Source organism: Tympanuchus pallidicinctus, unplaced genomic scaffold (assembly GCF_026119805.1).
Source record: "Tympanuchus pallidicinctus isolate F22 unplaced genomic scaffold, pur_lepc_1.0 scaffold15, whole genome shotgun sequence".
Taxonomy (NCBI): domain Eukaryota; kingdom Metazoa; phylum Chordata; class Aves; order Galliformes; family Phasianidae; genus Tympanuchus; species Tympanuchus pallidicinctus.
The window spans coordinates 1122632-1266810 of NW_026294669.1; the positions used below are offsets into that span (position 1 = coordinate 1122632).

Genomic DNA, 144179 nt, shown 5'->3' on the forward strand with positions numbered 1-144179 from the left:
CATGGGAATTTATGCACATATATTATGTGAACACATGTATTTCCTTACACAAGTGGGGCCATACCTGGGCACACACCCAAGGAAGCTCCACTGAGCACACAGTTTGCAGCCACCAGCTCAGCCCATCCTCACTTTCCTCTCCTGCTGCTCCTCAGTCCTTCCTCAGCTTTAATGCCCAGCACTGGGCTGAGCAGGGCAGGTCCTGGTGGGCTAGGACTGCTTGGGCTGGAGCAAAGACAAACCCCACACCTGCTTATGTCAGTGCCATGGGATGCCCTCCTCTTGTTAGCGTCCTGTATCCCTTGGAAGGAAAGAGGGGGAATCTGTGCATCCCCAGCCCACACCCTGCAGGGGAAGAGGCACAAATGTTTGTTTTGGAAATAATAACTCAAGTGCATTTCTGCTGTACTGAGAATGCTTGGGAGGGCTGTAAACAGGTGAATAAAACCGGTGCTGCATTCATGCTAAACAGTGCTTATAGGCATATGGAAATTAAGCTGATAGAAATTATAGGCTCTGTATCCATCCCTGTCTCTTTCCCCATCTCCATCTCCTTGCCCGTCTGGCTGGCTCCAGGTCACACACATTCAGGAGCAATGCAACACTGCCATCCAACATCTTTAAGGACGCTGTGGATGCAGTTGAGCTCCAGCTGTCAGCCACCCAGCAGTCCTGCCCTGGTGCGGTTCCCTTGCTGCTGCAAGCAAAAGAAAGCCCTTAGATCTCATTCAAAAAGCAATCAAATTCTTCTCTGCCCCAACACATGATGAGCATGAATTTGTTTCAAGCTATTATTACACGGGGGCACTTCTCTTTTTTTCTTGCCCTTCTTCCCCAGCCATCTTTATTCCAAGTATTTAAACAATTCCAGTTCCATTTCTCCCAGTAAGCAATGCAAATTCGCTGTTCTACAACACAGCTGAGGAAATAAATTCAAATGTATTCTGCGTCTGGCGGCACGGCGTGATTGATACAGCTCTGTGTTGCCATGTCTTTTTGTTCTGCCACACTCAGTAATTCAATTATGCTAAACAGAGCTTCAGTTCCCCCATTGTGGCACTTCTAGCCCCAGCAGCAGGGCTGACTCCCAGAAACTGTGCAATTCCTGCTAAGAAAGAAGAAAGCAGAGAGGAAGGGCTGCTAAGGGCAAGGAGGGACCTGACAGCCACTATGGAGTTCTGGGGAGAGAAATACCATATACCAATATAACAGCAGCCACTCTAGGACACTTAGCCCTTCGTGAAGGTAATAAAAAGGGGACTGGCTGACAGACAAACACCCAGAGCATCACCAAACTGAACAATTCTGAAAGTTTAATACAGCTGTAGATAAAACTGAGCTTGCAGTATTAATGAATACAAGAGTCTGTTGTTTTGCATTATTCAAATAAACTTGTACATTTATACAGTTATAGAGTGCATGCCAGAAAATGCTTTTAGTTTATTCTAATTCGAATATGTACAATTTACAATATAATTCAAGCATAAATTCAGCAGTAGAGAACACAGACCGGCTGTGCAGTCGAACAAACAGCTACACTTCTCTTAGCATAAGCACTAGGGCTGGGTGAAAACAGTCAGGAAAAACAGAAAAGGGGCCACATCAGTAACAATGAAATGTTCACCAGGAATAACTTCCTGAACCCAATAACCAAAGACAGTTACCAACCATCCATTGTTTTACATTCACTCTCAGTAACAGAAGATGCATTAACATACATCATACATTGCAATACAAGCCACAAGCCTCAGAAAACTTGTGTGCAACAAGGACAGGAGAATTATTTAAAGCATTGAATCAACTGTCACTTTCAGTATTTTATATGGCATTAGTTCAACAGACATGAGAGCGCCGTCCCAGTGTTGGTGCACAGGCACCCAGCACCTTGCCACCGCTCCCACTCAGCCCCTTACATTCATTTTGTGCAGCACATGGCCATGGCTGGGGACACCCCGTTGCTCTTGGTACAGAGGCATGCTGGCTGTCCATATGGAGGCCTGGGTGCAGGGGGCTGACCCAAAGCCTGCTGTGTCAGGAGGGGCTGCAGGGAGGTAGGCTGCCCTGAGCACGATGGGTGCCTGATCCCTGGAGATGCCAAGGCTGTCGATGGGGCTCTGGGCAGTCTGAGCAGATGGGGGACAGCCAGCCCATGGCACGGGGTGGGACTGGGTGGTCTTTAAGGTCCCCTCCAACCTAAGCCATTCTATGGTTCTACAACTCATCGGCCACCATCAAACTGGTTCAGGGTCCTTGGCTTTCTGCTTTGGATTGGAGGTGGCATATTTAATGTTGATGCCTGACCTTTGTATGTGGCCATTTTCACTCGGCCAAGGTCTTGTGGAGGAGTTACAAATGGCACAAACCTCTGTCTACAACATGGCCTGAATAAGTGTTAGCAAATAGGGGTAAAGCATTCAGCTCTTACCTTGCAATGTTGGAATTCTGCTCATCAGTTGTTGAGTGCACAGCATCAGCGTGCAGGGAGCCACACACACAGTTCCCTTTAACAACAGGCAAAGTATTTCAGTACAGCCAAAGGTGTAAAAAGCATGCAGTGCCACTCAAAAATCATCACAAACAGTGGAAAAAACCTTTAGTTAGTATAAAGTCCATGAGTGCACAGCTAATGGAGCACTGGGCAACTTCCAGGCCAAGCACTGAGACCTTCTGGACTCTCAGCCAACCCTTCCAGCAATATTGCATTTCTCACTTCTCATCCCATGCCATCATTTCTACCCAAACCAAACTATTGTCTCCCAATGAAGAGCAGATCCATCCTTATTGAGCAAGCATAAGCATTCACATCCAGTGGCCCAGAGCTCTCAAGCCAGAACTGCCCTACACAACTGCCACTGCACTTGTACATCTCCAACACCACACAGCTGTGCTTTGCCTCCAACACCATGATGCCATGCTGCCAGTGCTGCCTATTGGTCTGTCTCACCCAAAATGCCCACTAAAGCAAGATAGAGACCAAAAGCAAGACTTGTCACTGCCCAGCTCAAAAACAGCCACCCTGCTTTGGGTCCTTCAGCACAGCCTAGGCACTGCAACAGCCTGGTGTTAGGCAGGGTTAAGCACAGGTGTTGGGGCACAGCAGCAGAGAACAAGTAAAACAGGATAAAAACCCCAAAACCACACAGAGCCACAGGAGGATACCAAACCACACATTTACACAACGTATTACTCATTTCAAAACCCACAGGGTCAACCTTGGTTAACGTCTTTGCACACATTCTCACCAAAGAGAAAGCAGCACCATGGGACTCAGCAGCTCTCACAGCTCTGGCTGCAAGATGTGGGCTCACAGAACCACCACTGGGACCTGGGTTTGCAGGATGGGGCCTCAGAGTAAGGGAGAGCAAAGCCCCAGCACAACAGGGGCTCAGGGGGAGCCCAGCTCTGCTCCCGAGGCAGAGCACCCACAGCAGAAGCCTGGCTGACTTCAGAAACAACTGAATAACAACTGTTGTCATGTCCAGCTGTCCTGAGAAACCAAGCTTGTTGTCTGTACAGAGATAAATGAGGGAAGGATTCTAATTTTTTTTCCTAATTTTATCCAAAGGGCCAATTTCACTAATTTCTTTATAGTTTTTCCTAGCCTTACCAATAGAAGCTTCTTTTCTCAACAGCATCTTGTTAAATACACTTTTTTTCCCAGCAGTCTAGAGGCAGGAAAAGAAAACCCAAGAACTTAAAGCAAAATGTAAACCAACAGTTAGTTTAAGGCCAGCAGGTTTGGCGTGAGGAATTAATGAATACAATTCCTTTTAGGAGAAGAAAAAAATAAAATAAAAATCACATGCACTGTAACTACTTTGCTGAACAAAACATAGAATCATAGAATAGCTTGGCTTGAAAAGGAGCACAGTGCTCATCCAGTCCCAACCCCTGCTATGTGCAGGTCGCCAACCAGCAGCCCAGGCTGCCCAGAGCCACATCCAGCCTGGCCTTGAATGCCTGCAGGGATGGGGCATCCACAGCCTCCTTGGGCAGCCTGTGCCAGTGTATAACATCACAACCCACGTCAGAAAAAAAAAGAAAATGAACTCAAATTATAACCTATGCTGACAGTTACCCACTCCTATGTCCCAACCTGCTACTGACTCTTAAGAAATACACAGGGAATGCAACACCCCTGGACGCATTTTTCAGACTATACAGTATAAATATAGTAGGAGCCATGCCAGAAAATTAGATGCAGGAATTGCACACTATTATTGCATGCGCATCGTGGTTCTACATGCCGGGGGCAGACGGCTCTGCTGGCCCCGGGCAGCCTGCTGGTGCACCCACAGCCCTGCCAGCACAGGGCACGGAGCCACATGGAGCTCTGGAAGGCCATCCTCCTGCTGGGGCAGTCCGGCCTTGGTAGCTGGGTTATGTGAAGCGATCCGAATTCATTTTTCTCAGTTTTGGAGGAAGGTTCCCTTCCATCCGACCGCCGCCCGACAGTTTCTGGAGCTTGGGAGGCAAGTCAGCCACAGACTGGCTCATGGGATCCGACATCATCTTGGTGGCTTTGGACACCAGTTTCTCTTCTGAATTCCCAGGGACTGAGCTGATCCGCTGCAGTTTCATGGGCAAATCGCCCATGCTGTAGGCCTTCTCCGAGGTGGTGGAGCTCATCCTGAGGAGTTTTTTAGGGAAGTCGTCCCTGCCAGTTATTTTCTGCAGTTTGGAAGGTAGTTTTATGCCAACTTCATCCAGACCATCCAGGCACTCCACTGAATTATTCCTCTCCTTGCTGTTGCTGACAGCGGGCGCTATCAGGGGTGAGGACATGAGCAGCATCTCCTCCTGCTCCTTCACGCTGTACGGCGGCGTGGGGACCTCAAATGTCGCGTGGAACTGCGAGTAGTCGACTTTGAAGAACCCTTCTTCCAAGGAAATAACCGGGAAGAAGCGATGGCCCCACAGCACCTCATCCTCAGTGTAGGACGTCCTGGCCTGGCACGTCATCCCTGCAAGCAGCAAGGGACAAAAGTGCATCCGTTATACACAACTGAGGAAGTGCACAAACCTTGGAGGTTTTTGAATGTTTTAAAGGAAAAAATAAAGAGTTGCTGTTTTTAAACATATGAAAGAAAAGACACTGGCATGTCTACCACTCTCACATAGTTGCTATTAAATTGTCATTCTTGAAGGGAGAGGAGCCAAAAAATAGAGAAAGGGATCTGCCTGTATGAATAATTCATGTCTGTTCTTATGGCCACTTCTGAAGGCTCTGCTGATGAAGGCAAAACACAGGCTATCTTGATAGCCTCAGGACTGAGCTAGCAGGAGCTGCTAACTTGAGTGTGAACTTGGACTTGTTGCGATCTTAAAGGATGGCCTGGCTGCTCCACGTACTCATTATATTCACCAAAATGCACAAAACCAGCCCTCACACTTTATGTATCCCTTGAATGAACCAAGCCCATCCTGGTGCACTGTGCTCCATTGGAACGCAGTGAGCATGGGTCAGGAAACGCATTTATTTCTCTTTAAGTGCTTCGCTGGCAACCTGCCCACAGATCACAGATATATAGTGATCAGGCTGAGATCAAAGGTTCCAAAAGTTAACACAGACAAAGAAATACGACCAAAGGGCCCAGCGCTGCCCTTGCCTTCCCTTCTGCCCCTGCCCTCTGGCCTCCTCCTCCTCCCTGGCTGCCTGCCTGACCTGAAGAACCAGAGGGAAGCAGTGACTAGAGCAGCTGGAGATTTCCAGCTGTGTTGGGTTTTCTTGTCTTTATTCCCCAAATGGCATCTACAGCAATCTAGAAATATGGCTACACAGCCATTTTGTCCTACGATCATAGAATCATAAAATATCCCAAATTGGAAAGGACCTGTAAGGATCATCAAGTCCAACTCCTGATGTAACAAACTGACAAAAGGACATTTTATTCTCAGAACGTTAAATCTGCCTGGACAATCACACACTCTGCCTGGTTGGCAGCAGTGCCTTTAAGTCAGGAGCAAGTGAAAGGAAACTTTGGAAAGCACATGAAAAACATTACCAGGGCTGTAGGAAAGGGGAGTGGGGCATGAATAAGCATCTGATGACACACAGCCAGAGAAGGAAAACATTATGCTTCATGTTACCACTATCGGGATGAAAGTAAGGTTTTGCCCTGGGTGCAAACCTCACTGCCCACAGTGCTTCTAAATACCGCTGCTAGTGCGGCTTTCAAACCCAGCCCATCCTGCTGTCACCAACAGGACAACACTTTACATCTCATGATGCTTTTTCTATTTTGTTTCTATTTTCTTTATGAAGTGGAAGCAAATGTATGCGTAATGGGTTAAAACCACCGTTTGTACCAAAAAGAAGGTAATTGCAGTGAGTACTTCTGCCATCTGCAGCCTTTATCCTGCAGCAGTTCATTAGCTGAATTTTCACAGGGAAAGCACGGCCCTTTCCCTTCTGCTCCCCTAGACCTGACCCCAAGGGAGCCTTCATTAGGACAGAGTGCTTCCAGCAAAGCGTGCACATGGCAGAGCAGCACTCAGAGCTGCCCACAGAGCAAGGGCTGCTTGACTCCATGACCTGTGTTTTAGATGGCAAATGACTTCAAATCCAGAGCTCTTCTAGGACAATTGAAGAAGGACAATGTAACCATGCTGATGGTATACAAAGTTGGACCTGTGCTGCAGAGCTGCATCACAGGATCATAGAATCACAGAACTATGGAATCACTGATTGGAAAAGACCTGAGAACCCCCCCAGGTCCATCCCTCACCCACCCCTCCATGCCCACGTCCCTCAGTGCCACATCCCCACAGCTCTGGGACACCCCCACGGATGGTGACCCCCCACTCCCTGAGCAGCTGTGCCACTGCCTGCCTGCTCTTTGGAGAAGGAATGTTTCCTAATACCCAACCTGACCCTCCATGCTTCAGGCTGCCTCATGCTGCAGGGCTCTTCTGCAAGAAAATCCATGTTTTATTGCATCAGTGTAACCCTCTGGAAGCTCATCTGAGAGAGGAATATTTGCAGGTGTATCATTTTTCTTCAAGTTCAATGCATCCTATTCATGAACAAACCCAAGGTTGCAAATTACTCAGCAGTCCCCCAGAGGAGCTGCAGCTACTGATATGCTTGTCAGCACCAGGAATGATTGTCAAGCTCAGCAGAAGATGCTAGGAGGTGCTGAACGTGCTCTGTTAAGGCACTGGGCAAGAAATCGGTTCTCAGATTTTCCTTCAGTTCCACTGCATTGCTCTGCTCTCCCTCCCTTGCTCCTTATGGCAGAATCCTACGAGCGTGGCAGTGCCTCTTTGCAAGCAGTCAGCCTGTACTCAATACATGCCAGGTATGGAAAACTATTTCTGTGCCACCAATAGCATGAGTCAAACTCCAACAGCAAGAGATGGGAGGGCATGGCACCAAATAGAGCACAGCAGGGAACCTCACCTTCCTCCTTGCTTCATGATGAACTTCAGCTCAAACAGCACATCCAAAGGGGAGAACACCAAAACTCAAAGCAGTTTTATTTCCAGGCTTTCCCATAGGAGCACTGCTGCAGATGACAGCCTATCTGAACAGCCACCACTGTGCTATTTTCTATGTCTCCATACTTAATCTATGCTCTGCTGTGAGCAGCCCTGCCATCTTACAGCAGGTGCAGCTCCTTCTGCTCCCACCAAATCTACCAGGTCCCAGCACCATGCTCATGTTCTGCTCTCCCTCTGTTCATAGAGCCACCACTGTTGAAAAAGACCTCTAAAAATCAACTGCTCCATCATTACAGATTCTTCTTTTTCCCAAGGAGTTATCCATCAGCAGGTATGATACTGACAGTTCTTTCCATGCCTTCATCATATTAATGGGCTGCTTGCATTTCTACCAACTTGTCTATTATTAATATTCATTTGCAGTATAAAATTTAAGCTCTCTTTTGGAATAAACTCTCCGAATGCTGCGCAGCCATCCGTTTGTCAAAGGAAAAGGCTGGGATGAGCATTGTTTATCACTCCAAACGTGGGCTTCCACCACAAAGTGCTCTTCAGGGCTGTTAGCAGCCGCTGATTGCAATGCACATTAACAAAGCTCTAGCTGAATAAAAATCATAATAATGTACCTGAAAAGTAGGAACAAGTGTCCAATAAGAAAACCCTCTATTATTAAAAAAAACAAAACACAACACAAGATGCAATAACATTGTTCACAGTGCCAGAGGGAAGAGATTTCCGAACAGAAGCTGCTCTTCTGCTAGCAAAACATGTTATTTTGGCTGATACACTGCATGCCAAAATCCTGAGCATCTTGGACCACCTCACCTAAGACTGTCCTGCAGTGCTTCCACCAGAAGCTGGAGCCGCCATTCCTCCTCCTGCCCGTGCTGACAGTGCCACACGTTCAGAGAATCATCGAGTGGCCTGGGTTGCAAAGGAGCACAGTGCTCACCCAGTTCCAACCCCCTACTATGTGCAGGGTCACCAACCAGCAGCCCAGGCTGCCCAGAGCCACATCCAGCCTGGCCTTGAATGCCTGCAGGGATGGGGCATCCACAGCCTCCTTGGGCAACCTGTGCCAGTGCCTCACCACCCTGTGTGTGGAAAAACTTCCTCCTCTAACAACTTCCTCCTGTTCCACCCCAGCAGCCATGCAGTGATGTGCAGCACCCAGCCCCCTGCCCCTCCACCACTGCAGATGCCAGGGGCTGCAGAGCTGAACTCTATGGGATGCCAGCCCCCATGTACGTGCTCCATGCTCATCTGGTCACAGTGGGACAGCCTGGCCATGCACATCTCCGAACATTTTCCATCACTGCCCTTGAATAAAGTAGAGCAGAGCTGCTGTCCAAGCCAAGCATGGGTTAAATTAGTGAACCTTGAGATTTATCTGAAGGCATCTTTTTAATAACCATGCCTTTTCCTTTCATCATTTGCACTGTCTGAAGCGAGCGCTATCACTCGCAGCAAAAGGCATCTATCTGCCATATTATAAGTTATTAACTACAAGTTATTATTTCTAATGAGGTAGAACATTTGCTGTTAGAGCCCCGACTGGGCTGAAGAAGTGAACGCAATTAACTCAGCTCAGCCAGGCAGCAGCTCTGCCAGCTTTTGTTTTCCTGTCTGTGGCTCCAGCAGCTCAGCTCCCCATCCCAGCAAGCACAGCTGGCAGGAGGGGAGCTCCCAGCACAGCCCCCAGCCACCCAGCGAGAGAACAGGATCCTTCAGCATCCCAAATCCCAGTCATTAAGATCATTATCCCAATTGCTTTAAGCTTTGCTACAGGATCAGGCTCATTCCACAGAAGAGCAAGGCCATCTCAAAGGATGGCAGTTGTTGACAAAAGCCCTGCAGAAAGCTAATTCTATCAGCAATAACCCTCAAGTTATGTCTAAATTTCTAAAGGACCTGTGTGGGGGATGGCTGTATCCAGGCAACTCCTCGAACTCACAACATGCAGCCTTACAAACCTGGCAGACACGCTGCCACTTCTCTTCTTCTTGTTTCTTGGGCCCTGTGCATTAAAACCAATTTTGCACTGCCATCTGAGGCCATGAAAGCAATGCAAGGGGAGAATTTCAGTGTGCAACTTGGCATATTGGTACACCATGCTCTGTGCTGCACTACAATGGCACCAAGGGAAGATCAGCAGCTCCAGCAACACGGAGGCGGCATGACTGCCACAGAAATCCATTTCTCTTGGGCTTCCAGGATGGTAGAGAAGGGAAACAGTGGCTTTTGGAAACCAAGGGAACGACAAGCTGGTTGGCATCATGTTCAGCACAATATCCCAATGGGAGCACCTGGCTGCCAAGCCTCTCTCCGCCTGAAATGAAAACAAATGGCTGAATTCTGCAATAAGACAGAAAATGGGTGCCTGAAATGCGAGGGCAGAAACGATTCAGCCAAACCCGGAGTGATGGATGCTCTCAGGCTTTTCCTCCCGATGTTTGCTGCAGCATTATTTTTTAATACAACTTAAATTGACAAGCTGTGCCATGCACAGCTGAGAAACACAGCCCAGTTTCTACCCTGACAGCAGGCACGGTGTCTAACCCTTAATAGTTCCCATCTATTTTGAAGGAGCAGCTATTCTTAGCACCAGTGTTCTTCCACCGTAATTCCAGGATACCTTTTTTATTAGGTGGACAATCATTAGAAGTGCCATAAAACTCTGTCAATTTGCAGCTGCCAGCCCCGGCTGCTGCCCAGCCTAATGCCTGATTTATGGTACAGCACTTCTGCAATCCCATTTTCCTGAACAGAGGAGAGGCGGGCGGACACTGTGCCACCTTCACATGCTTAATGGCTTTGATTATTTTTAAATCATGTTCCAATTAAATAACCTTCCCTAAAGATGAAAAAATGGCATTTTATAGAATTGTGGAATTGTTAAGGTTGGAGAAGCCCTGTTGGATTCCCAAACCCACCCCCCCCATGCCCACATCCCTCAGTGCCACATCCCCACAGCTCTGGCACACCCAGGGATGGTGACCTCCCATTCCATGGGCAGCTGTGCCACTGCCTGACTGCTCTTTGGAGTAGGACTGGTTCTTCGTATCCAACATATTTCCTCACAGGCACTGCTGCAGAATGGCAGCCATCAGCTGTTCCTTATCTGCACCCAAACCCCCAGCATCCATGTGCCAAGGAGCAGAGGGGTGAGGCTGCAGCTATGAAGAAAACATTTTGACTCCGACAGCTCTGCACCACACGATTTTTGCTTCCCACAGCAGGGAAGCAGAGAGGCTGCCCGTTTTGTCCTTTTAGATCCACTCCACTTTCTCTGACGACAGTACAAGTGGGATTCAGTGACAGGACAGGGTGCTGGCATGTCCCCCATGGCACAGCATGCTCTGCCTTGGAATTCCAACCCGCAGACAGCTTTTCACAGAACACTTAACGCTTAATCACCATCTATCACTGAAATCTATAAACCACGGGAGTGAAAGGAGGTCAGAGATCAAACAAAGGAAGGATGCATGCAAAGAAGGAAGCGAGGGGGATTGAGTAACAAAACGCACACATTTATGCAACAGTCAGACATCACTCTTGTGCTAAACATTGCAATTTCTCATCGCACTGAATAGCAAAGGCAGGGTGCTGCCTTGCTGCCCGATTTAGATGCGTTGTTTGTGCTCCAGTGCTATAAATACCTCCCAGCTCGTTCAGGCTGTGCTCTTCTCCCAGCAGCTATCTATCTATCTGCACACTTAAAAAGCGCTGGTGACAGTCAGGGTATTTTTCTATCAGCTGCTCCTCCTAGGGCAGTTTTTAATCAGCGAGGCACGCAGCTCTCTGGCACCTTGCAGACAGCTCGCCTTGATGTCTAGCAGGACTGCAGCCAGCGTGTGCTGTACGGGGCATTGAGTGTCACAAAACCTGTGTGACAAAGCCCAGCCCTGCTGCACACAGCCACACTGCCCCTGCCTAACAGCTGAATGCACGGTTAATGCAGTGGCAGCAATATATACTATAGGTATTTTTCGTATATACTTTTTTTAACATGAAAAAAACAAAACAACCCATGCTATTTTGAAAGAGCAACCTGTTCTCTCCTTTCTTCGTGCAACAGTGAGTCAGGGCTGATTTCAGCCCTCCAGCCCCTCTCTTGGAGCAGCTCTCCCTGCAGAGCCATCTGCTGCCTGCTGCTCCCCACCTACCAGCACTGAGATGGCAGCGCTCACTGCCCTGCACCACACACAGCAAAGTGCTCTGCAGAGCCCCTTCCAGCCTGAATGCTCAGTGCTCCCAGCCCCTGTGCAGCTCTCCCCGTGCTCATAGCTGCTAATCTTTCCAAAAGAAGCACAGAGCCAACAGCAGACCCCAGGCCAAGAGGAAAGGTGATGCTGCATTGCTCTCCTCCAGGCCCACCCAAACTGCAGTGGTTTTGTTTGCAGCACAGTGCAACTGGACAAGCCACAGAGAAAGGACTGCTTTGTGGTATCTGAACAAAACTGTTGGTGGGCAGAGGATGCAGCGGGAATATACAGCTTAAAGGAAACATAGGAGCAGTCTGCCAATTCACCACAAAAGGAAAGAAAAAGAAATTGAAAATAAGTTGAAAAATTATTATTCCCTTTGAATGAGAACATTTTAGTCATGAGATCAGCAATGCAAACATGAGTCCCAGTTCCCTTGGAATCCACAAACCCATCAGTGGTCCCATGCTCCTCCAACACCCACCAGACCATATGCTGCTCAGCACCAAAATAGGGCTCATCCATCTTCAGGGCTTTAGCAAGTCTGAAGGAGTATCATACGTCACAGACTGCCTTCCTGGGATGGAGAACTGCATCTCCACATGGAAAAGCACTGGCACTAAGCAGCACAGCTGGTGTTTTTTTGGGGCTCAGGTCCAGCAGGAGCCTATCAGCTGCTGAGTGCAGGAAGGAGATGCAGGACCCAGCAGGACAGCAGCTTCTGGGGACGCTGGGGCTCACCTACACATACCTCAAACACAGCAAGCAGTCTGCAAGCAATGCTGCTGAAAACAGCATGCCATACTGAATGGCAGCAACACAAGGAAGATAAAATACAACACTGTGTTTGAAAGTCAGTGTTCCCTACTTAGTGTTGTTGGTCTGACGAACGTAATAATTAGGCAAATATCTTCACAACACTCAACACTGAAGGGCAACCCATCCATCCCCAGAGGTGCTTCAAATGAAGCTGCAGTGCTGTTGTAAATTGTCCTGCTCTGCATCCCTCTGGCTGCCTCCAACCGGCATAAGGCACCCAGGATGACTGTCAGCCTCCCACAAAAGAGAAGTCTGGTTCACAATCCCCTCTTGGTGTACTAGTATTTACAGTTAGGACTACAACTGGCAGCCCAGTTCACTCATGCCCAGCTCACACGTATCTTAGGGCTTAGGCTGAAGGATGGGGTCTCAGCTGCTGGAAGCCAAATACAGGCAGACAAAGGAACAAATAGCCTCTGGCATCAGGCAAGGGGCTGCCTGCTGCAAATGGATGGCAAATTCCTGGGGCATGGGATTGCTAAAGGCCATCCCCTCCTTGATCCACAGCCATAAATCCCCTTTGGAGGTGACCATGGGTACCCTCCACGGGCATCAGGGGTGGGAAGCAGAGATACCCAGTTCCTGCCGTGCCCTCAGCACCACCAGCACAGTGCTCAGGGGCAGCTCTGGTCTGGTAGGCCCAGCAGCTTGGGGAACACACTCTATCTCTCTGCTGCACAGATAGCTGCTGGCATTATGCTTAGAGCAGCTCTTCTGCCTGCAGCAACTTCACCACGGCTGCCCACTGTGAGAGTGCCTGCTTTGCACTTGAAACACAGCTCCATCACCAGCATCTCCTCATGTGTACAGCTTGTGTCATGTATTTAAAATTAATTCGCAGTGCTTAACACAAGATCCCTTGAACTAAACATAGCATTTGCCGCAGCATCTTCAGTTTTAGCTGACAAATATTTCTTGCAAACACGTCAGGCACACAGAGCTTCCCAAGAAATAGATGCTTTAACGTTGTCAGTTCTGGGTGAAATGAGTATTTTGATCATCTCTTTGATAATCCTAGGGCTATAAAAGTATCTTCAGGAAACCAGGTTCTCCCCAGTACGCCACATGTATATATATAGCACACGTGTGTAGCAAACAAGTTATGGGATGGGGGGTAGAAAGCTCCCATAGGGTCTGTGTGGCTCCTGCCAGACCACAGCCTTTCTACCACACTCAGAATCATAGAATCACCAAGGCTGAAAAAGACCTCCAAGATCATCCAAGTCCAACCTATCACCAATATTTCTTACTGTGCCACGTCCCTCAACATGACGTCTAAACATCCATGCTTCATTTCATTGCATCAAGCACAAGGCTGAGTTTGCCCACACTTTCATTACTAGACACAGTGAAGAAAACTCTGTCTTGTTGCTGAAATAACGGGGTGAGAAGGTGAAGTGTTGCTCACATTCCTGAGCCCATACATTGGTGAGCAATGCCCTGCCCACGGACACGAAACTCCAAGCCAATACAGCCTTACAGGTCGCTATGGGGATACATGAGTGCCAGCAGGAACTGCCTGTGCTGCTCTGTAATGTGAAGAATTACACCTAAATGACAGCAAAGCCACGAGAGCAGCATCAGACACTCATTTCCAGAAGCAGTCAGTAGGAAAAGCATCAGAAGTCCCAATAGGAATGGCTATAGCACAGCATCCCTCACCACCTCCCCTGCCCCCTCTGCTAAACCCAAACTCTTAAGAAGCCTCACCACACATTCAGTAGCTTTGCATTATGTTATCCTCTTAGTAATACATCTGGCTGGTCCCTCCGTACTTTTACTTCTTACTACCAGATGCATTGCAAAGCTGCCACTTCATCCACAGCATCCCCAAACCTCTCCCATATTCAAACAAACAGAAATCCCACACTAAAAACAGGCCCAACAATTCCTGGTGGGAAGGTCAGGCAAGCAAGACCCCAAGTTATTGAATCCTGCTTTCTTCACATGGCACATCTGCCACTGTGCCTTACATACAAAGCATCTAGAAGATAATATAGCAGAAAATAATTTCCTGCAGCGTGCACAGGAGAGAGACTATTACAGCAGTCAGCAAAGGTTAATTAGCAACGATATAGATTGCACTGTGACGTCACACAGTACTTGTTATTCCCATGCACACCCTCAGAGAATAAATAAGACAACTCAAAGCTGTGCTGTACAAACTGCTATATGCCCACGAGGAGCTTCTAATTTTATATATAAACCCATTCCCCTACATGCAAGCTTGAACCAATGCTCTCACCCCAAGCCTGCAAACCCAGAGGCAGGTTTAAAAGGTCCTTTCTGACATTTGGGGGAAAAAACATGAACTTCAGGACGCAGGCCATATTTTTGACAATTCCTTGTGAATGATGTGTGGCATTCCTTATAGCTTCCAATCCTATATTGCAGCTGGGCTGCAGAGGTGCCTCCATGCAGCACGTGCAGGAGAAAACCTGAAGTGCTCAGAGATGTTGCCACCAGGCAGTAGCTGCCACCAGTACCTCTGCTCATAGCCATAAAAAGCTGGCATCAGTTTCCATCACTTCTTAAGCTTTAGGGTAAATATTTTATATAAGATAAATCCAAGAAATACTAAGAAGAGCTTAAATGGATACCTAAAACATTACAAGTTTATCCAAGCTATATTCTCCAAGTCAAGGACTTGTTAATTATTTTACTAAATATCTGATTTTATGCTGATACATGAAGAAAAAGGTGCTGGGAAAGTCTCTAGCAACTTCTTGCTTGGGAGATCCCACACTGTAACAAAACACACCTTGAATGTATATGGAAACTGCTACCATCCATCAGAAGACCCATCTCTACTGCGAGGTCTCAGGTTATGGGATGTCACGCTCAGCGCGTGCCGCAAGCAAGAGTTCAAGAAGCATCTGGACGCCACTCTCAGACACATGGTCTGACTTTTGGGTGGTCATGTGTGGAACAGGAGTTGGACTTGACGGTCCTCATGGGTCCCATCTGGCTCAGAATATCCTATGATTCTAAATCCCATAGCAAGAGCTATGCCACTACACTGCTGATGGGCACCAACCCCGACCCCATGCCTCTGAGGAGGATTAAGCAACACTGCCTGGCAGGGAGGGCATGAAACATGGCTTTCCTCCACAAACACAATCCCTGCCCATACCACACCACCATGGAACAAGGAACGTACACAAGTCTCTGCTCATCACACGCACTGCATTATTTCAGCATCTTTCTTACCTCCTGTTTCCAGGAGCACTCCTGCAGCCCCCAGGCAGCCACCCTGAGCCATACCTGGGCCAGCCCCTGCTCTGTGCTCACCAGCAGCCAAGCAGCACCAGGATGCTGTGCTATACTACCTGAACACCATTAATTATTTTGTTTGTGTTTACTGATGTTCTCAGGTTGATCTGCTCAGTGCTAATGAGGCATTTATTCTCAATTAGAAAGCTCTTGCAGAAGTGAGCTGTAATTCCAGTGAGTTTTGCAGATGAATTAATTACAACGCGAGCGCTCAGCCTTCTGCTGGTGCCTCTGCTCTGTGCAACGAGCTCCCATACTGAACAACAGCGTTTTGAGGAGAAATAGGTCCACCTTTTTTGTTCTGTACAAGGTACACAGTGTAAGGCATTGCATGCATTTCCTCCAGCTTTAAAATCTACCCAGCCTTGGCTGCTGAGCGGTGCTGCAAGAAGCAGCCACGAGCAGAGAATTCCTGCAATGCAATGCCTGCTCAAAAAGAAATATTAAATATAAATCTGTGCTATTTCATCACGCAACATTAAGTCAGCAATGTTCCACTGTGGGAAATTTCATCCCCATTACTGCGTGCTGCGTGAATTTAAAGCATCTGCAGTATAATGAGAAGATGAAACAAGCTACAGAGAAACACTGGGAATATGCTTAGCACTACAATTTGTGCCCGTTAGATGATTGCATCTAATAGATGTGAGGCGTCACACTAAAAAATAAAAGGGAAAAAAAGAATGAATTATTGATAGAGCTCTGAGGGGAAGTTTGAAGATATCTATATTTAGGGAGGAAGCCTCCAGGGCCTGCTTTCTCTCTGCTCCTTGTGCTCTGGGTGCCCGCAGCTGGACTGGGTGCAAGCAGGGGTGAGCCATGTAGGTGCCTTCCCTGCCTGCAGTACAGTGCCACATCTCCCAGGGTTGCCAGCAATGCACAGTGCTGATGACAAGCAATGTGCAATCTCCTTCTCTTTCTGCCAGAGCCCTGCTCCTTGGCAAGCTCCCAAGCACCCCAAGGCAAGGAGAAAATGTTCAGCTAGCCCCAGAGGACACTGTCAGCTCCAGCCTTTTCCCAGCCAAGTTCTTGTAATGTAGACACTGACAGTTCCAAGAGCTTCGCGTCCCATTCTGAGCTGAGAAAGAATCATAGAATCACAGAATGGTTGGGTTGGAAGGGATCTTACAGATCACAGAACACTGCAATGGTTGGGTTGGAAGGGATCATCCAGTTCCAACCCCTGCCAAGAAGCAAACTGTTACAGGGAAGATGAGAACCTAGAGACAAGAAACCAAGAAGAAAATGTACCTAATTACTGTACTTCAGAAGCTGGTGAAGAGGCAAAACCCATGAGATATCCTTGGCTTTGTCATGTCACAAAGCAAAGTACATGCAAAACATTGGGAATCATTTAATAATTTAAACAAGACAAAACATTCAGCTGCTCTGGCACAGAGGGAGCTGCTAAGGAAGCCTGATGGCCCATAGATGGGGACACAGGCTCTGCAAAAGCTGCCATGTGACACCTATCCTGCTACCCATCAGATGCGAGCTTTGAGTGAGGATAGAAAAACCAAAACCTCAGAGCACACCCAAATAAAGCAAATAAAAAATTTGCTTTTTTATTCTCCTGCTCTCACAGCCTCGTGTGCTTAAGCTCCCTCTGGAAACACTTAAATATTGAGTTCAATGTTTAAGCTCAACACTCAAGCCTGTCTCAAGCTCAACATGGCTCTTTCATCAACCCCATGAAATAAGTGAGGCAGCCCTGGAACTCAGGTAAACACGGACATAAACTGAAGGGTAGGAAAGTACAAAATATTTCAAAGAGCAACTAGTTGGTGCACGTGAATTGTCCCGGACCAGTTCAAAAGCAACACATTACATCCATCAAGGTTGTAGACAACCTCGAGGACCACTGAGTCCAACTAATTTGTTGAAAAAGGACAACAATGTTGCATGTCCATCTTCCAAAGTACGAAGAGCTACAACTGCATCTGCACTGAGCTGCCCTGCAAATCCCTCCTGCAGTACCTTAACGTTACATTGCAGGGCACAGATCTTCACTGTTAGACAACATCGCTGTCTCAGATGCACTTCCAAAAGGGAACATCAATAGCACCACTTGGAGATGTCATTTCCCATTAGGAGTAACTGCAGTAACGTGATCTGAACAATAAATCTTAAGGCTAGAGCAAGCCACTTTAGAACCACAGCCATCTACATCTGCTTCTTTTCCAGCATCACAATTGATGCTAATAGACATCAAAGAAAATAATTCTCACAATTTACTTCAGTTATCTATTATTTTCCCTATTCCTTTTGGTTTCAATATTCTGCCAGTTCTTTTACTGCTTATTATTTCCTTACTTCACCAAAACCCATCAGCAAACCTTGCAGCTGATGATGCCAGCTAACTAACTAACTGGCCACTGCTCAGCTAACCAACCAGTGCATCACCAGCTGCTGCACAGCCTCAGCTTTCTGAGCACCCCCAGCCTCCTGCACTTAAACACAGATCTGACCGCCAGGAGCAGACAGAGCACATTGCAGAGTACAGCCAGATTACTTCCTGGACCAATTTTGGCCTCTTTACTGCCTATTATCTAGGGTAATGATTCCTAAATTAGAGATGTTGCACTTTGGATGTGGTTACAAGCTGGGCAGAAATGTGGGTTTTAATGCGGAAAGTAAAATTACAGTTGAGAAGTGCAAGTGGCACAGGGATTAGCAGCAGACAGAGCCCGACTGGTCGATGGAAAAGGAAAATGAGTCTGCAGCTCTCTGTGCTTAAAGGCAACCATATCCAGCACTGGAACAAGGAAAGCATTGATTCACAGCTCTGTCCAGGCATCATCTTTATTACCCCTGCGCTTCTCTGTACTCCGTGGTTGTAATTTTAACTTTAAAGTTGTTCCAACTTGTAGTTATTCTGGTCTCAGAAGCCCTCTGGAAGCCAAAATCAGCCAGAAACCCACAGCTACTCAACACCAAAAACAACACAGAAGGGAGCAAAGCATCATTTCTCTGATAGAGAAGCTGCTTTGCAATGCAGAACCATGAAACGGCAAACAGCAATCGACAGAAGAGTCGCAGAGCAGAGCACACAGTGGAGCAAACTGACGTGGTGGGGACACATGTCCTTAATCATGGGCAATTAGTCACGCCATGTCATTCGTTATTTACTCAGGGGATGGGAGCTCTCAGCTTCATCCTGAGTTATCAGGCCACAGACACAGATCAATATCATAACAAGGGGCTGAGAAAATCTTGTTAGAAAAATTGCTGCTTGAGGAGGCCACTTTGTTTTGCTTCATTTACCTCTGCTTCTCTGTGCTATCACTCCCTACTGAAACTAACCCAGATAAAAAAAGGGACCACTCCTGATGTGACAGGCACCTGAGCAGCAGTGAGATCCCACAGATATCCCAGAAACAGCACTTCCAGGTGGCATTAGGATTCCTTCTGTAGGCACAGACTGATTTCACCTTTCCCAGGACGACTCTGTGCTGTATTTTGGTCAAAAGCATTCAAGAAACCCCTGCACGCCAACGATGCCAAGACCTCTGTGTATTTACACTGCTGTGGCACTCCCACATAAGCAGAACACTATTAATGTGCCCGGTTGCTCAGTGCTGTAATGCTATAATGCGATGGAAAGTACAGCAATAATAGTAGGTGGCAAAGCTTTTCGCTTCAGCAAATGAGAACAAGACCAAATGAAACAGCTGTGGGGGCAGAAACAACTGAAAGAAGCTGCTTACCTTCAGAAGGCCTCAGGAATGCAGGAATCTCCAACAAGATACCCTTATCTCAACTGCCAACCCTTAAATGAGATCTGGGAAGGGGTGGGTCCTGACAAACAAGTACACTGCATGCACCTGAGCTCCCTTGGGTTGGCCCTGCCTTCCCACCAGGTGCTCAATCATTGCTTCAAGTCATGAATTAGCATTGCTACTACAGGTGCCCAAGTTTTAAGTCAAGCATTAAGTCGAGGCACTCATTGTAAGTAGCACTAATCCCAAGGCTTCAAAGTGCTGATCTGGTAGAGGAGTTGAGACAACGACATTGGTCAGGGTTGATACGAAATGCACGGAAATAAGCACATCCCTAAACAATGTGCAAGAGAAAAAAAATCCCAACATGTTGAATTTTCTGTTTTTTGCAGTATTCTGGTGCTGATTTGTGGAACATCCCAAGATGAAAGAGACCTAACGGGATCACTGAGCCCAAGTCCAAGCTCCACGCAGACCCCTCCAAAAAACAGACCATATGTCTGGGATCATTGTCCAAATGCATCTTGAATTCTGGCACACTTGGTGCCATCACCACTGCCACTGTACCAATGCCTGACCACCCTCTCAGTGAAGAACCTTCTCCCAATATCCAATGGCCGCCAGTGCTCCTGGGTCCATCCGTATGTCTGGGATGGTGAAGAAGTGTGTTTCAACATGCAGAAACTCTTAACACCCAAAAGAACTCCTGGATATTTTACTTCCACATCGTAGGCAGATGGGAAATAGCAAGTCTCCCAGCACCCTTACCTAGCTGCAGAAATCAGAGCAGGCTCCCAAGCACACACTGGTCACTTGGCTGCTGTGTCCATTGGGGGTTGGACTCAGTGATCTCTTGAGGTCCCTCCCAACCCCTGCAATTCTGTGATTCCAATCAGTGCTGTAAGCACAGCAGCAGTCATGGTGCTGTGATCACTTATTCTGCCCCTACGGTCATGCCTTCCTTGGCACGCAGCATATCTCTGAAAAATCAATGGTTTTTCAATATAAGCCACCTCTTGGCAGCTGGAAAGGGCCACGAGGAGCTGCTGTGTGATTTGCTGCATAAGCTGTGCAGTAAAACAAAAGCTGACATTTGTAATTTGTTTAAAAGTGATCATAAACAATAAGTCCCATCAAAACGCTGCGGATGCTGATAATCAAACTGCAATCAAGGCAGTCACTACAAAAGTAACCACTGCACATCAGGCAAGTTTTCCCAAAAACTGGAAACTTTCTGGAAATTCTGAGGCTGAGCCCTAAAACCTGGGAGTTCCTAAAGGCCTTCCCACTGAAATACAGTTAAACTACCTTTGTGATAGGGAGCCTCTTGGAGGAGTATTTAGGGATCAACTCTTGGGCAACTGAGAAGCTCTTTGACAAGTCGTATGTGACAGGAGATGGGAATCGGGTCAAACAAGAAAGCATTATTTTAGCAATGTGAATTCTACCTCTTCTGCTGCATCTACCCTCTGTGCTACCAACAAAGCTGTCGATACAAGTCAGAGAACGTGCAGCCGTGTGCCATGAATGCCTCATCCACAAAGTGTGACTATTTCACAGAATCATGGATGTTCTTGGTTGGAAAAGAGCTCTAAGATCATCACATCCAGCCCCAACCCATCTCCACCACATCGAATGCTGTTTGTTTTCAAATGAACAACGAGCAGGTGTGAAAAACCCCAGTCTTAGAAGCCAGCGAACTGGAAAGCTCCATCTGAAGCAGTCAGAAGGCACACACCACACCAAATGGGTTCAAAACAGACAGGTTGAGTTTGCTATGCAATAGGTTTTTGTGTTTTCTTTAACTAACGGGAGTACTGTGGTGCAGATCTCCAGGGAGTTAATAGGTAAGAAAAAAAACCAAGGTCCATGAACCTGTGGTAAATAATGCTGTTGGAGCAGGAAGCTGTTCCAGGACCCACAGCATCCTCAGCCTCTGCTCTCTGATGACACACCCAGATAACACAACCCATTTTTAGTTAGAAATCCAACCCACTCACAGCAGTTTGCCCATCACTGGCAAGCTCAGAATGCACTCAGTTCTGCCATTGCCACCTGCTCCCTGCTGATGCCCATCAGCACCATCGGTTCATAACCTCCAAGAGAAAAAAAGAGACAAAACAGCTAATGGAGAAGAAGTCTGGGTTATGTGCCAACACAGCCTCTTTCAGAAAAAGTACATCAGGCACTGCTACTCAGTTATTACAATAATTGCACAGCAAAGGCCATCTGAGGCATTCTGGAAATGCAGTGCTAGAACTCAAGCAGGTCCCCCCCTGAGTGCAGGGGTGCAGGACCCAGGGTGGTCCTTCAGTGTGCTGTTACTGCTGGGTGAGCTGCAGAGGGGCTCCAGCTGCACCCATCATGCCAGTGAGTGAGGAACCTCCTGAGGATGCTGTCATAGGCAGTCCCACAGCCATAGAGCCACGGAATGGTTGGGTTGGGAGGAGTCTTAAAGACCACAGAACCATGGAATGGTTGGGTTAGAAGGGACCCCAAAGTCCCCCCAGCCCTACTCCTGCCATGAGCTGGCTGACCCCCATTAGCTCAGGTTGCACAGGGCCCCATCCATGGCCTCAGACACCTGCAGGGAATCACAGAATCACTAAGGTTGGAGAAGACCTGCAGCAAAGGATACATCTCCAGCACCAGACACACCATGCTCCATCTCTCCTCCCTCCCAGCTAAATTGCACTGCAAATCAAGAGGCCACATGGGTGTTTATAAATGCAAAGAACATAATGCTTGCTAAGTTTTAACTATCACCAAAGGGCTCTGCTCTCAGTCAAGCGTGAAGGCCCATTTTGGGAGGGCTGCAAATACATCTGTGCAGAGCAGGAAGCTTGCCTTGCCTGCTTTAATCTGTTTCTTCCTCCAGGTCTAAAGGTGAAAACACACTTAATGATATTTAAACTACAGCAAAGAATCACCCGGCACTCGGATGTGTCCCCTAGGGAGTATCTAAAAATGTAAGTAAATAGCACACAACAACATTAAAATATTCAGCAGCGTGCAGAAAGTGACTTCAGCCCCAGTCTGAAGCACCGACTTTGCTCATGATGTTCCCTGAGCCCTATGAATTAAATTGTCCCCGTCTCTTTAATCAAGTTGCCCTTGCAAATATGAAACTGCACTGAGATCCATATGTGCTCCAATAGGGCACAGAGCCACTGCAGGGCCTCAGCACACTCAACACTGTGCTGCTGTGACAGGCTGCAGCCCAGGAGATGGGATACGTGCTGGGAAACCACGTAAAGCATCCACGTGGCTTCCATATGCCAGCTTGGCATGTCACATATGGGCCCAGCCCAGCCATCACAGGGTGTACACTAAAACACAGCGCTGCTCTGCTATCCAAGGAACGATGTTTAGATAAAAATCTTCAGTTAGGTTTATGTTTTATATCATTTCTGTGATGGGGCAGGATGGCCCCCCCCGTACCCTGAGTGGTGAGGAAGGACAGATGCCACAGACTGAGCATCCCGAGTGTGGTGATGGCATAGAAGTCAGCAATTCATACAACACAGAGCAGCAAGAAACAGACTCAGCAGACAATTCTTTGCCTTAATGACAATTAATATTTTTAATTTCATTTCACCTGCTTGCCATCCTCCCTTGTCCCCAAGGACCATTCCTCCTTCCCTTCCTTGCTGTGAGCGCACCACAAAACGGCACCCAGGAGCCCAGCTGGGGCGAGCTCAGACTGCACTTAGGAAGGGAGAAATGCACCTCGCATTACTTGTCCTACTCGACTGATTTTCGCCCCTAGAACAAAACAAATTCCAGATTTCAGCCACGTATTTTCCCACCAATATCTCCACCTACAACAGACAACGAGATGCATTCACTGAGCACATCTCCAAGCATTTCATGCAATGCCACTGATGGCTGGAGATCATCCTAGCGCCCATACGTCAGCAACAGCCTTGCAGGGGCTGTAAAACACTCACACTTTGTTCATTTCAGTTTGATGCAGTGCAAACAAGTACCCTTACAAAGACATGACTTTTGATGAATCACCGCTTGTTTAGATTATATACGATGAAAGCAAAGCATCTGCAGAACTCTAGATTAGAACGACTACCATTTGTCTCTTCTGTATCTCAGAAGACATCTAAGGAAGAAAAGGGAAGAGCCGTGGAGGCTTCAGGCAGTGAAGCTGGGAGCTTTGGGGGTTGTGCTGTGAGCAGGAGGCTCACAGCACCTGCTGTGCTTTCCCTGAACAGCTTCTACGTGATGCCAGCACTGGAAAAAGATGTGCTGAACTGCCCCAACCACAGAATCACATCACGACATCCGAGTGCCTGCTGTACCCCAGCACTGGGTTGGGATTGTCCAGAGCACCTGAGCAATTTTATCCCTCCTGCCTTCTGCCCACAGTATGTTTCCCCCTTGCATCCTATCCCCTCCCAAGCCAACACAAGACATAAATGGCACGATAAAAGGAAAACAGAGAACAAATACATTTTTCACTCCACCTCCAACTTCGCTCAATGCAGGCGGTGGTTTCCTTACATCTCTGCGACCTTGAGAACCACACATGGGAACAGTGTTTTAAGTAGCTCTAGAAATTACCCAAACCTATTACCCAAACACAAAGCTTCGTATTGCAGCTCTTGGTTCCCTTGAGTCGCTTCAGTTCTGCAATCATTCACAAGTGGCTGCTCCTGAGATAAACCTTTCCACGGAGACCGCATCTGCGCCATTCACGCTATCCGTGCTTCTAAAAGTTAAAGTCAGTGGAATGTGCCTTTGATTCCCACTTTCTGCTCGTTCAATTAAAGAACCTGGCAGGCTGTTTGATTTCTTTCATCGGAAAAACGGTGTTAAGAGGTTTTCAAAATAACATTTCATGAGTTCTGAGGACACAGCAATGCACATCCCTGCTGGTTTCATGCCTATTTCAGGCTCATACTACCAGCTCCTCATCCAGCAGTGGCAGCGGTTTGGAGGCCTCTGTGCTCCCAAAGGCAGACAGAGGGCTGGGGGGGTTCCCAGCCTCTCCAGCTCCACCTGCAAGTTGGGCAGTCCCAGTGCTGGCAGTGGGGCTGGGATGCTCCATCACAACAGCGTGAAACCGGGACAATGGGCTGTGAAAATAAACGCTCCGAGCGCTCTCCCAAATTACATGCTATCATAATAATGGAGGGGTTGGTGATATATCAAAAATAATCCAAAATGATTAGCAATTACCCTCGTGAATCATAACCGTCTTTGAATGCTGAAAAGCCATTTGAGCACTTCAGCTGTGAGGCTCCTCCATCGTAGCCAACGCTCCAAAAACCCGAAATAAACAGAGCCTGGAGAACATCCCGAGCATCCCCGGGTGTTCCTGTGCAGCCCCCGGGGCTCAGCCATGGGGTGGGCACAGCAGGAGCCCGGCCCCACATCCCCCCTCCTCCTCCACCACAGCAACACTCAGAAAGGCCCAAAAATGCACCACGTGTTGGTATCTAAACAACCCGAAGCTGTAATTAAGGAGGGTATGGAAAGCGTAAAGCGATGTTTATATTCCCAGAAATTAAAATGTCAGCGACGAGGCAGCGAAATAATTTAATCAAGTTGGGAGGCATCTATGAGAAATCACTTTTACATGATTTAATGAGAGAAGGCATCGGAAATGGTGATTTTAATCAGCCAAGTGGGGCTCGTGAGCAAGAACCACCCGCTTAGGGAACGTAGCTCGCTTCTCCCAGAGACTGTTCTGTCCCTGCTGACACTCAGCACAGCATTTATTGTACATATTTACCACTTCCCCAACCCCTGGGTAACGCTGCTCATCAGAAGCTTGAAGCAGAAAACAAAGCCAAAGACAAACATCAACAAAACCTTGTAATTCAAAACCGTGATTTGTAGGAGAGTCAAATGCTGGAGAGTCTCAAAGCAGGCGGGGAGCCCTGATGGTGCCATGGAGCCAAGCCCCAAACCCTGAGTTGGCTCTGCTCTTTGAAAGGGGAGATAACAGCAGGACAAGGGGAAATGGTTTTAAGTTGAGGGAGGGCAGATTGAGGTTGGATGTCAGGGGAAGTTCTTTACAGAGAGAGCAGTGAGGTGCTGGAACAGCTGCCCAGAGAGGCTGTGATGCCCCGTCCATCCCTGGAGGTGTTCAAGGCCACATTGGATGGGGCCCTGGGCAGCCTGGGCTGCTGTGAAATGGGGAGGTTGGTGGCCCTGTGTGTGGCGGGAGTTGGAGATTCATCATCCTTGAGGTCCCTTCCAACCCAACTGTTTTATGATTTTATAAGTCTGTGATTCTCCTTCATCACGCTCACTTTGCCTCACTCTGCTTCAGACCAAAGGCAGCTCCTGCAATGGCAATGCAAACAGGAGCAGCACTAAAAGCATCGCAGGAAACATACTTTTGTTCTTCTCTCTGATCTGCTGGCTGCCCCTCTCTTGGCTTTGGCACCAGCAGATCTCTGAAAACGCAGCGCCCTGTGAACTGCAAAGGATGCTGTGGGTCTGAGCACAGCTCTGCAGCACTTTATGGGCACACACACAGAAAATAATTTACTTGGAAAACAAAGCAGGAGCATGGGCAGAAGGCACTGGATCTCCCCTTAAACTCTAGAAGCTGAAGAGGTGATGAATACCAAAGCCTCTTCTATAAATATGCAGCCCTACAACGCACAGCAATGGGTGCTGCCACTGGCCACCAGACACCCAACCAGCCACCAGCACTGCAAAGTGACTCAAACTCACCCATTCTCACAGCGCCAATGCAGTCTTTTGGGTTTTAAAATCCAATTTCATATTGTTTAAAAATGAATGATGTGGAATAAGGGTGATGGTTTCCCTGCAGGAGGTGATAGAAGGGCAGGGAGTGACTGCCTCCAAGGGAGCACTCAGGGCTGCCAAGAGGGCAGCTCTGCATTCAGCTCAGCACCTCCTGATCCTGGGATGGGGAAGGAAACCACCACTGGAAGGGGACACAGCAGACCACCTATAAGGTCTCCTCACCATTAAAGCCAACCATAATTCCAGCAAAGCAAGGAAAGTGTTCCAACCAAACACCACGCAGTGGGCACTGCAGTGGATTGCACAGACGCAATCTGAATTAACGGCAAAAAGAAGCAAGTTTTCACATTTCTCATTCTCCCAGGCAAACTGAAAAGCAGTCAACATTTGTACACAGAACCAAAAATAGGAGCCCAGCTTCTGAACAACTGCGAGTTATTTCTGGCCCCTCCGTTCCACCGCTCTTTCCACACCAGCAGAAGGCATTTCAACCCTCTGCTGTGTGCCTGATATCACCAGACCGCCCCACAGGGCCTTCCTCCTCTACTCACAATATTAAAGATTCTTTAAAACCCTTTCATCCCTCCACGTTTCATCGAGATAGAACTCACTGTGCTCAATTTTACCCAACATTCATCTCATCTCACAAAACTAGGTCACAACATTTGCGAGCTTACACGAGTTCGGCTTTATAAATCCAGAAAATACCTCCTGTTTTTCTTGTTCTGTGTATGTCTACATTGAAAAATAAAACATCTGTGGAGTATAGCAACAAACGACTTCCTGTTCCAAATTCTGATGGGCTATTTACAAAATCCCTTTTCTCTGGGCAGTAGTATTTTGAAACCGTCCTGCTGAACAGCCCTGGAGCCCCCTGGGCAGCATCAGCCTGGCAGCCCCAACACCAGGCAGCTGAGCAATGCACAGCAGTTTTCTTGAAAAGCAGCAAGGATTCTTGGCTGCTGCTATGGCCTCGTTGGTGCTGAAGGCTGATGTTGCTGAAATACTGCAGCCTGACTTTCTGTGGGATTGCCACCCTTGTGAGCAAAGCTGTGCAGCACAGAAATGCTGGAAAAATGGTAAAGACATTCAGAATATCCCCACTAAGCATCTTTGTGATGAAGCCAGAGAGCAAAAAGTAAAGCAGGGCATGGCAGCAGCTCCAAGGCCCAGCCTGACCACAGCTCCAGTGCCCAGGTGGTGCTGTAGGACACCCAACCGTACCACTGAGCAATGCTGCAGGACACTGAGCTGTACCAATGGGTGATGCCAAAAATCACCCAACCGTACCATGGGGTGATGCCAAAAATCACCCAACTGTACCATGGGGTGATGCCACAGGACACCCAACCGTACCACTGAGCAATGCTGCAGGACACCCAACCGTACCATGGGGTGATGTCAGAGGATACTCAACCACACCACGGGCAATGCTGCAGGATCTAATGGTGTCGTGTTTTGTCCTCCAGGAAATCCTACCTGAGCACAAGCCAGTGACACTGAGAAAGGAAATAGGGATTTTGCCACCTCACACAGAGCATTGCTTTGGTAACAAATACATTTCCAAAAAAAAAATCAGTCGAGTATTTTCAGTTTGAATGTAATAAATACATTTCCAAAACAAATAGAAAAATCACTGAATTATTTTTACTTTCAATGAAAATAAGACTTTGGCCGTCTGGAAATATTCACATTTGAATCATGCACGGCCTTCAGCAGGCAGCCTGAGCAGCAGCAAGCCCTGCAGGGTGCCATCTGCACGGCGGAGCATCTGCTCCACCACTCACCCGTGGTTTCCACGATGCCCTCCAGGATGACGACGATCTCGAACTGCTCCGTCTGCATGCTGCGCTGGGACAGGTCGTAGAAGGGGCTCTTGGCATCGATGACGTGGCAGATGGTGAGCGGCGAGACGAGGAAGAGCTGGTCGGCACCTGTGCTGAAGCCCACGTCCAGCTCCAGCTGGTCCAGCGGCAGGAACTCACCCTCGGGTGTCTGGCGGGACTGGGGGAGAGCAGAGAGACAGGGGTCAGGGTGGGAGGAAGGCCCCAAGCCCCAAAGCCCCCTCCCGCTTTACTCCTCACTCTTTATTCCTCCTCGCGGTGCTGTGAATAGGAAGGAACAGAACGTTACACCCCTTCCCAATCATTGTTTTTATTACAGTTTCCCATTAGTCTCTATTTGGGTTTAAGGAAAGCTTTATGAATGTGTGTTTGCCATAAACGTAGAGCCCCAAAATAGCGTTCCAGCGCTGCCTGAAATGCATTTCCACCATTGCCCACAGCGTGCCCCATGGAGCCCCACGGCAGGGTGGGAGCTGCAGAGAGGCTGCAGGAACAGGGAGAGAGCGGAACAGAAAGGGATTAAGCGCCTCGCTGGGATTTGGTTTCTATTTTTACAATATTCACAGAACGTGGCTGGATCGCAAGATGTAATCCCAACGAAACAATCATGTCTCCCAGTGCCCCGCAGTTCCAGCTGAGAAATGGGCTTTCATCCATGCATGTGAGCACTGCGACCCATCGCACCCACATCACCCTGCCCAGCACCACACCTTCAGCACAGAGCCAAGGAACACACACAGCACATCTGCACAAACATCTGCCCGGCGGCCAAAGGCTCCTTCCCTCCTGAGAAGCCTGCTGCTTTTCAGGCAGAAGGCAGAAGCTGGGCAAGGCAGCCAGCACGGCATGCAGACAGGGAGAGGAGTAGCACGGTCCCAGCAGGATGCCAGGGAGCTGCCCAAAATGTGGGTGCAGGGCAGGAACCCGAGGACAGGAGGTGGTGAAGGTTGAGGTGCTGACTGCAAAGAGACGATGCCATACTACAGGCATCGTAACCCAGACAGAATCAGTAAAAATGGGTGTTAAAGAGAATGCGGTACTTTAAGGACACTGGAAAAGGAAATGTATCCAATTTGATGTGCTGACAGAGGAAGAAAATGATGGGGAAAAGGTTAAAAACAGGCAAATTGCTGTGCCCCTAATGCAGCTCCTCCGGGGCCCCAGGAAACCCATCCCAGGCACCGTCACAGCTGCTCGGGAGCGCCAGCAGGACTGAGCTCAGGGCATAACCACCCCCATCACGCACCATTTTGCTGTTCTGCTCAATACACTTGTGGAGAAAAAGGACCTTGGGGGACTGTTCTGACCCAGCATCACATGGGCACCAAAGCACAGCACTGCCAGCATTCCCCTCAGCTCTTCACAACCACGGAGATCCATTCTGCAAAAGGAGCTCCGCCACGAGCGAGGCTTTGCAGTGATTCTGTGCTAGCATTTCCATTACAGCTTGCTTGTTTCACCACACCATCTTCTTAGCAGGGAGAAAAAAATAACAGCCAAGCAATTTTCAGGCTTTCCAACTGTCCATAGCATCTCCCAGCAGGACAACGTGGGAAGCAGCAGGGCAGCAGCAAGCAGGCACCGCTCTGCACTGCTCTCCGCTGAGCGCACACTGCGGTGCCCACGGACAGGACTCCCAGAGGAGCACTTTCACAGCACAGTTCCTGTCCCCGGGCAACGAGCACCACTTTGTCTGAAAAGCCACTGTGGCACCTTTCACTTTCAGAAGAAAAACGAACAAACAAAGAAACAAAAAACAGCAGCAAAGCCTTCTGCTCTCGGGTCCTTCCAGCATTATCACAGAGCAGGACTTCTGTGGAGGCAGCTCCAAAGTTGCACAGATTGCATGGAGCCACACCAAGCTGTAAGCACCAACTTACAAAATTCTATTGAAATTGTTCCATTCGGACATAAACAGAGCTGTTTTGTTGTTTTTTTTTTTACATCTGTAACAGAAAGGACCCTCTCAGCCTCTCCAAAGCCATATGGACACAGCTTATTCCATGTGCAGGGCATGGTGGTCACTGCAGTGTACTCTAAGAACAGGGGCTGCTCCCGGGGCTCAGTGCACACTGTGCCACCATCCAACTTCCAACATGAGCCAATGACTGGGGCTCACTCACATCAGCACAAGAGAGCCCCAGCCCCAGCCGACTGCTCAGAAAGAAAGGACCAAGACTGGATGTATCCGCTCAGAGCATCCCCAGCACCACCCCAGCCCTGTTATTTGGGATGCAGCGGGGGCCCTGCTTGGTGCAAGCAATGCTGCCCACAAAACTCCACCAGCAATAGCCACTGGGGTGAAAGCACTGCACCTTCTGATGCCTCCAAGCAAAAGGCAGCTGCGTATCGCTGGGGCCGGGTGCAGCAGATGGAACGAGAGCATCCCTCACAGGCAGAGGGGGCTGCCTCAGAGCGGGGCCCCCAGAACACCCAGCACCACGTCCCCCACAGCTGAGAAATGTGCAGGATGCTCTGTGTGTGCCAAACATCACCTGAGCCATCCATCCCCTTCCACCCACTGCACATTTATTTCAGCTCATCTATATATAAAACCATAATAATGAGTCTCAAATAGTTATTCAATTTTCCTTGTTAATGCCTCACGCTTATTTTTCCTTAGATGTGCAGGGCTATTAGCATGGCTTTTGCACATCTAACCCTGACATTCAGCTGTCTGTGGAGTTCATGCACCACAGAAATGAAGTTCCCTCCAGCTGGAGCCTCCAAGAGCACAGAAATGTGTCAGAAAGGCAAACAGGTCCCTTTGAAAATACACACCAAGCAATTCCAGCTAAGAAGCCGTTACCTCTCAGAGAAAGAATCTAGCACCCATAGGTATTTACATGCGAAACAGTGTGGAATGTAAACATTATCATAAGGGGATGATGCCTCAGGAAGAAATCCTTCACCCAGAGGTGGTGAGGCCCTGGCATTGCCCAGAGCTGTGGTGCCCCATCCCTGGAGGTACCCAAGGCCGTGGATGGGCGCTGGGCAGCCTGAGCTGGGGGGCAGCCAGCCCATGGCAGGGCTGGGGCCGGGGCTGCGAGGCCACTTCCAAGCCAACCATTCTGTGATCCTATGATGTCTGAGGTCCCTTCCAGCCCACCCCGTCCTGTGGCTCTACTCTACGGCAGTGCCTTACCTTGAGGAGCTTGCAGCGGATCTGCGCCGAGACCATATGGCTGTTGCGGAGGTTCCCCACGCGGAACATGAGGGTGAGCTTGCCGTCCCGCATGGAGATGGCCGCGTGCTCGCTGAACATCAGGGTCTCAGCCCTCTTCTTGGGCTGGGACATCTTGATGAACATGCAGCCGATGAGGAAGGCGTCCACGATGGAGCCCAGGATGGACTGGAAGAGGAAGAGGATGATGCCCTCGGGGCATTTGTCCGTGATGTAGCGGTAGCCGTAGCCGATGGTGGCCTCGGTCTCGATGAAGAAGAGGAAGGCGGAGGGGAAGTTGTAGACGTTGGCCACGCAGGGAGTGTAGCTGTCGTCGTGAGCCTTGTTCAGGTCGCCCCGCATGTAAGCGATCACCCACCACATGGAGGCCATGAAGAGCCAGGCCACGGTGTACGTGAGAACGAAGATGAAGAGGTTCCAGCGCCACTTGAGGTCCACCAGCGTGGTGAAAAGGTCGGACAGGTACCGGCTGGTCTCACCGCCCAGGTTCCCGTGCTGCACGTTGCACCGTCCGTTCTTATCCACGAAGCGCTGCCGCTTCCCCCGCGGGGCCGCCCGGGGCGGAGGCAGCCCCCCTCCGCTGGCCGAGGTGCTCACCACCTGGTACTCATCGCCCAGCTTCCTCCTCAGCGCCGACATGCTCCGCTCCGCTCCGCGCGGCACCGCACCGCACCGCGCCCCGGCGCCGCCGCTCTGCGGGCGCGGAGGCACCGCTTTGCGCGGCCGCCACCCACGCGGAGCCGCCGGCAGAGGCGGTGCGGGGCGGCCCCGGGCAGTGCGGGTACCGCCTCTCCCAGCACCGCCCATCAGAGCATCCTCCCCGCCTCCTCCTCCGCAGTGCCCCGCGGAGCCCCGGGTTGCGCTCCGGGACGCGCAGGGCACCGAAAGGTGCAAAGCTAGCTGGAGGGATGAGGAGCTCGCAGCCGCTGTGCGCTCGAGCTGCCGGCAATAAGGCACGCTGAGCGATGCGGCCGGGAGAGCCCCGATGTGCGGTGGCCGCGCTGACCTTCTCTCCGTGCCCGAGCCCGGGGGCAGAGGCGGTATCCGGAGCGCACTGCAGGGGGGACGAGTCAGAAGGAACATCGCACCACCACACATCGCACGTTTTCAAACAGGGAGCAAAAATAGAACTTCCAGTCACATTTCCAATCACGTCTGGGTGCGGGGGACATTTCAGGGATTTCATTAGAGCTTTACGACAGCTTACGCAAACTTCATTTCCCCTTCCCTTCCCCTTCCCAGCGTCTGACTGCTCGTTGGAGAACTGCCTCCTAAACCCTGCCCTACCCTCCCCGGCACAAGGTGAGGCGGTCACCTCCCGTCCTATCGCTGGTTACATCATTGACCCCAACGCTGCGGCTGCAGGAGTCACGTCAGTGCAAAGGGACTTATTTTCTCCTAATTGCTGCATTTCAATTCCCCCAGTTCTTCTTGCTCCTGGAGAGACTCGCAGACTGAGAACATCTGTCTCCTGTCGCATGCGATGAGGTAAGGAAACAATGTGAGTGGGGAAGAGAATGACAGATGCTCAGCAGTGTCCTTCAGCATAGGAGTGCTGCTGGAGACGAGCAGGCTGCCCTAGGATCCACGGCCCTGCTCGGTGCCTCCAGGAGCTCCACAGTGCCGCTGCAACTGTAAGAGAAGGTCAAGGCACCATGGAACTGCCTCGAGCTCTCATTCCCTCTGCACCACACGGTGCCATACCCAGCTTCCCAACCGAGCCCAGATCCCAGCAGTGATGCCATTAGGAAAAGCCCAGAACCCTTTTCCCATCCAAACCACAAACGGATTATTTCTCAGCAATTAGGTGTGCTGCAGATACAAACAGTGATGCTGGCAGCAGAAGCAAACACTCATTGGGATGCAAAGCCACTCAGGAAACCCATGTGGGGGTTTCCAATTCAAATTCAAATCGAGTTCCTAAATGTTCTTAGGTTGCAGAACAGAAAATTCCACCGTGAATCATCAGATTGGTTCATAAGCAAATACAAGCTCAAATCAGGGGATAAAGGCAGCTAAGGAAGCGCAAAGCTGAGAGAGACATCCCAAAGTTCAAACCAGCTCTACGGCTTCCCTTCTTGAAAATCTCTCCCGACTATGTGCCCTATCATTTACATTTCTGCCCCAACCTTTTGTCCTTTTGCTCTCCCGTGGCTTAACGTGTTGTGAATGGAAGTGAGGAGCCGTGCCAGCCCGTCACAGATGTGGCACATCAGCCCTGAGCTGCGTGGAACCAGCAGGCAGCACGGCTCCATTTCTGATTCTGTCTGCATTTGTTGCTTGTTTGCTTTCAGGACCAGATGGATTTGAATAGTGATAGGACAAGGGGGAATGGTTTTAAACTGAGACAGAGGATGTTTAGGTTGGATATTAGGAGGAAGTTTTCACACACAGGGTGGTGAGGCACTGGCACAGGTTGCCCAAGGAGGCTGTGGATGCCCCATCCCTGCAGGCATTCAAGGCCAGGCTGGATGTGGCTCTGGGCAGCCTGGGCTGCTGGTTGGTGACCTGCACACAGCAGGGGGTTGGAACTGGGTGAGCACTGTGCTCCTTTGCAACCCAGGCCATTCTGTAACTGTGAAATGCAGTTCAGTAATGCAAAGGGCACAGCACTGACCCATAGTGCACACAAGCTAAGCATGGTACAGGCAGCCAATTACAGAATTCCAGCGGTGTGCTCAGAAAACGAAATCAATCTTCATTTCAGATAAACAGTTACAGCAGAAATGCAGCAAACATCCTTTTCTACAGACAATAAATGGTTGTTAGCTGAAGACAGGCATTCAAATGATCTTTACATTTCCCATCGGTGCTATTAGCAAACTCACATTTTCCAATAAAACGAGTGTAAATCACAGCCATAAATCACTGCAGCAGGGCTGGGGAGCATTGCACAGGGAGTGGGGGAGGGGGGCAGCCCTACCTGGAGCCAGCACAGCACCCAGCTGTGGGCACAGCACCCATCCCATCCCACCGCCAGGGCTGGGCCCAGCACCCAGTGTAGGTGGTGCAGCTCTGGGATCTGCTCCCAGTTCACCACCGGCCAGAGCAGTGTCCTCACCTGTGCCATAGAATCACAGTCATTAAGGCTGGAAAAGCCCTCCAGCCTGCAGCACAGCTGACACAGCACATGGGGTCATGAAAAGGTGAACTTTTGGTTTGATCTGTATGGATCTGTGTCCTCTACCTGCTCAGTATGCACCAGTGCTGCACCAGCAGCTCATTTTCTGTTTGCCAACCGCAGGCACTCAGCTCCTGCCATGTCCTCCCAGGGGCAACACCAAGCCTGAAGTCTGCACAGCGCAGTGCTGACATTTCATGGAAGAAAAAGATTCACAGGAGCTACAAAACCAGAAAGAAGTGTCTGCTCTTCCAGCACTCCCGCTTCCCTTAGAAATGTATTTTCAAAGCTACAGTGCCAGAGAGCCGACCTGGGGTCATTTGTAGGCTTTTATGAGCTTCTTATTTGAAGTCTCAAGCCATGAATTCTTCCCTAAATAAACTCACACCTCACAAAAATGTGCACTTAGTGCTCCGGAACGTGGGCAGCTAAAAATACACCCAATTATCTCTGCTTGAAATGTCAGCACAGACAGGTCTGCAAACGAGTCCTTTCCCATCACATCTTAAATAACGGAGCAGAGACGAAAGTTGGATCTGCTCCTGGCACCTGGGAGAGCAGCGAGTGATGCTGGATGTGGCCGGGCTTCTTGGAAGAGCTGAAAGGAAGGAAGAAAAAAGGAATAAATAGAGAAAAGTGTGTCTTTGTGGAGGGCTTCCTGCTGGCTTTGGGTGCCAGGAGCTTTGCGACCCTCTTGACCCTGAGGAGCTCACTGTGCAACACTCTGCTGGGATGTGGGCAGCACTGCAAACACTGTGGGGAATAAAACAAAAGCTCATTTACCCCATCTCCAGGCAAAACGTAAGAATAAAGCTGGATATGCTGAGGCAGAGCTTTTCCAGAGAGATGCTCAGAAGGACGCTATTGAAATGAGCTCACCTGCAAGACCAAGGGAGATGTGTTACTGAGGCAGGTGTTAGCATGGAGCACCAGGATGCAAAATGGAATCAGTGGCAATGGAAGCCATCCCCAGGGATGTCTGCATGCAGAATTCATAAACCACTGCTCCCTCATTCACTCACAGCAAAGCGAAACACCTGCAGCAGTTACATCGATATCCAAGCTGTCTTTGCTGGGCTGATCCAAGAAATGGCCCCAAGCTGTTGTGGAGGGGCAGGAATGAGGGATGCCCGAGCAGACCAGGTGAGGGGATGAGTCTGATGTGAAATACTGGCACAGGGCAGAATTTCTGCCTGATGTGCTGGCAAAAATAGAAGTGGGCAACTGGAAATGGGCAAGGAGGAGGCGGGTGAGGCCTTACCCTGCACGGTCTGTTGGTAAGGCTGCATATACTTCAGCTGCCTCCATGCATTTCCTTCCTGGTTTTGTCATTAATGACCATCAGCACTGAAGGAAGGGCTCACATGGCAAGGCTTCTCTTTCCCTTGTAGTGCAAAATTGGGACAGACAATACGTGCTTTGTTCACTCATTCCTTACTCCTAACCTCAGGGCTTTCAAAACGTTCGTAGTTTTGGATGTATGGAACATAAATCCCTCCTTTCTTTCTGCCTTTGCACCTAGGAAATGCCAAAGCAAGCTTTGCTGTGCTTCAAAACCGTGTGATTTAAAATACATTTTCCTCACATCTCAGATGTATTTCAGAAACGCGCAGCTCCCACTGCAGTTCCTGGGATGTCAGAACCTCAATACATTTCCATCCCTCACTACTCAGTTTTGATTAAAAGCAAGCCCTGCTATTTCTAGTGCTTGCACGCAAGCCAGTTGATCTTAAGAAAATAAAATGTTCCAGAAGAGGGAATAATGAGCCCTCCAAGAGCACCTCCTTGCACCCCAAGGAAGGAGATTCTTACCAGCAGCCCAATTTATGCCCTCCAAAACCATCCCTCATTGCCACCCGAGCACAGGAAATGTGCCCATGGAATCACAGAACCATTCAGGTTGGAGAAGACCTTTAGGATCCCCAACCCAACCCCACCAAGCCCCCTGGGCAGACTGTGCCAGTGCCCAACTGCTCTTTAGAGAAGTTCTTCCTCGTTCCCAGCCTAACCCTTAAGGCAAGCCTGGAGCAAGCTGCAATAAAACCATGAAGATATGCTGAAAAACAGCAGCATTCATATATATATAAATGTATGTATATACATTCAGCTACACAGAATGTGGCTGTATCTACGGATTTAGTATATTAGAGACTATGAAGCATATTTGAGCTCTGTGAAGGTCTGGCTTCATCTGCTTTGCAAATGCAGGAGCTCCTTACAGTATACTCTTCCAACCCAGTTCTCACAGCCTTCCCATACATTTTGCTGGAAGATAATTCCATCTGACAAATTTTAAAATGTTAAATACTACAAAGCATTGACCAACCTTAGCACTTCCTTAGCACATTTCCTCCCTTCTCTCCCCATCCTTTCCTAACATGTCTGGCTGTTCAGGTACGCGCAGCCAGCACAAAGCACTGGCTGAAGCACTCCTCTGCAAATGGGTTTTTTGGGTTCCTTGGAGACCTTCTGACCCACCACGTCCTTTTCAGCCTATTGCTTCCATTTGGCTCATTTTACTCAGTAAACTCTCCTTTAAGGAATTTTCCTTCAGCTTCTCATTGCAATGGAAAGTAACACGTGCATCCCCAGAATTGCCTGGTGAGGTCTGCTGCCCCCAGGGAGTGTCAGCACAGACCAGCAGCAGGGCTGTTTCTTCTTCTTTTTTTAATTCCTGTGTGGTAAAAAGGTATTTCAGAATTAGAAAAGTGGTAAATAAAGCAAAAATGTGTTCTCACATGCAGACCATACAAGAGGTTATCTTCACAGCTTTGGCTAGAGATCACTTACGCAGAGACGGATGAAATACAGGGTTGCAGCTTGGCGATTTCTGAGCATCCTGCTCTGGCACGTGAAGATCACAGGGTTGAGCTCCTATATAATGCAGAGCCAGATACTGAGTTTCTCTCCGTTTCCCTGAGCAAAGGAGGTGCAGACAGAGGACGGGTGGGCCGAGCCATTGGGGTGAGCAGTGAGCAGCCCCTGGCACGTGGCCCCCATCCTGCAGTGAGTGCAGCACCCAGACAGAGCCGTGCAGGAAAGGAGAACCCGGCTGCGTTGCCGAGGGTTGAATTAAGGAGCACCAATGTAATCACTTGCAAGAGTGACTCCTTCCCTGTGGCAGATGTCACCCGGCAGACAACGAGGGCGTATCATACAGCAAATGGAGTCGCCCTGCTCACATGGCTGGGGCTGTGCACACTGAACCCATTGCTCATGTATCCCATTGAGCACAGCCTTACCAGTAGTGATGGTGGGTGACACCAGGCAGGTGTGGGACGGCTCGTGCAGGCTTGGCATGTCCCCACATGCACAGCATTTAACTCATGGTGATTTGCTTAAGGGCTCGACCCCCAGGAATTTTTTATCTCCATGTATCTCCTAAATGTACCTCAAAAGAAGAGAGAAAAACACACATAGTTTGGTATTTTTTTTTTTTGCTTTTCCTTTTCCTAATGAAAAATGAGATGCTGGTTGTTTCCCTCGCTGTAATTATAGCCCCATTACCAATCCTAACTATTAACGCTTCTGCAAAATGCAAAAAGAAACATACCTCTGCCTGCACTCATTACTCACAAATAGATTATTTCATGATTCATCTAAATGATTCACATGCTATAATTAACACGAGCTCTACAGTTAATTGCATCTCTGTGAAATAGTTTAATAATCAGAGTAGCGACTTGACGGGCGTTTTTTTAACGGCGTCTGTGCGATGGATGTTTTATATAAACTGCAGCTTATTAGAAGCAAACACACAAATACATTTTTCTCTGCAGACTGTCCGGGTCGTTTTAGGCTCAGAAAACACAGAAGCAGGTATGCTTTGAGAGAAAAGATTTGTCTGCTTTTTCTATTTGCACAAGTGTCCTTGTCAGTCTCCATGACGCACTGTAGATGAAGGCCACAACACCTCTCCTGACTCTTAACACCATGACTTCATTTTCACAAGGTTAATACCAAAAAGATTTGATTTAGACAAGAATTGGAATTAGAGTAAAAGCTGACATAACCGTGTTAACACTGGGGATTGGGTTTCTCTGGAGCCCCTTCCATGGAGCCAATGCCATAACCCTGCCCCTGCCTCCCCCCCTGCCAAGGATTCTTTGGCACTGATGCTTACAATCCTTTATTTTTAAAGCAGACTCTCCTCCACCCTCAGCACAACCGACCACCTCACGACTCAAGATGTGACTGGAAGAAAGAAAATCCTCCAACTGCCACAATAAGCCTAAAACGCCGTTATTGGCACCGTGTGTTCAACATCACTGCTGTGTTAGCTGCACGCAGCTCTGCAACCACTGGCACTGTTGCAGCATCATCAGCAGCCACAGTTCTCATCCTTTGGCCCTCCTGTGCCCCAACTCCAGAGAGAAATCAGATTTATAGGAAAGCTGTACCTTTCCCATTGGTATTTTTCCCCAAAGTACAGCTGCTTGAAGGAGCATTTGAAGAATGCTTACCCCAGGAGGTGTCGTTTTGGGTTTGGCAACCCAAGGAGAAGCCAAAGGCAATGACAGCAACCACCCCACCTCCCACCTCTCTGCCAATTGCAAACTGTGCACGTGAACAAGGGCCGGGCAAACAGATGGGTTGTGCTGCAAAGCCAACCTTTCAGCACACAGCACCACTTAAGCAGAAACAGACAGAAGCACCAGAAGAAAACTAAACCAGTATATTTTAATTCTACAAAAATGTATAAATATTTAAATGTACAGCAAAGAGTACCAGGATGCCATTTAATAACTGTTACAACATTTAAAATGTGCAATTCTTTATCCACAGTCTACCTCTGTAAATTGAAGTCAATCCTTGCCCTCATCCAGGAGCGCTGCTAAGCAAGGCTGCAGGCTGCCATGCCTTGTGCCATCCCCCCACTTCACCAAAGCCCACCACAATCCCAATGCTCCCCCCAGGAACTGTGTGCCCCAAATGTTCCTCAGTGCCCACTTACCAAGCTGGCCTGAATGTGGAGAAGAGAAATAAACAGGGCTGGTAACCCGTTGGAGCAGTGGTTCTTGATGAAAGTGACCAAGAGTTGCAGAAGCAGTGCTGACACAAAGCCATGGGTGTTGCTGGTGCCCTCTCAGCACCACCAGCCCAGCACAGCTCCTGCTGCTGGGACAGACTGGGGCTCACCAACTCCTTTTGTATCCCCAGGTTGTTCCACACTGGGAATGCAAGGACTTTTAGATAGCACAGAACCCAGGGAGCCTGGAGGCTCTGCCCAGCACCCACAGCAGAAACAACCAGAAGGCGCAGACACAAAGTCAGAACGCACAGCTTTGCAGCAAAGCACACAGCTTTTCTTCAAAACGCCCTCCAAAGAAAGAAATCCTTCTAATGACTGGGAAATACGTGTGCAGAGAAACTCATCTAGCTGGACAGACCACAACGCCTCACTGCTTCAGGCCCCACTTGTGCCTGGTTTCTCCTGTCTCCTTGGGCTCGCAGTGTGCTGATGACCTGGATGTCTGGCCCTCACTTCATCAGTGCAGTTCTTAACACAAGGACTACAAGCAATTCTCCGATGAAATAATTTTTATATTTAGTATTTGTAGAGTTCTCTTTATTTTAAACACGCTGTGCAAATAGAAGCCAGTCCTCCCAACACCCTTTGGAGGTATTTTGTCAATGGAGAGCCAAACAGAACCACGCTTATCAGATGTGGTCTGTGACTCTGAGTGCTGCCTTTTGTGGGCACACAACCAAAGGAGAGATTTTGAATTATTTGCCCAGGAAACACAGAAATTTAGGAGATGGAGGAAAGACTGGGGTCCATGCACTCAGAAACTTACATTCATTTCCTACATCACAATTTGTTACCCTTGATGTTGTATCAGCATTTATGGTGCCCCTCATCACTACCACCTCATTCTACACAAGAGGTTTAAGTGAAATTCTTCTGGAAGGACTTAGGGGTTTTGCACATTCTCACAAAGGAGGCAGATCCAGGATCTGACCCCTCATCAAGGAGGTAGGTCTGGGATTCGAGCCAACAGAAACACCCACTGTGTCTGAGGCTAAATTCAGTGCTTTTTTCCCTAAGTCAGAACGTAATTTCTCAGCCTCAGTCACTCTGAGACTGCACCTCAAGCCTAGCCCACTGCAGACTGCTTGCACCTTCAAGCAACGATGCCAGAAGAACCTCCCAATGCAAACAGCCTCTAAGGGGTGCAGCAGCTGCCACCTCATGCACTGGGGATGCCCTGTCACACAGTGACATCGTCACACTGGAGGCAGCCATCAGTTGGCACCAGGAGTGCTCACTCCTAACGCTCACAGATGCTGTAGGACCTCCCACAACTTTTACTTCTGCAACAGCAAGCAAAAGCCAAGCATCTGGATGTATCATCCACCGGCCTGAGTGGCTCTGCATCCCGAACAGCCCTTGGAAAGGAGACAAAGAAATAATTTTAAAAAAGAAAATCTGCATGAAGATTGGTTTACATTTGTCTGTGAGGTTTGTATGCTGTTCCTGTGAAGAAAGATTACAGCCAGCTTCTGTTTTGCTGGCTTTTAAGCCATACTGAATAATTCTGGGGGGATTTTAAAATGAGACTGGAAGTGCCTGACACCGTTCTGAGCAGGGCTGTCAGAATGGACACTTCTCAAATTGAACAGGCTTCTACATTTCATGTAATGATATGTATCTAGAAAATATAAATGGCTATGAATTTTTACTATCCACATACGAGAATACTGACCCATAATTATGTGAATCTCTGCTGTGATGGCCAATGGAAATGATACTGAATGGACAGGTCGCCTTCCCTTACCCAGCCACAGGCTGACACATTAGCTCCTGGGATGCCTCCGACACGACCACGTGTCATCAGGGCTTCTTTAATAACCATGCTAACAAAGCAAAATGATTAAGCCACAAAATTATTAAAAATATAAATAAGCATCTGCCATCTCTATTGGAGCTGGACCCGACCCACAGTTTTACCCATTGTGACAGGGGATCCCTGGAGGAACGCTCCTGACTGCGTTTCACATAGGATGCAGGGACACAGTGATGCTCAAAAGCAGCTGCAGGTTGGGTCCAGCCTGACACCTGGCCTCTGTTTCTCACAGAGGATCAATTCAGTGGAAGCAGCAAAAACCCTTTGTCTGCCAGGTGTGAGGTTGCAGGCCCTAGCCCTGACCCAGTCTTCCTACTGCAGATTTCAACGCGTGTCACTCCTTCTTAGCATTGTTCCAACGTCTCTTTTGTTGTTCCATTCCATTTCAGTTTATGAATGCGCTCCATCCTGCTGCTGTTTCAAACACACACACGTGGCTACGCCGCTGTCTCTTGACATCAGAAACTCTGCACACCACCTCAGTGGCCCGTCGAGTGCAGGTCTTCCCCACTGCCAACATCCCATCGCCTTGCCAGGAAAGCCAGGTACCAACACGTGGAGGCTGCAGAACCACTGGCCGCCGTTCCCAGCGCCGTCAGCTCCGTAAGGCATTTCGTTCCGTGCCTCTGCTCTGCAGCACGATGTACCACACACACGCCAACACACTGCACCCAACCTCTCCCGCCAAACTTCACAAAGGTTTCTCTTGAAACAGTCACCGAGGACATTCGCGTTGCTAACGGCGCGGGTTTTGATATTTATAAGCTCCGACGCACTTCTTTTGAGCAGTCACGGGTTTGAAGGGGGCACGTGGAGCCCTGCTGGAGAACAACACAGCACGGCTCCGTCGGTCGGCGGCCCTCCTGCGGGCGCAAGGCCTCCGACAGGGCTGTGGTTTCCAGCGGGGCCGGGGCCTCCTGTGGGCCAGAGGTTTCCAGCAGCCCCGAGGGCTGCGTGTCGGCAGGAGCCGCGGGGCCGGGCCGTCAGGCCCCCAGCGTCATGTTGCGCAGCAGCCACTGCTGGGACCGGCTGCCCGCACACTCCTTCATGCTGGGGACCAGCTTGTCCTCTTCTGACGGCCCGTCCAGGCACTGGTTGCTGTTGACGTGCCTCAGGGTGAGCTTCTGCAAAAGAGAAGTGGAAGAGCTGAAGCAACAAGACAATCATGGCTGGAAATGCTCTGTGGTTGCTTTTAGTCCTACCCGAGGCCCGGCTCTGTGCCACCCCAACCGCGCTGCCTGCAGACCGAGGGGTCCTGCTGCTGAACCGGGCACAGCAGATGGAACACAAACACAGCAGTGAGCACGTGTGAATATCACCACAAAGCAGCAGTGCTCTGCTTTAAGGAGGGCCACCAAGATGACCAGAGGGCTGGAGCACCTCTCCTACAAAGAAAGGTTGAGGGAACTGGGCTTGTTTAGCTTAGAGAAGGCTGCGGGGAGACCTTATGATGGCCTTCCAATGATTGAAGGGAGCCTATAAACAGGAGGGGGAACGGCTGTTTGTGAAGGTGGACAGTGATAGGACAAGGGGAATGGTTTTAAACTGAGACAGAGGAGGTTTGGGTTGGATATTAGGAGGAAGTTTTTCACATACAGGGTGGTGAGGCACTGGAACAGGCTGCCCAAGGAGGCTGTGGATGCTCCATCCCTGCAGGCATTCAAGGCCAGGCTGGATGTGGCTCTGGGCAGCCTGGGCTGCTGGTTGGTGACCTGCACACAGCAGGGAGTTGGAACTGGGTGAGCACTGTGGGCCTTTGTAACCCAGGCCATTCTATGGTTCTATAACAATTCTATGATTAAGGAATTCAGACTCCAACAACCCAAACAGATATGCATTTCAGGTCACTTGGTGTTAGTTTAGAAATAACTGCTAGTGGATAACCTACGTTTCAGAAGCAAACTTCAATTTGTTATGTATTACATGAACAACATCATCGTACAGGTGATAATCTTTCTCTTTTCAATATATTTTTTCTTCTCTGTGCCCTTTCATTATTTGACTATGCTCCACTATTCCTGGGGAATGGGAGAGTCAGAAGGGGACAGAAGGAAGCTGAACACCTTTACCTGAAATCATCTGCTCAAAAGCACTGGCAGCACACATACATAAAGAGACTGAGGGAAGGTGAACGTATCACTGCGGACTGAGCTCTGTACAGCAGCTCCATGCAGGTTATAACCCTGCCCTAGCCAGAACAGCCAAGGGAACAGATTTCATTAACAACTGCAACACATTCTGCTTGGTTTTATATGCAGACAGATACCTGGGCTACTGCACCATGTAATTTTACACTGCAGTCCATCCTGGATTGACACGTCACATACTAACACTCTTCATTTCTATTACAAATATTATTTCACTGGCTCATTCTTAGAGGTTGGCTCCTTGGTTTAAAACAAACTATTACGCACTTCTCAATGAAAATCCTACAGATATTGCAAGAAATCACTGGGGGGCCATCTGACATGCATTCAGTGATGAATATAAGGAATTCTTCTCTAATTACTGGAGGAAAGAGTTAGCAGTGCGAACAGAAGCAGCTTGTTTACTAAACAGCACAGCTCAAAGCACCACTGATTCTTCACTCACATTGTTTCTTGAGCAATTAACCAGCTATCATCTTCTGCTATAACCAGAAATGCAAAGAAGTCTAAAAAAGCTGCCGTCGCCTTCATCAGCTGTTCCCTTCTTTTCAATGTATAATTTAGTGCTAGACTGACATATTATTGGGATTTTCAACCGTCTCATAGATTTTTTTTCTGTGTTCTGTCATTATTTATGCTATTACAAAAAAAGGCCTCATTTGCTTGGGAAACAATTAATTACTAGGCAATACAATACTCATACAAGGCAGCCTAAAATTTCTATTTCACTCAAAGCTGAGAACGCACGGATGGGTGCAGAGCGAGCTGCACACACATTCAGATGCTCCAGAACTATGTTGTTTCACACTTAGCAATGTATGCAAATGATAGCTCTGAGGGGAAATCCCTCAGCTCATCAGAGCTCTGGGGGTCTGCACTAATGAGAGCAGTGCTCACCTCGACTTCAGGGTGGTGCACTTGGACATGGAGGGAACAGTTTGCTGCATGAAAATGTAAGAAATGAGAGCAACCCCTGCTTGTGCCACTGAACTCATGTGGTCCCACTGTCTTCCACTACACATACACATCAGTGAAACTATCCGGGCAAAAAAGGCAGTGGTCAGCACAATCTTTTTGATTCCTTCAGTGGTTAATGCTTCATAATTGTCTGCTGTAATTAGCAACTAACAATAAACGTGCATGCTATTATATATACCAAGAGATAGGAAAGGAATTCTCTTGAGGTAAACAAGCACAGAAAAGAAAAGCATTTTCCTGCAAGGAGCTTAAATCCACAGCTGTTACATTCACTTTCGATGCTGTGTCTGGATGAACTTGCATGAGATGCTTTATATTCAGATACTAACCTCCAACAGCTTGTTAAAGGAAATAATCAGTGGGGCTGTAAAAAATATTTCTAAAGACTTCCAGCCTGGTGTAGTTCCTTAGCATCCAAGTTTGCAAGGGGCTACCATTGCAAGCCTCCACGGTGGGACCATGGGTGCCATCCTCTATCCTGCTGAGTGTCAGGCATGACTGGGTGATTATGTGTAGAAATGTGTGGGTCTGCATGACAAAAAAATGGTGAAAATAAACAAAACCAGCAAACAGGAGGAGAAGCAAAGGAGAAAGCCACAGCCTTTGACTAGACACCCACAGCAGCAAGGCAGGTCAATCTAACAGCAGTGCTGATAGAGGGAAGGGGGGGCTGACTGTGATACCCTGGAGTCAGATGGCACTGTGACCACTCACAGGGCCAGCTCACATGCACAGAGCACACATACAAACAGGCATGCCCATGGACTGAGGTCTGGTCCTCATTGTGGCCTTCCAATACTTGAAGGGAGCCTATAAACAGGAGGGGGTGCGACTGTTTACAAGGGTGGACAGTGATAGGACAAGGGGGAATGGTTTTAAACTGAGACAGGGGAGGTTTAGGTTGGATATTAGGAGGAAGTTTTTCACACACAGGGTGGTGAAGCACTGGCACAGGTTGCCCAAACAGGCTGTGGATGCCCCATCCCTGCAGGCATTCAAGGCCAGGCTGGATGTGGCTCTGGGCAGCCTGGGCTGCTGGTTGGCGACCTGCACACAGCAGGGGTTGGAACTGGATGAGCACTGTGCTCCTTTGCAACCCAGGCCATGCTAGGATTCTATGATACTATGAAATCAGCTCCAAAGATGCCAAGCTGTAAATATTTCTGAGTTCCCAGTGTGTCTTGATGAACGCCTGTATTGCAGGTACATCACTGGCAGCCTGACACCAGTGAGTTGCTACCTGAACAGATAAAGCTCTGGGGAGACCCGCAATGAGAGGACTGTGCTGCTGGGGGAGGAGGAGATGCACTATTCTAGGGTTTGGCACAGGGGCTGCAGCTGTTTCCAAACTTACCTCAAAGCTATACTCCCATTTACCAACATACTGACAGGAGGAAAAAGAAAAGAAGGAAACGAGAGTCAGTGACTCAAGGCACATTTTTTGTGAAGACCTTCATCTTCCAGGGAGCGTAAATTCCACCGCATTGTGCAGATGTCATATTGAGTGACAAATTTGAGAGTAATTACGCACGATCAAATCCTGACATCGTTATTGAAGAAGAAATGAAGCCTTTTTCTCTCAAACATGACTAGTATTTTTTCTTCCTTGAGACCATTTGCATTTACCGTACATCCTAAGATTTCACCATCCTACACAGCCTAAAACTTGCTTGGGTGTTGTGGGGAGACACAATGGGATCTACCAGTCCATCCCTTCCCAAAGCAAGCATTGTAAAACCATTACACAATGCGTGCTGATGGGAAGCCATCAAAAGCTGAGAAAGTCCACCTTGGCACATGCCATTGACAGAGCTGATTTATACAGCTCCCTTGCAGTGAAATAGGCAGCTTGAAAATGGGCCAGGAATCCTAATGGGCTGTTAAGGAGTAGGAAATGAAAGCATTACCAATCAATAACAGAAGGCAATGGATTAGAAGGAAAAAAAAATCGAACAAAATGAATTTCCTGCCAAGATGTAAATGCATTCACACACACAAAAAACCCCTCGGTTTAAAAATGCTGCAAACTGCTGTGGCTTGAACTGCCCAGAGGCAGTCTGCATTGGAAACAGAGAGAGCTGCCTGGGCTGCTTGAGCTGTCTCATAGGGCTCCCACACCAGGTTTCTTCACTACCCGTTCCCACAAAGCCCCATTCCACCCACCAATTCCTGGTGCACACTACTTTCTGATGGATTAAGCTCATGGAAAACCAGCAGGCAGGAAGCAGTGGCAGAATGCAGGTCCAGCAGTGCTGCCCAACACGGCAGCCCAGAGCTGCAGGCATCACATGCTGTGCTCCAGCCACTGGAAATAGCAGAACCACGGAAAATCAACCTAAAAATTAAAAAAAACCCCATCCACATCTTGACTGAAAGCAAGTTTGTTTCAACATGGACTTTCATTTCTTTGCAGACATTAAACAAAATGTGTTTTACTTGCAGGAGGAACCTGCAGGAGGAGGTGCACAGTCGTGCTGTGAGCCATAGAGACAGCGTGGCATCGAGAGCAAGGCAAGTGCCCCACTCCTCTAACAGCAGCATCTTTGCTTCAGAAAGTAACTACATCTCTAGTTCACATTAACATGTATTAGTGATTTATGTTTCAAAAGCATTTTGCACAAATGTGGACACTTTCTGGCTTGGGAAAATGAGAGGAGGGGCATTTTAAATCCTCTCTCCTTCAAGCTGATTCCATCCGATACCTTCACAAATACGTACAGAATGGCTGAGATTTACTTCCCTATCCCATTTCCTTGTTCATTTTTGAAAAGAATATGAATGCCAGGCACATCTATGGGAATTTTAACGCCAGGAACACCTGAGATTTATCCACAGATGAACCTAAATAATGAACACCAACACCGTTTCATAAGAAAAGTTCACAAGCTGAGTCTGAGTGTTTGCAGAGTAAAAGTGTTTTCTCCAACAAATAACTCCTGCGAATAAAAAGGTGTGTGATGCAATGGACTGTTCTGTGCACAGAGCAGTCAGCAAAGCAGCAGCCTCCGAGATCCCTTATGTAAGGTCTGAGCACAAAAGGCAGAGTATTTCTTTTTTATGAGCTCCATCTAATGGCTGACGGCGTTTTTACACAGCTACAATCTTCTGCTGGGGATCTATTATGCTGAATGTAAGAAGATAGCTTGTCTCTAATGCTAAAAGTAAAGGGAAACGTAATGGGTTGGAAGAAATGGAACCTATTCAGACAGAATGCTGAAAGCAGCAGCTGCTCTGTGATGCTGGAGAGGGTTACAAATGACTGTGCTGTTATAAGGCAGTACCTTCCAAGCTCTGCAGCACTTTCCCAGCTTTGCTGCCATGGAAATAGGCCAAAGCTAAGGTGGCATTTTTAAGCCTAGAACAGCGTAACCGTGCAACTGCAACCATCAGGCACTCAGTGTCAGAACTCCACGTGGGATTCATTTGCTGCAGCTTGTGCTTGAAATATCCAAAGAAAAGCAACCAGCGTTCTGATTTTTTATCAGGAAAGACTGCTCTCTGTGCTGGCAGCAGAGGAAAAAGCGTTTGGTGAGAAGCCTTGTCTTGAGCTCTGTGCACCTACTGACCAGTGCTACAATCTGCTTATGGAATAAAATGTGGGGAGATGAAAGGTCTTAGATCCCCAACATTAACTGCTGGCATGAGCACTTAACACCACCCAAACACATGCTGTGTAAGAAGAAAATCATCTTCGCTGCAGAGCACACTGGTTTCAATTCAGACGGGAAACTCAAAAATGAATCAAAACCTGGCAAACACACTGGGGCTAACTGTTGTTTGCCTTCTTGGCAGCTCACTGCTGTGGAATGGAAGGGTTGCATGGTTTTTATCAGAGGCTGGTAGAAAAAAATGCCAATACCTTTGTGTGGACTTCACTGTGCAAAACTGACATCCATGTTTCAAAGCAGAAGCTCAGAACTAACGCTTTCAACCTGCTGTTCCCTGCTGCATTTGAAGAGGGGTACTAATTCAGCCCCAAAATATTGAGATTCTTACATGCACTCTGTATTAATGCTGCAACTTATCTCTAAGTCACCGCATCTCTATGAACTGCTCTTCCTTTCACAACCCAGGGAAAGCCACGTCCCATCCCAGCAGCTAAATAAGCAGGTGTCTGGCACATGGAAAATAACTAAACAGTTCAAACCCAGTCTAAAAGCTTCGAGAACCAGCAGAAACAAAGTAGTAAAACACTAACTTAGACAAATACGTATTGTTTTCCATTTCATTTATATAAATCAAGCAGAACGCTTCTTCAATTTTCTAAAGATATCCAAGACAGCCACGTGCTGGGCTCAGTGAGCTGGCTGATTGCTGTATACAGGGAAATGGTCAGCAACACGCTGCCCCAGGAGCACACAGGGGAACCCAGTACCTCAGCATCGTACTCCCAGAGCTGGTTCCCTCGCATGTGGTGGCACTTGAGCATGGTCACAGGGCCGTTCAGCCGCGACACGTCCAGGCACAGATCATCCGTGCGGATCTCCTTGTCTGCCGTGTAGGAAAACACCTGCCAAGAGAAAGTGCCTGCAGTGACAAGGCATTGGCAAAACGCAGCAATAGACAACATTTCTGGTCTTGAAGTGAGACAGGGGAGGTTTAGGTTGGATTATAAGAGGAAGTTTTTCACACACAGGGTGGTGAGGCACTGGCACAGGTTGCCCAAGGAGGCTGTGGATGCTCCATCCCTGCAGGCATTCAAGGCCAGGCTGGATGTGGCTCTGGGCAGCCTGGGCTGCTGGTTGGCAACCTGCACACAGCAGGGGTTGGAAGGAACACAACTTTCTTCTCCCAACAACCATGTGGTATCATGGACTTCATAAGCATTTCATGCAAGGTTCTCCAATTGTGGAAGTCCATAGTATATAAGAAAAGGAACACCACGTTTAGGAAAACACATTTTATGTGCCAAAAGCCATCAGCCACTCAGCCTTACTTCTTGGGAACAACACAGGGGAGACACAGAACAAAGACTGCAGCATAACGCAAGTGTGAGTGCCGAGCTCAGAGGCAGTCCCAAAGACCTTTCGATTGCATGAGTGATACTCTGACCTCCCCATCTGGAGAACCTGAGCCTCTTTTACACCACGTTGGGAACAAGTGTTGATCTGCCTAGGGGTCAGAAGGCCCTACAGCAGGATCTGGACAGGATGATCACTGCACTGAAGCCAGCTGGATGAAGTGCAACAAGACCAAGTGCTGCGTCATGCGCTTCAGCTCCAGCAACCCCATGCACTGCTACGTGGTGTTCAAGAAATGTGTAGAAACGTGGCTCTGAGGGACATGGTGGGATGGCTTGGGGTTGGACTTGGGGATCCTGGAGATCTTCTTCAACCTCCATGATTCCATAATTCCTTAAATGAATTGCTCCCCTGAGTGTCTGCCTTAACTGCTGGCACCAAGGATTATCCATGTTAAAGGCTGATGTGTGCAAGAATTACACAACTTGCAGATCTCTTAATAAAATTAGGAAATAAATGAAGACACGGCAGCCATCCGCCAACAAAATTCTATCAAACTAGGTATAAGCCTCAGAGGGATTCTTTAACAGAATGCCTTCAGCAATGCATTCACCCCTTGGAGACAGAAAGGAGGAAAATGTGGAGACCGTAAGAGGACGAAATGGAGGATGACGGCAGGACAGCCGCTAGTTGTGTTAAACTGTAAGGCCCTGACCCACTGCAAGCATCTCAAAGCATTCCCAACCCACTGTTCAAAGCCTTGATGGTGCTGCTGGCCCCAGCACAAGGCAACGTTAGGTTAAGTAAAGGTAATACTCTGTAAAAACTTGCAAAATCTACAAATTGCATACAGCTGTCATGGGAACAGAGGCAAGTATTGGGAAGCTGAGGTTCAGATAAGTCAATTAGAGCAACCATGAAAAATGAAATAGCGTGCAAAGACAGCAGAGGGGCTGCCAGGTCCCAATCTGAGCAGTAAGACAGATATGGGAAAGTGCAGGCTGCAAGGATCAGTGGGCTCTGCATTTCTCTCACTCCTTATTCACCGCTCAGCAGCCACTCGTTTGGATGAAAATCCAGGCTCCACAGGCATGGTGAAGTACCAGCCACCACCTGTTGCATTTATTCATCTTGTGATAAATCTCTGCAATCAAACTGAGGCTTTCCAAGTGCTGCTTTCACTTAAGAACAAATCAGACACAGTTAACACTCAGATGGGCTTTTCTCAAGAGGAAAGGCACTTTTAAATACTGAGCCAGGGGTGCTCTGCTGAGGTCATAGTCAAGCACACCGTCTTGTTGGAAAGGGGTGAGATGAGCCCATATCAAAAATCTGTTAATGTTCATATGCTGTAAGTATACATATCCCCACTTTTCTGTGCACAAAAGCACATTCTATGGCCTTTAAAAACACTGTGCAACCTCTATTTTGCAAACATTAGCCTTGCCAGTGCTTGCTGACATGCAGAAAGCTAAGTATATGTAGGGCCCATCTCATTCTCTTACTTTTCAGAAGGATTTAGAAAGGAAAATTTATAGCTGAGGGCTAACCAAGGAAGACAGATGGGTGTCACTTCGAGAGGTTGCCCCAGAGGAGCTACAAGTGCAAAGGTGCTCTGGATGTAACCAGAAGAAGAAAAAAGGCCCAATTTTCTGTTAATGCAAAGCTCAGCGACATTTGCAGCACCGAGTATTGCTCACTGCAAGTAGCAGCATTTGGCTGCAGGAATCACTCATACACTCCCATGTACACACTGTACAGATAGTTTATCTCCTGCCACGCTCATTACTGAGAGATTTATCCATTACTATTTACCCTGAAGCAACTTCTACTTAAAATTTTAACTTATTTGTGTTTTCTTAGAGTAAACAAGTTTGCATCAGACATCTTCTAGGCTCAGGGACACAGCATCTGTTTTCTGCTGTGCTTTACGGAAAGCAAATACTCAGATTTTGTAATGTATTTTCATTTGCATCTTTCCTTTTCCTCTCTTCTTTGATAACTGCAATACTCCATTATATCTTCTGAAAGAATAAGTGATGTCAGAGTTAACAATTACAGAAGATGGATTTGAAAAACACGCAGTCTTCAGGAAGAAAAATGAATGTTAATTAAGACAATGTAAAATTATCAAGCTACCATTTTACTAACGTCCATATTAATTACATACATAATCCTATTAACGTCACTGTATAAAAACAGAGGGTGAGGAACAACAGGTTGCATCTCAGAGCTAATTAAATAGCATATGCCATGCGATGTGATGCAGTGCACGACAGCAGCACTCCTCCTGCCCTCCTCCTGCCCATGGCAGGGACATGCCTACACCCCAGCATGGCCCTCCAGCCCCATGTGCCCCCAGCAGCTCCTTGGACTCATCCCCACAGTCAGGAGAACTTTTGGTCGTGATGCACAACACACCACAGCTACAACTGTGCCTCTGTTACCTCCCCAGTTACCAACAAAATTTGTGTCCAGGATAAGCGACAGACATTGGAATAACATTTCCTTTTTGTTTTTTGAGATATATTGGCTTGGGAAGGCTGAGGAAGCACAGTGTTGTTGGGTATCTTTAGATACATCAAACAGCCAAGGTGCAAACAGAACCTTGGCTGTATAAAGTCTTACCAAAACGATAACCCTTCCATCTCCTAAGTCAAATTAACAATGAGAGAGAAGTCTGGGATTACTGTGATGACCTCTGAAAGGAAAGTGGAAGATTTTGCTCTGAGGTCCTTCATCTTCTCTCATTTGTTTGTATCAGATGTGACACTGGAGAAAGCCACTCGTGAAAAAATAGCTTTATCACAGAATCAGAATCACAGAATGGTTGGGTTGGAAGGGACCTCAAGGATCACAAAGCTCCAATCCCCTGCTACACGCAGTGGCACCAATCTCCCCATTTCATAGCAGCCCAGGCTGCCCAGGGCCCCATCCAACCTGGCCTTGAACACCTCCAGGGACAGGGCAGAGTATGCATCCCTTAAAGCTCAAAATCTCAGTTTAGAACCTTTATTACTACATTTACCGACTGCTGCAGGTTTTTTTTGCAGTGATCCAACATGTCTGCTGCAGTGAGCCAATTCTCCCCAGGTTTTCCAGATCACCATTTGGCCTGTGGGACATCTACCCCCTTACTGTCATTCCTACCTGGTTCCCTCCCATGCCATGGCAGTTGAAGATGCCCACTTTCTCGTTTTCCTTGCGGCCCATGTTGTCCAAACACTGGTTGGTGTCAACGTTCCTGATCTGAAGAAAGAAAAAGATGAAACGTGCCTTAGAACAGTATGCCTGTAATGTCATGTTTGTGCAGAGAAAAATTACACCATGTATTTTCTCCTGCAGCCTACAGCTATCTATGCATTCAGCTACAGCAATGTGTTTTAACTTGCAATTTGTAAATGTCACACTCCCTAGAGCATTCCCATCACCACAGAAACACCAATACTTTTCAGCAGATGTTTCCTCAGAATCCACTCTATGTGGAGCAGACAAATGCAGTGACCACTTCTGCTGACTCAAACCATCCCTCTGCCATCTTTGCACAACACAGCTGTGCAGGACCCAGCATTACAGACACGCTGTCAGCAGTACAATGCACTACAAGACCACTTCCAGTGGTGCTCAGCTCATGCATCGGTCAGAAAAGACCACCAGACCCAGAAGCAATGTGGAGCACCTGAGTGACAGCAAGGTGTTGCTCCTCCAAATGCTCCTGGGCTGCACTGAACCCACAGAACAGCAGAGCACAGTATAGGGGTGAGCAGCAAGCTGGGGTGAGCTCTGGGAACTGGGAATATTTCCAGCCCTGACCACAAGGAAATGGGAATGTGGCCTAAGCACCATTTTTATTCAGAGAAAAATGCTTGTTTCACATCCTTCTGTGATTTTCCCCAACTCATTATCATGAAAAGCTCCATTCAAGCCTTTTTGTCTCACATCACCTTTTTGCAGAATAGAGTTGCAAGTGTTTCTAAGAGAAAGGCAGTCCCTGGGTTCCTTCAATCAGAGGACTAAAATGAAAAGTGACTCCAAAGCTCATCTGCGATGTTTATGTCTCAGCTTTACAAAATAATCCTTGTCTTGCCTATGCTTTGTATTCAAATGATCAAAATGCAAAAAGGAATATTCAGCATTCATAGGTACCAAATTCCTGTTTCCCTAGAAACTGAGGCACTGCTGTTAAAAATGAGGTGTTCTAATAACTATTGTATGACTTCCTCGTACTTTTATTTTCCAGTCTGACAATATCACACAAAACACCCTCATTTGACACTTGTTAGATGAGCTCTTTGCTTGCTGTAAAACCATGTTACACTTTATTCAGTCGTAGTTAAACCTGAAGCCCTACAGTGGCTTTTATTTTCCACTCCAATGGCAAGTTTCAATAGCAAATTGCTTTCCCAGCTGCAATAAAGCCATTTGCGCCTTTGATTGCTATTCCAACAGTACCTTTAAATCAAAGCATTCAAGAGCTTTCAAAAGTCAGCTGAGATACAACTCAATAGAAGCCTTTTAACAGCAAATTATCTGAGCTTTAAAGAGCCTTCCACACTCAGTGGTACTTGAACCACAGGGTTATGAGGGATGGTGGTGACACAGCGCTGGGCAGCCAGGCTGACTACACTGTGGAGCACACTTCATTAGGAACAGGGGCAGAGGGAGAGAAGAAAACAACCCTATTGTGCTCCACATGACAAACAATGCTGCGGAGTTTTTTTTTCAAATGCTGTGTATTATTTAATCCTTTTCACACACATCAGTCACAAACCCCCCCTTTTTTTCCACGCGGGGCTCCGTTTCAAAGACAAATCCCTAATGGTGAATGCTTTCCCAACAGCAACAGCCACGTTAAAAAGGCTTAGTGCAAATATCACCTGCTCAAAGCAAGAGGGAAAGACCTGAGGATGGAGTGAGGCAAGGAAGTGCAGCGTACCTCTCCCAGAGAGTAGTAGCGCCGCGGGATCTGCGAGTCGGGGTAGATGTTCTCCAGGTACCACGAGAAGGGTTTGCACTTCAGGGCTTCCCTCAGCGCTTTCCTGGCCGACACATCGCCGTAATCCACCTTCACAACACCTGAAATCGTTTCATTAAGAGAAACAGAGGGTCAAAGAGCAGTTGTCACAAAGGAAGACATCACCAACTGGCCAATTCTCTCCCACCCCGGCCCAGCTGCTGACACTGCTACACCACAGCTATCTACCAGCACTAAGCGACTCCTTCAGCAAAATGGAACCCCTGATAAAAGTGCCTTTTCTTCTTTCCTGATGATTTACCAGTTCAGACAGGCGGGGCCACTGAATGCCTCCATTACTTCATACCTTCAAACATTCATTTCAAAATTGAGGACCAAAGTCCAGTTGCACAGAATCCAAGGATTTCTGACTGCATAACGATGAATCCCAGTTCCCTCTTTGACAAAGGTCATGTAGCAGTAAGTTACCGTGATACTGGCAGAAAGGAAACCACCTCCATCGCACAGCACTGAATGGGAAATAGGCCATAAATAGAAAATATGGACCACAACGGGAAAAAATGCAGATGAAAATTCAATGAGAGAGGAGATCAGCCAGAAATCCCTCCGGGACAGAAGAAGAGATGATGCTCTGAAGCCAAGAGCTTGGCATGTCACACATTTGTGTGCTGACCTATCTAGCTGTGGAGCCCCTGCTCAGTGCAGGGCAGCTGACTACATGACCTTCACAGCTCCCTTCCAACTCTAAGAATTCCATGATTCTGTGGTTCTATCATTTTAGGTCCGTGTCCAGGAGAGAGGATCACAACAAGAGGATGCAGGAGGCAGTCTTGTGGTAAGCACACAACTCAGGGACTTCTGGTGAGCTAGATGAAGGAAGGCTAAGAGGCAAACCCCATACCTGCTGTCCCACCAAGCAGGTTGGCCTGCACATGGCTCTGAGCTAAAGGAGACCTGCAGCAGCAGCCTGCAGTGCCCAGCTCGAGACCAACACACCTTAGACAGAGCTGTGCAACCAACTGGGCCTTCTTCTGACAGACAGTAAGCAGGAGACTACGGGATTTAATTCTATGTCTATTCTAAGCTGCAGCGCATGCAGATCCACAGCCCCCTTGTTTTGGTGACAGGTGACTGCTTGCTGCTTCTCAGTGGCAGTGCTGTACCTCAACAGCTCCAGGTCACAGCTTGAAAGACACCACCACATCTACATCTGAAATCCAGGCTGCGTTCCATCACCTGCTTTCCATCATCCATGGGATCTTATTTTGAACTTATTACATAGGTGAACCCCCAAGGATGCCCCATCCTAACACACAAGGTGATATCCATTCCTAATGAAATCCAGCACTGGGAAACTACTCATTCCTACTGCCAAAAATTGAACCCTTATCCATGCTCCCAAATATCTACCAACTGTCTTTGACAAATTAGTTCTACGTACCATCATGCAATTGTAGGATGCGACGTAACTCTAAATAATTAACTAAAATATGGGATACCCAACCAATTAGTGCCACTGGTTAAATCAGCACTGGTTATCAGCATTGTACCACCAAAATCTCTGAAGAAATGGAATGTGCTTGCCTGGTGCCAAGAAGCTCAGAGGCATTTAGGCAGGTGTTAGGCACACAGGCACTGGGCCCTATGTTAAATGATGCTCAGCAGCAAGGCTTTGGAGGCCTGGCTGCTCTTGGGGTGCCCACCACAGCCTTAACCTCAGACCCAGGGATCCCACAGGAGGAGCAAAGCCCCAAGCCCTGCAGCAGGAACACCAGCAGGATCAGCAGAACACATTGCAAATCAAGTCTCTTTCCTTCCTCTGTATGTTCCCACATATTGAAACTGGGTCAGCACACCTTGGATATTTTCCTCCATACAGACACAGAAGTGCATTTTCAGTCTGACTGTTTTTGAGGTGACTAGAGCCACAGAAACATTAAGGCTGGAGGAGACCTTTCAGATCCCCAACCTCAGCCACCCCCCCATGCCCACATCCCTCAGTGCCACATCCCCACAGCTCTGGGACACCCCCAGGGATGGCGACCCCCCACTCCCTGTGCAGCTGCCACTCACTGCCTGACTGCTCTTTGGGGAAGGAATTGCTCCTCATACCTACCTGACCCTCCCCCAGCACAACCTAAGGCCATTCACTCTCATCCTATCACTAAATAATCAATGGGACTCAGAAGAAACAAACAAACAGAATAACAGTTAGTGACTAAGAAGCCTTCTTGTATTCCACTAAGAAAACGGAAGTGAAATGTCCTTGAATGCAAAAAACAAGATGAAACATCGCAGGAAGGCAAAGAAAGGGCTGTGTGCAAAGGCAAATGTCCCAGGGAAAAAGGCAGATGATAATAACAGAGCAGCAGATGCGCTGCCAGTGGAACAAATTGAATAGCTGCAGAATTGCATTACACCTGCATTTTTTCTAATGGGCACGTCCTGGAAATTGGTATACAAGGACACGGCTTCAGAATTGGCTAAATGTACCATTTCTGTGTAAGAAGATATTTATTCCCGATGATAAAGATGAAAACTATTCACTGGAGTGTAAGATGAAGTTGCAGAGCTGGGAATGACTGCCTTTATGCAAAGATAACCCTGAGAAAACGTACTCCAAGTTTGGTTTCTGCCATCATTTGCTCCTTGAGAAAGTCAAAGAGGAAGGCGTCCCATGGTACACAGGTGCACTCCCAACCTGAGCAATTGTATGATTCTATGATTCAGAGGGAGAGAAGTGGGAGCAGAGCAGCACGTGGGCAGCATGGCTGACTGCTCCCAACCTGATCTAAATGTCCCCACTGTCCCCAGATGATCAAAAAAGTCCCTAAGGAGGTTTGAGGGCCACCAGGAGGGACGCCACCAATGGTCATCCAACGTTGAAGGTCACTCAATAGGTGAAGAAATCATTTATAAGGCCAGGAAATAATGGAAGCGTCCCAGTATGAAGCCAAAAGAGGACCATGGATGAGGCCAGCAGGAGGGACAAGGGACAGTGTTGAGGGACACCCAACAGCCTCTGCTTCCCAGGCTTCTGAGAGCCCCATTCCAAAGGTAACACATGATCATGCACAATTCCAAAGCCCAGGGAGCTCCACTTTACATGTCCATCAAAAGTAGATGCATTAATTGCTATTGGGCGCCTTTGCTAATTAGCTATAACATCAACAAAGTTGGCAGTGGGACTCCTTGGAATCCTATTTACGCCGCCACAAAAAAGATGTGTAAGAAAAAAGCACATCTGAAGGGGTCTCACATCACTGCAGAAATGATGCAAGAGAAATGTATGCAGCATAACAGAAAATACATTTTGGAATGAAGATTCTGAGCTTTGCATGGGAAAACGTCACCATTTGGGGAAAACACATTTCAGGTGTCCACCACAAAAGATATTATTCATCAAGAGAATGAGTCAATATTGCCAAGACCTCCACAAGCACAGCCTCTTCTGTTGAAAAAGACTTTAAATTACATTTTGCCCCACAAACACGCTTGCAATGTTATTTATATGTGGATATTGTAGAGAGAAAAGCAGAGGCCTACTGAGGCTGAATCCTACATCACCAGGTTGGTCCTGACAGTAAAACAAGCAGAGGATCAGTTCTACCACAACAGTCATCTTCTATGAGTTTCATTCTGAACATCCACACGAGCCTATGAAGTAAGATGCTTTCCCAATGGACAGCAATAACATTAGGATGAACAAACAAGCCAGCCTGCCTCCTCCACACATTCCCACCATGTTTTATATGCCTCGGCACTTCAATATTGGGCACAATCCACACCACTGACGAGCGCATTGTTTTCTCATTCTGCTTTTATCACATGAAAAGTAATAAAGCAAAGGCTCCTTCTGCTCTTCCCCACCAGCTGAAAAGCTTGCTGAAGAGTGAAAATGTTTACCGAGAGCTCTTACTTGCAAGATTGATACAGTCATTATCAACCTAATTATATAATTACACTCGACAGGAGGATTGCACATCATCTGCTGAGTAAACACAAGCACTTATCTTGCAACCCGAAATTAAAACTTTAAGTGCTATATTTAAATCCTCAAAAATGTTTTAAACAAGGTGCCTGAAAAACAGTGGAACTCTGCATTTTAGCCTTGCTTGAGCAGCCTGGCTGGTGCAGAACTGACCCCGAGCTGATGAGTGAGGCCACAGACATGTGGCTTAGTGATGCAGTGGGCATACAGAGAACCAAATGAGGATGGGCATGAGCTTTTCAGCTGACTCTGCAAAAGCAGGCTGTTCTGAGTTGTAATTATTTCCGTGCAGTGATTAGCTACAGCATTTTGATATGCACAGATTGACAAAGCTGCCTGTATTTGGAAATGCACAGAACAAGTGGAATGAGATATGTTGGAAGAGCCAGAGAAATAAGTGAATTATGCTGCTGGAAATGCCACACCAGGTAAGTGGAGCAAGCTGAGAAGGGAAGGGTGTGCAAATCCACCCAGACAGACACATAAATATTTAGGTGTCTCAGAATAATAAACTAAGATGCATATTTTGCAAATGATAAAGATGTTGGCATTAGCAAAGCACCACCTGGAGCATAATGCTGTGCTACTGGTGTACATCAATTACACTGAAAACAATGCCCAGCAGTGAAAATAACAGAAAAATGACTGCTAAATAGACTAACAGTGAGGAGCTACTATTAAGCAATTAGTTTTTTCATTAGTGAAGCCAAGGAAAGACAAGATTCAGAGCATGAGTGAACTGTTGCAAAGGAAAGCACAGCAGTGGGACAGAGTGGGGCATACTTTGCCCCAAGGGGATGAGGTCGACCATCCCAATTTTGGGTACTCTGCATTGCAAAGGAGCTTGGAAAGAGGTTTTCTTTGCATTTGGAACACTGCAAGGACCTACTGACTTACCACAAGTGAAACATGCCTAAGAGCACCACTAACATCAATGTGGGCCACACACACAGAGCAGCTCTGCTGTTTTCAGAATGACTTAATGTATTTTTTTCTTCTCTAAGAAAGGGATTTCCTTTAATCCCATTTGAAGTGTGCCCAGTGTTTCTGACATTCTCTAGACTCTCCTGAGTTACTGGGCAGGGTAAAATTCAAAGCTCCTTGTCAAACACTGCATTGCATTGGTTTGAAGTTGAGGGAGGGCAGATTGAGGTTGGATGTCAGGGGGAAGTTCTGTGCTATGAGAGTGGTGAGGTGTTGGAACAGCTGCCCAGAGAGGCTGTGATGCCCCGTCCATCCCTGGAGGTGTTCAAGGCCAGGTTGGATGGGGCCCTGGGCAGCCTGGGCTGCTACGAAATGTGCAGGGGGTTGGAAATTCAAGATCCTTGAGGTCCCTTCTCACCTAACCATTCTGTGATTGCCACCAAATCCAAACGGTAATCACTCCTCACTGCAGTTACATTCTGTGACCCCACTGACAGCTACAGACCCACGCCAGCCTCACCAAACAGCTCCTTCAGGGCCCACTCAGAAACAGGGTCCGCTCAGGACAGAAAGCAAAACCAGTGCCTCAGAACCAGCAGGGAGCACAGACAGCCTCCAGCAAGCAATCCCTAACTTGATTAATGAAGACTTTCACCTCCAACTATAATTGCGAGGCGTGCGCCCTAATTATGCTGAGAGAGACTGAAGGCAACGCTGCTGTGAGCAGCCCGGGTTCCTCTCAGGACATCATCTGAGACACAGAGTGAAGCAGGGCCCAGAGGAGAGCAGGGAAGATGAGTGTTGCTGATAGATAACAGCTTCAGAGACCTAATTACTGAAATGCATCTTGCTTTGTTCTCCAACGGAATTATCTGGAGATCTGCACGTTTCACATTAACAACCTGAAGGAGATGTGTGCCAGACAGAAGGATAAAAAAAAGGAGTTCAGTGATACTAGGAACGATTTCTGACATTTTGCAATGTCCTATAAACAAATCAGTTATTTCCTATGGATTTTTGTTAAGATTTTTTTGTTGCTGTTAAAATATTAACTTCTATCAATCTTTCTAGAACACGTAAGCACCTTTCTCCTTCCTTTGCTTCTGAATCCCACAGAGCACTGTAATGGCATTTTACTTGGCAGTTTACATAGCATATCCTTAAATAACTGCCCACAACAGGAATAGCACTGGGCACCGGGGCTGGAATTAAACAAACCTGGTCCTGCCAACACCACTGTTATCACTGACTTGCTTTCACTCTTCCACATTAATACAGTGTTGTAGGTTCTCCATTCAAACCTGCTGCAAATAGGCAAACACGTAGCTGTGTGCAGAAGAGAGATGATGCTCAGCAGCGTTCAATTCTGCCAGTTTGTGCTCACTTTGGAAGCAAAAGGCAGCTTTCTTCACAGAAAGAGGAGCCTCAATCTAACAATACACAGAGTAAATGCATTAGTATTTTAACCTAACTTTTCTTGTTAGAAGAAACAGCCTCACTGAGAACTGAGAGTTGGACTGGATGATCCTTATGTGTTCCTTCCCAATCAGGATATTCTATGACTCTATAAAAACTGTGAGGAAAACCAAAGGTTTTTATCATGCACTGGCTCTACTTTCACACCTACAAGAGTGAATTACCAGCAATGCAGCAAGCGCTGCCAGCAGCTGCAGTGCCCAAGTGGGACGTGTGTCCCCCAGGCACACTTAGCAGTGAGGAACACGCAGACACTGAGGCGATGACAAAGTCCAGCTCAGCAGGTGGAATGAGAGCTGAAACGCTGAGGGATTTTTTTCATTTTCTGGCTTGCTACTTTCCATTATTTCCAATGGATAGAGCACTTTTCGAGCCACCTCGGCACCCTACAGGCATAAAAGAAAGGGCAAAGCACTGTGCCAGCCCTGGGGAAATGCTGCTGGGGAAACTGATGGAGAAATGTCCTTCTCGGTGTGAGGAGGACAGCGGTGCCTTCTCCAACTGCCTTCTTCCCCAGGCAATGACTGCAGAAAGCAGCACTAGCAATGCACGTGTCCTGCTGGATGACAGGCTGCTGAAAAACGGTTTGTTAAAGATAGCCTTGCATTTATAGCTGTGCTTGGGAGCCTAAATTAAAACGGCCCGCGGCAAGAACTGGGCTTTTCAATGGAAGAAGGGATGTCTCTTCCCTTCCAATGCAGCTGATGAAATGCTGGCTAGGAAGCCTAAGATTGGACATCCAAGCTAAAAAATATTGTTGACAAACTTTGCCTGCTGAAACCCTGGGAACTGTAAAGGTATTTTCCAAAGTGACTGCAGAAACTCCTCAGTAATGTAACAGAAAATAACCTGTTATTCCTGTCCAAGACACATGCTGTAATGGAGAAACTTCAGGTCACATCTTCATCTGTGCACAGCAGATGTGGTTCAGGACAGAGCTTCACGATGGCTGCTGTCCCCAGAAATGCCAGCTATGTGTCCAGATCTTCTAACCAGGCACTTTCTCCTCAGCTGAGCAGTGAAATAAAGGCAACTTCAGACGATGACCCAGCACTGTTCCCTGCTCCCCAACCCAGGGAGCACCCCTTGGGCACTACGGCAAAAGACTGCTTGGCCAAGCAATGCCTGCAGTGCTCCAGAGGAACCAGCAGCTGGGAGGACTGCTGCCTTCACTCACACTCCCCAGTGTGCTCCCATATCCACTTACACAACAAAATCCCAACCCAAAGAACACTGCACTGCACAAAGCTACTGCACTGGAGCACTGATACATCAAACCAAAGAAGCAGACCGGGAGAAGTCAGGAGCAGAGGGGATTGCTCCAGTTTTACAGATGTTGCCTAGAAATAGTTCAGCCTGCCACAGGTAGGCTCATATCAGACTTATTATTTCATGTCCTTTTTATTGTAACTGCTAACACCCAAACCTAACCTTCTGTCCAGCACTGAATTCCCCATTCAACTCTGAATACTGTGATGAGAATGCATTAAAAAGTCAAGGAGGACCAGGGCAGTCCTGCTGTAATTAAATGCACTGCTGATTAGAAGACCCTAAAACCAAAGAAATGAAGGGAAGGAAAAAGAAAACACTTTTTCTTTTAAAAAAATAAACTACGCAGCACGAACTCCTCTTGACACTGGAATTCTTAAATCATTCTCCCATATGCATCATTATTCTAGTCACATTTACACGTATTTTACTAAAATCTCATTTTAAATGTACTGTATTTTAAATAGCCCTTAGTTAGGTATTTTTGAGCTGCAGCTTAGCTAAAGGCATTAAAGCAGCAAACTCCTCATCAGCCCAGCAAAGGCTGCTGCCCTGGCTGAAGACAGAGTGCACAGTGCCAGCCCCAAAGTGGAATGAATGGGCAGCATCTGCATGTCTTGTACTCACTAGCAAATGCACACTTTGAGAGTCAACTATTAAAAAAGCATTTACAGTTCAAGAAAAATGCAACAGGAATTTGGTATTATGGGACTGCACAAAAGCTGAACTTAGCAAAGGAGGTCTGCACAAAAGAATGGCTTATCTGATGGGAGAACCTCAGGACTTGAACTCTACTGCATCTTATATCAGCTTTGAGTTCACTTTTGTGCCATCACAGACATCCATTTCTCAGTGGGATTTTTTGTGTTGGCATTTTTCCGTCCTCTTACAGGAGCACAGAAACCTGTTACATTCGTAACAGCCCAATTTTCCATCGCACACACTGTATTCCTTTACTTTCAATTGGGTAGATGTAATTATCAATTATAAAGGGACACAGTCCTGCCTATTTCACACAGCTCACTTCCCATATTTAAGAGGATTCTGCTGGTACTGCTGCTTTTCACTCACATTAGGTGAACTCTCTGCATGCTGCTAAATCCAGGAGGAACATCTACAGGGCACTTCCCTAGAGTTTGTGTGAGACCCCCTGTTTTTTGGCTCAAAGCTTGCTTCCTGAGGTATTTCTTGTGATAAGACTCTAACTGATTGATTGAGGAGGCAAATGATGGGTGCCACAGTGTGACAATCAACATCACTTTGTGGACATTTGAAAGCTCCTTCCTTCAGAGCTGCTTGCCTCTGGAACAGAGCGCTCAGGAGTGTTTACTGGCGGAAGATCTGGTCTGTGACTAAATAGCCCCAGCGTGGTATGGGAAAACTGGGCAATGATACCATTGTGTCCTGTGAAAAACAGAATGCAGGTGGGCATCCCTGCTCCCTCTTATTTGCTGGCAAGGCCTGGAAGATGGGAACAAAGGAGTTTCTGCTGAGACCCCAGAGCCAGAAGCTGTCACTCCAAGGAGAGCTGACTCAACCACTTTGGATTTGAGCTGTCACTCCAAAGAGAGCTGACTCAACCACTTTGGACTTGTAAATAATTTGGTACTACCATTGAAAAGTTGTTGTCATCAATGGAACAATGCCCGACAACCCACCACTACTGAAGATCAATGACTGAACTACAAACCACGTCGGATCCACGGTGGTGACTATCTTCCTCTTCTACAAAGACTGCTTGCTTCTATTTCCTATCTTTTCTATCACCCTTCTCCCCTTCCCCATCTCCCTAATTAAGATTTGTAATATACTGGTTGGAGCAACATTTGAACCGTTGTTTCTTAATCTCACATCAGGTATACATTTATCAAAGAATCTTCTCTCTCTCCTATAAATTGTAGCAAGACAGCGTGGCACACAAATGCCTGTTTATCCAGCTCTAGAAGTGAAGACAAAATACCAGTGGCTTTAAAATTGGCTTCCACAAAAGAAATGAGGGAATCCCCATCCCTGGGAGTGTCCCACAGCTGTGGGGATGTGGCACTGAGGGACATGGTTCAGTGGGCATGGTGGGATGGGTTGGGTTGGGAATCCTAGAGGGTTTTTCCAGCCTTCATGTTTCTGTGGTTCTAAGTATATTGGCCAGGAAAGGGTGATTCAACAAAACGTACACCCAAACCAACAAATAAATCAGCAGAACGAGTAACAGCTACCATGGAGAAGGCTGAAATTTAGTATTAAAGTTAATACCTCTGAATTCGAAAATGAGCTCAAAAAAGAATGCATTAAACATCTGTGACTGTAGTACTCAACTCTCCACTCAAGTCATGTTAAACATCACCCCAAGGATTCAGAAACTAATTTCTTACCTGGGGATATTATATAGAAGAAGTCTTTAAACTCGTCCATCCAGACCTCTGCCAGCCTCCTGTTGTTCTTGTTGATGACATGTCCTGTGCCACCAGGAAAGGTGTAAGGGGTTGCTTTACGGAAGACATGGCCAACGTGTGAGCATGTGACAATCTCAAGGGAGCCACCACACTGCCAAACCTGAAACGAAAACATGCAGAAAAGGTTGACTGAAGCCAGCACAAAAGATGAAAAGCTTACAGCAGGAAGAACTCTGATAGGTTAGCAGCTACCTGCTCAGTTATTTCCCCAGGTCACAATTCAACTGGGAATTTCAAACTCAAGTTTAAGGGGAACAGTAGGGACATAATTCCTGAGAGCAATGGAAGCACACAGACCTTAACCACAAAGTGAAAACTTGTGTGAATGGCAAAACTGGTTGTGTGATCTTATTACATAAATACGTACAAACCACTGCCTCAGAAAGGAGTAACCCTGTACTATGTTTCCAAGCATAGGGTTTGAATGCTAACTATGTATTTGAGTTTTGAAGGAATACATAATATTCAAAGAAACAAAGAAGAACTTTTACAATCTATCTACCCCCACCTGTAGCTTTTAAAGCAGAATCGAGTCCATGACCACACTAGTGAAGGCACAGCAGACTGTGGTTAATATTGAACAAGCAGCACTGGCACCTCAAACATCACAGATATCCCCAAATCTACACCCTGAGCAAGCTTAGTGCCTTCAATATGTCTGCACCAGTATGAACAATCCTTTAATCCTGAGCTAGGCATCCTGCTGGTAAACGAGGTACCATTCTGGCAGCTCAGTAGTCTTGGTGTGATGTACATCAGCTGCTGCACTCCCTGCAATCTGCTGCCTCTCTAGGTGCTGGAAAGAACTAGAAAAGGAACCAGCAGAGGTTCCAGGTCCAACTGGACAGAACTAGAGGCAGCTGACTGCAGATGTGTACAGAAATAAATGAGGATTCCCAAGGGATGCTTATAGGGCTTCCCAACTTTCTGTTTCTGGTTGGCTGTTCTGACAGTGGTGATTCCTTGAAGCTCTCCCTACACCGGGGCTCACTGACAAGTTTTGGCACCAACAAAGGTACCACCAGCTTGCCCAGCTTGTTACCAGGCTCATCCCCTCTTTGCAGTGGTCTCCTGCCGAGCAGGGAGCAGGGCTAAAACTCACAATACCTCTTCCTAATAAGAAGCAGGGCTTAAGAATCGTTTGGTGTCTTAAGATCACTGGTACAGCCTTGTAATTAGAGCTCCTCGACACAGACATAACAGTTACCATAGAAACTTAATGCAGATTTTGTTTAATTAGGACTAGATCCTTTTATATGATTTCATTAGTATGCTAAGTGATGTACTCTGTTGGGATGAGCAACGACAACATCAAAATATTCTGGTGTTTAACATCTTGTGTTTTGCAGCTCAGTGACAACCAGTCAGCTCAGGTGAAACTTCAGGTCGGTGGGTGCAGCAAGAAGAGAACACTTATTAAACCCAAAATATGCACTGCTGATGTATTTACACAGCAACACAGCAGCAATCCCCCACACAGGACAGCAGTGAACACAAACAGTTTGAGGGGTATTTTAACCTCTGTCAGTGATCAGTGCTCTCACAGCTTCACCCCAACCCTCCTTCCTGGCAGGAGGTTCCTCCCATACTAACACTTTTATATGTGTGTTCTGCACATTTTTAAGTGTATTTTTGGCTGCCCTTGTTACAAGCTGCTAGCTACTGCAGTTGTCATAGGAATGCAGATAAACCTGCACACTGCTCAGAAGGGCTTTACTTTTTTCAGCGTTACAAGAAAAAAAACCAACCAGAAAAGCCTACAACAAAACCAAGTTTCCTGAATACTCACTGCTAAAATGACTCCTTTCCCCAGGCTCAGAGTGGCTAGAGCTTGCAGGATCACATTGATTTGGCACAGACAAGCATACAACAGCATACAATTAATCACTCTTCACTGCAAGCTCCTATTTGCCAAGATAATTTATCCCATTTTAAGTATTGGCATTAATTATTTAAAACTACCTTTTGATCTCAGACTTTTGGCAGTCATTCCCATTACTGCACAAAAGGAGTGCATTAAACTCCATCCCGTTTCTGCACAGCCCACCTTTGAGATCCTTTGCCCCTTCTGTCATTTTTGTACGCTCAGGTAAAGCCACTTCCCACCCGCCCATCATAAATGCAGAAAGCTAATAATGATCAATTTGTATGCAGATAAAAACAACGCATTAAAATGAGCAGAAAAAACACTCATGCAGGTTAGCTGATGGGTCGTTTTGGGTGGCTCTGCACTTGTGGTTATTGCAAGGAAATGGCTCTCCCAGGAGCCAGGCAATCTCCTTTTGTGACAGGATATGTAAAACTAAGTCCAAATGAGATAGACAGCTTCTTAGAGCTTGGATTTTTAGTATACACTACCTAATGTGTGTTTGTGGATGGTGGCATTAGATCAAAGCTCTCTTGCATTCCCACTGGTTGAAACTGTGCTGGAATATCCCCAGTGACTGCTGCAACCAGAAAGTTAACACTTCAGCCTGAGTATGTTAAATGAGTTGAAGTTGCTGGCTGCTGTGCAGTGGTGCATACGGGAGATTTAAGAGGTATTTCTTAAATGTCAACCCACAAACCTCCACACTGAAACTGAGTTGGCATACCTTGGATATTTTCCCCCACATCTCTACAGAGGTGCATTTTCAGTCTGTCTGTGAGGAGATTGGAGCCACAGGACCATTAAGGCTGGAGGAGAGCTCTCAGATCCCCAACCCCACCCACCCCCCCATGCCCACTGCCCACGTCCCTCAGTGCCACATCCCCACAGCTCTGGGACAGCCCCAGGGATGGTGACCCCCCATTCCATGGGCAGCTCTGCCACTGCCTGACTGCTCTTTGGAGAAGAGATTTCTGCTGCTGCTATCCGATAGGAACCTCTCCTGGTGCAACTCGAGGCCATTGCCTCTCATCCCATCACTGGTTACCCAGGGCTTTATACATCCCAACAGCACTCAGACCACAAAAACTCACTTCCAATGTCACTGCACTCTCAAAGGTAAGACAATCCTACATGCATGTGACCCCTCCAGCCCTACAGAGTCACATCCCATTGTGCCCATAACAGCACAGCACCAGTCTCCCTGCCATCCAAGCCAACAAACACGCTAAGCTTGCTTACCAAACCACAGCCAAACATGCTCCCATCCCTGTAATTCTGCAGCCAGAAGAAGAGCCCTCCCATACCAGCAGGCTGAACACTGGCTGCTGCTGGTCCCTTGTCCATTCTGCAAGCAGGGCACTGCACTGGGTACAAGCAGCTATACAGAAGGCTCTGGGGAGACCTCATTGTGGCCTTGAAGGGAGCATAAAACAGGAGGGGGAACGGCTGTTTGTGAGGGTGGACAGTGACAGGACAAGGGGGAATGGTTTTAAACTGAGACAGGGCAGGTTTAGGTTGGATATCAGGAGGAAGTTTTTCCACATGCAGGATGGTGACCACAATGATCATCTAATTTCAACCTCCCTGCTAACCATCTAACCAATCTCCCTCATTGATCAAGCCCAACTGATGCACTGGGTTTCTTTAAAGAGAAAGGCTCTGGCCATATATCTCCATACCACTGGTTAAAGGTTTTTGTTGACTTTTTTTTTTTTTTTAAATAAAAAATGCATATGTATATAAAGAAGTTTTGTTATGTGTATACATGAACTCTATTAAGTATTTCCCATGCAGCTCAGCAGGCTGGACACCCACACATGCTCCAAGCACAGCTTGGCCTCCACTCCAATCCTACACAACCTCCCAGCTCTGCAAACATGTTTGCTTTCCTCTCTGAGTGCTTTCCCAGCCCGTAATGCTCCCTGAGCTCAGTGGGAACCCTCCTGCAGATGCAGGATGGTGCTCTGCAGCACAGTGCACACGGAGCTGCATGGGGCAGCCGGGCCACCAGGGCTCAATGTTTTACACTGCAATTGTGGTGCTCTTCCTCAGGACATATTTCAGACTGTCTGCTAAGAGAATGCAACAGCTCTAAGCTGGTTCTGGGAAGGATTTTTTCTATGCACCAAGGAAATGAAGTGACAGCAAATTGCTGCAGGATTCCTCCAGTCGGGGTTGAATGCACATCTCTGCCCTTCACCACTTCAGTGAACAAGGTGAGCTTCACAGTGATGCTCAGCAAAAAGGGCAGCAGCACCAACCCACAGCACTAACCCAGGAGAGGCACGTGGCTGATACCCTTAGGCTGTGCTATTCCCTGCTGCAGGGATCTCTTCTAAAAAGACGAGAAACAAACGTGCTGCCTTAAAGGCTTCTGCTGAGCATACGCTTCTACACACACCTGCATCCCATGTGCATCCAAGGAACACTTTGGAAGGCTGTGCACCAAGAAGGCTGAAATCGGATTAAAAACGTCAGTGCTCAGAGTAAGTCTCTCTACCTCTCCATTTTACTGGAAAGTGAATGATGTGTACTTAATAGAAAATGGCCTGAAGATGCTTTCAGGTTCTCAGCTGATCTCCTCTAGAAATATCTGCTTGACAGAACCCTTCAAAGCCTGCTCTGTCAATAGAAAACATTCCACCAACCAACCCTCGCTGAAAACAAGAGAGAAAAAGTGGAAGAAGAATCTACCTGTGCAGTTCTGCGGGGATAGGACAGGTGTGGCAGGTTTTATTTTGCATACTTACTTCAAGTGCAAAAACTGTGATCCACCACAGGCATTAAAAACCATTCCCAGTATCGTTCCTACAGACTATTCATTGAAGACTCAGTGTTTCAATTTTCCTTTACTCCTAAAGGACAATCACCAAATGCATTTCACTCCATTAGATTCCCTCCTGTCCCAGGCAATGTACCAACCCTCTCCTGCAAGTAGTGCCATCTCATGCAGTGCAAGCATCACGGCCACAACTCACAAGTTCAAGCCAAAATATGCTTTCAGAAACACAGACATCAGTTGTTTTTTAACCTAGACACATTCATACCTTTATGTCAGTTAGCATTTGCACCATCTTGCAGAAAGCCTCACTTTTCCATACAAGGACATATTATTCTAATACATATATATCATCTCAGAAGTGTCAGGTCAAAGTTTCCAAACAGTTACAAAACGTTTCATGCAGTAAAAAGGACCAAATACTGTATTGAGACATCCCCAAATAGCTGCAGCATTACAATTAACCCACGACTTGCATGGCAGCTAAAACACAGCGGCCCTAACCCCAATGTAGGAACTGTTACAGCAAAAGTGTTTGTTGACAGAAAATGAAGGAAAACGGCAATTACCCTAAAAGACATTTCAAGATTCTCTCCACCCCAGATATCCATTCCTGCATCGTAAGATCCTATCTCTTCAAAGTAGTTTCTGTCAATAGAAAATAGGCCACCAGCCATAGTAGGGGTCCTAGTTGAAAACAAACAGAAAAAAAAAAAAAAGAAAGGAAAAAGAAAAGAAAAGAAATACCTTTTGAAAGACACTGTGGAATTCATCGCGTGATACTACAGCACACATCTCCTCAGACATTTTGACTATCAATACATTCTACGCACAGCAACTTCAATACAAAACACCACGCGGTTCCCCCGGCTCGCTGCCATGAGTTCAGGAGCACTGCAACAGTAAAGTGGATGGAATTTTGGCACTGCATCCAGAACAGCACTTAAATCCCATCTGAGATGCTTAGAGAAGGGAGTTCAATGCCTTAGCTTTGCCTTAGAGGGAGACTGAATGCACGGAACATTACTGGGCGTAATCTCTCCCAACAGGATTAGGGATCCTTACAACTGGCAAATCTCATCAGCGTGCAGCTCCTCCTTTAAAGCTCCTCCTGCCCTGCTTCCCCACACCGATGCCTGCTCCAGGCTTTGCAGCGCCCAATGCCTACACCAGGGCCAGCAGCAAAGCTGTGTGCTCCCATCCAGCCCTGCACACGCAGGCTGGGAGCTGCTGGGACGCGGCTGTGCTCACAGCACCGGGTGCTCACAGGGCAGCCCGGCTCAGGGCATTGCTTTGAGCACTTTGTGCAGTGCTGGGAGAGGCCTCTGCGCCCTGAACCCACACACACCACCGCCATGCAGTGCTGCAGCTGTGGGGCAGCGGCTGAAGGCTGTGTGGCAGAAAAGCATCTGAGGATGCCAAGCCAACAGCCACTGACCGTGAGCAAGCAGGGTGCCAGGTAGCCAAGAAGGCCAACGGCATCCTGGTTGTGTCAGCAGTAGTGTGGCCAGCAGGAGGTGACTGTCCCTCTGGTGAGGCTGCACCTCAGTGCTGCGTTCAGACTTTGGGCCCCAGAAAGACATGGAGGTGCTGGAGCATGTCCAGAAAAGGGCAGCAGAGCTGTGTAAGGTCTGAGCACAGTCCAGTGGAGGGTGCCTGAGGGAGCTGGCATGGGTAAGTGTGGAGAAGAGGAGGCTGAGGGTAGACCTCACTGCTCCCTACAAACCCTGAAAGGAGGTTGGACTGCGAGGGAGGAGAGGGTTCAGCCTCCCCACAGATAGCAGTGACAGGACAAGAGGATTCCACATTGCACCAGGGAAGGGTAGAGTGGGTATGAGGAAGAATTTCTTCTCCGAAGAGCAGCTGGGCACTGGTAGAGCTGCCATGGAGTGTGGGGGGTCACCATCCCTGAGGGAGTCCCAGAGCTGTGGGGATGTAGTACTGAAGTACATAGGCAGTGGGCATGGGTGGGCAAGGGATCCCAGAGGTCTTTTCCAATCTTTATGGTTCTGTGATTCTAGGACAAGACAGCACCAGCACCTCTGCCCATCTGAAGTGCAGCTTCCACACTTAATGTTTGGTGATACCCTTATGCAAACACTGCTATCAATCACGCTTCCAGGATTTTTTTTTTGCAAAACAACAAGTCAATAAGAATGGTTAATGTGCAATTCAGGAAAACTGATTTAATAGAGCTGCCTGCAGTCAGCTGCTATGTGAGCAGGGGCAGCCTGCAGCCCCAAGCTTACCAACATTTCCCATTTTCCCCACGTCCCCAGTTCAGCTCAGGCTGCCCAAGGAGGCTGTGGATGCCCCATCCCTGCAGGCATCCAAGGCCAGGCTGGATGTGGCTCTGGGCAGCCTGGGCTGCTGGTTGGTGACCTGCACACAGCAGGGGGTTGGACTGGATGAGCACTGTGCTCCTTTGCAACCCAGGCCATTCTAGGATTCTATGGTTCATTCCTGCCTGTTCCACCTGGCCCCAGCACAACCTTGCCTCAGAGCTGAGATGCTACCACTGTAAAATGAGAGAGCTGAAAGAAATTTCTGTGATTGGTTACTTACTGTATATGTCTATGCAAAACTTATTTAAAATAAAACCAAAAGCAGAGTCAGCACTTGGTTTACTCGTAGATTCAAATGTCTATCATGGATTAGAAGTCACTGTAAAAGCAAAGGAACCACTGTATGCCACAATGTTAAATAACTGAGGTGCAGCAGGCAGACCTCATCTTTGCTGAGTAAATTTAATGTTGCATAAACAGAACCGCAGAGCTCTCACTGAAAAACAGCTGAAACAGTAATTTGAGCAAGAAGGAGCATCTCTGCAGATTTTCTCAGTTTTGTGCTTATTAGCTCTGTTTTGCCTACTTGGAGTCTAGCAATACGGTGCTATGATTAATGCTAGCCATCATTCCAACCCACTTCTCATTTTCTTTTGGAGACAGGTCTGCCTTTCCTTTCTGTGACTGTGAGCAGCAAGCAGGATTCCCATTCCCATGCTCGCCCCATTGCCTTCCCATAGGGAAGAGCACAGCAGACAGGTGTTTAAGCCCCACTCTGCTGCACCCCAATGCTCCCAGCACCAGCTCCCAATGCTGCTCAGCCCAGCACCAGCCCACATTACTTGCCCAAGGCAACCCCCTGCAAAGACCTCAGCCCACTGCTGCCCAAAGCACTCACCTCAGCACCTACAGCACCAGCCAGAGCCTAAGAGGACAAATAAAATGAGGTCCTCGATCTTGTGTTCTTTCCTCTTCCTAACCCATTTAATTTAGATTTTTTGGAACTATATATGTATATCTGAGTATTTTTAAGTACAAGTCTCATCAGTTTTCTGTTCCAAAGCAACTAAAGGCAGATATGGCAATATCCGTAGAAAAGTGCAGTAAGAAGTGCTTTCTGGTTGGGATCCTGCAGCTGTAGGATGAGTTGGTTGCACAGTGACCTCAGCACAGTGTTGCACCACCACTGGCAAATCACAGAAGGAGCACTGAGCTCACCTGGAGACACGGGATGTGTGAGTACTGCTTTGCAGTGGGGAAAGAAGAGCACACCAATGAGAGATTGACTGAGACCACTGGGTTTAGCACTCCATGAGCATTTACCACTAAACCTGAGAGACCTGCGACCGAGCTGCACTGCCCAGAGCCCTGCGCCAGCGTCCTCAGCTCTACCTGTGCAGCCACATGGATTCTGCCCCCAGGCAGCCCAATGGAACAGGAGGCTTTGCACTTCAAGTGATGTGTTTTGCAAAGCCATGGACCAAGTGCACAAACCAGGTGTTACTCCAGTGACAGCATAAGTGATAGCATTTAGAGAATAGGAACAAGACAAAATCTTTGAGGAACTTTAAAACAGCAATGAGCGACAGCAATGGTCCTTTCCAGCTGGTGCTGAAGCATTACAAGAAAAAAGTAAGGGGAAAAGTGCTAGGGGCTGAGGTGTGATGGCCAGCAAAGGAGCAGTGTACGTAGGAGCAGCCATATCAGAACCCATTATGTCTGAGGCAGGCATTGCTCATCGGTATGAGAGGCACCTATGAATTCTTACTGTTCTCTTTGCTAGAAATATGACAAACCAACTTTTCTAACAGATTCCATTAAGAAAGTGCTTTTACAGCCATACTGCACAATAGGGAGATGTAGGAAGTCAGAGTCACTGCATTAATTAACCTTTTCCCATCAATTCCAGAGATTCCTGCAAGGACGGATATTTCAGTGGGCTGAAATACCTGATTTGTGAATTTAAGAGCTTCTTTAATTCCTTCAGCAAACAAACAAGCTGTGCTGCACATCCACTAATTAGAAAGGATCGTGTGCTTTCCCCTGAGGATAACACACGGTCTGTGCTTAACTCCCCCTTGGTCCCAGTGATGGCCGAAACCCATTCATGCCAACAAGTGATTTCTTAGTGAGCTACTCTGATTTTTCCATTAAAAATTGTATATACAGTAACAATATATGCATGAAAAATACATTTTATATAGAATAATTAAAAGAATCACAGCACGGTTGGGTTGGAAAGGAGCCCTCAGCCCCAGCCCTGCCATGGGCTGGCTGCCCCCCAGCTCAGGCTGCCCAGGGCCCATCCATGGCCTGGGGCACCTCCAGGGTTGGGGCACCACGGCTCTGAGCAGTGCCACGGCCTCACTGCACTCACAGGTTGATAATGTCTAATCTGCATTATGGCATTAAACGTAAAAAGTCACAGTAGGAATTTATCATTGTTATTACGACAGGTAAGAATTTGAGTAAAACACTTTTTCTGATTACATGGCTTTTTAGTGTAATAAAACGCAGGACTTGAGTGCAATGATTGCATTACACATACAAGCACATAAGTCACTGATCTTTATGTATTCTGGGCTCATTCCATTGATTGCAAAGAAAGAAAGATGAATGCACACATATTCAATCTTCATGAGATTGAAATAATGTTATAGAACGGGGAAGGGCGATGCAAAAAAAATGAAGTCAGCAGCTTGCTCCCAAATGGTTGGTGTGGGTTTGGCTTTGGCTTATTTTTGGCCTCTCATTTTTAGAACAGACAAGGAGCAGCATTTGCCAAAAGCCTTCTGAACTCAAATGAAATATTCGACTTTTTTCTCGTTGGATGCAGAGTTCATTTTTGTGATTCTGACACCTCAAGACTGATTTACTGCCACAATCTCTCGCACTGCTTTTGATAAGCATTTCCAGATAGTGGCCAGCACTGAAAGCAGCCAATGACTTATTAAATGTTGTTTCCCATATGAAGACTGTTACACCTCTTCTCAGTGCTCACCAGCTGCCAGTGTTTCCAGGAGAAATCTCACTGCTGTTTTGCACCAAAAAATCTCCACTGCGTGTTCAGAAAGGGCACCTGTGCCTAAAAGCTAACAGCTTGCATCCCAGGCAGCCCAATTACACCACCTCTAGAGCCACCACCTCCCTCTCAAATACTTGTTACAGGGCTAATTAGAGGACGTGCTGTGTTGTTCATTAACTCCTGACCCTTCACTAACACCCATCTTCACGTGGAGGGCTCCCAAAACACCAGGCAAACACCAGCTACAGCCATCGAGGAAAGGATGAAAAGCTGCTTTGCTTTAATAGGAGTCAGTTACGTGTATGATTCTGGATTAACTTTACGTACTGCTTCCCTTCTGCCCATCTTTCAAAGCTTCCTGTGGCAGCACAGAAGGGCTGGAGCAAAGCCAAGGGTGTTGGAGGAGCAGCCAGCAGTGCCAGCCAGCACAGCGTGGGGCCGTGCAGCTCGTTATGACAATTAACACTGTGAACCTAACACACACTTCAGGCTTAACTGGGTAAGGAACTGGAAAGCAAAGTGGTTCCAGAGATGGTCTGATGAGAAAGAGATGTAAAACACCCAGCTCTTCTCTGACCCCAGGCTTTGAAAGAATTACAGTGACAGATTTTGGCCACTGTCAGTCACAGCAGATCCGAAAAGCTTTTCTGTGCCCACCCTCTGCCTTACCTGGAAACTCTGCAAACCTTTGCTGGGAACTGCCATCCCCTGAGCTGCCTCTCTCCTAACCTGCCTGTCACCCACAGTCAGGGGGTTTACAGCACTACAATTCTTTCCACTTCATCATGTCTCTTTGGACAGGTTTGAAACCATTACATCCACTTCTTACAACTTGAAGTTGTTTTTTTCCATTTTCTTTTTTTTTAATTTTTCTTTCAGTTCTCATGGAGATGACAGAAGCTACTGGAGCTGAGCAAATAACCCATGGCAAGTAATGTATTCAATCTGCTTGGTTTCAACTTCATTTAGAACTTTTCTCGAGGTTTTGTTACAGACTTTGATTTCAGCAATTAGAAGGAGGAGGTCAGGAAGGCTCAGAGGAACTCAGGATATATTCTTAGATTAGCTTTGACTGGGTGTGCACTGTCATCACTGTTATTTTATAGGCAATATGTATTTTAAGAAGTGCAGACCATAACCAAATGCTTGCATTAAATGTCCAAAATTTTGCATTTCAAAAATACGTTCTAATATTTGTTCTAAATCATGAGAACAGTAATGTCTGCAAACAAGTTCAATAAGGCTACTTGCAGATAACAAACACAGAAGGAAGCTCAATACTTAGAAAGCAAGTATTATTTTGAATTATTGAATGTTCTAAAGGAAATATTGACAGAGCTTTCTCAGCTCTGATAGTTATCTGATAGTTACACTACAGCATTAAGGACAAGGCAGATGTTGGTGCTTTCTGCCACAGCTATCTGGTGTGTATTCTCCAATACTGCAGCAAAACCTTCAGTATTATCATCTACGTACAGCAAACCCAAACACCCCAGAACTCCATTTCCCCTCCTTACCTTACAGGCAAGGTCCTGTCCCCCTTCCTCCTGTCCATCTCCCTCTGGGGCACGGGATACCAGCGGAAGTTCAGCTTCCAGTTGAAGCCTCCATAAGTCATATCTGACCCAGCCATGTATTCAAACGTGTCATCACTGATCACGTCGATGATGGGGCACACAACAGTCCTCCTGTGAGGAAAAAAATAAAAGGCATTTGAAAATGAAACTGTTGTTTGAATCCCCCCACTGTTTTCTTCTGTGGCTCCTCTGCAGGAAAGCTCTGCTCAGCAGTGCCTTGTGACAAGACACGGCATAAACCAGAACCCAGAAAGTTCCATATGAACAGGAAGAAAAACTTCTTAACCTGGATGGTGGCACAGCTGCTCAGATTGGTGAGCAGTCTCCTTCTCTGGAGATATTTGTACCCACTTGGACACTGCATGCAGTGTAGCTGCTGTAGGGAACTCCTGGAGGGGCTGGGCTCCAGAGGTCCCTACCAGCCTCTAAGGTTCTGTGGTTCAGTATGTCAGATAGAAATTGTATAGAATCCTTTACCTTCCTGCAAAATAAATCTTTCAAAAAAAAAAAAATCTTCTTTTTCAGATCAGTGAATGTTTTTCTGTTTTTTTATTGCTTTAGCAGCACGGTGCTCGAGGGACGGCCCAGAGCCCCAGCTGATGTTGCAAGGACCTGCTGTCCCCCATCCTCCTCTCACCTGTCCTCCCGGATCCTGGCCAGCAATGGCTCCAGCCAGCCACGGGTGCACTCACAGTGTGCATCCAGGAAGGTGACCACCTGCCCCCGGGCAGCTGCAGCCCCCCGCAGCCTTGCACGGATCAGCCCTGACCGCTGCTCCATCCGGAGGATCTTCACTGGGACCTCCAGCTTCTTCACATAGTTCTCCAAGGAGGCCTTCAGAAATTCTGCCAAAGGCAGTAGAAAAACATAATAATAATAATAATAGAGAAACCTTACTTGAAGGTGCCGACGTCCTGGTGCTGCTGCCCTGAGCTGAGGTGCCCTAGGCCATGGATGGGCTCTGGGCAACCTGAGCTGGGAAGCAGCCAGTCCACACCTGGGACTGTGACATCCCTTCCAACCCAACCCAACCATTCCATGGTTCTATGGCCTTTAAGGTCTCTGTGGCCTTTAAGGTCCCTTGCAACACAACGATTCTATGGTTTGATTATCTTTAAGGTCCCTTCCAACCCAACTGCTCTGTTGTTCTGTTACAGCTAGGTTCGGCAACTCCTGAAGGCTCCAAATGCAGCTGCAGAACATGTGTGTCATGCTCTGCCCTGCCAGGGACCAACACTGGCACAGTGCAGGAAACTCCTCCTGACACGTGTGGAGTTGTTTTGAAGAGCAAGAGCAGAGCTACAGAGGCTCATGCTGCAACTTAGCTCTGTGCAGCCACAAAGCACACAACCATAAGTGCACATCAGGAAAACATCACAGAGATAAAAGGATCTTCAAGTAAGTCACAGTCTGTTTTCCAGTAATAAAACAGCAATCAGTATTGGGTGTAAGATGATTACACTTCTGCTCATTCACATATGGCTTAATATGACTACAGCTATTTCTGATAAATTGCACTGTTTGGGCCCTCTAGGACCAGCCTTTGGGCACAGAGAAGTAACAAGCCTGTATGTTTTCTGAAGCAGGGAAAACCAGGACAGTGACTACAGTGAAGTTAGTGCTACATGGAGCAGAAGTAAAGGACGGCTTGGCTTGCACCCTCCTTCCACTGAATGGTCGCAACTGGATGTTACATTTGGCTGCACCGGGGAAAACCTCTCACCGTCCCATCCATCCCAGCTATGGGATATGATCCCATTAGGGAATGGAGCAAAAGAGAGACTGGGGAAGGGATTCTGCCTTCTGCAGTGACCAAGCACAGCACAAAGGGCTGCTAACCGTTTCCTGCAGCACCCACCCCTCTCGCTGGCATCGTCCACCAGGATGATCTCGGCAAGCAGGCGGCGCGGGGAACGGGCGACCACGCTGTGCACAGTGCGCAGCAGGGTGCTCCAGGCCTCGTTGTGGAACACGATGACCACACTGGTGTTTGGGAGCTCGTCAGGGTACACTTTGGTCTTGCACCTGGCAAAAAAAGTACAGGAGAAAGAAAAGAAAGTGAATCCAGAAGATCCCTAATGAGTTCTACGGACAGGAAGGTCAGAAGGAATCTTCGTACACGTGAATTCTTTAGGAGGAGCTCCTCCAGTACATCAAACTGTTAAGAGCCAGGAAAACAAACGATCCAGGTCTCTGCAGCAAAGTCAGCTTGTCCATATGGTTTCTTTCATAAGCATCATCTACTATAACAAAACTCACTTTAATCTCTTCTTCTGAATCACTGCCATTAAAAAAGTACGTGAAATCGTGATCACAGCTTTCAAAATGCGAGGTGAGGTGATAATACAGAACACTGGACATCACTGCATTCTGCAGGACAGGCAAAAGGTTCACGAGATAGTCACTGAACACCAGATCTGACTGCAGAAAGTATGGTGTTAATAGAAACCATACACACACAGGCATGTGTGTGAACACATGTATAAATATTCGCACGCACAGAGCTACGTAATGGCCTTCCCATCATTTGGATGGAGACCACCATTCAGGTCTGCTGGTCACCATCCCACCTTTCTAACTTCAGCAACCTTTCCGCATCTAGACATCGTGATGTGGATTCAGAGTTCACACAGAAGAAGTTCATCACTTGTTATCAGAGTCAGTTGTGACAGAACAAGGGGAAATGGCTTCAAGCTGAAAGAGGGTAGATTTAGGTTAGATAAAAGGAAAAAGTCTTTTACAGTGAGAGTGGGGAGGCACTGGAATAGGTTGCTCAGAGATGTGGTGGATGCCCCATCCCTGGAGACTTTCAAGGTAAGGCTGGACCAGGACCTGGGCAACCTGACCTAGCTGTGCATTGCAGGGGAGCTGGACTAGGTGACCTTTACAGGTCTCTTCCAATTCTAAGGATTCTATGATTCTGTGATCATCCATGACAACAGAGGTGCCTAAAAGAGCAAAAGCTCAGCAGAACAGTGTGTCCAAAATCAGACATTCTGAACTGATTTAATTCCAAGGCACACTGAATGGGTATATACAAAGCTGGCATAAATTCTGCTTGTCCCACAGTTCACAACAATCGCTTGAATTATATTTAGAACAGACTCAATTTTGAAAACTGGGAGAGAGCTGCTCCATGGGATTGTTTACAAATGTCCAGACACGTGCATTAGCAGCTAAAGGCCAGGACACAAAGAGGCAGGCACTAACTTTGATCACAGAATCATGCAATCTCCTGAGTAGGAAGGGACCCATGAACTGTCAAGTCCTTCTCTGGCAGCCCTGGCTCCGCTCACAGCAACAGACCCTGCTGCTCATCTCCTCCTTAGCATCCCAGACACTTCCAGGCTGGGATTATCCCCTCTGGGGGAGGATTATTCAATTTCCAAATGACTTCATTCTGCTGCTTGGCTATGTATAGTAACTTGGGTACCTCAAGCAATGAACTGGGATTTGTTGATATCTGGTCCGCTCATCAGAGACCAAATTAAATCTATTCACTCTGCTTAATTTGGGTCATTTGATTTCAGTAGATAATGTAAATGCATGTACTTTGTCTATATTATGGTATCAAATCCATATTTCAGTAGATTACTGCAGTGCTCAGCCCACCCAGAGGAGCATTTAGTCTGCTCCAGGTGGCAAACTGGGCCCCATGCTGACTTCCACCCCACAGCATGCAGTCATCAAATCTGAAAGGTGCTCTCAGAGGAGCAGTTCTACAAGAAGCTCAACTTTCCTCAGCTTTCTGGGAGGTTCTGGAAACACGCCTGCAAAAGTAAAGGGCTGGCTGTGCAAAGGGGAGGCTAAGAGCAAGGCACCACCCTAAGCAGCAACACTGTGCACAAAGATAAAATTGGGGATTGTCTACATTTGTGCTTTAGCTATCACTAATGTTTTGGTATGCTTCTTGAGCTCAAGGGATAGTTCATGTTGCATTTTGTTTTATTTCTCACAGAATATGCACAGAAACATGGAATGGTTTGGGATGGCAGTGACCTGAAAGACCATAGAACCACAGAATGGTTGGGTTGGAAGGGAGCTTGAAGTTCATGCAACTATAGAATGATTGAGTTGGAAGAGGCCTTAAAAAGCACAGAACCATAGAATGGTTGGGCTGGAAGGGGCCTTAACCATCACAGAGCCATGGAATGGCTGGGCTGGAAGGTGCCCACCCTTGCTGTAGGCTGGCTGCCCCTACAAGCTCAGGCTGCCCACAGCCTCTCTCCTTGAAAAGAAGTGACCTACGGATCAAATTTTAAATGAGCAGCTGCTCTGGAGCACACAAACTGCACAGGCACAAAGTCATTAGTGCGTGCTAATTGATGAGTGTAACAGAGGTGATTCCTGTACTGGCTGCTGGGATGACCTCAGTCCACAAGCACCGGTCCCATGGTGAGAACATTCACTGCCTGGATTCAATAACTCCATGAGCTCACTGACCTGTTGGCTACCTAACACTTGCAAGCTGCTCACGTATCTCCCATGGAAGCAATGCACTGCTCCCTGGATCCTGTGCCAGCACTCAGCTCTGGAAGCTAAACAAGACGTCAGTACTGCTTCAGCCATGCATCGTGTGTGTAATCTCCATCACAGCACTGCTCACCTGGAAGTATTATCTTCTGTATGGTTACAAACATCTTCACTGCAACCACTGCACTGACACACACTGCACTTTTTCTGCTACAGGAACACGCACCTTGCTGAAGGAGAGGTAAAGGTAAGCCATGCACTGCCCACACACCCATCAGATCCGAGGACTGCCACTCCACCACCTCAAAACTCCTTACAAAGCACACCAGTTGTTAACAATGATCAATGTTAACTGATGCTGGCATGCTGGCAAGACTTCCCCAGAAACACTGGTTTTCCTTCTGCACTCATCAGATGTTACTTTATAAATACACATGAAGTAAATACAGCTGTTTAAATGCAGGAAAAACACATTTTCCAAGATCAGTAATATGGAAACAGTGAGACTATTTACCATCCTTCCCGTTGGCTGTGTGCAAATCGCATGAACATGAAGGGCTGTGCTGTGATTTTTCTCTTCCAGAATTATATTGAGGCTCTCAGGAAAGAAAATCAAGGCAGAAAATCACGCAGGAAGGCAAAACACTTGGAGGGAAAATGAGAATGTAACCAGTAAGTAGAATTTATTATGCAGTATTTGTGATACGGTGCATTAGGGAACATAAAGAACTGTGTTAAATAGATGTAGTTTATATGAGCTGGGGGATTTTGATGATTATTTAGTCATTACCCACTATTACCTTGCATTACTGAGAATATAAAGATGGAAACGCATAGAAAAGGCTTGGTGTTGGTGCAAACCTGGATGTGTTTTCTAGAAGCTGCACTTTGGAGCACCACTGGCCACCTGCAGTCAGCAGTGCTTTGTTTCTATGTAAGTGATAACGTTTGTGCTCAGAGAATCCTGCTGTCTGAAACACAGTTCTGTCTTGTATACTGTATATAAGACCTGCTATAAGGAAATGCATGGGACAACATTCTGAGCAGGAGAAAAGCTCATTGGAGCAGCTGCATAAAACAAGAGACTTGATTTAGGTCTAATTTGTCATCTCTCCCCACTGCAAACCCCCTACCTCTGCCACCTGCCCCATCACTTCAGCACATACCTGTTGGAGCTCTGCTTCAATACACTCACTTGAACTGCCCCAGCTCCTGTTTTAAAACTGAAATTAATGCAAACGAACGGTAAATAGAAAATAATTGCAAAGGAATTTATTTCACTTAGAGTGCCAGGACTGCAGCCACGCTGTCTCACTGACTTCTACTGTATCAATAAGTCCCAGCGCCAATCAATTTTTACAGCCAGCAGATGAAGGATGTGAAGATGCATGAAAATTGTTTTCCGGTGTTTCATTACAGAGTACAAGCAGGTTTGCACTTGGTAGGAGCAACCCTTCACTCATCCCTCCAGCTATCAGTGCTCATAAAGCTCCAGGTACAGCCCTGAATATCAAATATTCCTCTGGGATTTTCCACCCAAACTCTGCTTTGAGATCTTAAAAATCATTTCCCAAGTTGTTTACTGAATGCTCATAGTTATTTTCATGTTGAGGAAGGCCACAATTACACAACACAGCAATATTAAAAGCAAAGAACCCGCAGTCAATACTGCAGATCCGCCATCCTGAGCCTTCCAGCAGACAGCTCAGGGGATTTTCACCTTAACTCCAAGTGGAAGCATCAATACCCCCACAAACCTGAACACAGCAGCAGTTATTGTCTGCAGCTTAATTCAGGACAAACCTGTAACAGAGCTCACAACTCTTCAGATAAGGCTTTCCTGGACAGCTTTTCCTCATTAGTTTTGCTCCATTTCCAGCGCTGCTTTTTATGATAGCATTGCTGCATCTTCTCCATTTTACAATACCAGGCTAACCTCAACCTTCCATTACTTTTCGATGTATCCTTCAAAGTATTTTAGCAAGTATTAACTCTGTATCCCCAAATCTCTTGCTCACACCTGCAGTACAGGAAACAAGACACCACTGTGTCTGTCCCAAAATGCCTGGTGGAGCAGACATATCCTGATGCTAATGCTCTTTATAAGGCTCTCCTGGAACTCTCTCTGCATGCCATCAGAGCACAGGAGTCAGTGGGATGGGACAGCAGCCCACAGAGACATGGCTGAGCATCACACCTGCCCTTACCAGATGGGCACAGCCCCACTGCAGCCAGATGATCGTTAGGATGCAGCTGCAGCTTCTGCCACCTGCCCAGGGCAGACCCTTGAGTTCTGGTTGCAGTTAGTATGGGATCTATGTTGCTCTGGTCCTACAGCAACCCCTTTTCTGGACATAACTGACAGCACCATAAGCAATATTGTTAGGAAGCACATATAAAGAAGCCAGGACAGCCATCCCCATACAGCCAAAAGGTGGCACAGCCCTGCTCTTGGCCACCAGCAAGCACCAAAACCTGGCCAGTACTTAGCCAAGCCCAGGGTACCTTCCCTTCTCTCCAGCAGCACTTCTGCCCTTTTGGTACAGAGAAGTTTCCCCCATTTCCAGAGGAACAACAGCAAGCCACTTGGATTTAACCCTGCAGTACAAACACAGCCCTGCTGAGCACTCACACTTTCTCCTTCTTCTCCTGCATGTGGTTGTTTTGCTGCTGGTGCCTGACCTGAACTGCCTCCCCTTGTGCCTGTGTTCTGTCACACAGAGCAGGCTCTGTTTGGCACACATGTAACATCCTCATCTCTGCACTGCTCACCCAGTGCCAAGACCACAAACAACTGACTGTCACTGTGATAAAGTATTTGGAGGAGCAGCATTTTCCACTAAGCAATAACAATGCAAAGCCAAACAAAGCAAAGCTCTGTTCTCACATGGCTCTAGGAACAACCCAAAGTCCACCTGTGACAAGTGCTCCAGCAGCCTGAGCACACCTGGCAGAGCTCAGAGGTCCCCCTGCATCCCTCATCTCCTATGAGCACTATGGCACCGTAGCATCTTTAAATTCAGCAGCAATCCCATACATAAGGACCTCACAGAGGCCAGAGCTGCTTTGGAAGCGTGGGGGGCCGTGAGCTCAGCAGTTTGGAAGAAGCTGATGGGACTGCAGGGGCTGTAGGCACCTCCTGAGGCACTGCTGCTAATCTGACACCAAGAATTGCCTTCCATGTTGTGCAGGTTACCCATGGGCACCTTTCCTCCCTGCAGGCGGTCACCCCAGGTAATTCTCCCTCCACATACACAAGGCAAAATAATTCCTAATGTGTCATTCACATTTTCTAGCTGAAAGCACTGATTAATTTCTCTCTGACCTTCCTTGTTTAAGGATGGTTTAGAATTTCTCTATGCATAACTTTATAAGCACAGTAAAATATTTAAAAACAAGTTAGCTTTTACCGATAGGAAGCTGCAAGCAGGTAAAACCTGAACACACTTCATTGACCACTTTGAGCTGGAAGAAGAAATAAGGCAACACTTCATGGCATGAGACAAATGGACTAGATGAGACCATCAGAAATCAAAATAATTGGCTCTCCATTCTCAGGGCTGAACTGGATGCTCCCTGCCCAGGCACAGGGCTGGAGGCACTGAAGGACTTCAGGCAGATGTGGCTGCTCCTTCTTTGTCCAGAGTCCCTTCCCTGCTCTGAGCATATACAACAGCCAAGGCTTTGGACTTGAAGAAGGCAGCACAAAACCATAGCACTGCACTCAAGCCAGACTTACAATTAAGAAAAAGTTGAAGCTAAGCAAGATGACAGTGAAAGCATTGCTTCTGCTTCTCATGTTTGTACCAAGCTCTTTCTAAGAGGCCTCCTAGACATGCAGTGACCACTTCTAGACCATGTTTGGACAAACCCAACACCAAGTGACCACCAGATCTGCATTGTAGTAAGTGCCAGAGCAGCAGCTGAGCTCCTTCAGTCCTTGAGAAGTGTGCTTACTGCTTATTATGACTACTGCCTCAGATTTAATAACGGATTCTCTTACCTTCATCTGAAGTGGCATCGTTGGGCTAAGTCCCTTCATACTCCCAGGTATCCACAAGTCGCAGGCAACAAGGCCAGCCAGATCCGAGCACGGCTGTCAAGGATAACCCCCAGAAGGGCTTCTGACAGCATAAAGATTACCCATGCAGGTATTTGACAGCTCTCAGCCCTGCCCAGTCTGCTGGATTCTATGCAGCACCTCTGACACAGTTGTTACTGATAACGGGCACAAATTCTGCAGGACTGCTGCATTTACAAAAGCTTCTCCAGAGCAGAAAAATAAAAGCCTTTTTCTTATGTGAGCTGTTTCTGATTAGAATATGCACGCTTGTAAGCAGAGACACAGCACAACAGCTGACTTCAATCTAAGCTTCCATGATAAGGATTATAAAGGCTATTTTTATAAATATATTTTATAAAGAATAGTACTGGCAACTTATTCTTTCAGAAAAGACTGAAGATAGATTTCCTTGCACTGGGGAATATGTTCAGAAACAAAATTACACATTTCTACATTTAATTCGACTGTTCATAATTAGACATTGATTAACACCTTCAGGCTGGCCATTACCAGCACAACTCAGGCTGTGGGCTGAGATTCCTTGGCATAGTGGGAAGCAAGAGACACAGCCTGAGTGCTGCTGAGCTCATCAGCACCAGGCAGCAGGGCAAGTCCTGCCAGAAAACTCCCTGGCTCTGAAAGAAACATACAAGAACACACAAGGCTCAGCCACCCACATACTGCAGCACACCTCCAACCCCTGGAAATACAGCAGGTGCTGCTGTTGCATACTGAATGCATTAGCCATAAAACTCATAGAATCACAGGGTTGCAAAGGAGCACAGTGCTCATCCAGTTCCAACCCCCTGCTGTGTGCAGGGTCACCAACCAGCAGCCCAGAGCCACATCCAGCCTGGCCTTGAAAAACTGTACTCTTCTCTAAGAGCAAAGCATTATAAATAGGCACTTGGAACAGTTTAATCCTCCTTAAAGACAGGACGTGTAATTGTAATGAAAGAATCTCATAAGAGAAAAACAAAAAGATGCTTTTTTTTTTTAAATCCCCAAATACTTTGTCTTTTCAATGCAGATTGAGTGTGAAAGCTTTTCTCATAAAAGAAATGCACACAGGCACATTTGTCTCAGCACTACATAGCTCATCTCCCTCAGACCAAGCACATCCATTCACTGAGATGAACACTTTACCTATTTGCTCATTATTCCTTCTCTTTTCAACTATCACTCACAGGGGGAGGACGCAGCTTTTGAAGCCCACCAAGCAGTCCCTTCTTGGTTCCTTCCTGCACAGGGAAGCGCAGGCAACAAGGAGCAAAGCAGCAGTAAATAGTAAAGCTTTCCTGGTGCTTCTGCTGCACACAGTGCATCTCTGCTGGCAATAATGTTAGGTGCTGTTCTATTCAAAATGAGCATCACCAGATTACAAATGGTCATGCACTGGAGAAGCACTGCTCATGTTGCTTGTGAACTTGGCATGGTTTTTAAGGAACAATTACGCTATTTGCAGACACAAATAAAATGGGTGGGAGGGAGGTAGTATTTGTTTGATTTAAAATTTCATAGGGACCTGAAGAATCTAATTGGAAAGAAATCACAATAAGCAAGATTTCAGCTAAGTGACAATTCTGCTTAAAAAGTAGAAGAAATGGAAAATTTTAGAGTATCTGGCAACTTGCCTACATTTAGATCAGCTCATATTTTCCTACATTTGCATTTCTTGCAAGCTGCAGCAACTATAATGCTAGGATACAAAATCATCCTTGGGGCCCTGGGCAGCCTGGTTTGGTATTAAATGTGGAGGCTGGTGGCCCTGCCTGTGGCAGGGGCGTTGGAGCTTCATGATCCTTCAGGTCCCTTCCAACCCAAGCCATTCTGTGATTCTATGACCCCTAAAGAGCTGTGCAAAAACGGGAAACACGTGGGGTTTTTCTGATCTACAGCTCTGCCTTCCAGTTCTCCTAAATCTGCCGACGCTCAGGTGCATCAACCCTTTGCTGAGCCCACCCTAAGGAACTCCGAGAGCAGGCAGAACCTCACCAGCACTGCAGAGCTGGGAGATGGACAGCAGGGCAGCACAGTCAGTGCCACCCAGCTGCCAGCACAGGTGCCTGAGGACAGATCAGTTATTCACTGCCTTGTTCACCTGCTCAGAGAGCAGCTGCTGTGTAGAACCTCTCATCTTTCTGTTCCCATCACACTGAAAACACATCAGTGCCTTTAGCAGCTGGGTTTCTGCGTCTTGCCGTTAGCACGTCTAGTCAAAAGAAGGCATGGTATGGATGTCAGCAATTCTGCAACAGGCATCAGCATTCAGTGCCACAGCCTGTAACTGCACCAAACCGCTCTGGTTTAAGTAGCTGTGCAACCAGGCAGGGCAGAAGTGCCAAAAATGGGAGTTATGTGGAGAGGTCACCTCTGAGCATCCTTCCATGAATGGCAGATGCCCAGAAGGTGGGGAGCCAGCAGCAGTCACAAAAAGGGTATCAGAAGTTATCAGATTTAAATGAATAAGCAGACTTTCAAGTCTTCCCATTTAAACAAGTGCAAAGTGTTCTGAAAAAGATTCTTTCAAATGTGATTATCCCAGAAAAGCCTACAGGCAGAACTAATAGGAAGTCACACTGTGCAGGACAACTTCAGGCACCGGTAGTGTTGTCTTCTTGTCAGAATTAACATGTCAACTTTTCAGTGCCAATGGCTTAATTACAAAAAGCTACAAAATCAATAACGGTGGGATTTTTTTTTTTAATCACTTTAACAGCTTAAAGTTTTCCAGGAGAAAAAAAAGTAATAACAAAGTATTGCAGGTGACATGACAAACCAGACAGCATTTTGTTACGTGCCACAGTGAAAGTTGACAATTTTCATCAGTTCACAAAATAAACTGCACATGTGTGAAGCAGTAACTCTTTGCCTCAGCGTGTGTTACAAGAAGCCAAACCTAGAGCTGGTAAGCCCCAGATAAGCAGGCTGCAACCAGAGCCCAGCAATGCACCCGGAGCCCAAGGAGGATTTGCCTGCAGCCAGCCCACAGCCCCTGCAGCAGAGCCCCGAGCAGCACTCACCCATCCAGCCTCACGTCTGGCAAGCTTCTGTTCAGAGCAATCAGGTCACTGGCCATAAGGTTAAACTGGTTGATTTTAAACAGCTCTTTCATCTTCTCCTGGTCGTCTTTTGGGATGAGCACCGCCTTCCCCATCTCACCGGGTCCTTCCTGGTTTCTGGAAATGACAGCTGCAACACAAGACAGCAAGAGGGCAACTTTGAACGCTGGGGTGTCTTTGAGCATTGGCAGCTTTCAGCTGGAATCACAGTGACAGTGCATGAATGCTCCTGAGAGACTCACATAAGGATTAAAACCCAGCACCAGGTTCTCAGGGAGATCCTGCAAGCCAAGGTCTGGGCAACATTTGTATAGCTGTTGAAAGAATTTGAACAGCACATGAATTAAATCGCTCTGACCTATTTTGTTGTTAATTTATTCCCAACTGAACGGCACATGGCATTATAAACCTGTCCTTTAAAAAACAAACACCCCTTCAACCCAGCAAAAGGCAGTCATCCTCAGAAACACAGTCTAGACACACTTGCTAGAAGAGTATCAGGAATTTACCCAGGAGGTTTCTGCCTGCAGTTGTACTGTATGCTTCATTGTGCAGCAAACACTTTCCCAGTGATGTATTTCTATGACTTGCTCTGCTCAGAAGCACTGCTGGATGCTGCACTCACAGTGCACTGCTTTCACTATGACTGCGTGTGATTTCCAGCTGCATGCTGTCCACACAACAAAATTCCCCTTGGAGCGTTTCATAAGGGATATTTATGCAATGCATAATGCAGACATAAAGCACTTGGAAGTAACGGTTGGTAATTAAACTCTGCTCTGCCATCACTTTTTGGAGGAAGGACGACACTTTGCACACTGGAATTTGAAAGAGATGGTCCTTCAAGCTGCTAATTCTGGCTATGGAAGCAAATTCTCCCTCTTCTTTCCTCTGCTGGAAGGACTGAGGGCTGCATCCTTCCCCTGGCAGTTCTGCAGGAGCAGCTCTCTGCTTCCCAAGGGCCTGTGCCCAATGAGAGCCCAGCAGGGAGCAAGCAGCCATGCTGAGACACTGCTGAGGTAGTAAGACAGCAAGAAATGGGCTCGTTTTGGATGCTGAAGTACTCTGGGTTTGGCTGAAAATATCTTAGTGACAGTTTTCTGCTGTAGAAATCAGAAGCTTTCCATTAAAGCAAATAGGCGTAAGAAAAAAATCTGTCAGTGTATTATTAGAACAGTCAGCATTATGACAGGAAGTTTGCTGCCTCTCAGAGCAAACCATCTAACAGAAGTGCATCTCCTGAAATTGTGTAGGGTACCACCCAAACACCACAAGGATGCTGTGCTGCAGCAGGATACTGTGCTGAGCTGCTGCAGGAATCACTGCCAGCTCACCAATATGGCAGTGCCCCATAACAGTGCCTCACACTCATCTCAGCCTGAAAACTTCCAGTAACTCTCCCTGAAGGCAGCAATTATTTATACACTCTGCAGTAAAACTGAGTTTTCAGTAAGGGATTCCATGTGCTTCTGCTGCTTGCTAAGGTTCATCGAGACAAAGCTCAGGACAGCAGAAGTTCTGTGAAGCTTCACAACAAAACTAATTGGGAATTTCTGCTCAGCCTTCCCACTCTCACGGCTTTACTCAAAGCCAAGTGATACCTGACTACATTTCAATCAGAGTACGTGCAATGCTGTGACCAAGAAATATGTTTAATTTTGCTAATTGCAGCAACATCAGCTTGCCAAGCCTGCAGAGAAGACACACGCAGCTTGCAGGCTATGTCACCCAAGCTTTCAAAAGGGACAAAGTCACAACAGTGCTGCAAGGAAGGCCACAGTGCCATGGAATGGGAATGCTAACATCGAAGAGGGAAACTGTGATGCCTTCATTAGAAGCTTCTTTTTTGCCTTGTGAAAGGCGAGTCACTCCTCATCAGCCTCCTTCCTGCTGCTGGTGTGTTTGTGCAGCATCATGCTAAGCCATGTTTTACAAGGAGGCTGTGGATGCCCCATCCCTGCAGGCATTCAAGGCCAGGCTGGATGTGGCTCTGGGCAGCCTGGGCTGCTGGTTGGTGACCTGCACACAGCAGGGGGTTGGAACTGGGTGAGCATTGTGCTCCTTTGCAACCCAGGCCATTCTGTGATCTTCAATGATAAATACAGAGGAGGATGGCTGAATCTATGTGCTGCCATGTTAACCCACTGACAGCTGCCAGGTGTGAGCACTCCTCATTCCTTCCTTTCTGCAAAGACTTCAACGAGCTCTGTCCTTCCACACCAACAATTCAATTCTATCAAAGCCTTACAAAAGCAGAGATCTGTCCTCCTCCTCTCTGGAAGTCATGGTGGTTAATGAAAATGGAGTCTTCTTGCTATTGTTTACAAGCAGGATGGAAAAAAATGACAAAAACAGATGGATGCAGATCTCAGAAGGTCACCAAAGCTTCCCCCAGACCACACAGAGTTAACTGGACTTAAGACACTCACAGCACAAATTCAGTATCTACCTTCATGGATATTTTACAGCCTTTCAAGAAATCCAAGCAATGCAGTATGTGGATTATACTCTTGCCTCGACCCAGCTGAGGAAACAGAATTTTCAGGAGCTAAAGACATAAAAACTGGAGGACGGGGGCTCTTTAGGAATACCGTCACACCCGTGTGGTTTCAACAAGGAGCTGTACATACAGACCAGCACTCAGGAAGGCATCCACTTGTGTCTCGCCATGCTTTGGCTCATTCTGTTTAAAGGCTGCAAGCGAGGAGCAGTGATTCAGCACTTCTGTTTGTTAACTCACTGAAGCAGATTTGAGAGGTTGTGCTTTTTAATAAAAAGTGCTTTAAAAAAAACAAAGTGTCCATCAAAAATAGCTTCATCTCCGAGCACAAGAATTAACGCTCATCTCCTCAGTGACCATCTTGGTGCATGCAGGCATAATGGAACTGACACGAAGCATGCCCACAAAGAATAAAAATGCTATTTATCCAGCATTCTGCCTGCAGACATTTGACATCATCTGTCAGAGGAAACAGGCCTGCTTTGGAAATGCATACAGCCTCCTCACAAGGGCTTACCAGAAGCACTGAGGTCTTTGGTGGAGCACAGAATACCAAGTGCAAAATTCAAGATAAGGAAAGGAAAAGTAAAGCTGACCTCAATAGATCTGAAAGCATTCAATTTACTTAAGGATTCAGTAAGGGCTCTGCACATGGACTGCTGCTCAGATATGTTGACACATGGGGGATATAAGGACTCATCACCCAAGCATTCTCTCCAAAGGTTTCTTTTCCTTGCACATACCTTGGCTTAAGCCCCTGTACCTCCACAGCAGCACTGTGGAAAGATGCTGGTTTGCAGATGGACAGGCAGCAGGGTCCCTGTACACCCACCCCTGTCCAATCTGCCTTTCCCAGCACAGCCCTGGGCAGCCCTATCTGGTGGGGCACATGGAGCCCACAGCAGGGGGCTGTGGGGGCTATAAAGTCTCTTACAACCCAAACTATTCCATCATCCCATGATTCTTCGTATATTATTGATCAGTTGAAATCACTAAGGAGAAAGCTGGAAATAACACTGATGCCCAGCACAGCTATGATACAGCAGCAGTCAGATGGCTTCAAAACAAACAGAGTGCTGCAGGGAGGGACTTCAGCCCAAATCTCCATTCTGCAGCTGCCAGAAATGTGCAGTTTGAATAGAAAACCTCCCAGCTTTGTAAGAAATCAATGGAATGCTGGCGTTATAGTTTGGAAAGCTAAAAATAACAAGGTGAGGATAAAATCAATCTTAGGATAGCGATAGGGAAGAAAGTAGCTTAAGGGGTGTAAGCCACACACAGCTGCCATCTGCCCAATTTGCTGTATTCACAGATATCTCAGAAACATAACGGGTAGAAGATAAGATGTGAACGGCTCACTGGTAAGAACACCCCAGTAAATGACAGTGTGTCTCTACTCATGCTGAAAATGTTGAGAGAACATGACTTAAGTTCATTTTTCAGAGCAGAAAGGCTGAGGTTGGCAGGGACCATCTGGTCCTGCCCTGCTCCACTGAGCAGGGCCACTCAGATCCAGGTGCCCAGGACCACATCCAGGTAGCTGCTAGAGATGCCTGAGGGAGACAGTTTTGATTGGAACTGCAATTAAAGAATTAATAAATAAATAAAACATCAATAAAACCAGTGGTAACTGAAGTGTGATCTGAGAGACAGGCAGAGCTGCCTGCCCTGCTGCCTCTACCAGCAAAGGCCCTTCCCAAGCAGTCCTGCATTATGTAGTTCCTCATCATATCTTACTACAAGGCATGAAATCAATCGTCCAGAATCCTGAACAAGTAATTCTTTCTTCGTTGCACCTCTACAGTGGCTCTAACACTCAATATTATTCTGCTGGTTTATGCCCAAGTAATTTGTTATAAACTCCACACAGAATCCAATAAACTAAAGGATCAATTTGCAGTCCTTTGCCATTTGGATGATATATCTTTTGCTGCTCAGACTCATCTTTATCCGAAACATATGGAATTCTAGTTTTAATTATACAGTAGTAACAAATCCCACAAAGTTGCCATAAACATCATTATATAGGTCATTTGCTTTACAATGTCTTCTAAAACAAGAGCTCCACAAATTTGAACAACAAAAAAAAAAGTTGCTTTCAAATAATAATAGAAGCATCAGAATTCATTGCGATTTCTGCCATAAATATTTCTTACAGCATTTCCACACGTGTTGTCCAGAGACACATCAGACCACATTGCTACTGCCAGCCCCACACGAGCAGTGCAAACAAAGTGCACATCAGATTTAAGCAGCACTCAGGAGGGACACGAGCTCTGCTTATAGCTGCTGGTTGCTGCCTTAAGAGAGCTGAAGGAAGGCACTGATGCTCCTCATGAGTTCCTAAGGAACCTGCACACATGATGCAATCTCGTAAAGCTAAAGGTCTCCACCATTACTGGCCTTGTTTACACCATGGTAACAGCTGTGATACTGATAGAAATTCAAAGCCTAAGGAGATATCATCTAGAACATCTAGTTATTTCTTTCTTCTTTGCGGTTTCACACTCTGGAGAGAGAGAGAGAGAAGCAAAGCTGCATAAAGCAAGACAAGAAGTGACAATTCCTAATTTAAACAAGCTATTCAGACACTTCAAACAGGGCTGTAAGATCAAGCTCACAAGCAGCAGCAAAAGTTCGGTCTACTCATCTGCCTTCTTCACTGTAGCAAGTAAATAAATAAAAATAAGTCCTGGAGCAAAATCCAAGAGAAGGATTGTCAAGGCCTGCACCCATTCCAAAGTGCATTGCAGCATCCCACCACTCACACAGCACTGCTGCCCATAGGAGACGCTGCAGTGAGCGGACACAACTCCCTTCCCTTGAAGGAAAGAATGGCATCCCAATAAGTCAGATGCTCATCTATCACCTTTATGGCTGTTATTAATGAATTCTGGGCTTGTGCATACAACAAGGTATGAGTTACCTCCCTCCAAATAATAATTAATGAGCAATAGCCCAGGAAAGATATATTAACTTATCAATATTAATCAAGATGTAATGGAAACCCCAATGCTAGCTGCTAGGCAAGCAAAAGCCAGCAGACTGCACCTGCTGCTGCTGGAGCTGGTCCCATCAGCGTGGAGGAGCTCCATCGTGGCACAATGGCACGCTGACAAGTCTGCCACAACGCAGCCCTCAAACAAGTGTGCACACAGAGCATCATGTTGGCCTATAGCAGCAGTTATTCTGAGAAATTCACCTTACAAATGAAGCAAAAAACACTGAGGGTAGGAGCAGCGAACGCATGATTTATGGCAGCAGGAAAAGCCATCTTCCACAAGGTAACACTAAGCTGGCAGTAATTGAATGGAATAAAGGCAAGAGGACTTTCATTTATTTTTTAAAGCGTTCCTGACCTCCTTAGCTGGCAGTCCAGCGTTTTAGAGGGTCTTATAATGTCCAATCATTACGAATATACAGCTTCCCTGTCTCAGGGTCTTGTCAGCTTTCATCAACAGGCTTTGTGTTTCCACATCCATGAAAAAGAAAGCGTCTGATAGCGACCTGGATTTACCTACACGTATCTTCAGAGCAAGGCCTTCTTTGTGGTTGTCCCACAGACAGTTCCATGTTTGTTCAGCACCTCCCCTCTGTTCTGCTCTCGAGGAGCTGTGGGTTACCACCAGGTCCCCTTTCAGCCTCCTTTGCTCTGCGCTGACCTCAGCCACTCTTCACGTCCTGTCCTCTGGGCCCTTCCCCATCTCTGCAGCTCTCCTCTGGATGCTCTCCAATAGCTGTATGTCCTTCTATGGCAGTGCCCAAAGCTCTACCAGCAGAGCAGGCCCTGCCAGCTGCCAGCCCTGCCATCAGAGCCTTCTCCCAACACCTCGCCATCCCCAGCAGCCCCACCACAGCCCAGGTGATTCCTTACCCAAAATACATTTACTTACCTACCTCTGCTGGACTTAACAGCTTTCAGGACAACTGTCACTTGAAGCAACATGTGCATCTGCAGACAGGGATTTATGGCCGTGCTCCTGCTGATGGTCACCCCACATCACAGGGCAGCACCCATCACTGTTCCCTTTAATTGTGGAATGCTGTTCTACAGCAAAAAACACTTCTAACGACCTATTTAATTACTGCAATAAGATGTGCCAGATTTGGCACTGTTTTAAAAATGCATGTGCTTTCTTAACAAACATTGATTTTCACTTCTCACAGACACAATATGACACAGGTCGATCAAGTCAGGCCTTCTGAATGTTTTAAGTATATCAATCAGTTCTAGACTTCACCCCCATAATTGAGAAAATAATTAAGTCATGAATAAAACAAACCCTTACCTGTGATTCTTCATATTAAGGTCAGTGACTGTGTGACTGTCTATCTACCTGATTGCCTTGCAGTAAAGGATATTTTCCAAAGCAAACCATGCTTAACAAAGGAGTAAGCGAGCAAAGAGACAGAAAGCCATCCATCTCCTTGGGGAGAAGAGCTGTGCATGCACTGATTGAAGCAGAGAGCAGTGTAAGTGCACTGCTGCAGGTGACTAATGACAAATCACACATGCAAAAGGGGAAGAGTTCCTATTTCTGTAACACATCTGTTGGCACCAGCAAGTGCTAATGCTGTGGGCAGGGTTATACATCAGGCTTGCTGACTGCTCCTCAGCAAGAGGCAATACAATGGTGTACCAGGATTCGATAAGCAACACCTGGAGACTGAAAACAACCATGAGTCAAAAGCCTCATCTCTAATTACAGACAGAAGAAAGGAAACAGGTTTGGGGCTCTGTTACAGTCTTTTTTTCTTTAAACTAGCTTTAAAAAAAAAAACAACCAATCTGCAGACATTCAATACTGCAGATATTTCTGTTTCATTTGCATCAGATGTGTAACATCCTTCTCGTCAGAAGAAACTGTCTAAGGGTGAAGAAAGGACCTCATGACTGCTTCCATAACGGTAATATATCTCATCACTGCTTACTTAACCAGGAACTTCCCATCTCCACATGTAGCCAGTCGAGCAGCCTATGTAGTAACAAGTCAATTGATGCCAAAAGAGTGCACATCTTAAGATGCACAGGAAAAAAACAAAAAAAGAAACATAACATAATTAATCTGAGTTTAAGCTGGAGTCTTCCAACAGTTAAACAGGCAGAAAATTTAAACTTGCACTTAACCACCAGCACAAGATGGCTGTCCAAACCCAGAGCAGCCTTCACTCTGCCTCCTTTACAACTCAGAATTTTCACTCTTCTTAATGAGAAAACAGTGCACACCCACGTCTGCTCCATTCCCTGGTGCTGAGCAGCAGTGTGGAATCTGCCTGCAGGCACAGCCAATGGCTCTTTGCACACACATGCACACAACTGATCACTCCTCCAAGAAACTGCACCCTATCTGCACATGTATTTATTGAAGTGCATTTTTAATTGCTGAAATAGATGAAGAGGAATCAAAGGTGCTGTCTAGATAGACAGGTTGACAGCATGTATCTAAGGCATTGGTGCTGATCAACACAGCACTGCACCCTTGACAGAAGCTAACTACACAGTAAGATGCAACTTGCACATTCTTTTCTCTTAGAGAGCTGATAAAAGAAAAAATGCCTAAAATTATAGAAAAACTACTTTGCCATTAACAATGCCTGCTAAAAACAGACTTTCATTTCATTTCCTCACATATTATCCTGCCACGTATTAATTGTTCTTATGTAACCTGCACTTGCACCACAGAACTGGGAAATTCATTACACTCAGCAAGGGTGAGGATGAATGCACTCACACGAGGAACAAAGCATTTCTAATACTCATTTAAATTTTGCCCTCTCTTCCTCTGTAGAAACAGCAAAACCGAGGCAGGAATTGCCTTATTTTGCATTTATAATAGTTTGAGAGCAGTTTACTGCTGAAAACTTCCAGCAAGGGTACAGGCTGATGTAATTGTGCCCTCCTTCATTAACTTTCCTTTCTATTGCAACATGCCAGCTGTCCCATTAATGTCATTAATTCCAATCTATGCAGCAATTAAGGAAACCGAGGCAGGTGATGAGGCAGGTGATGCAGGAGGAGCGCACTGAGGCAGCTGGTGCAGGCAGGATGGTGAAAGAAACCATGGAGAGGTGGCAGCGGATGGAGGGAACTGAGAACATCACTGCACAGAGCTCCATCTCCCACAGCCATAATGCACCTGGACAGGAAAACCTTCATGTCTTAACCTTAATTCTGATCTGAATGTGTATGTTTGGTGGCCCTGCTAGGCAGGGGGGTTGGAACTACATGATCCTTGAGGTCCCTTCCAACCCGGGTGATTCTGTGATTCTGTGATTCTGTAATTCCTTTCAAGAAGAGCAAAGAGAAAAATGTGAAGATGATGTGAGCCACGAAACCTTTCTCACTTTGATACCAGATCAGCGTTCTTTTTTTTCAGTTTTTCTACATTGATGATAAAACACCTTCCAATACTCTACTGAAACAAGCTAAGCTTGAAATTATGCCCTTCATTTGACCTGTTTTCTATGTTGAAATGCAATCAGGGTTACTATTTTGGAAGACAGTAATGTGGAACATCTGCTCCTGAGGCTAAAGGAAAGCACCCAGCTGCCTCCTACATCACGCATCTGGAGGTCTACTTTCTCTTTCTTGTTTTATATCCTAGCAGGGAAACAGCATCCACACACCACTCGGTGCCTGTGGTTTCATTGAACAGCTCCATGTTAGCCCCAGCATGCTCACAGACAGATGTTTGTCTACACCTTGGGAAGAAAAAATCATTCATTAGGGGACTCAGCAGGAGGTTGGTGGCCCTGCCTGTGGCAGGGGGGTTGGAGATTCATGATCCTTGAGGTCCCTTCCGACCTGGGCCATTCTCTGATTCTGAGGGGACCAGATGGTGCTACCTGGATCTCATTAACATTAGACAGGCAAACAATGTTGGATTAAGCCAATTTAAGTTTACCTATCAGCGATCGATAAAGCCTTCCTCCAGCTGCCGGAGAGGAAAAGGCACTTCCAGAGGGCACCCAATTCTCTCCAGCTGAGACCAGCAGCTCTGCATTAGGCAGTAGATCCTCTCTGATTTATTACAGCCCTCACATGAGGCAGCGCTGAGCTGCAGGTTAGTTTGTGCCACCTTCCAAGGATGCTGCCCCTAGGAGCATCGCTGCCTGCCCCACAGCAAGGGCCCAGACCCACGGCAGCAGTCTTCTGGGTGTGATAAGCTTAGCAACCCAGCAGTCTGCCAGCCAGGTACAAATTGAGAGCAATTCTTCATCCTGAACACAATCTCACTTAGCGAGAATGGAGCAGCTGCTGAGAAGTACCAAGAAGACACCCTCATCAATTTGTTCTGCTTCCAATAAACTTATCACGACGACAACTGGAGCAAGAGGGAAGAGTTGTCATGAGGGGTGGGGACCTCTGTGGGGTCAGGTAGCTGTGCCTCCTCCTTCCTCAGCTGAGCAGTAACAGACACATTATCCCTCCTTATGTGCTTATCTCCCACTCAGAAGCTTTCTGCCCGTCAGGCTGCAATCCCAGGGATTAGCAGCAGGCACTTAGCTCCTGTCCTCACTGCTGCCCATGTCAGAAACAGCGAGCTGCTGGGGCTCGAGCTGCAAAAATAGCATTTTCTATTCCCTTATCACCAGTCGGGGTTGTAGAATGCAAAAAGAACCACAGCAGGGATTCAGCCTTCAGTTGGTACAAGACTGCCCCGTCCTTGGACGTGTTCAAGGCCAGGTTGGACGGGGTCCTGGGCAACCTGATCTGAATGTGGATGTTTGGTGGCCCTGCTGGGCAGGGGGGTTGGAACTACATGATCCTTGAGGTCCCTTCCAACGCGGGTGATTCTGTGATTCTGTGAAGACTGCCAGCACTACAGAACAGTCATTGATGTGTTGCTTATTTTGTCAGACTTTTCACTTGTTGGTTCATAGAATCATTCCGGTTGGAAAAGACCTCCAAGGCCACCAAGTCCAACCATGTGCTCGATGCACCGCTAAGAGCCACCGCCCACTGCACCAACACCTGCCATGGAACTGCATGAACATACATCAGATCACACAGATCAGATTTAAAAATAAAAACGAGCCTCTCATGAGAGGCAGTGAGATGACAAAGTTCAAACACTAACAATGTGACGGAGCACTAACCTAATTTAGGGGAAAAAAAAGGAGACATACATAAAGAATAGGCTAAAAAGTCTGAAAATTGCAGTGACAAAAATTAATTTGGAAAGACAGCAAAAGGACAGGAAATGTGCTGTCAACAAAATCTTGTAAAATGCAGAAATAGAAACCTAGCAGTCAAAGATGATCACATCTCAGACAAAACGAACCCAAAAGCAAAAGCAGACTCACAGTCAAGCAAACAGCGTGTGTTTGAGCACATGTGGGGGTGAGCAGGAAAAAAACAAGTAATTTCTATGCAAACTCTCTTTAATTATGTTTTAAACACGTACCTCTAAAACTGAGTGAAACCTATTTCCAGCACAGCACGAAGCCTGCAGGAAAACAGACAGCATGCATTTAGAGGGGACATAAATATGTTTGTTCTTCTGGAGAGGCTTTGTGGGGGTGTGACATCTTGTGTGTGTTTCAGCAGTTATGTATGGCTGCAACAGATGAGACAACTGTAAATTTGGTGAAGCATTAGCTAAATTAATGGATGTGTTAGTATCATCATTATGGCAGCACACAGTGTAGGGTCTAAAGATTAAAAGACTTCAAACAAATTCTAAAGCAACAGCTCCACAGACTGCAGTAACAGGTAGCAAACACAAAAGCAGGGGAGTAATTACTTGTGCTCCCTGAACAGAGCCCATTTAGGAACACATATTTTCAGCACAAGAAGCACTGACTGAAGCTGTGACATCCAGGGGAATTTCTCATACACAGAGACAGCAAAGTCAAGCACACAAAGCCTCGAGCTCTTCCTGCAGTGTGAAGGAGCTGTGCAGACTGACTGCAGAATATTTCAGCACAAGGAAGAGAACAACAAGCTTTAAAAGGAAACTACAATTAATCTTGATACCATGTAATAAATGGGTTAATATGTCTCACCTCTTAAGAGCCAGCAACATTTCCAAGCACTAATAAGGCTCACACCACCCCTCCATCCCAGTGACATCCCATCACTGCCATTCACCAGCTGGCACAGATGAGGCAGCCATAAATCCAGCCCTGTCTGCACCACAGGCAGCAGCCATGCTTGAGCAGGGCTAAAGCTATCCTGAATGTGATGCTTCCATGGCAGGAAACTGGAGGAAAAAATAGGAATAATCCTACTGAAACACACCCGATTGTCTCTCATGTTAGTTCATTATTCCCAAGCTGATGAGGCAGGCAAATCTTTACTTCCTTCCTTTTCTTTATTTCCCATTAGTTTCACAGCTCTCAAACTACTAAAACCAATACCTGCAAACATACAGAGCTGTTCTCATCGCTGTGAACAGCTCAATCCCAGAAGTTAACTGTGAAGATTATGCATGTGGAGAAGGACAGCACTGAGCCCAGAAAAATACACCTTCTTGAAATGATTTTGATGCCAATGTGGGAAGTAACTTCAGAATGTACACTTAGGGCAATGAGGGCTGCCCAGAGCTCTGGGTGCTCCATTCTAGAGGTGCCCAAGGCTGTGAGTGGATGCTGGGCAGCCTGAGCTGGGGGGCAGCCAGCCCACAGCAAGGCACTGCAACTCACTGATCCTTGAGGTCCCTTCCAACATAAGCTATCCTATGAAGAACTTGACCTAAGGAAGGAAGCATCTCCCAGAACAGATGCATGGCACCCATCTGTCCCCCTCCCTGCCACATCCAGCCACACTCCTGCTCTCCCCACCTGCTGTGAGCACAGATGGCCCAGCAGCGACCAGACACCCTGAGTGGCTGACAGCAGTCTGCACTGATGTAGAATTAATTATGAGCTTACCAGTGGGCAATTCCCAGATGTTCTTAGGTAAATCCCATTACCAGCCTCTCAGTCTGCTGGACAACACACAAGTTTTGTTTACAACGCAGCGTTTTCAAGAAAGCAAACACTGTGTTCTCCACCGTACTTTAGGCCACGGCTCCAACCCAGTAGTTTTGTGCATAACCTGATATATCCTCAGGTGACACTTGTAACCTGCTGATAAGCCACTTGAACAATCCACTGAGCAGGTTCTGCCATTGCTGGGGACTCTCATCCACAAGTTCCCTGCTTCCAAACGCTCGCTGCATGGAGGGCCTCCTCTGAGATTTTCTCCCCTTCTTGGAGCATCATACACCTGCATGAAGAATGACTTCTGATGCCTGAATCAATACCAGCCAACTGAGATTACAGCCAAGCAAATCCCACAAACGTACCCCCTCAGAGGTAGATGTCACAACGCAGGAGGCCTGGGAATAAAGTCAGAGTCATTATGTGGGTCAGCTTGCCTCATTTCCACACCAGCAGCCCCCCTAATCTGCTGCTAGCAGCTTTAGGCCACTTGGAATATTAACACTTCTTACCTCTATAAATGTTGACCATCATGCTGAACCATAGATCTATCACCTATTTAAGGATTTCCTTTTCATTTCCTCCTTTCACTTTACCTGCAAGTTCAGCTTTGGTTACAAGAGTTTCAACTCCTAGCAAGCAATCACAGGAAATGCTAAATGTCATCATCACAAGCATTCCAAAGCTTGGAGTGTGCCCACAGGAGACTGGACAGGGTAGAACAAAAAGCATGTATTTCTGGTACTAATAATTTCTGCTCTAACTGCAAGGATTTCACAGAATCCAGCCTGGATATCAATTCCACCCTAAATTACAGAAAGCTCAAAGCAAAAGGTGTTTTTAATTAAAAATGCCTGTACAGGCCTTTGCAAGCTCAAATTAAGGCTTACAATGGCACCATTATCTACAGACTGTTTCAAGAGGTTGCTTTAACTGTACCCACTGTGATAATTTAGGAAAGTTCTTGCCTTCTTTTTCCATGCTTACAGGATAACAATTCTGACCATAAAAGCAGCAGGAATCTGAAAATACAGAGATGGGAGCTCCAAACTGCCACTGAATGCCCAATGCTTTCCCTTGTTGCAGGTCTCCTCGGTACAGTAATCGACGTTAGCAATTACACTTCCATTCTGGCAGCACGTTTTAATTATACTTTATCATATTGCAAGAGAAACAGACTATTAGCTGCTGTTTTGTTGGGGCTTTTATTTTTTTTTAATATAAAGAGAACCAGCTATCTCTTAATTGTTTAATAACAACACCTGGAACAGAATCACAAAGTCCTGACTGCTTCATTATTTTCTCATCATCCTATTTTCGTACACAGTTAACCTATAACCACTCCCCCCCCCACCTGCAGCCCCAGCAGGGCTCACCGAGAGCAGATGAGAGCAGCAAAGCTGACTATTTAATTCCTCTGAGAACCCAAACACCAAGCAGGTTACCTTCCCTCCTGGTTCCAGATGTCTGCCCAGAAACACAGGAGTTGTTTCTGGTACGTGGCCTCAGATAAACGAATGACAAAGTTATGCATCTACAGCCAAAGTTCATTCCATACTACTTACCTATGAGATTCATTTTCTACAGTACCAGAAAGGATAATGACTGAAAGAATACATATTCATCACACTGAGTAATTTTAATACATTTAAATGATTTATTTATTCACTCCTTGTACCTTGGGCCACTGATGGTCAACACACAAACCAAGGCTGGTTTAGTGGCTGAATTGGAGGTGCATGACCTGTTCACGGGGAAGCAGTTCTTTCCTCTCACTTTATTCTTCACGCTGCCATAAAACACATGCCAGATGAACAGCATTTCTATGGAGCACCTGCCCTGTCTCATTTGTGACACATGGCTCTTTTTCAAAGTAATGTCAGAGCAACTTCTATACCTACAGAAAGTCACAGTCCCTTAAGAAAATCACTTCAAGCACAGTAGCTTAATTAAAGCTGGTTTTAAAGCCAGCAGTAAGAAGACAGTGTAAGAAATCTGCACTACACAAACAGCAAAACACTTTTCTTGAATATCAGCACCTTTAGAACAAATCAGCAAGGGATATACAACAACTTTGTGCACACTACTCTTTGCTATGAGAGTGGTGAGGTGCTGGAACAGCTGCCCAGAGAGGCTGTGATGCCCCGTCCATCCCCAGAGGTGTTCAAGGCCAGGTTGGATGGAGCCCCGGGCAGCCTGGGCTGCTGTGAAACGTGGAGGTTGGTGGCCCTGCCTACAGCAAGGAGGGCTGGAGCTTCATGATCCTTGAGGTCCCTTCCAACCCAACCATTCTGTGATCCTCCCATACCCACCAGTAGATGCTGGCCTCCACTGCTCTTTTTCTCTGTTCAGCAGTAGGTACGAAGGAACTGAGCTCTCTGCTCAGCACCCACACCAGAACCATCCAACAACTCATTCTTAAAGCAAAATGAATGAAGTATTCATTATATTTAAATATAAATGCTCTTTCACACAGCGTATGTTCCCATTTTCCTTGTCTTGTCGTGTCACATAAGGATTAAAGTACCTAGCACAGAGGGCTAAGCAGAGGCATAAATAATTATGACAGTAAATAGAGAATCCTTGAGGAAATCAAATGAAATGCTTAAAGGAAATATTTATCAGCGATACAAACCTTTAATCTTCAAAACAGCAACAGACCTTAGAGGAGACAAACCAAAAAGAAAACAAACAGGGCCCAACCAACACCTCTTCCTACCCACCTGGGCTCACTTCTGCACTTCTCCTCTAAGGAAGCAACACCTGTATCTTATTCTGGGGCACCCAAAGGCCTCAAACACAGCCCAGCATCAGTGACGTGTCACCCCACTGCAACGGGTCGGTCCTGGTGACAGAGGAGCTCACAATCCCAGGGCCAGCTCCACAAACACAGCCACACACGTTGTCAAGCAGACAGCACCGAGCCATCCCACACACCAGCACGCTGCCTGCGTTAATGCTACGGTACATTCAATCCAAAATCATCATTTCCACCCAGTAGAAGAATGAGGCAAATTGACGTTTTATGAAGTTTAAAACAGGATAATTTCATGCAGTTAAGTTTTAAGACTATCAAAAGTGGAACCAACTGCTGAACCCATCAGCAGTAAGGTCCCTATATGCTGTATTTAAACTTCCGAGCAGCAAGTAGGAGAAATTGCCATTATATAAAGCCTAAATCGAGGGAGTTTAACGTGGTTAAATTATTCCTAAACCATGGAAGACTGACAAGTTCTTTTATTACAAAGCGCTCTTATCGCTTAATGGAGAAAGTCTTTTATGATTAAAGTTTTATTTGGTTTTCAGATACCAACATCACTCAAGCAATATTGCTCTTGCAATTCAAGGCACTCCGGAGTGCAGAATTATCTCCATGCAGCAGCAAGGAACACACAGCTGAACTCACTGCAGAAATGACACAGTATGCCATACTGTGGAGGTTGATACCATTGTGAGGATCATTTTGGTTTGGTTTTAGATGTTTTTGTCACAGTCCCTCTGCACTTACACTGAGTGCAGCGATGCCAAGGTCCCAAGGCCAGAGCCTAGCATTCCATCTGCCTCTGCAACAAAACCTGGACAAATACAGCTTTACCATGCTTGCCTTGGGAATGTGAAGTTACCAAGAACATGGCAGCTCTAGGTTCAAGGCTTTGTGACTGGAGAATGTCCTCCAAAAACCCTCTATTAAACAAAGCCAAGACTGGCCAAGGCACTGGGCACAGGACAGAGCGCTTGGCACACATTTACATACAACCACCTTTAAGAGCTAATGAGAAATGGGAACTGAAGATAGGTTTTCAACACTTTGATAACAGCAGGACAAGAGGAAATGGTTTTAAGTTGAGGGATGGGAGATTCGGGTTGAGTATCGGGGGAAGTTCTTTGCTACGAGAGTGGTGAGGTGCTGGAACAGCTGCCCAGAGAGGCTGTGATGCCCCGTCCATCCCTGGAGGTGTTCAAGGCCAGGTTGGATGGGGCCCTGGGCAGCCTGGGCTGCTCTGAAATGGGGAGGTTGGTGGCCTTGCCTGTGCCAGGGGGGTTGGAGCTTCATCATCCTTGAGGTCCCTTCCAACCCAACCATTCTGTGATTCTGTTTTTAACCGTATCATCACTGAGCAATGCCAAAGTGTCAGAAATTGCTCTTAATAGAACCTACAGCAAGCATTAGTGTATCCCTGCACTTTTACAGACAGCTTCTTTACAAAATAAAATAAACACTCTTTAACTAAAAAACAGCTTATTTGCACTTGAAAACATTCCATAGCATAACACAGCAAACACAGCCCTTCAGCACAGTGTCGGTGTGCTGCTGACCGCTGTACTTTCAGAACATAATCTGGCAAAGCACTGCTTAAATTTTACCACAAAATATCATTTTCCACGTATTTTTTTCTTGAACTGCAGCACTGTAAGACACAAAGCATACAAGCAGGCGTTCTGCATATAAAAATGCTTTCCAGCTGATCAGACTTGAAATTATCTTAACATTTAAGAGCAAGCTGTGCAAAGCACAATAATGGCTATGACAATAAACCACACCAGACTGTCCAAGAGTGTGTGAACCCAGGACTCAGGCAGCACAGGGACAGCATCATAAAATCCCTGCTCCCACGGAGAAGAGGAGCAAAGCACCGCAGTGTACACCTTCCTTGGCACAGAAATGCACGCAACACTCTAGTTTAAGAAGGGCCAAAAGCCAATTAAGTGATCAGTGCTATACTTACTCCTGCAAGCCTAGAAATAAGGCCTTACTGACCAAGTGATAATTGAATTCCAGTGCTTAATTTGTACATTTAAGAAGCAGCCCTCTCTTCGATAAACACCAAATGTTTATCGGAATACTTCTTAAAAAGCCTCTTTGCCAGCCAAGTTTTTCTAATCTCAATAGCAACTGCTGTTTTCTCTCAATGAAAGGAAAGCAAAATTACATCTTGTGTGGTGATTATCAGTGAAAGAGCAATGGGGAATGGAGGGAGGAGAAGGCATCGAGGTGTACATTCACACTGCACCTGCATGGCTTTGCAGAACGGCTCCTCAGGAGGCACACAGCACACATGCAGCTTTCCTCTCTCCCTCATCCCACCCCAAAGCTCCAATTTTTAAAGCACTGCTACAGGTTTTCTGCACACAGAACAGCCATGGAGTATGTAATTAATGATGACCCTCGGGAGGAAAGGGCTATTTCTGCCACAGCTAAGCCCAGGCATGGTGACAAACTATTAAGAGATTTAGGGGCTAAATGTTTCCAGGCTGCTTCCAACCTTAACAGACAGGAAAGGAATCACACAGAATCGTAGGGCTTGGAATAGACCTCCAGAAATCATCGAGTCCAACCCCCAAAAGGAAGAAACTCCACACAGTGTACACACAAGCATTAGTTATACGACCCAATGGACCATTTGAACAAAAATAGTTTGTATTTGTTTTATTTTGCTGCTCAGCCTCAGAAAAGCTTGTAACTATTCAGGATGAAACTCAAGACAAAAGTGTCAAAAGTTACACCGGTTTGATGCAGAAATTCGTATCATAGAATCATAGAGTGGCTTGGGTTGGAAAGGACCTCAAAGATCACCAAGCTTCAACATCCCCTTTTAATACCAGCCCAGGCTGCCCAGCCCAGTGCCCCATCCAACCTGGCCTTGAACACCTCCAGGAATGGGGCATCCACAGCCTCTCCACTGCACTGTTATAACACTGCCATGTAACATGGGAACTGGGAGGCACCCAGAGCTCTCATTAATCACAGGCCTTCCCACCCCAACAACGTGAACAACACCTCTCTGTAGTTGGGATATCACAGGGGGCACAAAGTACCCAATGGTATTTACTCATCTCGCTCATTTTTCTGCACGGCAAGAGCCTGGGGTTCTTGTTTTGGCTTCGTTTTCTTATTAATTGATTTTTAATACAGACTAGGCTCCCAAGGACAAGAAGGACGACACTGGAATAAATTCCACTTTGATTCTTCACTCTTTATTATGCAGATGAATGCACACTTCAGCTTGTCAGGTTTGGCAATCAGGGCTCCTGAGAACGTCTGCAGCTGAAAACTTTCATTCCAGATAGAGAAGTACTCTGCACGACAGCTACAGAAAACAGTCACCAGGAGCAGCACTCAGATACACAAACAACCAGGGCTTCACACAGATATCATGATCTGTAATTGTTATTCAAGTCTCATACTGCACTACTACGGAGAAACATAATCGAGAAGTGTTTCTCAGTGATAACACCAATTAGTATTTCTCGCAAAAGTTGCCCCCCAATTCCATATCACTGATACTTCACAAGGGGAAAAACAACCACAACAGTAATCACAAGAACCACAGCTTAAAGCCAGTATTATAAAAACCTCTCTTTCCCTTTGCAAAACGGAAGAATTGCAGCACAGAGCCACTCAATGTGCTGTGCCCCCTTCCAATGCTCTATGACCTCTCTGCAGCTCTCACTGCTCCAATGTCTTCTTGCACTTCTTAACACCTACACAGAACTCACAAAGGATGGAAACCTACTCTGCCGTGCTCAGCTACGCTGTTATTTTCAGAACAAGTTAAGGACTGTTTAACAGCGGATTAAAAGAGGCTGATGGCAGATCAAGCTTCATTTTTAAGCCTCAGTTCTTGCAACCGGGCTTGAGCACGTAGACAGTGTTTGCAGAGCTTTCCTGAAATCAATGAAGCTTCATTCAAGGCCTAAAGCATGGCATCAATAACAAAAAGGAGCCATAATTCATCGACAGTATCCATTATTAAAACAGATGCTGGAAGCACACAGCTTCCAAGAATCACTTATTAGTTCCCACAAAACGAAAGGATGTGCAAGCAAGCGGGTCTAAAAGGTGATAGTAGTCCACAAAAAGGAGAGCTGCTGGCTGGAAAGAATTTCCAGTAATTTTATGAATCATCTGCTGAACATAAAAAGGAAATCTAAAAAGCTACCCATCAGCTGGAAATCACATCCTGCCATCACCAAAGCAAAGGTGACCTACAGTACCTGTTCATCCTCCGTCGCTGCAGTGAGAAGCATCCTGCCATTGGTCCTCCACAGCCTGCTGGAAAATGTGGCTCCTCTGCAGCCTGCTTGCTCCTATCAGGGGTCACCAGATCTCTGAGGAAAGCCTTCTTCTCTTTTTAGATGTTTGCAACCTGATAAAGGCATCTGCTATGCTCTAGCTTTCCCCTCGATCTCTAGAAACTGAACTGATCTAGAAATTAGCCCACTGTCCCATCACAATACCCAAATCAGCACTTCAACTTTTATTTGTCAACAAATCTGTGGCAAGACTTGAGCGCAGTGTACACATTCATCCCTCCATCCATTAAATCTTTATGGCATGCTATTAAAAAATATCTGCTCCCATTGTGAATGCAGACAGCCCAGTGCATACAGTAATTTGACAGATAAACACGTTACTATGGAAACCACCAAAATGAATGCCTTCTTTTCTAAACTTGGCCACAACCCCAAACTTTTCATACCGCAGCCCAATGTTTCATTCACTTGCTTTACATGATCACAACAGACCTTTTCTCTCTCGAAACAGAAATACATTACAGGGTTTGAATAAATGAACCTTTCCCTTACACCGAGTTGTCCTCAAAATAGCAGTTTAATAACTTGTACCGATTTTATGAAAGCCCTTTTGTACGACTTCAGAATACAGTTCATAATACAGGAACAGAAATCTGCATTAAAACATTAGACAAAAACATTACAGATTTGACACTACTTTATGAAAGTCTACAGCATACAGCACACTACAAAAACATGAGTCATGCTGCAAAGACAAGCATTCAAAAATACAATTCCATCTCATCACCCTCGCTCATTTTAATTAAAATAATCACACTCCCTAACAATTACTACTTCAGTCAGTGCACACGATCCCTGCTTTATTGCTTGGAGAGCTTTGACTTCCCCAGGTTCAACAGGTATTTTCCAAAAGCTTCTAAACAAGTATCTCCAAAGACAGCTTTTGTAACAGAAAATGTTGTGTTTAATTAACAATTTTGATTTTGAAATTAAAAGATCCGAGTATTTTTCTGCAGGAAAGTATTTTTCCATTCCAAATCCACAGCACCTTTCTCTGCCCCCCAGACACATCCTAAGCTTTCAGCCCCGCACAGCACACAACCTGGCCTTCACTTGATCTCCCAGACATTGCTGTGGGAAGGATGGGGCTGCAGGAACCAAAGCTTGAGCCTCTTGAGTCCCTCAGAACTCCTCCAATTCATGGAAAACAAAATTAAAGCTGAACTGATAAAGCTCCGGGCCATTGGACTACCATGAGTTACACAGCACTTCCTTTGTTAGAAGCTCAGCGTGCTGAGCAAACTGACCTCCAGTCCATGCATAAGCACTCCTGCTTTAAATACAAGAAGGATTATTTCTTCAGCCAGACCTGAAGGCACCCTGCCTTGCCTTTTGCAAGCCTTGCATGTTTCAGAAGAACCATCTGCTAGAAATATTAGATTAAATGCAATTAGTTCACAACATCGGATTTCATTTCCAATCTCTTCCCTTGGGCCAGCAACTGCTGCATTCATCTCTGTCATTTCACCCATTTAAAAACAAATTACCAAAAAAAATCCCACAAAAGTTCAGAACCGAGCTGTCCTTATATCTTTTAAAAAGCATTTGAAACAGAACCGTTATCAATACTAACACTGTATTTTATAGGATTTTCTGCAAACTTGCCAACTTTTCCCTCTCGCTCAGAGCCCTGGCTCAAGCAGCACACCTTGGCTCTGGATGTTCCCACACATCACACAGCTGTGGTCCTTTCTCCTGCAGGAAAGAGTAGAGGGGAGCAGCCCTGCATGCAAATCAAGAGATGCCCTCTGAGACCCCTCTCCCTGGCTGCCTCAGTGTGCTTCAGCCTAGAGAGGCCAGACCCAGCTTCCACTTCATGCGATGCTCTCCATAAAACTTACCTCTCTTACAGCTTTTCTCAAGTGCTCTAAATCTGCTGAAATTCCTGACAAAACTTGAGCTTCCAGAGAAATCTCTGCTTTTATGCAGTTTGCTACAAGACATGAGGTGCCTTTGAGGAAATGAAGGACTGCAAACCTTTTCTGACTTTACTGACTGCTTTTGGAAGAGCATCCCACACCCTGTCTGGTCCAAGGCCCTGGGAAGGACCATCTCTGCCACCTTGAGATTTGTCAGGCATCAGCCACCTGCAGTATCAGTATGGGGAAAGCAGCAAGAGGAGAACACAACCCTATAGATGCAGAGCCCACACTAAAAGGATGCAGAATGCTGACATTTTCACAAATTTTCTGCATATGCCATTGATAAGCAGGGACTGCTAAATACTGACCAGTATTAATTTTCTTCTAGGGCAGGAAGGAGGTATAAGAAATAAGCATATTTTCCTTCAATCGTGGTACAAAAATAGATAAAAGTAAAGACAGCTTGACTGGAAGCCAGCTCCATGTTAATTGGGATAACACTTGCAAGTTGTTAAGCAATGTCACTAACCAGCACAGCACAGCTCACTGTTACAGCACCCAGCTTTTGTACTTGTCACTTGTATGCTTCAAGATGCAACAGACATCAGAGGGAGACTTCTGACAGCTGTGTTCAGTCTGTGAACTGTCACCACTTACACTGTGCACCTACTGCAAAGTTGTCTTCATGAATCATTTACAGAGCAATAATTACAACGAAAAAGGCAGGGGAAGCTTACCTCTTACTTCTATGTACGTTCTACACAAGCAGGATCTTTCCTCTCTAATAATAAGAATGACTTCAAATACTAGATTACCAAATAATAATTATTTTTTTCTCTTCTATGTACCAGACATTTAATATTGCTTTCACTGAAAAAAAAAAGTAACGTACAAGGCTCAGGCTTCAATATGGTAAAAGGTCAGACACTAAGATATCTGCAATTGTGAAACCAGCGAAATAAAACAGAGTACTTCAGATCTTGGTATTGTCTGTTTGAATTGGAAAAATAATTTAGGAAGCACAGAGAAAGATATGAGAAAGATAATTAAAAAAATAATCACAAATCTGCAGCCGTGAGAGATGGCTCAGACTTGGCACTCACCCCTCAGAGCAGGCAGCAGGGACCTCTCCTTCTTGTCATCGCATTTATTGCATTCACTGAAGTACAGAAGTAAGAAGACGTCCACAAGCACCCACATGAGAGAAGTGGCCAGCACCACCTTGCAGTAAACAAATCTCCTCATTGCTTTGCTTCCTTTCCAGCTAAAGTGCTAAAGAAAGAACGCTGCTGCTGAGATGTACCAAACTCCCAGAGCTAAAATCCAACATGGAAGCAAAGGCACGCATCCCACTGTGACTAAAAGAAGAAAAGGGCTCAATTAGCTAACAAATACAGTCTGAATTGAAAAAAGTAAATATCTCAACACTGTACTTCCACATGAAGTATGCAGGCACTTTTCATTTTTCAGCCCAAGCCCTTTCCACCCTCGTCCATGAATACCAACTATTTAAATTTACAGATTTCATAGGTAGTCTCCATAGTGCTTTTATTTAGAAGCACACCATGTATACCTCAATCATCTTAATGATATTCTAATACAATGTAATATAACCATATAATATAACCAATTCTAACCCATACTGCAACCAGTTCTTGCTGGAGTACTGTAGAAAAAACATATGGGAACTTCTTTGAACATTAGACATTAACACAAAGAAGTTTTCTTTTGCCCCAAATAATGTGTTTACAGTGCAGCCTTAAATATGTCCTGCAAGGACTAGAAGCAATTTGGGTTTTTTTGTTTTTGTTTTTGTTTTTTTTTTTTTTTTAATTAATCCTGAAGGAAAAAAATTGAGTACTGCCATAGCAGCATCAAAGACGCCTGCAAAAGACACTGCAGTTACCCACACACCTCTTTAGGCTCTTCCCTGCAACACTATGTTTGAATCATAGAATCACCAAGATTGGAAGAGACCCACAGGATCACCCAGCCCAACGATCCACTGATCATCAACAGCTCTCACTAACACTTATTTAAGTTCTTTGCTATGAGAGCAGTGAGGTGCTGGAACAGCTGCCCAGAGAGGCTGTGATGCCCCGTCCATCCCTGGAGGTGTTCAAGGCCAGGTTGGATGGGGCCCTGGGCAGCCTGGGCTGCTATGAAATGGGGAGGTTGGTGGCCATGCGTGTGGCAGGGGGTTGGAGCTTCGTGATCCTTCATGATCCCTTCCAACCCAACCATCCTGTGATATATCTGATCTAAACCTCCCCTATCTCAGCACACAGCTGCACCTCAGCAGCCTTCTGAAAAATCCACTTTAAAAGTGCTTGCAGCCATGGCTCTTCCATCCCAGCCCCCAGCCGAGCTTCGCGCCAGCAGCCAACACCTCCAGGACCTGTCAGGTCCTAGGTGCAAACAGTCACACCTTCATCCCCCTCCATTTCTTTCATACAAAGGGCTAAAATTGGTAATAATTGCAGGGTTTGATTCCATTCACAGCAAAATGATGATGCAAAAAGGAGTGTCAAGAAATTGAGCAGAACCAAAGCCAGATTGATGCAACGGTGTGTGTGGTTTATCCATAGGTCTGAAATCACCAGTGTGCAGAAATGCAAATGCAGCTGTGCTTGGCTCCTAATGCATGCATCCCTTCCAGCCCCCACAGCTCTGGGACTGTCTGCTCAGTCAGATGACCACACGTGGACACCTCACTCGTACCTTCATACGCTGTGTTCCACGCCAGCGCTGGGAGCTGTGCTTCAGCCACGTCCCCACGCACAGCCTTGGAGCTGAACCACGGGATAGCAGCCCCAGCACCTGCAGAACAAAACACAGGACAAGCCTTACTGCTCCACTGCCTTTCCTAGCATGGGAACAAGAAACCCACAGAGTATTTACTTCCTGGCTGAGCTGGCTGTGGGGTGGATGGAAAGGAATCAGTGCTGCCTGCTGCTGTCTCTGAGCAGCCTCCAGCTCCTAGGGGTGCCCTAAATGTGCTGGAGCACAGTAGGAAGGGAAAGGGGACACAGCCAAAGGACTTTCAGGATTGGAAATGGACGATCTTGGAAGTTTCTTCCAACCCAAGACATTGTGAGATTCTCAGAAAGAACATTCTCATAGATTGTGTCCGCATTTTAACCCACTCATCTTAGTTCCAGCACATTTTATAAAGAAACTTCTGTTTAAGTTTCACTTCATTTGAACAAATGAGACGGAGGAGACAGAACAATTTAAATAAGCTTTTTAGAAATCTGCTTGAAGTGCTATTTTACTACGTAATAATCAATAAAGCTGTTCATCTGCCACGTAAACACAGCCAGCAGCTCCTTTTCTCATCACAGCAACACAGGGCCGGTTAATTTAAAACTGTATGGGCTTTGGAACACTTGCTTCCAGTTAGCACAATTTATTTTCATGCTAGTCAACAGGAACGGTTAGTGATAGGAAGAAAATTACAAAGGAAAAAAAAAAAAAAAAACCAACAGAAAAATGACATAGATCTTTATTAGGGAAAAAAACAGAAAAACATGCAGAGGCCTTCACCCCCACACAGCCCGTCACCACAACAGCTGTAATTGGCTTCTGTAGCCTTGAGTAGCACAGTTATTTGTTCAGCACCAGCTGACACAAAAGCACGTCCTCCCCGAGCACTTCAACATACAGAGGAATTCTTTTCTTCATCAATTCTTGCTTTAATACAACCCAGTGAAAGTCAGCACTGTAGCAGTCGGAGGGATGAGTGGAAAAATCTCCTATTCCCAAACCTGTGCAGTTTCTAAATCAACTGTGCAGGAACCATCGCCTCTGTAGCACTGTGGCCAGGAGCTATGCAGTTTGCAGGGGTTAAAATAGAGACAGCCAGACAAGCAATTATGAAGTCAATGGCAATTATAGTTTGGCTTTTTGCTTTTTTAATAATTAACATTTCAATTAAATACTCATCTCACTACTTAAAAAAAAAAATAATAATAATAATAATCAGACCTGCTTTAGCACTTGAAGCCCAGCTAATGCTGGGCCACCGAATTCCTATGCAGCAATATACACCAGGTGCCAAGTGCCCTGGCCCCAAGCTCTCCCCATTACTCTGGCCCTAAATTGCTTTGATTTGGGATTTTACTAAAATCTGGGGTACCAAGGCTTCAGGGGAGGAAAGGGAAGAGAAATATGCCAGGTCTCCCAGCTACCACCGCAAAGAACAAAGCTAATCTGAAACAGCAACAAAGCAGGGAAATCCCTGCCCCAAAACACTGCAGTTTGGCAGCGCTGGAAGCAATAAAGGCAGGGTTTTATAATAGGAAACAGGATGCAGATTTAGAATTCAGCTGCATTGCCAGGCTTTCCTAAAACTGCCACAGCAAAACGCAGCGCTAAGAGGATCTTACAGTGGTTATAAATTCAAGCTCTGTACAATTGGCAGGATTAAAAGCTCACATCACCTTTATCGGGTACTGAAACAGTCCCCTGCAGAGCTTGCTTCCACCCAGCATTGGGGACATGAAGCACATGCTCAGCATTGCTCCCTGCAACCCCCTTCATTTCCTCAGGGACTCAACACCGTGGCATTCACCACTATTCTGTCCAGTTGCCTAAAAAGCTTTTAATTTAATTTCATGCCACCTCTATGAGATTACAAACCAAAAGAATCACCCCTGCGTTGAAAATAATGGCAGAATCAATTGGGGCCAGGGCTCTAAGGAGCATCCAGCACCGGCTGTGCTCCCTGGTTATATCACAGCCCCACCAGTGCACTGATCCCACCACAAACCACAGACCTCAAGCCAGCATCTTCCTGCCAGTGCTGTTAGCAACACACCTGTTGATTATCCCAAGCTGGGCTCCTCCCTGAAGCAACCATCCATTTCACAGCCCAGCGCTTTCCCCTCACTGCTTTTTGCTCTCACCCTTTGTCAGCGTGGCTCAGCTGTGGATGCAAGATAGCAATGTCAGCAACAAGGGAGTGAGGGCAAGAGGAAGGTACAGCAGCAGCACCTGAGGGACTGCAAGCAAAAACTGCGTGCAGAAAAATGTATGGAGCTTTGTCTCTGCATATTTCCAAATGGCCAGTGTCTGCAATCTGTGAGCACGCCCTTCAATGGCCCCTTAATCTACTGCCACTCTTAGAACTGAGTATATATTAAGCTTCCTAAGCCTTGGGCAAGACTCAAACTCAGTACAGAAGATCCTCCAAAGAAAATCGGAAGCACCACCCAGTGCCTACTAAGCACCTTCACTGATTTAATAGGAAAAGCACCATGAGAGTCCTAGGGCGCACCTGCATGCTAGGTGTACTCCTAGAACTGGGGCCACATCTTCCAAAGCAATGTGAGGACACCCTGACCTCTGCCTGGGCCCCAGCTGCATGCAGCCACAACCAGCCTACAGCCAATGGGGTGCCAACACTCACCAACACATCTGCACTGACATCTAGGTGCTTAGATGAGAAGGGATGCAAACTGAAGATCAGCACTGTATGGAAAGTTTTGAAGAGCTAATTGCTCATAGAATGGAGTGTAAAATAGAGGTGAACACCATTGTGGCCAAGTGGATGCTGTTCTTAGCAGTGGCAGTGACAGCTTAATGGAGTGCCCAAATCCTTGTATAAAGCTACACGTTTCCACAGAGACTATTCTCCAACAGCATCATACAACAAGAAGAACAACTCCTGTTCTCCTCCTACACTCCTCTGAACTATGAACACTGAGGGAAAAGCATGCTGTCAGGAGCTGGGGGGCAGAAAACTGCTTCCACTGACCTTCAGAGCTACGTTTCAATTATCACATGCAGATTGCAGATAACAGGTGCTTTAGGAAGATGAGTAAGTGGATGGAATTGCATTACTGTTATGACTCCAGAGGTAATTTCCTGCCTTTTCATTATTCAACCGAGATATGCTGCCTTCTCTAGTGACTCTATCACACGGGCTATGCTTTTGAGGCATGCAACTTCACCACCTCAGTCAGGTCTGCAACTCACCCTGCTTGACATCTCTGTATTTTCACAAGCCATCTCCATGCACAGCCTTCAGCTCTCCTCTTGAATCCCAGCAAATTCAGGCTAAAGGCTAAGAACTAGAAACCTCAGGATGGCCACAGATACCATGATGATACTGACCACAGGAGTAGGGTATGTGAGAAAACCACCTCATTTACAACATTTAAGCACCACTAAGAGAAAGGTTTGGTGTTATTGTTTTTGCCAATCTCTGCTGCAGAACCAGAATGCAACAAGGGCAGCACTGCACCGAATGGCAGCTGGCCAGCAGGAAGGGACAGAGTACATAAACACAACTGCACCCACGTGTGCCAGGGCCAGCACATCACAAAATGAGACCTGACAAACCAAAGCCCACTGCCTATGTTTTGGTGCAATATGTGCTACCCTGCGTTATAAATAAAAGCCCATTACAGTTGCTTCCAGACAAATAATCATTAAAAAGCTGAGGAAGCAAACTTGCTTAAAAAACTACTAAGGACTGCAATCCTATTTTCTGTGACATGCTAAATATGTTTAAAACACATTTTGCCTTCCAAGAGTTAACACTCATTTAACCAAACCTAAATATATACTATTATCTCCAAAAAAAAAAGAAGCATGAATCATCACCCAATACCATGAGCAGTTTATTAATGAATGTACAGTTACCTGAAGAACTCAGAATGCTCAGACTGGCAATCTCAGAGATTAATAAAGGAAGCTTTCACTTTCAATAAGAAAATCAGGTGTATCAGGTTAGAGCTACCCATGCTTTGTGTCTTAAGACTGAGTTTCTCCCCCTCTTTCCTTTCCTGAAATAGACAACTTGACATTTAAAAGTCAACCTGTTCTTCATTTTAAAAAGTGGTTCCATGACTCCGAAATTAAAGTAGAAAAGGCTTATTAATTCACCTAATCAAACTTATTTGTTAGTCTATCCTCTATTTTCTGTTGCTTTGTTCAGACTGGAGGCAAGCAATATGCCTAGCACCAGCTTCTCCCAGAATCAATACCTCGATGCAATGAACCTCCCAGGTCCCCAACATCCAGACAAAAAAAGCTTTTTGTGCTCAGAGCAAACTCGCTGTACACCATTGAGCCTGCAAGAGATGGCACAATGGTAAAGGATTCCTTTGCCTTTAGTCCACACCTTCACATTCTCGCACCGAGACGTGCTGTTTCCACAGATCTGTTAGCACAAAGCACTAAAAGTGTAAACCCAGTGAAAATGCTGACCTCAAAGAAGACAGGCACCAACTCAGCCAGGTGGCGCCTCCCCAAACCTGCATCCTCCCCAGCAGGAAACAGGCAGGGATCCCCCTGCAAGCTGCTGGAGCCTCCCTGCAACTAATTAACAGAGAAACCTGACTGCATGTGCTCTGCTTTCAGATGGTGGGTGCTCTCCCACACAGAAATTAAGTAACAAGTACTTGAGTGGTACTGACAGATTGACAGATAGCACCCAGAACCAGTTTTCCAGCCCTTCAAACGCTGATGAAACGGTACAACAAGCCAGGCAACAGCCAGGGGAAAAGCTATGGGATGAGCACGTGGGGAATGGTACAACCCAAGCAGCACAGCCATGTACCAAAGGATTTCCTCTGGCAGCACCAGGCATCCCACAGAGACGTGGAACCGGCTGTCCAGCTGGGACAGCCTTCACCAATGTGCTCAACAGCAGCGTTCTTCTGACACCAAAACAAGAGCTGCTGAATGCCTGAACAAAATCAGTTTTCTACTAGGTGCTGTGCCCATGTGAAGCAGGGGAGCTCACTGCATGGAACAGCAGCAGCTGCATCACCTGGAAGCATGCAGTCTGCCCACCTAGCGAACTGAATGGCCTCTTCATTCATTTTCCTACATACCAAAGAAACCCATTTCCAGTGCTGAGAATCTGCAGAATTTCTCTCACTGCCAATCTCACAAAACAAGCCCTCAAAATGCAATGTTTGTGAATACTGAAAAGGCCATTGCTGACAGTCCAAATTTTAATTTCACATCATAGTTGCTAACTTAAAAGCGAATCACCAAGAGGGAGTAGAATAAACAGAAAGAAAAAATCAGTATATAATCTCAGTGTTTTTGAAGAAAACAGAAGAGCACACGCCTCACTACACCGAATAAAAAAAATCGTATACCATACTTTCCTGTGTTGATAAAAATGACTCCCCCATATTTTGAGTGCAAGCACTCCCTCAAATTCATCCACCAATGTCACACGTACAATAAAATAAGAAAATAGTATTAACAGAAAGTAAAACAAGCAAAAAAACCCCCAAACCACTAGCCATGGGCAATCAGATCTAGTACTTGACCTAGCAGTTGGCAGCCCTGCCTGCAGCAGGGGGGTTGGGTGACGATACTTGGGCTCCCTTCCAACCCAAGCCATTCTATACTAATAGCAGAGCAGGGCAGCATGGTCTGGTATTAAACAGGGAGGTTGGCGGCCCAGCCTGTGGCAGGGGGGTTGGAGCTGCATGATCCTTGGGGTCCCTTCCAACCCAACCATTCTGTGATATGATTCTATGAATTGTAGGCAGCTTCCAGCTTTCTAAGTTTCCTATTTCCAAGTGTTTCTGCTTTCCTTCTTTGGCCTTAATTTTCCCATCGTTGGACATAGGTAGCACTGTGCTGTACGCCGCCTTAACCCAAAGCAGCAGCACTTTGCATTATGAACAGAGCAGCACGCTCTGATTCTGCGAGCAATGCTCAAAACATAAAATGGTAGTAAGCTCTTGCTGTAGACGGTAAGGAATGATTTTACAGCTCACTAATCCTACAATAGGGTTCTCGGGGCACAGAGAGTGGGAACAGACATGCCACCTCTCCTCTTCCTAAACGCTTCGGGAGAATCAGACTTCTCTTGCAGGGGGAGGCAGGAGCTAACAGCACAGCCTGGAGCCACGCAGGGTTGCATTCACACAGACCTTCACTCGTGCCTGAGAGGCAAAGCTGGGCACAGTCCTTCCTTAACACTCACCTACAGGCAGAGGAGGCTGCCAGCCTGCTTCCCCCTGCCGTACCGGCACCAGCTCTCGCCGTAACGCACACTCATCCTCCGCAACCTGCGCACACCGAGCTCTCACACACCAACGCAGCCACAGGAAGACACGGCACAGATCCGGGTTCTTCGAGAACCGCTCCGGTGAAGAAATCACTCCTAAACCTCGCACGGCTGATCCCAGGGGAACCCAAACGCGTGCCACATTACACTCCTTGGTTTGCAGCAACAGGCCAAGCGAGAGCACCGCCCGGAAAGGGAGCAGCAGTTTGGGAGCTGAGCGCAGCCCCTGCGGCAGCCCTCACAGCTCCAGCAGCACGCACCGCACGGCCAACGGAGGGATTTACACAGCCTGCTTGCACAGCAGCCCGACACCTAAGGCCCATTCCCTCCCCACGAGGCATGGTGCCCAGCACCCAGCGGCAGAAGCCCTCCTGCTTTCTTCTGCATCATCCCGAGCGCGCCTTACCCATTCGCCTTTCCTCTCGCCGCTTCCAGAAGCGCCCAAATTCCTCAGCCCGCTCTCGCTCCACAGCGGAGAACTAAGCGGGGATACCCAACTCCGCGGTGCTCCGCAAAGCACAGAACCACAGCGCCGCGCGGGCAGGAAGGGACCTCCGGAGCCCCTTCAGCCCAAGCCCTGCAGCGGGACGCGGCTCACAGTAGGCGGCTCTCCGGCCGACGCCGCGCCCGGGGCGGCCATCCAGGAGGCGGCAGCGCGCCGCCCAAGCCGTCACCCCGCGCCCGCCGCACACGGCGCGCTCCCCGGGGACGCCCGCACGTCCTATTTCCGATAGCTAAGACAGTGTGGGCTCACGAGGGGGAAACCTGCGACGGGTTGAGCCGCGGTGTAGACCTACCTGGGTAAGCGCTGAGCCGGCGGCAGCTGCCACGCGCTGAAAGTTCTCAAACGCCCGACCCGGCTCCGGGCAGCGCGCACCCGCGGCGGAGCGCCTCACGCCTCTCAGCGCCGCCCCCCAGCACCGCCCCCGCCCGGGGCGCAGCGCGGCGCCGCCGCCCGCCTCCTCCTCATGGCCGCCGGGAACCGGACGGGGGATGCGGCTGCCGCTGCCCGGCGCTCGGCTCAGCCGCTCGGCGGCCGCCTTTCCTCCGCCGCGCCGCCCAATGGCTGCGGCGGCGCTCGGCTCCCGCGATACTTGCGGCCCGGCACGGCGGACCCGGCGAGCGGCGAGTCCGCGGAAGCGAGGGATGGGCGGGAGGGTGGGTGCGAGGCGGCGCTTCTTCGACAGCGGCGGGCGGGGTGGCGGGGAGCGGCTTCGGCCCGGCCCGCCCCGCAGTGCCGCCGCGCGTGCTGTGAGGGTCGGTTGTGAGCACTGCGCTGAGGGAAGAGTAGACGTGTCACGGTCGGAGAAGACCGCTAGGATCCCTGCTCCGCCATGCCCGCTGCCCGCGTCCCTCAGTGCCACATCCACGGCTCTGGGACACCCCCAGGGACGGTGACCCCCCGTTCCATAGGCAGCTGTGCCACTGCCTGGCTGCTCTTTGGAGAAAACACCTCCTCAGGGGTGCAAAGGCAGTTCAGTGCGTGTGATGTACAGCCTTTAAAGTATTAAATTATCCCCAATGCAGACTTAGTATGGATAAAGGAGAGAACTTAGCCTGGTGCGTAGAGCCCAGGACGTGAAATCCTTCATGTTGTGTTTCTCTCAGGCTGAACAAGTCAATTCCTCTGCATTGCAGCGCTCTTATCTCCAGCCTCACATGGGTGTTGTAAGCATTAATTGCTTTCTGTACAGTGTGTGGAGGTGCAGAAGTGCACGTTGCCTACAGAAGAGCCAAGTGGTCTCTGTTCACCTTTAATAACGACATTAGGTATTGGAGCTCTTGAAAGTTTACAAAGGTATTTCCCAAGTGGGTGCCCCATCCCTGCAGGCATTCAAGGCCAGGCTGGATGTGGCTCTGGGCAGCCTGGGCTGCTGGTTGGTGACCTGCACACAGCAGGGGGTTGGAACTGGATGAGCATTGTGGGCCTTTGCAACCCAGGCCATTCTATGGTTCTGTGATTCAAACTGTTACATGTAGCATCTATTTTTTGAAAGTCTATGAATTTCTTTCTTTTAGCAGCTGTTTCAATCTCTTTTAACTTTTAGTTTCAATACCAGCTTGAGCCACAGAGTTCCAAGAATAATTGTACCTTTTGTATGAAAGCAATTCAGCTTCACATTTGCTTTATGCTTGCCGCTTAGTATTCTTACTGGGGGAGCTTGCCATTCTGTCTTTTGGAAAACAGTGGACAAATGCCTCTGCAATCTCATACACTCCAATCTTTCCTCACCCTTACCAGGCAGAAGGGAAGCCCAGGTCTCATCAGTTTCCCATTATGCAGAAGCCATTCTGCATCTTCACTACTATTCATCTTCCCCTCTTTTCCTATATATATTTTTTTTCCCACCAGGACTTTTTCCCACCCAGAGAAAACAGAATTGCAGACCACCCCTTGCTGCCCAGAAGCATGAGCAGCACAGTCAGCAGCAGGCTGCCTTTCTGCCCTGCCTAAGTTCACATCCACTAAGCTTGGACAGGAACCGAATAGCACTGAAATACAACCGGTGTTTTTTCTTTACAAGTACTTTTAAATGTTCTGTTGTGCTATTTAAAATGTATATACATATCAGTGTGCCAAAAAACGTATTCCTAGCTCTACTGGAAAATCAACCGTGACCTTCCAACCAATCTGTCATGCCAGAAGGTAACCTTTTCTTCTTGGCAGATGAGGTTGGAGACAAATTTTATGTATATTTATCTCGTGGAGCAGATCCTTTGACTTGTGTATGGTCATATACAGAAAGGAAAACAAAGCTGAAGGAAGAGCCAATTCATTTCCATCTGAATTTCACATCGATAATTACACAAAATACAGTATTCTTTCCTAGCACCCAATAGAAATAAAATGGGCTGATAGATAACCGACTGACAGTTATTGCATGCATGCTGCCTTTCAGTGTAATCCATTTATTATTTTTAGCAAACAGCAGCCTATGCTCTTCTACTTACTCAATTTTATTGCTTTTTCTATATTATCTTCTCAAACGCAGGACCACAGGTAAACCAAAAGTAACTATTCATCAAACTCATGGAACTATCATTTGTAATATTAAAGCCATCACACTTATTGCACTGGTTAATCCCACACCGCCTCCGACAGTGGCTTCCTTTACAACTGCACTGCCTGGTTTTACCACTTGAAAACAAATTGGATAACCTCTGAGATAAATTTCCCTGCCTTATATGAGAAGGTTTAAATACCCTTGCATTTAAATGCTTGATGCCTCACACACAAATCTTAGAGCTTTTTTAAAGCGGGATATGGCACTGAGTCCTCTCATCTGATATAGCAAGTGTGTGTAATGATAAATTATGTACATTTGGCAGTGATTCTGTTGCTTTAGACTTCAGTTCCCTCAAGCCTCCTAGACACGTCATCTTTGTGCTTTCATTTCATTTCTTAATTTATATTTTTTTCCATCATAGTAACTGCCCTTGTCTTGCCTTCTCTATGTATAAAGGCTACTTCTGAGCGGTCATGCCCTTCTAGAATGGAAGGGAAGTGCATGAGAAGTTGCTACTGAGCACCCTGAGGTATTCACTCACCGAAATAGCCTGCCTTGGGGATGGCAAAGAGCATTCCTTCTCAGGGTTCCTCGAGTGCAGCAGCCTGCTGCTGTCTGGCTATATGTGTGCTGGAACTGGCACTCGGGTCTCTGAACCAGTTAGTGGTGATAAAAATAGCGTTCCCAATTTGTTCACACTTTGAAAATGAGAATGGTCTGAAGGACACGGGCACTTCTGGATGCAGAGCATTTGTGAGGCAAGAAAATTCAAATGTGGTTGAATCCCTGAGGGGAGCAAACTGTTTACAGGGGTACATAATGGCAGGACAAGGGAAATAGTTTTAAGTTGAAAGAGGAAGGTTTAAGTTGGATGTCAGGAGGAAATTCTTTGCTATGGGAGTGGTGAGGTGCTGGAACAGCTGCCCAGAGAGGCTGTGATGCCCCGTCCATCCCTGGAGGTGTTCAAGTCCAGCCTGGGCTGCTATTAACTGTGGAGTTGGTGGCCCTGCCTACAGCAAGGAGGGTTGGAGCTTCATGATCCTTGAGGTCCCTTCCAACCCAACCATTCTGTGATTCTGTGATTCCTTTTGCTCTGAATTCAAAACACAGTTGTCCAGATGCATCTATATTCGACATAACAGAGAATTAATTTTGTCGCCAACCTATTTCTTCACGTTTGATGGAATTTCATTTCAGGAATAAAGGATTTATAGCTTACTTTCCCTCGGTGCACATTATCATTTATATAACTGACAGGTTCAGTTGTTAAAAGCAGTACATGAGTTTTCTCCAATAAAGAGCTCGCATCTTTCTGACATTTATTACAACTTTATTACTTCCATACCCTCCTCAGCGAAGCTTTTTCACTCATTGTGGGAGTGTCTGAAGTACAGATTTTTCATTACCTGCCACTTATCATTCATTTTAGGCCAGAAGTGATTTCATTTGGACTAGCTGTTAAAAACAGGAACGGCATAAAAGTACTTGAAGTCAATTAAGCTAAGAAAGCTCATTTGGGGTGGGAGGGGAAGGTTTCCGTGATTTTTTTTCCCGGGAGGAAGCTGTGTCAGTCGTTCTTCTGATGTGCTGCAGAACAAAAATCACTGCTAAGACTGAGTAAAGTGCTTGTGTTGTAACAGGATGGTTTTGCATCTGTATCACCGTGACAGTGATGATATCAACACACACAAAGTGCTTCCTTGGGAAACAGCCTTGCTCCCAGAGACATACTAAATCCCATGCCAGGTGGTTGCATTGCCAGAGAACGGTCCCAGGCAAGTTTAGTGTACTGGTAAAGGTGAAGCCTCAAGAAACCTACCTCCAAATCCTAAATTTTGGGTGAAGGTTCTCAAAAACCTGTATAAAAGTCATTTTTGTTGGGCAGCATAGGAGCAATTGTAGCCCCTTATGTCACAAGCAAGTTTAATAGGCCTTCAACTACGCATGAGAGAATCTGGTTCTCTGCCCTGAAATGCATCACATCTTTGTGCCTGGAATACTTGCTTTTGATAGTCCAAACTTTTTACGCTGTCAGAGGCTTTGTAAGGACCTGCTGCCTTGAGAAACCTCAGTAACAATTTTGTTCACATCTCCTATAGCCATTTATCTGACTGGTTCTTAGTAAAACTTACACGATGAATTAAGACATCATTTTAGTACAACTCAATTTTCTTTGACCCTTTTCTTGTCTTCCCATAATACATTTATTTTCCCCCTTCAAATGGTCTTCTTTTTTAAAATTAAAACCTTTGCTGCCAGCATCATCCCATCAATTGTTTTTTTTTTCCCCTTAATCTGTGTTTCAAATCTATATCTGCGCGAAGGACAAAGTGTTCTTCAGAATCTTACATAGAAATAATGCTCTATGAATACTTGAAATCATAAGGCTTTCTAGTTAGAAATAGGAAGCATCTTGAATTCACATCATAAAACTGCCTTTGGGATTTCAGCATGTTCTCTTGGAAACTTCACAGGCATTGATCAGGGAGATTACTGTCATCTTGCTCTCAGCTCAGAGGAAAAATAATGCTTTACAAACTCAATTAGAGCTCCTGAAATTAAAGTAAAACAGTGTAGCAGTGGCAATCTTAAGTTTGGAAGCGTGGAATGGTAACAGGAGTGTGATCTAGCTTTGGAACAACCTGTGGGCCACAAAAGAAATAATTGACGTGGGAGGGGAAGGCACAACCACACTGCAACCCAGGCAGTGAATGGGGAGCTGGATCTTCCTTTGAGGTTGGCGTTAGGCCCCACATCCCTGGACACAGCAGCACGGCACAGTCACTTCATCCCTGTGCAGGAGGGCAGGCCATGTCTGGGTCCCTGCTCTGCTTAATGGAAGCAAATTAAACACTGGCTGGAGGCGGGCCTGGGACTCAACTATCCGCAGCATCCCTCTGCCTTCTTTCTGGCCCAATTAATACTTAATGATTCCCTACAAAGCGATACGGCTTTAATAGGATGGACGGAGAGAGATTTCCTTCCTGCCTCATTAGGCAGCTCTCCGGGGAGATGGGAGCTGCGGGTTGAAGCTCTCTGAGGCAGGGAAGGAAATGGAATCCAGATCTTCGCATCCTGCGCAGCCACTGGGCTGAGGATGTGCCGGAGCCACAGGCCCAAGGACACACAGTGCACGTTGTCCACCATGACACTGCAGGCACGTTAGCACCTGCACAGCGCTGTGCTGCTCACATCCACACTGACACGAATGGAGCGTGATGCGAGATAGCTGCAGCAGTATTCCGATCGGTTGTTCTGAAGGAGCTGCTGGATATTTATGACATTAATTCAGGCTTAACGGCTTTCTGCCCAGGGAAATCTTTGATTTTAATAGCACGCAGATCACTTTGTTCGTATGGAAAACAGATCTATGTGCGGTGCTTTCCGGGGGTTCGTTTTGCTTCTGTCGGTAACTGCTGCCACATCTGAAATGAGACATAGCATTTTTGTATGTGTAACAACGGACAGCAATCTTTCTGGCTCAGAAGTAAACCACAAATGTTCTTTTTGACGAACAAATGAACAGTCATTACCCATTGCGGTGCAAACTTAGTGTCTCACAGCACATTTGCATTTACTCCATTTAAATGAAGAGAGGTTTGGCCAACAGTAATAGCAGAAATATTATTTGTAGAAAATGAAGTGAAATGAAGTGAAAGCAGGAACTAGGTTTCCCTTTGTGAGTGCACTTTCCAAGTGTTTTCCCAAGGTGGTACCCAAATGCCATCTGTATTGCTTGCAGAATTCCCCACGTTAAAATATGCATTCATTTGGTTTAATTTTGCAAGGCACTACAGGAATCCATCTGAAACCTTGCCGCTCATTGAAATCTTTCTTGCAGTGTGAAAATGCTACCCACACCTTAGGAGAGCATCAGCAGCGCTGCAGTCAGCCCTCAGGTAGCATTCCAAGCTGGAAGGGACTTAATTGCCTCCTTCAGCACTGCTACCAGCACTGTGCACTTGATGGATTGGGCTTGGCTGCTGTCAGCCATTAACACGTCCCTCGCTTGGGGAGGTTTGCAGATTCACTGAAGGGAAGAGCAGTGCTTCCTCCTGCATCCCTGTGTGTCCTGAACAGAGCAGGGTGGCTGTGTGCACTCAGTTGTATTGAAGAAGCACACAGCAAGGAAGGAGTTAAGCATCAATACAGCAGTGTACTGTGAGTTAAAGTACATTCTGAGTCTGTGTAACAAAAGGGTTAAAAAAGCTGAGCTCTGTGACAGTGCTAATTTGTGCACAGCTGCCCAACTCTGAGCTTATTTATTTCAGACTCTTAGAATTATGAGTGTTCCACTGCTGAACAGGAAAAGCTTTCTAATTAAGTTCTTACAAAGCAGGGTGTGTTATTTACAACTAAGAATTGGTTACTTTGAGACTTTTTCTTCCTCACCAATTAATTAAAATCAGAGAACTGTTTTAACATATCGACATCATTCAAAGTTATTCTATCTGATGTAAGCATAAAACAGCACACAAACCGCTTACAAATTTCTCCTTAAGAGCAGGACTTAAAAGGCTTAATGCAGACTTTGCATTTGTGATGTTTATAAGTGCATGCCTTGGGTACTTGTAACAGCTCAGTTTCCCATTTCCATCTTTGGAATGAAAGGGGCTGTATACAGGCAGGTTGCTGGGCTGCAGTCAGCTGGCACCTCCAAAGACCAGCACACACTGCTGCAGCTCTGCTAGCAGAGACACACCAATATGGAGACAGACTCCACTGGTTTGTTGGGTTATGTGGCAAAAGAGCACTTTGTGGGACCACGCCTCCATTCTGCTCACTCACATCCTCCAGATTTCCTGTTCGTACAATGGCTTGGGTTGGAAGGGACCCCAAGGATCTGACCCCCCTGCCACAGGCAGGGCCACCAACCTCCCCATTTCACAGCAGCCCAGGGCCCCATCCAACCCGGCCTTGAACACCTCCAGGGATGGACGGGGCATCACAGCCTCTCTGGGCAGCTGTTCCAGCACCTCACCACTCTCGTAGCACAGAGCTTCCCCCTGACATCCAACCTTAATCTTCCCTCCTTCAACTTGAAACCATTTCCCCTTGTCCTGCCATTATCTACCCTCGTAAAGAGTTGCAGTCTCTTACCCTAAGAAACAGATGCCCCTGCTGGTTGTTTCTATTCCAGTTGTTCCCTTTAAGATGAAACTTCTTTTATTAATTATTATTTTTCAGTAATATTACAGAATCTCAAGGGTTTTTACTTTTCCATTAGCAGCTCTGACAGTGCTTTCCTTCCTGCAGTCATTAGCCTCCCATGACAGCCAATTAATCTGGCCGTGTTCTTTCTGTTGATCAGCTCCGATTTGAAAGAATGCTGTTGGCATCTGAATCCAAAATGTGATTTCTTACCACAAAGCTGTAATATCGCTTCTTCCTTTGTAATGCTTTTTGTCAGCGTGGGGAGACAGCACAAACACACAGAAACAAAATACCCCAATCTGATCTCATTACTCTGAGCTTTCCAAAATAAAACTGTAGTAAAGGAAACACCTTCAAATGTCTCTGAATATTTGAAAGATAAACTTTACTTCCCACAGCTTTTGGGAACCTTTTCCTCATATGGAACCTACTGTCTACCTGCAGAAATTGTCAATTACAACAGCACACAGTGATAGAAATCTATGAAGAGCTCTTCCCCAAACAAATTCAGTACTTATTTGAGTTTGTGACGAGCATTTCACACCATGTCCTTGCAAACATGCCTTTTTCCCTTTCCAGTCTTGAAGGACCATTGGCATTTTATCTATTTTTCCTCAGTATTCTGTTTTGTTTTGCTTTGGAAAAGGAAACTTGCTATCATGTCTGTTACATTTGGTTTCCCCATTTCATTTCTCCGATTAATAATTATCACGTGGAAAAGATACTGAAGAAAACACTTCCAATCCCATTTTTTTTGTGTGTCCTTTCTGTCCTTTCACCATTAAGTTCTGTTTTAGCCTTCACACTGAAGCAAGTCATTCTTTACAACACAGCACCTCAGCAATACCAACATACAGCTGTCTGTTTTCTCTTCCAGTCGTGTGTTCCTTTGAGTCAGCGTGATTTACCAATAGCATCTACATTTCATTTCTGCCCTCCTTTCCTTACTCTTATGTCTGCCCAATGTCAGTGCAAGAAATCCTCACAGCCTCTGCTTCAGCTCCCCTTCCCATGGGCAGAAGTTCTTCAGGCAGCAAGTTGACCGTGGAGCTTTGAACACTGAATATGATCCTCACACCTCAGGAGCTTTGTGATACTGATCCTTCTTCTGCAGGCTTGAGGAGTGAGGTCAGAAAAAAATTAATTGAGATTGAGTTCAGGAGAATGCAGCATTAACCTGCCCCTTCTCTGAAGGCTTCAAAGATGACTTTGTTGGCATCTTAGCTGTCAGCAGGCACACAGTTAATGTTAGGGATTCTGTCTCTGTTAAAAGCACAGAGTGAGCTTCTAGAATTACAGTGCTATTCTTACACAGGCACAAGCCCTCGTGTAGTGCCACTGCTGCAAGTTATCTGTAGTGTTAAATTCATATATTCTGTAAAAGCTGCCTGAAACTTCACGTTGTTCTAGAATAGCATGTGTGGGCTATTGTTCTGTCAATGAAACTGCCACTGGGATTTCACTGCATCTGGTGGCTTCAAAACCACTTTGAGTTAACATAACAGTGAGAAAGTACAGAACCTGCAGCATGCTTTTCATTATTTGTAATCATTTACTTAGGAGAACTGCAAACCTGCTCACTGTTGTGTGAGAACAGGAGATGCTGATGACATCCCTATTTTTCAGGCCATGGAGGCTTTCTGAGAGTCAACAAAAAAGCTGTAGGAATAAAGGTTCACCTGGAGACCTCCTGGAAATCTCTTCCATTGGTATCCCAATCCAGTGGGGGCCTGAAATGACAGTGAGTTATTGATGGAATAAAAGCCTAATAAACCCATAGACAAACCCATAGGTGCCCAGGAGAAATATGTCTGCTCTACTCAAAGACATGAGTAAACACATCCACTGGGTGCTTATCATCTGAGAATAACTTTGAAGAGGAAAAAAAAAACCAAATAGGTTTTCGAGCACACTGTGTTTCTTGAGGAAACCATTTACATCTGGTGCCTCTGCTGTCAGCATGGAGTAAGGGGATCAAAACCTTAATGCACCAAGAGCAACTGCTGCATCCATTTTTTACATTTTATAGATGCTTTTTCATTAAAAATGCAATATTGTTACATAAAACTAAGCAAACATTAACTACGTTGCATAACTTGAGAGCAGCTCAATTTCTCCCTCATTTACTGCTTTAACTGCTGCAGTACAGTAGTGCAGCATTCTGGACCAAGCTGACAAAAGCAGCCGTTACTGTGAGGGGTTTGTAATGTTACAGCTCATCCTGTGTGAGCAACAGCTTTGCAAAGCCCCTGTTATACATATGTATTCCACTATACAATATACTCTTCCATCTGTACTGCCTGGGTAAGCAGTGCTCTAAGTGGCTCAGTGCTTTTGTTCCTAAGGGACCCGAGTCTATGGCCCTGCTCATCGCTGCTCTGAGAAAGCAGTAAGGGAGAAAGAGCCTCTTCTGGAGGGGTGTGAAGGAAAAATAGTCTGTTCATGTTTGGTGCATCTCAGAAACATTAAAAAAAATACCACCATACATCTGTTGGGGTGATTGCATGTCAGATTTCCTGATTATGTTTTTTTGAAGAGTTTTAATGGGGAATGTATGAGGTAGGCATGACCATCAAGTGATGATACGAGAAATGGAGGTGGTGTTACACCCTGCAGCCTTACGTGAGTTAACTCGAAAAACACCAGGAGCCCAATGTTACTGCTGTTTTCTGAGGTCGTGTTCCTCAGAGATAAATTTTGCAGGGATAGTCACTACCATATCAAAGGAAATCAGGTTTGTGCTCTACACAGATCGATGCACGTGGCTTGGGGTGTTCTGAGGGGTGAGGGGGAGCTCTGCAAAGGAGAGAAATGTCATGGGAATAAAACAGTGTGGGCAGGAGAGATCGACTGCCATGCTATTGTGGATGGAAATCAAGGATAAGTGAATTAATTTAAGGCCCTCTTGGTGAAACAGCTCTACTGTTTCCTTTTGAACTAGCAGTTAAACATGCAGCAGGTCCCCGAATTCTCCACAACAAATCCTTCCTCTCCATAACTTCCTTTCTCATAATGTGCTCTGAGATTGGATTGCAGTTTTGTTTCCATCGTCTTCTCATGTGCATGCCTATTGTCCAGTACAATTTCTTTTAGTTTTTTTGTTTGTTTGTTTTTTTAAACTCAGATTTAAGCCTTTTTGTTTCCCCAGACTGCTTACCTCTGTACTTTCCTGTGCTGAGAAGAAGGCTCACATGGCAGGGAATGCTTTGGGTACAAACGTCCACATGAAATAGTTGTTAGGCTATAGGTCAAACGTATGGGGGAAAATGTTTAGGAACAAAATATTCGTTCAGCCAAATATCTGGGGCAATCTTCACCTCAGACCATCATCTTGATAGTAAAACTTTGCTTACCCTTTTGTGAAAAGCCATGTTAAAGTCATATTTATCTGCTTTTAGTAATGTTTACTTTCAGTTTTAAATTTCTATTAAGAAATAAAATATTTTTCTAAAGAAAAGATTGGAAGGGCTCCAGAGATGCGCCAACAGGGGACTTTGCTTTAGTGAAATACTAATTAAAGGCTTACCATGCCTATTTTAGCTATTTAACATATAAGCATTTTTCCAACGCTGTAGTAACATTGTAAAGGATTTTCACATGGTAAGAATGGGAGAGGAAGAAGCAGCAATGATTTCTTAGTGGAAAGAAGCTGTGTTGCCTCTGTTGAGATGAACACCATGTCTTGCAGCACAGCAGTTAAGATGCCCATTTTGTTTCTGAAATTTCTCCTACTGCTCAACATCGACACAATGGGCACCAATGAGAGACACACAGTCTGAAAAAGCCCACACGTTGTTAAAGAAATAAGGACAAAAATCACTCAACTCTTAAAGGAGTAGGAGTATTATAAGGTATCTTTTTCTTTATGCTTAACAGCTGAGAATGGAGTGGTAGAGGTTGGAGATCATCGTGCCAACAGCACAAGCTGTGTATCACATCTTTTACTTTCAAAGATGTATGAGTAACAAACTGGTAATTAAGCATAGGATGTAATAGATGAGCCAAGAGAGAATGCAAAGATCAGACAGTCAATAGGGGAACTTTAACTACCTCAGGAGCAGGCAAGTTGCAAGAAAGCAAGAGGATGGCATTGCCACAGGGGCATAAAGCAAGTAATTTTGTAGGTTAAAGACTCTCCTGAGAAGCTGAAGTATTCATCCATGAAGGTTTTGTAGACGCTGAAGAAATACCTTGTTATTAAAGGAGATAGACAAGATGAGACAGTTGGAAGTGAAAGAACAGAGGTTAGATCAAACCAACAAACTGAAGTGCTACACAGCTCCAGCACCAAATAATACTCAGACCTACAAGAATACAGGAAATTATGGATGAAAAGCTGTTAGGATAACCTGAACAAGAAACCAAAGACAACATTGTCAAACTCCAAAGCTTTATAGTTGAGAGCCTCTGGCCAAAGCGTCACTTTGATGGACTGTCAGATCACAGTGTTGATAAATAAAGAATGTTCTAAAAAGTAGAGACTGCACATTGATGAAACCCTAGATATTGTTCTCAGAAAGAAAGATCTAGATGCCACTGAGCACAGATCTCTGAAATACTCCGTACGCTGTACTCATTATTGCCATAGCATACAAACTAAGTCTTGAAGACTGCAACAGAGAGAGCAAAATAGACCAAGGTTGGCAAGACAAGCACCAACTTTTTGGACATCACAAAGCTTTAAAATGGGAGATGTATTTTCCAGCTTTCTTTGAAACGCCTTGGTGGTTCTTATTACACCCCTAGTAATAGTTCTTAATACACCCCTGGTACAACCTGACTGCAAGTTGCACACACAACACTGGATACAAATCAGGGGGGTCACAGGGACTTACAGTGATGGCTGCACAGACTTCCTGCTGCTCCTGGTTGTGTTGCTCCATGTAGAGCTCCATGTTCCCCCCAGAGCACCCATAGCTACCTCCTATCTTCATCACATGAGACAGCAAGGGAGTAAACATTTCATAAAGACGGGAGACAAAATGAACCACGGGTAACATGGGTAGCAAGGAAAAGAAAAGAGAAAGAAAAGTAAGACGAGCCCTCCGTGGGGGAAGAAAGGACTGGCCAGGGAGAGAAGAGGGACTGAGGAGAAAGGAGGCAAAGGCAGGAGCAGGAAAGCCTGTCCCCCTGTACAGAAGCCCTGCCAGCCACAGGCAGAACGGCTGTCTATGGAAGAGACACAAAGACATCACAGCAGGGAGAGGAATCCCCAAATACCTAACCTAGATAGGACAGCTGAGAGTGAGCAGCAACGAGCAAAGACGACAACAGAAGACAAGTAAGGATCCAGCTGGTTATTTCTTTTACCATTAGCAGGTAATGATTCTGGTGCTTGGTTTCTGGGGTATTTCCCAATGGCCACAGAACCTCCAGCAGGTGCCTGGGTGAGCAGGATGGGCAGCGGTGCATCCTGGAGATGTGTCTTAGCCCAGACCAAAGTCAGCCCTGCAGGTTAAGTTCAGGCACAGCACCGTTGCTCCTGGTAATCGTTAATGAGATGAAATATTCTGCAGCATCTGTCAGCAGCTCAGGCAGAACCATCTCTGCTGTAGCTCAAATTTTACCAACCTGTCTTAGGAGCCCGAACATGGGAAAGATAACCAGAGCAAGACAGATTGATCTGTAGGGAGAGATTCCAAAGATGACACTAGATGAATAAACATCATCTTCCTGGTAAAACAAGCAATGGAATTACAGAACGATTAAGGTCGGAAGGTCATTTGGAAAGGCTGCAAGGAAACACCAGAGCATCTGGCCCCAGTGCAATAGGCAGCTTGCAAAGTGCCCTCCTACCACAGCCAGGCACCCAAGCTGTAAGGCAACCTGCCCTTCCTGCCCATCCCCTCCACTTTCTAAGCCTCAGTGATGTGATGAAAATCATTTTGCTCCGCTTTGGCAATGGATACAAGTATAACTTCTCCAAACCCTCTTTTTATAATGCAAATAAATTCTTTTTGTAGCAGCTTAGAGAATCCATTAGCTAAATATTTCTACTGCTTCTGTCTTATGAGCCATAAGGCATGTTCTTACTAAAGGACCTATAAGTTATTACACAAGATGCAATTACAGAACACAGTGTTTATGGCACTGATTTGCGATCAGCAAAACGGGGCCATCCATCCTTCCACAAGACAACCCAAACAATAATGGTGAAAGTCTAACAGCTTTCCACAACCACATATTTCTCAGAGGAGTGAAGGATGTTTGAAAGCCTCTTCTGCAAGATCAGAGTCACTTAAATCACTTGAACACCTCTTCTAGGAAAGCAGAAGCTCCCCCAGATCCCATCACTTCTCGCTTAAGAGAAAGGAATTCTCTGAACACTAAGCACCAGAGGCATACAGTTTTACAAGTGTCCCTTCCCACAAACCCACAGCCAGGTTAAACCTGTAAATGGTTCAGGTCTCCTGCTGCCATCTCAGTGTAACACACTCCAGGTTCATTTCCACATCAGCCAGCAGTGAGATAACCCAGCCTGATGTGATTCTCACTGCCTTACATTGAATGTGCCTGTAACGTAATGGAAAGAACAGGAATGACAGCAGAGCTGCAAGAACTCAGGCTGAAGCAAGCAAATGCTTGCTCAAATGCAACAGGCATAGGTACAGAAATAAAGGAAAGAAGCTGCTCACCTTTAGAAGACCTCAAGCATACAGGGCTTGCCACTGGAATGCCCTCATCTCCACCGCCCACCTTTAAATGAGGTCTGGGAAGGGGTGGATCCTGCCTCCAGCCCTTCCATTCAGGTACATTGCATGCACCTGAGTTCCCCTGGGTTGGCCCTGACTTCCCACCAGATGCTCCATCACTGCTTCAAGCCCTGACTTAGCATTTCTACTATAGTCTCCTGTTGGAGATCTTTGGAAGCAGTTGAACTGGAGGCAGCTGGAGCCCAGATCCCTGGGCAAAAACCCACCAGTCCTGCCCAGCCCCACTGGGTCAAACAAGTCCTCCCCAGCTCCTGTCCCCAGTTCCCTTGCATGTACAGGGGAAAGTTTTTACCTAAAGAGAGGAGATTTAGATCAGGTTTTAGAAAGAAATCCTTTAACCAGAGCCAGTGAGGCCATGGCACTGCTGCCCAGAGCTGTGGTGCCCCATTCATGGAGGTGCCCCAGGCCATGGATGGGCCCTGGGTAGCCTGAGCTGGGGTCCATGGCAGGGCTGGGGCTGGGAGGTCCCTTCCAACCCAACCATCCCGTGGTTCTATGATCCTGAATGTTCCTTCCAACCCAACTATTCCATGGCTCTGTGATTCCATGAGATAGGCTGGGGCAGGCCAGCAGTGTCTCCTTGGGTCAGTAGCGGGCACATCTCAGACACACATCCCCAACGAGCCATTTTGGAGCAAAAAAGTGGCTTCACACAAGCCAGTAAAACAAGTTTGGTTAGTATCAAGTTCCATTAATCTGGAGGCAAAGCCAGCTGTCATGACCTTTAAAGTTTTGTCTTTCTTGGTAGGTGAATTTTTACCACATCCTTTTCTTCCTTTTTGTTATTATTATTCTTTAATGGAACCTTTTGAAAAAGTGTAGGGGGAGACACTTGAAGTTGTGAGTGCTGGTGGGATGTAGGAATGGAAACACATATTACATGTCGTGGGAATGACTTCTCATTTACTGATCACCATAAGCCTGAATGTTTGTTTTGATAGTTGGCCTTTGCACAAAAAAGGCGTTCAGTCAGCAACTTAATTGCAGAATAATTTATGAGACCTACTTTCGTGTGATTAATCTCCGAGGGTCTAAAAGCAAAACTTCTGAGATGCAGTGCTTCTTTTCACTAATTGGTGCTGCTCTTCACTAATTGGTGAGGCGGTGTGAGAGTCACACACCACCGTTTCCCTTCTCAGTGTGCTCACCCTGGTGCTGGGTTGGGGTTGGATGGCACAGCACTCCTCCAGGAGTCAGAGGAAGGCTTTGAATGATGGGAAACTCCTCACTGTGTCCACAACCACGCAACTGAGACTAGAAATTGCCTTACCTGCATGCACACACCATGCATTGCTGTAAGGAGAAAATCCCACATCCACGTCCAGCAGTGCATCCCACAGCCCTTCCAAGAAGGTTGCTGCTGTGTCCCATTCTCAGCACAGCTTTGGGGTGCCCTGGCCAGCACTCAATTAGCTTCGCTCTTCACATGGCTTCTGCACAAAGAGAACTTGAGATCACGCTCAGCTCTGGGCACAAACAACCCTGAGAGGATGCTGAAGAATAGAAAGATCAATGTTAAGCTGGAGTTAGGAACTGCCAGGAAGCAGCAAAACCCAGAATGTGCCAGGTGACCTTCCCTGGTAGCACTGTGCAGCGAGATGCAATCCAGCATCAAGAGCTGCCATGCAAAGGACAGCTCATTGCTTCAAAGCACTAATTAAAAATGATGAATTGAAGCACAGCAGTGAAGCTTTCCATAAGCAAACTGGGAGGGCTGTGGCTGCTGCTGCCGTGCCATGTTTGTTTGAAAAATGAAAGCGAGTGGCAGGACTGCTTTAAATTTAACCTTTTAACTGACTCTTAATAAAAATACACTTTTAATGATAACTAAGAAGATGAAATAACTCAGGCTACTCATTTTCTGGCTCCAAATGCTTGTTCAGAGGGCTGCAATTACTCACATAATTAAAATGTAGGTGATGGTCTCTCATGCGTGTCCTTCTTTGTATACAAATGTACAATTAAAAGCATGTGCTCGTTGTCTGAATGTCAATAGCCACATAAATCACTTGTCCACACTTTCTGCTCAGCTAAGCAGAGTGAGCAGAGAACAGCTGAGCTTGGGTCTGGGAGAGCAAAGCATTCACACCCTCTTCCAAGCTGAGCACATGGAAAACCTCTTTTGCACCTGTAGGCTTCCCCATAGAGTCATTAAATATGTTTGTGTTGTTATTATCATGCTGTTATCATAGAGTAGAAGCTGGAGAAGCCCTTTTGGATCCCCACACCCAACCCCAACCCCATCCCACCACTGCCCACATCCCTCAGTGCCACATCTCACAGCTCTGGGACACCCCCAGAGATGGTGATCCCCCCCCAGCCCCACTCCCCAGAGTGAAACTTACTTAAATGCAATCTTAAAGGCTCTTTTTCCTAGTTTGATTCTCTTGTGCTCTTCCCACCTAGTTTGGGAAGTTATAAAAAGGTGTGAAAAGTGCATTTATTTTACTGTGGCACCTCCTGCCTGTGGGTGCTGGGGATGTTCCCAGCATTGCTGCGTGCAGAGCAGTGCCCTGTGCTGGGTGCTGAGCTGGCTGCCCCATGGCACAGCCTGAAAGCAATGCATGGGTTACATTCTAAATGCATTGCTTCAATATTTCAGTGTCTTTGATTTAATTTTTAAAGTTCCTCGAGCACATTAAGTGCTTGCAAACCCCGTTCTGAACTCCTAGAGTTCTTATGTTAATAGTTAATGTCCATAGCTGCACGTCTGATGCTTCATTGGGCCACCTTCCTGCTTTCTGCTCCACGAGGCCCTGAGTCCGGCTGTCATCCAGCACAGCAAAGGAGCTGCTTATTTTGTGTGAGACTCATTCACTTTGCAAAATCCAGATGCTGCTTTAGTGGAACCACTGCTCTTCTGCAACCAAGGGTGAGATTTCAGGGGGAAAAAAAGAAATAAACAATGCATTGTCTCCTGTTTGCTGCCTGCCCTTGCCCAAGCTGCCGGGCCTCGGTACCCAAAGGGAGCAACGAGTCAGGAACTGGCAGCAGCACATCCTGCAGCACAGGACCCAGAATGATTATCTCAGCTGGATTAAGGGCTGGGAATTAGCATCAACCCTGCACCACACCAGTACAGCCCTGCCTTTTTAGTACCAGTTTCTTTCACTGCTTTGCACAAAAGTCACGAAGCCTTCCCAGCACCAATGCTGTGGTTTCTGCTCCTGTGTCACCAACATCTCCCCGCCAGTTTGGGCTGTGCAATTACAGGAGATCCCCCTCTGACTGCAGCCCGATGCCACCCAGCACTGCTGGGGGTGGAAGCAGCCCTGCTTTGCCACAGCACACAGCCACCAGAAGAGCTTTGTGCAGACCCACCAAAGCCAGAGCTGCACGGCCAGCCGGTGGCCAAGGGCTGCTTGACACCACCGCATTCCTGATTTGGGATGTTCCAGATGTGCCCAGCCCACAGCCAAAGGCTCTTTGTCCTCTAATGCTTTAACTACAGTTATCCTTTAATTCCATTTGCTGCATTGTGGTGCTGCCATTCCAGTGCTTTCCAATAGAGCCATTATACAAGAAAACATAAAATGAAAAATGAATAAGCTGTTAGGCAGGAGGAGCCAAAGCAAAAGCACACTTCCCACGTCCTTCCTTTCAGGTTGGGCATGAGGAGCAATTCCTTCTCCAAAGAGCAGGCAGGCAGTGGCACAGCTGCCCATGGAGTGGGGGTCACCATCCCTGGGGGTCCCAGAGCTGTGGGGATGCGGCACTGAGGGATGTGGGCATGGAAGGGTGGGGTTGGGCTTGGAGATCCTATAGGGCTTCTCCAGCCTTAGTGATTCCATGACTGAACGTGCATTTGTCACACATCCTTGTGTTTTAATTAAGGAAAACAAACAAACAAATAGAAAAGCAAAAAAGTGTCAGAAAACCACAACAGAGGCAGCAAAACAAATCAGTCTCAGCACGGCTTTTCCTCCTCTAACTTTCTGGTATTCTACCTTAAAGCTGTTTTGGTTTTTCTTCACGCTTTCTCCAGGACCCAGCATATACAATAACGAAAGCTTTGTGATTTATTGTTAAATATATCTGGCAACCAGACCACTTAAACATCCTTGCTTTAAATCAATGCATGACTGATAACTAGATATCAAACCTAATTCAGTCTGAAAGACTTGGAGGTCAGGCATCAGGTACTATTTAATTAAGTAAATATAAACCATATTGATTGCGTTTTTGTCTTACTTAGTTGATGATGCTGCATTTTTATGGCTTATTTGTAGACTGCCATGAGAGGAGCAGCCCAGGAGCTGCCAGGCCATCCCTCTGCTGCCATCCCAGCTGCTGCAAGGGGTAAAATGTGTAACGACAGCCAGGGCTGCTGCTCACGCCTTTGGGCTGCCTCCAACCAGCATCATAAGTGCTATCTAAGGTTTCAGGCTCCTTGCACGTCACTCATGTCCCATTCTGCACGCAGCCATAATGTTCCAGCAGGGCAGCTTGCAAACCAGCCCTTGTTTTTGGCATCCCATTCACTCGGGGTGAAGGCAGCCTGAGAGATGCCACAGGATGCTGCGTGCCCAACGGAGCCAACTGAATTGTCACTCATTGCTTTCCTCCTAAACTCTGTGCTAGGATAAAGAACAGATTTCTCCCCATCTCTTTTCCCATTTTTTCCATCCCTTTCCCATTTTTTCCATTTTTTCCACTTCTTTTCCCATTTTTTCCCATCCTTTTCCCATTCTTTTCCATTTTTTCTCATCCTTTTCCCATTTTCCCATTCCTTTCCCACTTTTCCCATCCTTTTCCTATTTTCCCATTCTATTCCCATCCTTTTCCCATTCTTTTCCATTTTCCCTATTCTCTTCCCATTTTCCTATTCTTTTCCCATTCTTTTCCCATACTTTTCCCATCCTTTTCCCACTTCCCCATCCTTTCCCATTTTCCCCATTCCTTTCCGATTTTTTCCCATCCTTTTCCCATTTTTCCCATTCTTTCCATTCTATTCCCATCCTTTTCCCATTCTTTTCCACTTTTGCCCATTCTTTTCATTTTTCCCATTCTTTTCTCACTTTCCCATCCTTTTCTGATTTTTTCCCATCCTTTTCCCATTTTCCTATCCTTTCCCCATTCTTACCCATCCTTTTCCCACTCTTTTCCCATTTTTCCTATCCTTTTCCCATTTTCCCCATTCTTTTTCCATTTTTTGCCACCTTGCCCCTGTTTTTTCCCCATCCTTTTCCCATTTTCCCCACCCTTTTCCCATTCTTCTCTGACCTTACCCACGCTCTTCACATTTTGCCATTCTTTTCCCATTTTACCCATTCTTTTCCCATTTCCCCCATCCTTTTCCCATTTTCCTATCCGTTTCCCATTCTTACCCATCCTTTCCCCATCTTCCCATCCTTTTCCCATGTTTCCCCATCCTTTTCCCATTTCAAGACCTCATAAGCCATTAATCAACTTCTAAATGACTTCTTACACAAGATAGGAGAGTCTCGACTGGCCGTTCCAGAAGGCTGAGGTTTAACACAGAGACTCCTGCCATGGTTGTTGGTCAGCCCACCACAGAGCTGTGCAGAAGATCCTGAAGGTTGGAAGCTGAGGTTCTTCTCTCACCTCACCGCCTCCTCTGGGCAGCACAGCAGCTTCCACTCCACTGCCCTGTGAATGAAGTCACGCTGTGGGACTGAAAAACTGAATAAAAAGCCCAGTGGAATCTCATCAGATTATGTCCAACTTCGCAGCCTGGCCGACTGTGCAGGGATTTGTTTCTGCAGACTGAGGGTGACAGCTCTTCCAATCTTCAGTAACAACGGCAGTTGTTTCCTTTAAACAAAATCATTGCCTTCCCCCGATTTCTTTCATTTCAGACCAACAGCCAAAATAAGACAGAATCACATTTACAGCCACAAGCCTGCCTTGCATTCACTCCTCATGCTTTTGGGAGCCCACCAAGCATTGCACTGGGGCTGTCAGAGCTGCATGGAATGCCCACTTAGGAGAGCAAACCAGGGCCAAAATTGAGGCTGCATTCTGGTGAGGCAGAGCCAGCATCAAAAACTCAGCACTGAAAATTGCTTCAACCACTCTACGGTTCTGTATTCCAATAAACACATGGCAGAAAGCAGGGCTGAGTGAGGGGCTGTTATGAGGAGAAAGGCTGTACCCCCATCCTGCAGAGAGCTGCCTTCTTTCACATTGAGAAATGCCATTTTCTCCTCTCTCATCTGTATGTTAACATTCCTGCACTTCAGCTCGTTCAACTCTGTTATTATCCAAAGGGCTTCCTGTTTGGGTTGGAGGAAATTGGTTTCATTTAAAATGCCCTTTTAAAATCCTCTTTTAGAAGTAATTTTATTAAAAATCTGCTCGATGGCTTCGCATTTAATTGCTAATAATAGTCCATTCAAATACCACTTGTAAACTCATCTGAGCAGGTCTTGACCCTAAGAAGCATCGCTGCTTTGCATGCTGGGATGCACACAGCAGGGGTGAATGCAGCAAATGCTTGCAGCAGGGATGCTGACAGCAGGGGTGCACAAAGCAGGGATGCACAGAGTGCACAAAGGAGGGATAAATGCAGTGGGGGTGCAGAAACAGGGATGCATGCAGCAGGGATGCATAAAGCAGGGATGCACAAACCAGGGGTGCACAAAGAAAGGATGCACAAAGCACCAGTGCATAAAGCAGGGGTGCACAGAGATGCACAATTGGGATGCACAAGCAGGGATGCACAAAGCATGAATGCACAATCAGGACTGCACACAGCAGGGGTGCTCATAGCAGAGATGAATGCATTAGGAGCCAAGCACAGCTGCATTTGCATTTCTGCACACTGGTGATTTCAGACCTATGGATAAACCACACACACCGTTGCATCAATCTGGCTCTGGTTCTGCTCAATTTCTTGACACTCCTTTTTGCATCATCCTTGCTGTGAATGGAATCAAACCCTGCAATTATTACCAATTTTAACCCTTTGTATGAAAGAGATAGAGGGGGATGAAGGTGTGACTATTTGCACCTAGGACCTGACAGGTCCTGGAGGTGTTGGCTGCTGGCGTGGAGCTCGGCTGGGGGCTGGGATGGAAGAGCCATGGCTGCAAGCACTTTTAAAGTGAATTTTTCAGAAGGCTGCTGAGGTGCAGCTGTGTGCTGAGATAGGGGAGGTTTAGATCAGATATATCACAGAATTACAGAATGGTTGGGTTGGAAGGGATCATGAAGGATCACGAAGCTCCAACCCCCTGCCACACGCATGGCCACCAACCTCCCCATTTCATAGCAGCCCAGGCTGCCCAGGGCCCCATCCAACCTGGCCTTGAACACCTCCAGGGATGGACGGGGCATCACAGCCTCTCTGGGCAGCTGTTCCAGCACCTCACCACTCTCATAGCAAAGAACTTCCCCCTGACATCCAACCTACATCTTCCCCCCCTTAAATATTAGGAGGAAGTTTTTCACACACAGGGTGGTGAGGCACTGGCACAGGCTGCCCAAGGAGGCTGTGGATGCCCCATCCCTGCAGGCATTCAAGGCCAGGCTGGATGTGGCTCTGGGCAGCCTGGGCTGCTGGTTGGTGACCTGCACACAGCAGGGGGTTGGAACTGGATGAGCACTGTGCTCCTTTGCAACCCAGGCCATTCTGTGATTCACTGAGCCGAGAGAAGCCCGGGCAGCCACCGACATTCCCTGGAATCGCTCCGAGAACGGACAGCGGATCTCACACAGCGGATCTCGCACAGCGGCGGGGCGCGACGTCCTGCAGAAGCGGAGCAGTCCGAGGACGGGCTCTCGCATCGGAAAGCAGCACAGCTTTTCCCCGATGGAAGCGGAGGCAGCCGGTCCCTCCCGCCCCCCGGCCCCGCTAGGTGTCACTGCGCGACATGAAATCCGCGCTCGGCTCTCGCCCCGCTCCGGTCTGAACACATCGCGGATGGGCTTTCGGGCATCCTCACCCCGGGAGCCACCGTGTCCCGGGCAGAGGAGCCGCCGAGTTCACTGCCGCGGTCCCGGTGGCTGCAAGGTGCAGGCAGTGCCCGGCCAGTGTCTCCCATTCCCATTAGTGTCTTTGTGACTGCTCTGGAAGCCAGCTGCTGCCTGAGGTATAGATTCAGGACCCTGGTCCCCATCCCATCCCATCCCATCCCATCCCATCCCATCCCATCCCATCCCATCCCATCCCACTCACATACTGTTTCAGTTCCTATCTCACTCCCAATTCTTTCCTCATCCTATTCTCATTCCTCTTATTTCCATCCCCATCCCATCCTCATCTCATCCCCATTTCTATCCAATTTCCAACCTCATTTCATCCCCGTTCCCATCCCCATCCTATCCTGTCCTCATCACATTCCCCTCCCCATCCCCATCCCCATCTCCATCCTCATCCCCATCTTCACACCCATCCCACACCCATTCCATCTCCATTTCCCTCTCTAAACCATCCCATCCCATCCCCATGCACACTCCCACCCCCATTCCCACCTCCATTCCCATCCTCATCCTATATTCCTCTCCCCACCCCCATCCCATCCCAAACTCCCAGGCTGGGGGCTGCCCTGCAGGTGAGCTCTGGGGGCCCCTATTTGGGGTCACCTCCAAGTCTGGCTTGCAAATCAGAAGGATGAGAACAAAGGCAATGATGGGAATGGTGAGAAGCTAAATTGCACACCTTGCCTTAGATCGCAGTGGGGGGGGGTTGGCAAGCACACAGTCGTGCCTGTCCAGAGCAAGAACTTTATATGGTGGTTCCTCACCACAGAACACCAAAGTAGATGGCATCTCAGTGTTAAGAGACACCACACACACAACCAGAGATGTCCTCTGCAGTTTCCTGGCACAATTTGCACGTTTTTTCACATCTGCCCTGTTTGGCTGCAGCAGCCCCGTCTCTACCACAGTTCTGATACTGCTGCTGCCTCGGGGAAAAAAACATTTCCAAATGAAGGAGGGAGCTGCACTCTGCACAAAGGAGTTGTGCACAAAGGAGTTGTGTGGAGCTGAACTTCTCTTCCAGCATTTTCCTCTGGCTAAAACAACTGCCAGCACTCCCGCTGCTAATTAGAATTAATACTATCTTCTTCCTCCAGCAATAAAAACAGAATGTTCTCCTCATGTCCCATCTGATAAGGCTGCAAGCCTCAGCCAGCAGGGCCCTCAGGTGCCTCAGGGGGGGACCCACAGCACCGGCACCCCCAGCCCTGGGTGACTGTGTGAGCAACTATAGCTTAAGCCCTCCAAGCTTAAGACGAATTTACCTCAAGGGGCTCAGGAAACACCATTTCCCTGGCCTGGCCCTCAGCTCCCTGTTAGTTCATTCCTGTAGTGTAATATTCCATGTTCAGCCAGCCGTGGGCACTGCCCACATCCACATCCCTGCTTAGAAATAGCCCCAGCCCTGACTCAGCCTGAGGAGAGGAGCAGCTGTCCCCTATCACCCCATATCCAAAACATTGCTCCTGGTCCTACCATGCTGGTCCTACCATGCTGGTCCTACCATGCTGGTCCCAGCTGTCCCAGCACACAACCATATCACAGAATCATAGAATGGCTTGGCTTGGAAGAGAACTTAAACATCACAGAACCACAGAACGGTTGGGTTGGAAGGGACCTCGCAGCCTTCAGCCCCAGCCTTGCCGTGGACTGGCTGCCCCCAGCTCAGGCTGCCCAGGGCCCATCCGCAGCCTGGGGCACCTCCAGGGATGGGGCACCACAGCTCTGGGCAGCGCCACGGCCTCACTGCACTCTGAATAAACAATTCCCCCCTAACATCTGACCTCAATCTCCTCTCTTTTAGTTTAAAGCCATTCCCGCCCGTCCCATCACCGTCTGCCCGTGCAATCCTAAAACTTCCTTCCTAAAGCAAAATAACCCGCAAAACACCGCTCCTCCAAGTCCGACCTGTGCCAGCCCGTCCCTCCCAAACCCCACCCCTTAGAAGCCCACCCTCAGAACTCTCTCCTTTAAGCCCCATCCCCGAAACCCTCCGCCCCGTCTCCACAAGCCCTCCTCCGCATCCCTCTCCCGCACACGCAGCCCTCAAACCCCGACACAGAAACCCGTTCTCCCCCCACCCCGAGTCCCGGTGCCACCCCCCCGGGCGGGGCCGGGCGGGGCGGGCGGAGCGGGCATCGGCGCGGCTTGGCGGGGCTCGGCGGGGCTCGGCTCGGCTCGGCGGGGCCCGGCCCGCTGCATGCGGCGGCGGAGGCGGCGGGGCGGCCGGGCGGGATGAACGGCTCTGCGGGCGGCGGCACGGCGGCGGCGGGGCTGGTGGCGGGCGCCGGGAGCGCGGCGCTGGAGCTGGAGCGGGCGCTGCGCTGCTGCACGGCCGCCTCCGCGGTGACCGACGGCGGCGGCGGCGGAGGAGCGGCGGCGGCAGCGGCGGCGGCGGACGAGCGGAGCCTCTACATCATGCGGGTGGTGCAGATCGCCGTCATGTGCGTCCTGGCTCTCACCGTCGTTTTCGGCATCTTCTTCCTCGGCTGCAACCTGCTCATCAAGTCCGAGGGCATGATCAACTTTCTGGTGAAGGACCGGCGGCCGTCCAAGGAGGTGGAAGCGGTGGTGGTGGGACCGTACTGAGCGCCGCTCCCCGCGCCCCGACGAGGCGGCCCCGCACGGAGCGCTCCGCCGCAGCGCTGCCCGCGCCCGTCCGCGCCCCGCTCCGAGCGGCGCCGCGGCCCCGAGGTGCGGGGAGAGCCGCGGTGCCGAAGTAAAACGCGCTCTGATGGCAACAGGTCTGGGCTGCTCTTTTCCTTCGCGTTAAGAGCAGGGCTGATCGCGGCCGGGGAAGCGGGAGGGAGCGGGAGGCGACGGCGGCTCCGCGAAGCGGTCGGGATGCGGCGGGTCCCGTCCGGCCCCGCAAATGGCCGTGCTGCCCATCCTAGCCAGACCCGTGCTGCCCATCCAGGCCAGCGGCACCAACGCTTTTTATTAACGCAGCCGAAAGCCTCGCCAACAGGTGACTTCTTACAGCCGCGTTTAAGGGGGAGATATTTACGCCCTGATAAATTTTTTATTCCGTCGTCCATTTCCTTCATAGGGATAGCATCTTTCTGTGAGAGGCTGACAGAGCTATTTGTCACATCCCCCAGGGTTGCCAGCCAGAAATCAATGCGGCCACATTTGCTGTAGGAGCAGCGGACGCGGCAGAAGCACTGGGAAAGGGTGCGGGAGGGATCCGATCCCCGGCACCCCTACTGTGCCGCAGCAGCGCTCCGGGCCGGGCAGCTTCCTGCCGGAGCAGCGGGGTTTTGGAGCTGCCCCGTTGTCCCTCGGCTTATCCCGGGCTGATCAGAGCACAAATCATTACAGACATCGGCAGGAGATGCTGAGAGAAGTTTCCTCTTTGATGGTTCGTGGCTAAAGGGAACAGTCTCACCCAGAGGGTGGTGAGGCACTGGAACAGGCTGCCCGAGGATGCCCCA

At 47.1% G+C, this 144179-nt stretch overlaps 3 protein-coding genes across 6 annotated transcripts; 1 reads left to right on the forward strand and 2 right to left on the reverse strand.

Moving 5' to 3' along the window:
* Positions 1 to 1296: 1296 nt before the first annotated feature.
* On the reverse strand, positions 1297 to 31956 carry KCNJ3 (potassium inwardly rectifying channel subfamily J member 3). The gene is made up of 3 exons (XM_052675237.1): positions 31187 to 31956; positions 27985 to 28201; positions 1297 to 4964 (listed from the first exon to the last, which is right to left on the reverse strand). The coding sequence occupies exons 1-3, from the start codon at positions 31862 to 31864 to the stop codon at positions 4381 to 4383; spliced, it is 1479 nt and encodes a 492-aa protein (XP_052531197.1). The 5' UTR covers positions 31865 to 31956; the 3' UTR covers positions 1297 to 4380.
* A 1634-nt stretch (positions 31957 to 33590) lies between these two features.
* GALNT13 (polypeptide N-acetylgalactosaminyltransferase 13) lies at positions 33591 to 118994 on the reverse strand. Of its 4 annotated transcripts, XM_052675225.1 has the most exons (15): positions 118724 to 118993; positions 111605 to 111703; positions 109987 to 110235; positions 87461 to 87629; positions 77760 to 77926; positions 76539 to 76746; positions 75842 to 76012; positions 69584 to 69701; positions 64285 to 64465; positions 54217 to 54356; positions 52431 to 52529; positions 48695 to 48829; positions 45674 to 45703; positions 44649 to 44847; positions 42219 to 42318 (listed from the first exon to the last, which is right to left on the reverse strand). In XM_052675225.1, the coding sequence occupies exons 3-14, from the start codon at positions 110126 to 110128 to the stop codon at positions 44662 to 44664; spliced, it is 1746 nt and encodes a 581-aa protein (XP_052531185.1). In that variant the 5' UTR covers positions 110129 to 110235; positions 111605 to 111703; positions 118724 to 118993; the 3' UTR covers positions 42219 to 42318; positions 44649 to 44661. The 4 variants fall into 4 exon arrangements, 3 of the variants coding, with proteins under 3 accessions (XP_052531187.1, XP_052531185.1, XP_052531186.1); XR_008204711.1 differs by lacking the exons at positions 42219 to 42318; positions 44649 to 44847 and adding an exon at positions 33591 to 33733 and having other exon boundaries at positions 45367 to 45703; positions 118724 to 118994; XM_052675226.1 differs by lacking the exon at positions 45674 to 45703 and having other exon boundaries at positions 118724 to 118992.
* Positions 118995 to 142980: 23986 nt separating this feature from the next.
* Positions 142981 to 143403, forward strand: RPRM (reprimo, TP53 dependent G2 arrest mediator homolog). Its single transcript, XM_052675240.1, has one exon. The coding sequence runs from the start codon at positions 142981 to 142983 to the stop codon at positions 143332 to 143334; it is 354 nt and encodes a 117-aa protein (XP_052531200.1). The 3' UTR covers positions 143335 to 143403.
* Positions 143404 to 144179: the final 776 nt, after the last annotated feature.

What these genes read in the sequence shown, in the direction of transcription:
- GALNT13 (XM_052675225.1), bottom strand. Translation starts at nt 110,128, where the DNA reads ATGAGGAGATTTGTTTACTGCAAGGTGGTGCTGGCCACTTCTCTCATG. An exon ending in GGACGATGCCAGCGAGAGGG is followed by an intron (nt 76,747 to 77,759) that starts GTGGGTGCTGCA and finishes TGCCTTTGGCAG; the next exon opens with AATTTCTGAAGGCCTCCTTG. An exon ending in GCCAGGATCCGGGAGGACAG is followed by an intron (nt 76,013 to 76,538) that starts GTGAGAGGAGGA and finishes TTTTCCTCACAG; the next exon opens with GAGGACTGTTGTGTGCCCCA.
- RPRM (XM_052675240.1), top strand. Translation starts at nt 142,981, where the DNA reads ATGAACGGCTCTGCGGGCGGCGGCACGGCGGCGGCGGGGCTGGTGGCG.
- KCNJ3 (XM_052675237.1), bottom strand. Translation starts at nt 31,864, where the DNA reads ATGTCGGCGCTGAGGAGGAAGCTGGGCGATGAGTACCAGGTGGTGAGC. An exon ending in TCCGCTGCAAGCTCCTCAAG is followed by an intron (nt 28,202 to 31,186) that starts GTAAGGCACTGC and finishes GCTCTCCCCCAG; the next exon opens with TCCCGCCAGACACCCGAGGG. An exon ending in GGGCATCGTGGAAACCACGG is followed by an intron (nt 4,965 to 27,984) that starts GTGAGTGGTGGA and finishes TGCTGCTTGCAG; the next exon opens with GGATGACGTGCCAGGCCAGG.